Genomic DNA, 144,179 nt, shown 5'->3' with positions numbered 1-144,179 from the left:
TGCAGCTGTCCCATAAGGGTATCAAACCTGCAACCTTGGCATTATCATCACCATGCTGTAACCATCTGAGCTATCCGGTTCATATGGGGTAGGGTGGCCCCTAGAATTTCCTTTGTAAGAAATAACTGGTAGCTGGTTAAGAAAATCTATTAAAGCTATCTGTTTGGTCAGAGCTACCTAGGAAAGGCTGGTAATTGGGAAAGGAAAGGAAGGAAATGACATCTCAGTAGCAATCTCTTCCATCTTTCTTTTCCAATCAACATGTGCACATAAGCAACAGTTATCTAACTATTCCTTTATGAATAAAAGTGTTTCTATACTCCCAAATCACATCACAGCAGTTTACAATGTTAAAACACAACAACACCATTAAATAAGATACAAATACAGATAGTAAAGGCGATAGTAAAGAGGACTGGCTAATCAAGATTAAAATGAAACAGCGAAGAAGAAGAAGAAGAAGAAGAAGAAGAAGAAGAAGAAGAAGAAGACATGTTTTATTGTGTAAGTGCTTAATCTGCAATTCTGTTCAAAGCTTCTACAGCATGATTTGTTTCCTTCTCTATCTCCTGAGATATCCAATTTTTTTCTTATCTGTAACATAGCTTGCTCACTCCCTTTCGATCACGTCAAACATGACTTTGTTTTCTTTCCACCTAGCACTTTCTCTTCAAGACAACTTAACTAAACGATTTAACTACTTTGGCCTCTTCAGGGCTACCTCTCTCATTATAGGATATGTATTTTATATTGTGTATGTACCCTAGAATCCAATAAATAATAACAAAAGCAACATTAATATTGTTATTGTTATTATCATCAGTGCTTTGAGGGGGGAAATCTTTAAATGGAAACTTTTTAAAATGGTTCAATGTGTTAAAAAAAAAGAAGAGGAGGAGGAGGAGGAGGAGGAAGATCAGTGAGGTCATCAGTCTTTCACATGCATTTCAAAATGATTCAATTTACACAGCATTCTGCAAGGGGAACTTCAAGGCAATGCACACAAAACTAATTTTACAAAGACGCTTCTGTTAGCAGTGTTTGTGTGTTCTGAAACTTGCCCAGTATATGCTTATGTACCGGTAATTATTTTGTACTGTAAAATCTTACTTGCTCAACTTCTACAAATTAGCCACTGGAGGGAGCTCTAACCCTACAAAAGAAGAAATCATTTTCTTTTTAAACAGAAAATATGCATGCAAACTGCTTTTTATGTAAATAAAAGTGATGCTGTTCCATAGTCTATAACAATTATGCCACCTTTTGCTAGCCAAGTGTCTCTCAAGTGTTGCTTGAAACACTCTGATGTTTCAAGTCCATTAATGTACACAAAAAATTTCATTATTACATTACATTACATTACAAAATAGTGGTTACATCCAGCTAAACCATAGTCAGAGTATATAATAATAACAATTTATTATTTATATGCCACCCATCTGACTGGGTTTCCCCAGCCACTCTGGGCAACTTCCAACAAATTAAAAGCATTAATTGCAGCAAAACATCAAACATTAAAAGCTTCCCTATACAGGGCTGCCTTCAGATGTCTTCTAAAAGTTGCTTTGTTGTTTATCTCCTTGAAATCTCATGGGAGGTGGGTGTCACTACCAAGAAGGCCCTGTGCCTGGCTCCCTGTAACCTCACTTCTTGCAGGGAACCGCCCAAAGGCCCTTCGAGCTGGAACTCAGTGTGCAGGCTGAATTTAAGTAATGGAGTATACAGGGCCAAAACCGCTTTAAAGGTCAGCACCAACCCTTTGAATTGGGCTTGGAAATGTGCTGGAAGCCAGTGTTATATGGTCCCAGCAGCCGCTCCCAGTCACCAGTCTGGCAGCCGCATTCTGGAATAGCTGCAGTTTCTAAGTCCGCTTTAAAGGTAGCCCCACGTAGAGTGCAATGCAGTAGTCCAAGCAGGAAATAACCAGATGTTTAAGATCTGCAAGAGAGGCATATAATTCAACAAGTATAGTTGGAAATGCCACAAGAAAGAGGGAAGCTTTGCCTGTTAGATTTGTTTTCCATGCAGCCCTTAAAGCCACAAAAAGCTTGTGAGAAAAACAAGCAACTTGCCAGGACACAGCAGGTCTTGTTGCAAACAGGTCTGTTTATTATCTTTTCATCCTGTTTTTCCTCTAAGGAGCTTAAGGCAGTGCATAAGGTCGGTCTTGAGAAAGAGAGACTGGATCAAGGTCACCCAGTCTGCTTCAAGATTAAGCCTGGAGTCCTAACCCCAATTACCTGGAGGGTAAGCAACCAAACACGGAATTCAATCGGCTTTCATTCCGAGTAGCCATGGTTAGGATTGTGCTGTAGCATTTAACCCTGGCATTTGTCACCTCTTAAGTACAACAAGGCTTCTTGGAAAGAACATAAAGAAGGGAGGGGAGATCCTTTGTGCCAACCTTCCTTCGTGCATTTTGATTGCATGCTGCAGATCAGCTTGTCAGCAACAGTTGCAACTCGCTGTGAACCAATGCAAGGAAACAGTCATTGCAATACAGGCATACCTTGGTTCTTGAATGCCTTGGTATGCGTACGTTTTGGCTCCCAAACGTCGCAAACCCGGAAGTAAGTGTTCCAGTTTGCAAACGTTCTTTGGAAGCCAAAGGTCAGACATGGCTATTTTAAACATTTTTTTTCATTTCATTGTATATCATCTCCCCAAAGTTTTTTATTACCTTACATGACCACCACATACGGTAAAAGGTGCCTTCTTTTTCTTTACATTTCCATGAGGTATTTGTACTTGTTCTATACATTTGCATGTGAATACCCCCAAAACCACCCCCAAATGAAGGCACAATAGACACAGATTTTAGTTTAAGTGGCGGGGGCGGACCATCCGAATTGGTCCCACCTCCCTGCAGAGGGGAAGGGTTGCAGAGAAGTCCAGTTGCACCAGGAAGTGATCTGACCATGGCACTTCTTTTGTTTCACTATTACTTAGTGTCAGATCACCCCCGTCACTAGAGGTGAACACCAGGTCTAAGGCATGTCCGCGGCTATGAGTTGGGCCAAACTTATTCAGGGACAGCCCCATGGAGGCCATGCTTTCCACAAAGTCCCGAGCAGCCCCTTGTAAGGTTGTGTCGGCATGGATGTTAAAATCCTCTAGGACAACCAAACTAGGTGTCTCCAGGAGAACATCCACCACGACCTGAAGCAGCTCGGACAGGGAATCCTTGGTGCAGCGGGGAGGTCGGTACACCAAAAGGAATCCTGTACTGGCCCTATTGCCCAACTTCCAGAACATGCGCTCAGAGAACTGGGTCTTTCCAATAGGACGCCTGGTGCAAACTAATGACTTCCTAAAAATCACTGCCACCCCCCCTCCCCGTCCACAAGGCCTGGGTTGCTGTGCGTAAGAGAAACCTGGTGGACAAGCAGCGGCAAGGACAGGCCCATCTGCTTCATCCAACCAAGTCTCTGTCACACATGCCAGGTCAAATCCTCCATCCACGATCAAGTCATGGATCACAGTGGTTTTATGGATCATTGACCTAGCATTGCACAGCAGCATCTTAAGGTTGTGTGGGTACCCCTTGCTGATTCCAGTATCCGTCTGGTCAGGACCAGACCTGGAGGCAGGGATAGTCCTCAGACAACGACTAAGCCTGCTTCCTCGGTAATGACATGGTCTGGTCTTAGTGTAACTCCTCCTCCTACCCATGATCACTGAGATCGGTTGTCCCAGTGCATCCCCCCCTGTGGAACCTGCCCCAGCCATTTTGTTTGCTGGGACCTAGCTAAGGACAGTTATTCGCTGCCCTGACATAATTTGCCTGTGCCTTTCTTAAATTATGGGAAGAATATTAGAAACACTTTTACTTGCTCATATACTTTGGATGGCTTTCAAATAAATTGGTCCTCCATCAATAGATGGTTTAAGTGTAATGCCTCTTCTACAGGAAAGATCACCTCTGAATGCATACATGGGATAAAAATTACATTGGAGGCAATCTCCATCTTGGTTTTTCAGTAAATGTTTCTTGCACAATAGACAATAACTAACCTAACCCCAGTTACCTGTGAGGAGGCTCCACTGAATTCATTAGAACTTCTCGGTAGACATGGGTAGGAATGTAACACAGTGGGGGGTGATTTCTGGGTCTGCCCCCTCTGTTGATTCATCATCAACAACATGATCTCCATGCATGTTGAACTTCTGCAGGGCAAAAGCTTCTCTTCTACTGATTTCGGAGAATTCTGACAAAATAGAAACAGGAGTACAAATTGCCAATATTTGCTTGTTCACTCATGTCTGGAACAAAATTCAAATAATTGTTGTTTTCAGTCTGCAAACAACACAAAACTGATTACATCTCACCAGGGGTTTTTTCCCCAAAAAAAGGTTTAGGGGTACTCTCATTTTCCTACTCATACTGAAATACTGCCCCTCAATGAGGCCAAACTTAGATTCACAAAATGTTTAGTGGTATGCGTACCCCTGCATCTCCCCAGAAAAAAGCACTGCATTTCATCTTTATTTGTATGGTGTTTTCTTTGCACTTAAATGAAATTGCATTGAAATGAAAGGTGTCAAATGACGCAATTTTAAATACATAAAATTCTGCCACAGTGAACAAGCCAAATTATACCATTTTTCTCTCAAAGCTGAACTGCGGTGGAACAGAAGCAGTGCTGCGTGTGACAGCCATGGGTTGGAACATAAATCAATGCCTTTTTATATCCCTGCTCTGTACTCACGTAGGTGCCTGGTACAAGTAAGAAGCCTGGAAGATCAGTTTCTAAGTTGCATGGGAAGCCTACATGAGTTGAGAAAGTTCCTCTCTGTAGAGATTCAGCCATTGATGACTAGAGGGCAATGAAACCAGGAATGTCCCTGTTTCACACAATTTGAATATCTTTAGAAAGCTTTAGTTGTATCTGGGTGGATTTGTGATTTTGCAGCTCACATAGTTTAATTTTCTTGTTTGGCTTGACTGATTTATCCTGTAAACTTTCCATGACAAGAAGATCTCATGAACATCAGGGCATGGATTAAAAGGTTTCATGTACAACCCTGCCATACTGAGTTCAATGGGAGAGGTAGGCATGTTGACATGTCTCTCGCACGGAACTCTATGGACTTAAAAGAGTTTTGCTTTGGCTGGGTTGTAACCTCAACCCCCTCCCACCCACGCACCCCCCAAAAAATCTTCCCAATCAGCATTGTTTCCTTGCATAGACTCTCTTGTTGCCTTAGATTTTTTAAAAGTTAGCATTCCATTTCCTGACTATTTTATTTCAAAGCAGGCAGCTCCACTCCAACAGAGCTTTGCAAATTTCCTACTCATTAAAGCTGTCAGTGATTCAGCTTCCTTGGCTTGGAGCAATAATGATGGGAGACCAAGCTCCCCTCTGAGCACGAACCATGACACAGAAATCTAAGCAAAGTGTATGGCTGGACCGATCTGATGACATATCTCGTTTTGCGCTGTGGAAAGTCACCCCTTTGCACAGGCTTTTGTCCCTTTCAGTGTTTTGAAAAAGAAAATCACCTGGAGTTAATACCCAGCTCTTCGCTTACCTTTGCTTTCCAGGCCAGCTTTGTTTAAGAGAGGCTTCGGAGCTCTCACGTTTCTGCCATGGATGTTTAACATGGCTTCTTGATTTAAATAATCTCTCAGTACAGATGTGGCTTTGTTTGGAGGTCACAAAAGACACACTGATGGCTGCTGACATGAGTAAGTTGATGAGCTGCATGGCCATTTATATCTTTTCCAGTATTTGATCTCATTGATCAGAGAGCTCTTTGACTAGGCTGAGTTTATACGTGGGGTTCTCCAGAGCAGCAGTATTGAATTCTTGTTACTATTATCCCTGTGAAATTTTACCTCGAGCTTCATATGCGGAAAGTCTGCTTTCCCTCAGTACAGGAGATTTCTATTTTTAGGCAATTGTCATTTGTGGTGAGAATGGTCTCCTCCACAAACCACAGAATCGTGGAGCAGCTGGGGAAGTTTCATAAATGGCTTCATGTAGCGGGGGAAGTTGTGCACATGTGCAGTGCTATCCTGTGCATAGTTAGCAAGAAGCGAATACCATTTTACCAAAAAGATGGTCTCATCCTTTAAATTCCCAACCAATCCCTGTGTTTGGCTATTTCAGGTATCATCTCATTAGAAAGTCTGTTTGTTACAATATAGTCGTACCTTGGAAGTCGAACAGAATCCGTTCCGGAAGTCCGGTCGACTTCCAAAACTTTCAGAAACCAAAGCACGGCTTCTGAGTAGCTGCAGGAAGCTCCTGCAGCCAATCAGAAGCCACAGAAGCCCTTTCAGACTTTTGGGTTCAAAAGAATGTTTGCAAACCTGAACCCTCACTTCTGGGTTTGTGGCATTCGGGAGCCAAAACATCTGAGTACCAAGGCGTTTGGGATCCAAGGTACAATTGTGTAGGAATCATGCCATAAGCATTGTGGCAACTTGGAACTGTTGCAGATATTAATATTGTGCAGTTTGAAGCAGCTGAATGCATAAAAACTGGCTCCATTTGGAAATGAAGCATTATCCAGACCCATTAAAATATTATTTAAAATTTACTAGCAGAACTCAAAGTGGCTCGCCAAAGTTTCAGACATAGATTGTTTCCGTACTTGATCCTTTGAGAGAGAGCAGGGATTGAATCTGCTATCTTGTGCACTGAGTGTTGGGTCCTACCTGGAAAGGAAATGCTATTTTTTCAGGGTTTAAAGAAGTTGAAATTCGCCTATTTATTCTGGTGGCATGGGAAGTGATAAAACAACAACAACAAAAAAAAAAACCACAAAACACCAGCCCCAAAAGCCAAGCTTAGCTGCAGATGCTGTTATTAGAGATAATCTGATATGATCAAACACCACATTTTAGGAAGTGAATGTGAAAGATGGCCATAGAAAAGAGGATTATCAGCAGTTTACTGCCAGCATGATAGCCTATGGTAAAAAGGTAAAGGTAAAGGACCCCTGGATGGTAAAGTCCAGTCAAAGGCGATTATGAGGTTGCAGCACTCATCTCACTTTCAGGCCAAGGGAGCCGGTGTTTGTCCACAGACAGCTTTCCAAGTCATGTGGCTAGCATGACTAAAATGCTTCTGGTGCAATGGAACACTGTGACGAAGTCAGAGCACACGGAAAAGCTGTTTACCTTCCCGTCGCAGCAGTATCTATTTATCTACTTGCACTAGTATGCTTTCCATGTTTTAATGTATTTTTAATCTTTGCTGGAAGCCGCCCAGAGTGGCTGGGGAAACCCAGCCAGATGGGCGGGGTACAAATAATAATAAATTATTATTATTATTATTATTATTATTATTATTATTATTATTATTATTACTACTACTGCTAGGAGCTGGGACAGAGCAACAGGAGGTCACCCCATCATGAGGATTCGAACTGCCGACCTTCTGATTGGCAAGTCCAAGAGGCTCAGTGGTTTAGACCACAGTGCCACCGATAGCCCATGATGTGGGGCTAGAGCAGGAGCAAAGAACTTTAGGTCAGACATGAGACACATGCAGCCCAGACCATGCCCTGACCTGCATGGACTGGGCCCTTTAATTGTGACACTGTGTCTTGATGATGGACTGAGAGTTGTGTGTGTGAGAGAGAGGGTAAGTATAGCAACCTCTGGCTTTTGTGTGGCCTACTGTACAAAGAGTCACACCTCTGTTCCACCCTTTTTTGCTTCTGGCCCAACCCAAAACTGGCATGTGGACCCTGGAATGCTGCCTATGAGATAACGTTTAAATGTTCTCAACCCTTGGACTGCTGTTTGTTGTTGTTTAGTTGTTTAGTCCTGTCTGACTCTTCGTGACCCCATGGACCAGAGCACGCCAGGCACTCCTGTCTTCCACTGCCTCCCGCAGTTTGGTCAAATTCATGCTGGTAGCTTCGAGAACACTGTCCAACCATCTTGTCCTCTGTTGTCCCCTTCTCCTTGTGCCCTCCATCTTTCCCAACATCAGGATCTTTCCCAGGGAGTCTTCTCTTCTCATGAGGTGGCCAAAGTATTGGAGCCTCAGCTTTGCAATCTGTCCTTCCAGTGAGCACTCAGGGCTGATTTCCTTAAGAATGGAGAGGTTTGATCTTCTTGCAGTCCATGGGACTCTCAAGAGTCTCCTCCAGCACCATAATTCAAAAGCATCAATTCTTTGGTGATCAGCCTTCCTTATGGTCCAGCTCTCACTTCCATGCATCACTACTGGGAAAACCATGCTGTTAAATGGTGGTTACTTGTGATTGTAGAATAAAAGAGTACACCAGTGAATGAAGTCACTGGGAAACAGTTGTGAGAAAAAGTTGTTGTATTCATATCCTGCTGTTAGGCTTTTCAGAGGTACCTGGTTGGCCTAGCAGGATGCTGGCCTAGCAAAGCCTTTGCTCTAACCCAGCAGGGCTCATTTTAGGTGATCTCTGAAGGTCATCCATGCTCATGTTCAGCACTGAAAGAAATGTCACGAAAGACACCGGCACAAACTTTGATGAAGTCTCATTCGCCTCAGTTGCACTTATAGTACAGAACAAGGCACTGGCTTATTGCAAAGAACCATATGCTATACCAGTACATGATTTACAGTTCCTGTCAGTCTGAAACTATGATGGGAAAACACCGAAAGGCAAATCTTTCTAGCAGTCAGGTCCATTTACCACAAACCATTGGATCAGTTATCAGGGCTTGGAAATCACAATAAGACATTTAAAGGAAGACATTGGTTTAACATTTGGTTTTCTATATTCTATCAAAGCACACGCATTAAAAACAACAACATTTTTTTCAAGAAAGTTATTGGTTCAACTTATCACAAAAAGAATGAAGGAATCAACCCCAAATAAGAAATTTAGTACTCTGCAAAAAGGGCTAGGATATGCACTCTTTTAAAGTGAACTACTTTATTCCCGGGATGTGGGTGGTGTTGTGGTCTAAACCACAGAGCCTAGGACTTGCCGATCAGATGGTTGGCGGTTCGAATCCCTGCGACAGGTGAGCTCCCATTGCTCTGTCCCAGCTCCTGCCAACTTAGCAGTTCAAAAGCACGCCAAAGAACAAGTAGATAAATAGGTACTGCTCTGGCGGGAAGGTAAACGGCGTTTCCGTGCGTTGCTCTGGTTTCGCCAGAAGCGGTTTAGTCATACTGGCCACAAGACCCGGAAAAACTGTCTGCAGACAAACGTTGGCTCCCTCAGCCAGTAAAGCGAGATGAGCGCTGCAACCCCAGAATCATTTGTGACTGGACTTAACTGTCAGGAGTCTTTTACCTTTATTCCCAATAAAAAACCTTGAGATTTGTTTTTTGTTTGTTTGTTAATTGTTTTGGATTCCCTCAGGCAAGATAAAGAGACCAACAAATTTAATAAATAATAACAATAATAGTGAAAAGCAGGATACAAATTTGTTTAAAAGCTGAAAAAAATAACTAAATATCACAATGCTAAACATGGTGCTTTGCATTAATGCATGCAACTGATTCTAGATATAAACTGGCTTTTGAATCCACATATACATTTATGCAAATGTTGTCAGGTGCACAACCAATGATTGTAAGGTCATTCAATAAAATCAGCAAACCAATACAATTACTTTGTGAAATCAGGATTGACAAGTGGTGGACCACATGGCATTTACTGGTCAACAGCAATCCCTGTGTTCAAGAGATGACCAAATATACAACTGACAAAAGGAGAATATATAGAAACATAGGGAGCTATCCGATGCTGAATTAGACCATTGGTCCATGTAGCTCATTATAAAGTGACAGTGGCTCTCCAAGATTTCAGACAGGAATCTCTCTCAGCCCTACCTGGAGGTGATGGGGATTGAAAATGGGGTCTTCTGTTTGTGGGATGTTTGTATTCAATACATGATAGCTTCTAGTGGCTTTTCATGGAGGCTACCTATCAACAACTATCAGAAATACTGGCTAAATGAAAACTCCATGTTGAGAAGTAGTGTGCCTTTGAATACCAGATTCTGGGCAGAAATAAAAGAATAGAACGCTTGCCTTAATGCCTTGCTTAGAGGCATTAATGCCCTGCTTAGAGGCATTAAGGCCACTGTTGAAAACAAATTGCTACCCAAGTGATTTTTGATCAACCCGGTAGTTGTGAAAATGTTTCATGTTTCCTTCCTTCCTTCCTTCCTTCCGTCCGTCCGTCCTTCCTATATAGACCCACTAAACTATATAATGTAAGGAACTACCAGGGCATGCCAGGCACTCTGAGAGCTTCATATTTTGCTCCGAGAAAGTGGGATGTGCCAGAATGGGTGCAGCAAGGCCCCAGGAGGAAAGAGAGGTACACAATCAGAAGCAGATTAAAAAGGCAACTATTAGTGAGCTTGTGAGAGGCACTGGAGAGGGGAAGGTTAGAGGAAAAGGAGTGGAGATAAGTAGATTTGCTGGTGAGAGAGGCTCTTAGAAAGGGAGGCATGCATATGGTGGAAGGGGACAAGGAAAGTGAAGAGAGAAAACAGGGAGGACAGCATGGAAATGAGAAAAGAAATGGGCAAGCATCTTCCCTAAGGAGCCACGAAAGCTGAGATAGATGAAAGGAAGGGCTGTGAGATATTACTTTAGCAGGAAAGCTGGTATTGGCATGGACACCGAACGCAGAACTTTCATGTGATATTGCCCAGCGAAGATTTTATAAATCATTGCTACAGAGGGGATACCATGATGAGAAAAGCTCTAATCTTGGTCTGGATGCACTACTCACCTGGAGTCTTTGAAGATAAAAGACTTCCTGGTGATCTTTGGTACCTGGGGAGGAAGGTTTAGAGCAGTTCACACTAGACAATTTAAAATACTTTTGTATCCTAAGGGTTGGATCCAGATTGTTGAACCTAGGTCCTGTTGAAACCAATGGAGCAATAGCTGATTTCAACAGGAACCAAGCACAGCTAGCTTACCCTAAATTGTGAAGTGTGGCAAATTCATTCTGATTATGTAAATCATTATTTGCTGTGGAGTGAGATTCTCCTGGACTGCCTGTACACTGGAGCGATTGATCTGTGTCAGTCCTAGGTGAAAGGCAAGGCAAATTCATTCTGATTATGTAAATCATTATTTGCTGTGGAGTGAGATTCTCCTGGACTGCCTGTACACTGGAGCGATTGATCTGTGTCAGTCCTAGGTGAAAGGCAAGGGCGAAACCAGCCTTCTCCTCAATCAACAAGGAACTCAAACTGTCAGCCACGGCAGATGCACCTGCTAGTGCAGAAGAAATATTTGGTTTCACAATGATAAATAGCAAAACACAGAGCTTCCAGAAATGCTCGTTTCTTTTTCTTTCCTTCACATTTTCTTGCAGGGGCATTCCTATGATAAGGTCTGCTGGGATGTGTGCCCACGCTGGTGCTTTGAAGTGCACCAGATTTCTAAAGATAGGTGATGTTTTTAAGCAAAGGTTGTATAGCCATCTATCCTGGATGCTTTAGTTGAGATTCCCGCATTTCAGGGGTTGGACTAACTGATTCCTTCGATCCCTTCCAAATCTACAGTTCTATGATTCTATGAAGTTTCCAAATACTTACCGTATTTTTCGCTCTATAGGACGCACTTTTTCCCCTCCAAAAATTAAGGGGAAATGTGTGTGCGTCCTATGGAGCGAATGCAGGTTCCTTGGCTTCAGCGATAGCAACGCGAAGCCTCCGAAGCGCAGAGGGAGCACTCCCTCCACGCTCCTTGGCTTCGCGTTGCTTTCGCTGAAGCCTGGAGAGCGAGAGGGGTCGGTGCGCACTCACCCCTCTCGCTCTCCAGGCTTCAGGGATAGCCATTGAAGCCTCCAGAGCGCTCTGGAGGCTTCGGGTTCCTTTTGCTGAAGCCAGGAGAGCAAGACTCTCCTGGCTTCAGCAGAGAGGGAGAGCTGTGCAGCGCCCCTTCAGCGAAGCAGGAGGAGAAATGGAAGGGGCTCCATTTCTCCTGCCGCTTCGCTGAAGGGGCGCTGAGCAGAGAGGGGGAGATTTTTTTTTCTTCTTCTCCCCCTCTAAAACAAGTTGCGTCTTATGGTTGGGTGCGTCCTATAGAGCAAAAAAATACGGTATATACACCAATGAATAACTTTTATATAGAAGATTTAAATATATGAAAACATTCCAATGAAAGTACAGGTGCTCTCAATTCTTAGAGCTACACTAAGGCACATAATTATGTCACTACAATGTGATGAAGAAATGTTCATTAGTTTCCTTTCAGCTATAATAATTGCCCCATGAGATCACTAGCATTTCTATTGGAAGGTTCAGTTTAATTGTTAGTTACCATTTAGAATTCTCTGTAATAATGATAATTAGTTTCTTAGAGACTTCTTAACTGGTATCAGAGCTGTCATCTTAAGGGTTTTGGGGTTTTTTAAATAAAAAAAATCTTTCTATGATCTGAGACACTTCTGTTTAGCAGCAAGCAATATGTCATGGAAGTTTGTTAAATGTCAAGTGAGAAAACTATCTAGATAGACCGATATATTCTGATGTATTATTGCAACAAAGAACAGTGGGATTTTGTTTTTCAAAAGGCATAGTCCTCATTGCAGATTTTCATTGTAGGACACAGATGCCAAGGCAATGCATGCAATACGCCCCTCCCCCCTGCATTATGATCCAGAGGCTATGCAAATGAGATATAACTTATGAACCAAAACAGTGTCAGGCAAAGGAAGTGAGACCTGAATAGAAGGATAGCCTGAAATGACATAGTCCTAGATGCCTGTATATAAATAGCATCTTACTGAGGAATCAGTTTGGGCACTGGAGGAGAAATAAAGAACAGAAGAGTAATCTGTATCCATCTCAAAGTTTTCTGATGACCCATAGGAGTGGATGGTGCGAGAATATCTTTGTTGTAGACCTATACATGTAGAGCAGGCATAGGCAAACTCTGGCCCTCCAGATGTTTGGGACTACAACTCCCATCATCCGTAGCTAACAGGAGCAGTGGCCAGGGATGATGAGAATTGTAGTCCCAAACATCTGGAGGGCCAGAGTTTGCCTATGTCTGATGTAGAGTGTATGAAGGACCAGAAAGTAGACCCAAGACCCATCTACTCTAGACTTGCCATAACTCAAGATGGATGGATACAGACACAAACATACCCTAAAGTCTGAGGATAGGACAGAAAATATAGAAATAACGGGTTCAGGGACCAACCCAAAGAAGAATTTCTGAAGCAACACTTGTGCTTCAAGAGCCAATGAGTCCTCACCTCTCCCTGAGGTCGTAGCCCCAACCCATCCTCTAATTTTGAGGGCTCATCTCCAGAATTATTTCCAACGTTCCCCAGTCACTATCAATTGCCATGTCCAGGGGCAACAAGCTCCCCAGGACCCCTAGAGCCAGTCTGTGGATTTGATCATAGCTCCCCCAAGTCCAAGCAGCTTTCTTCTGAGGGAACAAAGCTTGAGGATATTATTGAAGATCTAGCCTGACTTTATCCAACCTGACTTTTAAGTTGGTCCTAAGAGAGTCTGTGTACTGGTCCAGTAAACGCTTCCGCTGCGCCACCAGCAACAGTTCTCTTTGCAGAGCATTAATTAAGTCCAGTGCAGAGATTCTTGTTGCAGGACAAGCTTCAAAGTCTCAGCAGCAAAGAAATAACGACACAGGGAAGCCTGTCTTTCCAAAGACAGGTTTATTGCAGAAAGATAACAGAAACACCTCCGGAGCTTTCAGACATTTTTGCTTCACGCCCCACAGGCAGAGAAAACAAACACTCTTTATATACTGAGCAACTTAACAACTTAACGAGCTTGACTACTTAAAGTCACATGACATTGCTAACTTGCCAGCGTCTTAGGTTTCACACCTTAACAGGTCCCACAGTGAATTGTCAGTGGTTGTGGCCACTGACAATCTAGCTTTTGCCGTGCTTGGAAAGCACACTTCTCTATTCATTACATTCTGCCTGATACTGAATCTTCCTCTAGAAGTGGCCAGTCACATATTGTCTTATATTATTAACAGACAATTAATCTGTATCCTCCGGTAGAAAAGCTAGGTAATCTGTGAGGCATCTTAGAAAGGAAAGGCTAATGAAATGTTCTTCATCATGTTATGGTCTGATTTTATATTACTTTACACATAAAATTGGGTTAGATGGGCCTTTTACCTGATCCATCAAGGCATGTCCTTGTGCTTGTGTAATTGCAAAATGAACCCAAATTATAGCTTGGGTGAACTTTCAAGCCACTGGACAGAATTAGAGGTTGGGGATGAAGCTGGGACCAGCAGCCTTCCACCTTTCATATTTACATAAGGTCTCCTTCAGGTACTGAAATATACCAGAGCATCAACAGACAGGCAGCTCCAATTTTAGATGTTCCCAAATATGCCATTATGAAGGGGGGAATGGTAATGCAATTTTTAAAAATAAATATATACAGGAGTGGCTACCACTAGGAGACACCGGGTTTTTTTTCTTTTTGTTTTTCTCAAACCGACATATTAAATGGGGAATTGAGGGGAATCCAAAATGGTGGCCAGAAGACTGATGGAGTTTCAAGGATTCTGCCACATTTTACCAAATACATTCCAAAAATTTACTAAATATCAAAAATGGTCCCTTCCTCCCCCTTAACACGATATATAATCATCTTCCAGGCCAAGACTTTCCTGTAGTCGCAGATCCCTGAGACACAGAAAAGAAGGTCCAGACATATCCTGGTCAACTTTTTAGTACACTAAGAATTACTCTTATATGGAGGAAAAGAGAAATATTTATGTACTGCCTATACATTTTTGGGTGATACTGGCTATGATACTACAAGATAGGAGGCCCAGGTAATGTTACATTCATTATAGTAGGAGTATTACAAAAAGCCTCTTCACTCTTTTTGCTTTTCTAGTGCTGCTGTGACACACCTTTTGAGAATTAGCTTTCAGCTAAGCAAATCCTTTTCCCTTTCTCGACTCTTTCCAGCTGGGGCTTTAGGCGGGATTTCCTTGTTGCCACACATGTCTTATATGCTTATTAAATCGAAAGGAGAAACTCTGAGTTGTGACCTGACCACTCAGTGACACAGAACGTGATTGCCAAAAGATTAACAATGGGAAAAGCAGCTGAGAAAACTATCCTAGCCGGCAGGTACTGACAAAACACATTTCCACTCTGTTGGTCCAGCAGTCATCAAATTGGATCTTCACAGATGTTCCTGGCCCATAGTAAAATATTAAAACACTCCTTTAATTCTCTCCTAGGGATTTCCAAATGAAGGAAACAGCTTCACCTGATTGCACTTTTTCCTGCAGACAGAAATAGTCCAAACACACACACACACACACACACACACACACACACACACACACAAACACACACACAGGCTATGCTGTCTGCCTGGCTCCTTGCCAATGCACGCTAGCAAGTCACTTTCTCTTATTGTAATGCAGATGACAGAGTGCAAGGCCTGCACGGCAACTGAATTAATTGAAAGAAACGAGCCACAGACGCCCAAGCAGGATTGCAACTTTAAAACAAACCTTGGCAGAATGATCTGAATCTCAGGCCTCGGAGAGAATGGAGTGATTAATTAAACTGCAGCAAACAGGAGCACAACAGATCCCATCAATCTGCGTAGAGATTTTATAATGGTCAAGGTTGTGTAAATAAGTGCATGCAGGAAACTCTCAAGCATCGCTGTCTGTCAGTTCAGGATAGGGTGCAGTTTCCAAGGGCATTTGTAGGTGAAACGGGGTTTAAAAAATACCAGGCTACGACTCATTTAAAATTAGCATTTTAAATAATTATAATAATTAATATATATATTAATCATTGATCAAGGAGATAGGATCTGAAGTTAAAGCCAAGCGGAAAAGCACAGCCTAGTTTGTAAAATAAAAGCCTGATGGAATTAAAATGAAAATAAGCAATTGGGGGGGGCAGTTAGGGGAGAGGGGAAACCATTCATTCATGGGGCAAAGGTTCACACGTCTAAAAGGGAATTGAGAAGGCCTGTTCCACTGTCCTGAGAGCTATGTGCCATCTTGAGATGTATGAAAATAACCGTGTTACCTGTAAATTATATTTGTTCTTGTTATTTCATCTAAGACACATCATTCTACTATAGAAAAACAAACAGAGAATCCAAACCCCGAGGCGATTACAGTTTAGATTTCCACACTGCAGGAGATAGCAGAAACAGGAGAGAAAAGCAGAAGGCAAATGTAACAGGCTATATAATAAATTTCCCCCATAAATAATCCATTTTGTACTAAAATAAAACACATGGGGAAACTTCTGGGGAAAGTGTTTTTTGTTTTGTTTTTCTTTTTGAGGGGAAGGATGCACATGTACAACACACACACTAGTATGACACAATTCATACCATCCTACCATCTAATTTACCTCAATAAAGTCAGTGTAGGCCAGCCTTTGTCCATGGTGTTTTCTTGGCAGGGATACTGGAGTGGCTTGCCAGTTCCTGAGGCTCCAATACTTTGGCCACCTCATAAGAAGAGAAGACTCCCTGTAAAAGACCCTGATGTTGGGAAAGATGGAGGGCACAAGGAGAAGGGGACGACAGAGGACGAGATGGTTGGACAGTGTTCACTAACATGAGTTTGACCAAACTGCGGGAGGCAGTGGAAGACAGGAGTGCCTGGCATGCTCTGGTCTATGGAGTCACAAAGTGTCGGACATGACTAAACGACTAAATGACAACAAGGCTAGCCTTTTACTGAGCAACAACTATTCAGCATAACCTAGCAGGTAAAAGCCTCTAGCAATGTGTAATAAGGGAAGCGGCGAGTGCAATAATAACGTGCATCTTCGTTTCCTTCAATGAAATATTTGAATTTTCAGTTTTAAATACTCCTCTTCCTGTACTGTTTGAAAGTAGTGCTAAAGTTTCTCCTTCATTGCCTCTCACTCGCTCACTTCCTGACATTTACAGTGGTACCTCTGGTTAAGAACTTAATTTGTTCCGGAGGTCCGTTCTTAACCTGAAAACATACTTAATCTGAGGTACCACTTTAGCTAATGGGGCCTCCCGCTGCTGCCGCACCGCAGGCGCACAATTTCTGTTCTCATTCTGAGGTAAAGTTCTTAACCCGAGGTACTACTTCTGGGTTAGCAGAGTCTGTAACCTAAAGTGTATGTAACCTGAAGCATATGTAACCCGAGGTACCACTGTATAGGAATCTCTTGGACCCATGCTTCAGTTGCAACTAAGGACTGGTTTACACTATGGAGAATCAAATGCTGAAGATTTCTAAACAGTGCCAATTCAAATTAAATTGAAAATGAAGTTGTTCTAAAACGCTTCTGGTATTGTGTTAGGGTTTTAGCAGTTAGGGAAGCTATCCTGAACACATAATGCCTGGAAAAGCTTAGCAATAAGGTACTGTCATAATATATACCAATGCTACAATCCTATACAATTCCACTTGGGAATAAGCCCCATTGGACTTAGTGGTTCCCCCCACCTTTCGAGCAATGACCAGGTCGGTAAAATAATATACAGCTCACATTTTTTGCTTTACTTTTAATGTTTGGAAAGTATTCCCCAAGTTTACCAGAAGATGTCAGCCAGTATTCAGTAATGTGCATTTATAGTTTTTAAATGAGAGGGGAACCCTTTGATTCTTTCTCATGGAGCCAGAGTGAGATCAAATTTAATGCTGCAACACAAACCTTATATGTAAAGCCCAGATATAATCATGTGATTGAAATTCCCTGCATATTTTCTCAGAAGCGAGCCTGATCCTATTCAGTGTGGCTTACTCATAAGCAAGAATGCAGCTTTGTGGGGCTAATGCATATGTCACTTGTGGGACTTTTAAAGAGGAAATTTAGGACTCCCCACATTACAACATACCGTATTTTTCGCACCATAGGACGCACTTTTTCCCTCCTAAAAAGCAAGGGAAAATGTGTGTGCGTCCTATGGAGCGAATGCAGGCTTTCGCTGAAGCCTGGAAAGTGAGAGGGGTGGGTGCGCACCGACCCCTCTCGCTCTCCAGGCTTCAGGAAGCTATCCGCTAGCCGTGGGAGACCCAGCTCTCCCACGGCTAGCGGAGCGCTGCATTAATCCCGAAGCTTGCGGCGTGCGGAGCTCAGCGCGCCCCAAGCTTCTGGGTGCCGGCAAGGTCTCCGCTAGCCGTCTAGACCTTGCCGGCACCCAGAAGCTTGGGGCGCGCTGAGCTCCGCAGCCCCAAGCTTCGGGATTAGCGCTCCGCTAGCTGTGTCTAGGCTGCGGATAGCAGCCTGCCTCCCGGAGCGTCGGGCGCCCTGAAAGCAGAGCGCCCCGCGCTTCGGGAACTCATCCGCAGCCTAGGCAACCCTGCGGGAGATCCCGCAGGGATGTCTAGGCTGCGGATAGCAGCCTGCTTCCCGGAGCGTCGGGCGCCCTGAAAGCAGAGCGCCCAGCGCTTCGGGAACTCATCCGCAGCCTAGGCAACCCTGCGGGAGATCCCGCAGGGATGTCTAGGCTGCGGATAGCAGCCTGCTTCCCGGAGCGTCGGGCGCCCTGAAAGCAGAGTGCCCGGCGCTTCGGGAACACATCCTCAGGGTGGGGAGCCCTGCAGGAGTTCCCTGCAAGGCTCCCCAAGCTGCGGATAGCAGCCTGCCGCCCGGCGGGTGGGGCGCCCTGAATCAGAGCGCCCCTCGCGCCGGGCAGACATCCGCAGGGTGGGGAGCCCTGCAGGAGTTCCCTGCAAGGCTCCCCAAGCTGCGGATAGCAGCCTGCCGCCCGGCGGGCGGGGCGCCCTGAATCAGAGCGCCCCTCGCGCCGGGCAGACATCCGCAGGGTGGGGAACCCTGCAGGAGTTCCCCGCAAGGCTCTCCAAGCTGCGGATAGCAGCCTGCCGCCCGGCGGGTGGGGCGCCCTGAATCAGAGCGCCCCTCGCGCCGTGCAGACATCCGCAGGGTGGGGAGCCCTGCAGGAGTTCCCTGCAAGGCTCCCCAAGCTGCGGATAGCAGCCTGCCGCCCGGCGGGCGGGGCGCCCTGAATCAGAGCGCCCCTCGCGCCGGGCAGACATCCGCAGGGTGGGGAGCCCTGCAGGAGTTCCCCGCAAGGCTCTCCAAGCTGCGGATAGCAGCCTGCCGCCCGGCGGGTGGAGCGCCCTGAATCAGAGCGCCCCTCGCGCCGGGCAGACATCCGCAGGGTGGGGAGCCCTGCAGGAGTTCCCTGCAAGGCTCCCCAAGCTGCGGATAGCAGCCTGCCGCCCGGCGGGTGGGGCGCCCTGAATCAGAGCGCCCCTCGCGCCGGGCAGACATCCGCAGGGTGGGGAGCCCTGCAGGAGTTCCCTGCAAGGCTCTCCAAGCTGCGGATAGCAGCCTGCCGCCCGGCGGGTGGGGCGCCCTGAAGCAGAGCGCCCCTCGCGCCAGGCAGACATCAGCCAGCCCCACAAGCTCGGGGGACAGCAGGGAGGCGCAGCGCCACTATCCCGCTGTTCCTCGACCTGGTTCGGTTTCCCTGACCTGCTTTTGGGGGGGGGAAATAAAGGGAATTTTTTTTCCCTTTATTTCCCCCCAAAAAAACTAGGTGCGCCCTATGGTCCGGTGCGTCCAATCGTGCGAAAAATACGGTACCTGTACATTTCCCTCACGTAGATCTGGAGAAAAGAACTAGATAACATAGCGGCCAATTGCAAAGGTGATTCAGACTTTGAAACTGGCACATTCTATCTGAGAACCCCCTGCTATTCTATCATACGCAACAAATAATTTCTAGAAGATGTGACCGTGGTTTATTGTATTTGCAGTGCCTGGTGTTTTTATGGTTAATGTTGTTTTTCTTTTTGTTTCCATTGTGAATGATGCCATGGCCTTTGGCTAGTGCAATAAAGTTTATAATGATAAGAGTGGTACCTTGGCTCTTGAACTTAATCCGTTCCGGGAGTTCGTTCGACTCCCGAAACCATTCGAAAACCAAGGCACAGCTTCCAATTGGCTGCAGGAGCTTCCTGCACTCAAGAGGAAACTGCGTTGGACGTTTGGCTTCCAAAAAAAGCTCGCAAACTGGAATACTTACTTCCAGGTTTGCTGCATTCGGGAGGCAATTTGTTCGGCAACTAAGCCATTCGGGAACCAAGGTTTGCCTGTACTCTGAAATGTGTCAGGCCTGAATGAAATCTTTCCTCAAGCAGCTAGCATCTTTTCCTGTTAGTGCTGTCTCCTTGGTTTTCTGGTTGCTTGTGACCATAGTTTCCATCATCCCTGTCTGTTGGCCCCGCCAGCTGGGACTGATGCTAGTAGTAAGCTGGCAACATCTGGAGGAGACCCCCATCTCCACAGTAAATCTTTGAACTTTAATTGCGTTTGAAATTAACTGTAAGACCCCCTCTCTCAGGAAGAAGCGCAAACAGCCAAAGAGGGAGATTTGTAGCTTAGAAGCTGTTGCGATGCACCTAGTGAAGGCAGACATTCTGAGGAATTACAGGTTTATTGTACTTCTGGCTGCGTTGGCCGCCAAAAGCCAGTTTGGATATACCAAATGTTGCATTTGGCTTCCATGACAACATAAACTTTAGGAGTCCAAACTGCTTGGCTGACATATTTACTGCGATGTTTTTCTTTACTTCTGTTCCCTGCCTTACAAGGTGTCTGTGAGTCTTGATTACTGCCAGAGACAGGTTCAGATGACTGCTATATTATATTATATTATATTATATTATATTATATTATATTATATTATATTATATTATGGACTATATTATGTACATGGGGGGACGCGGGTGGCGCTGTGGGTAAAACCTCAGTGCCTAGGACTTGTCGATCACATGGTCAGTGGTTCGAATCCCCGCGGCGGGGTGTGCTCCCGTCGTTCGGTCCCAGCGCCTGCCAACCAAGCAGTTCGAAAGCACCCCCGGGTGCAAGTAGATAAATAGGGACCGCTTACCAGCGGGAAGGTAAACGGCGTCCCGTGTGCTGCGCTGGCTCGCCAGATGCAGCTTGTCACGCTGGCCACGTGACCCGGAAGTGTCTGCGGACAGCGCTGGCTCCCGGCCTATAGAGTGAGATGAGCGCACAACCCTAGAGTCTGTCAAGACTGGCCCGTATGGGCAGGGTTACCTTTACCTTTACCTTTACCTTTTTTATATTATGTACTATATTATGTACTATATTATATTATATTAACCATTGTTTCTTTTGCCCATCATGGCTGTATATGGCCTGAAATATTTTTGCATGAGACTGAAATTGGGAGATACAATTATAGTGTTCATACCGCCTTATCATGGAGGGAGAACTCAACTTTGGTTGCATTTCAATGAGAAAGTGCCTAATACGTACTTCTCACCAAAGTGCAAGCTCCAAAGCAGCTATACTTCATAATTTGCACGTCTTCAGGTTTTTCAGTGCAGTTTTCCAAGTAAAATGTGCCTAGTGTTGTATTGGTTAGTGAAAATAGCATACGAAAGTATTTGGGGAAATTGCTTCAGATGTTTTCTAAAAGTCAGACAGTTGTTTATTTCCTTGACATCTGATGGGAGGGCGTTCCACAGGGTGGGTGCCACTACCGAGAAGGCACTCTGTCTGGTTCCCTGTTACCAGGGAACACTTCTCGCTGTGAGGGAACTGCCAAAAGGCCCTCGGAGCGGGACCTCAGTGGGTGGGGATGGAGCTGAACGATGGGGGTGGGGACGCTCCTTCAGGTATACTGGGCTGTTCATGGGGCAGTGCCGGATTAAACCCTGTGGAGGCCCCTTGGCAGCCAAAATCTGGGCAGGGGGGCAGGCCTCGTGTGCACACTGGAATAACCTTGAACTAAGAAAGCTTGATTGTTGTTTTCTTTCAAGATCAAATCAATCTTATTTTGATCCATTGTCACGGGACCCCTAAAAAGTGTGGGGTCCATAGGCCAGTGCCTACTCTGCCTATTTGGTAATCCAGCCTGGCCCCTTTGGCTGCAGGAGAGAGAAGAAACAGAAGTTGAGGGACACCTCCTGACGTTCTGTTCCCCACAATGAAATGGAAGGCTCAACATTTGTTAGGCACTTTCAGATGCTCAGCAGCCCTGTGTGTTTACAACAACGCCAGTGCCATGCGCTCCCCAAATTGCAGCTGAATCCCTCGCAGATTGGCATCCAACCTCTGCCTAAAAGCCTCCAAGGAAGCAGAGTCCACCACCGTCCCAGATAGTCTTACCGTCAGAAAGTTCTTGCTAATGTTTAGTCCGAATCTCCTCTCCTGCCCTCCGCTCTGGAGCAGCAGAAAACAAGCTTGCTCCCTCTTGCAGCCCTCAAATATTGGAAGATGGCTCTCCTATCTCCTCTTCTCCAGGCTAAACATACCCAGCTGCCTCAACTGTTCCTCATCAGGCTTGGTTTCCAGACCCTTCATCATCCTGGTCGCCCTCCTCTGCTCACCTTCCAGCTGCTCAATATCCTTCTTCAACTAGCCTGGGCTGACTGGCAGCAGCTATCCAGGGTTTCGAATGGGGGGGGGGGACATTCCCAGGACAGAAGGCCTGCATGCAAAGCAGATGGTCCAACGCTGCGCTATGGAGACCCCTAGCCTGCCTTGAAGGATGTGGGGGTGGTCTCCCTTTGGAAATGGGGCTGCAGCAAGAAGGATGTGAAATGCCGACGTGAATCTGTGGATAGAAGATACAGCCCAGCTGCAGGCGGAACAGAAGGTGCCTCAAAGTTCTGACAGAGAAGCATACCTCTAAGGAGGGGCCAGGTCCAGGTGGAGGGGTTGCCATGGTGACAAGGACCTGCCCTCCTTTGTGACATCTCTTGCTCTTCCCTTAAAAGCCTTTGACTTGCAGGCGGCCATTGTGGGTTAGTGAGGAGAGTCAGGAGAGAGAGGTAGTGGTGGTGGTGGTGGTGGTTGTAGAAGAGGAGAGGTTTGCTTGCTATTTTTCTTTTTCTTTTATTACTTTTATTTGATTCATTTTATTTTATTTATTTTTATTTTATTTTTTATTTTACCTTTTTTTATTTTAACACTTTTATTTTACTTTTTACTTTTTACTTTTTACTTTTTACTTTTTATTTTTTATTTTTTATTTTTTATTTTTTATTTTTTATTTTTTTTTATTTTTTATTTTTTTTTATTTTTTATTTTTTATTTTTTGCATATTTGTGTGCATTTGTGCACATTTGTGTGCATTTGTGCGCATTTGTGCGCATTCGTGTGCATTCGCACATATTTGCGTGCATTTTTGCGCATATTTGTGCGTATTTGCACATATTTGTGCGCATTTGTGCGTATTTGCGTGCATTTGTGCGCATTTGCACACATTTGTGCATATTTGCACGCATTTGCACGCATTTGTTCGTATTTGCGCATATTTGTGCATATTTGCGTGTATTTGCGTGCATTTTTGAATATATTTCTTTTGTTTATAGAAGAATAGTTAGGGGTAAGTGTAGGGTTAGCGTGGGGGTTAGGCTTAGGGTTAGGGCTGGGTTTGGGATCAGAGTTTGGGATCAGGCTTGGGTGGGAATTTTAGATAGGTAGTTAGCTTAGATAGGGGGGGATTTTTCATCAAGAAGATGTGCCGGCTGTAAGTACCATTCCTTTGCTTTCTATTGGTCTCCTGGGGGCGGGGTATGAGTCCTGGGTCCCCTCCACAGCTTTAGCTCTCTGGTCCACCAGGGACCAGAGTCTCCTCCCTCACCAGGAAGTGCAGAGCTGTCCTGTTAATGGAAAAATCCGAGGGCTCCCTTGGACAAAAGCAAAGACACCAACCAATAATACAAAGATATTATCAAAAACGCACAGATTACTACTGGACTGAAAAAATGGGAAAACAATGGGAAAAAAGCTTAAAATTCACCATGTGCTATCTGATAAAAAGGTAAACAAATACCATTCCACAAACAATGTTTGTTTGTGCTTCGATTAATTTCATAGACATCATGGAAAAACTGATTTAATAAATGAAAACAGATTATTTGTAACTTAAAAGGTGTCAAAGCCATAAAGAAATAGAGGAAAGTCAACTAATATAGCAGGGATTCAGACTTGTTTCGCAGAACAGAAAGAAAGTGACTGTTTGGCTGAAAGGGAAGAAAGACGAAAAGAAATACAAATGCAATGACTTTTCTGAGAATCTTGGGTACAGAATATTTAAATTACTGTTTGTATCCCCCCCCCCCACTTTTTGTGGGAGAAAAAAAGGGACAAACACTTTGTTAGAGGTTCCCATATCCTGTTAAAAGGGGAAATTATTTTCATGTGAGAAGTCTGTCAGGAAATGCTGTTCCTAAAATGCACACAAACAAAACCTGTTGTAAAATTTAAATCCCATGGGGGGGGGAAACTACTCAAGAGAGGAACTCACAGTGGGAGTGCTTTTATATTTACCTGTGAAAAGAATTTGGCATGTTAAGTTTTGAAACTTGGCAACCTTTTGACTTTTGATGGTCCAATACTTAACCCTTTTGTCTTACGTAGCCCCTGGAGCAAAGGAGACATTAAGGGTGATTTCCCTCAATGGTTCCAAGTTTACATAAGGAAATTTGGATAAGTTTCTCCCTGCAGCCCACGCTCTCCAAACCTTCTTTCCCCTCATTTTTTGTGTTTTTTTAGCTGATCTAGCCTCTGTGCATGTGCAGAGTTCATATTTCAGCAAACCTTTTATACCATTGAAAGTGTTGCATCTTTTGGCTAAATTAGAATAAAGGAAGGGAAGGGTAAGGAGTAGATTTAAAAAATAGATTTAGATTTAAAACAAAAGAAACTTAGCTAACAATAGAAGTTGGTCAAATTAAATTTCTGTTAACTCAGTTCTAAGGGATCATGTTTCCTGCAGCCCAAGCAAAGGGAGTGCTTTCTTTATGTACAGGAAAGGGCTATCATTATTTTGTGCTGCCCCTCTGGTCATTCGCGGAACAATCAGCCGTTCTCTTATTTATGAGTAAAAATGGCCAGAGAGTCAGAATTCATAGGATCTTTAACATTCCCAGTCATTTCAGCCTTACCATTTGCAGACAAAATTTTCTGCCCTTTATTTACAGGATGGTCAAGGCTCATTCTACTTGATTATGAATTTGTATGTGCTTAAACTTTGAATAGACTTTTAAGTCTGATTTTGAAATGATAAACACTGTAATCACTCAAATGCTTGATATTACCAGTTCTGCTTCAAAACATCACAGCTTTCACCTCTTACCTTTTAAAAAACAAAGAGCAAAGCTGGGCTGAATTTCAACTCATCACCACATCAGAATTTAAGAATTACCCTCCAATGCTTGCAGACACATGACCTTCCACACAGCCACAAATTGGGAGAGGTGAAAGGGACCCTGGGGTCATCTAGTCCAACCCTCCAAAATATAGGGTTCACAGCAAGATTTCACAGCAAGATTTGTACTACCAAAAAGACACACATTTAAGTATAGGTGCGCAACTGGGAAAGAAAGCACAGCAAGCACACACATGTACTAAGGAAGAGGAAAATAAAGGTACCCAACTTTATACAGAACCCTTTTAGCAGATCTTGAAGCTAATTTGAGTGAGAGTTTACTTCCTTAGACTAAAGAGTGCAAGTTCCTAGAGAAATGATCTTTAAAGGAAGAACAGTTTCCCTAAGATAAGATAGGAAGAGAATCAGGGAGAGAATATTTTATAACCATAGGGTTAATTCAATTGATATAACCACTCACAAATAATAAAAACAGCCATAGATTTGATTTAAAAGGAATACAAAAGTGAACAATTTTTCTGAACTTGCATAGGAATAGTAAGCCTAAGAAGGATTTTAAAATTTCCACACATAGGAAATTGAGATGCAGGGTACCTTTAGCAAAAATTGCCCCCCCCCCTCCCCACAGTTTCTGTTTAAATGAAGCTTACTCAACTTAAAATCATCCTCCTCACTTAAGCTATAGAGGGAAGAGGTGGGGTAATTCTCCTTTCAGAACACAAGTAAGCACATATACAGGATTTTTTTCTCTTTTTTTCTTTTTACCACTCGGAGGAAGACTCTCTTTGGAGCCTCTCTCAAATAACAAACATTTGCACACTTCATTCTCATTTTTGTCCTGTTTAAGATTGATAAGGCCCACCATGGCTTCCTTAGATTTAAAATTTTTGAAGCAAGCTTGCAATTTAAAAACTATGTGTACTTAAGAACAGTCTGTGGATGCCGAAGCCAATGTAAACACAAACCCTTTAAATATTTCTAAACCTTTGAATACATCTCTTATTCATTTTTAGAGAAACTAAGATCTCTAATGCGTGGGCTCTCAGGCTGGGTTATTATTATATCTACTGCCTTCTGAGCACCATTAAGTTTACGGTTTCATGTTCTAGCTTTAGGTTATAGTTTAACAACACAAATTTGATGTGCTCAGTTCTCCTTAAGGGTTCACACCCTGATTTTGTTGAAGGATCCCTAAGGTGACTGCTGTGCCCTGGGTTCCAGGTGGTGGGCCTAAGCCACCCACTAAAAGTTAAAACGGTCTCACAATTTGTACTTGGAAAGACCATTTTGTCCCTTTATTTTATTTTATTTTATTTTATTTTATTTTATTTTATTTTATTTGCCCAGTTGGAGATGACAAACTGGAGGGGCATATCAGAATCCTCTCTGGGGCAAAAAGGCTTCACAGAAGCTTTGTTGCCAGGAAGAGTCCAGCTAGGGTGTTTAGAAGAGTGAGCTCCCATTTCCCTTTAATACCGAGGGGGGGTGCTCAATAACATGCTACACAAGGAGATACATAAACAGAGATACAAGAGAGGGACAAAGAGGGAGGGGAAGAGAAAAGAATATCCTATCAGTATTATTCAGTCTAACACTCAAGTGCTCCTCTCGGCCCTTTCTGGGCAAAACTCCGACGGATTGGACCAGAGAAGGCTAGTAGAAATCCAAAGGCAATCCCTGCCTACAACTAAAACCACAGGCAACTAGCCTGGAAACCACGGGTCTCTTAACCCGGAAAAACAACGGATCCGGAATTCACTCAGCGCTGCTCACAAAACTAATCCTAGTGCGGGGCCCCGTCTTCTTCCCGAACCTCCCGCTCTACCGTCCACGACAGCCTCCTGCCTGACCTTAGAACTATGTCCGAATTCCCTACTGGACGCTTGCACAGTGCAGTGCCAGATTGGGGTCCGAGAAGACAAAGGTTTGAAAGGAAGCAAATGACAGAGAGAGAGAGAGAGAGAGAGAGAGAGATTGATTTTCCATGACCCTTTTGGCCACGCTCTGAGAGAAGGTGTCAAGGAGAGAAAAAAGAGATTTTCCACGATCCCTTTGGTCACACTCCGAAGAAGGGAATCAGGAGAGGGAGAGAGAAGGACTTCCAGGACGTTTCCGGCCACACTCCGAGAGAAGACATCAAGGAGAGGAAAAAAGAAAAGTTCAGCTGCCGTGGAGACATTATTCTTCCACCCCCTCCCAATGTACTAACTTCAAACCATACTTGAATGTCCCTCGTGGATCCCGGGATCCTTTTCTTTGGCCGGCTTGACCTTGCCTTTGCTCCCCTGGTTGAGCTTTCTGGTGACGATTGATTAAGAGGAGGCAGGGAGAGGAAAAAGGATCCCTGTGCTAACGTTGCCCAGTGGCGCCCAATCCCCTCTATCTCCCCCCTCACCTTCACAGGAGAACTAAGAGTCCCTGAGCATGGCCGCCAAACTGTTAATGGAAAAATCTGAGGGCTCCCTTGGACAAAAACAAAGACACCAACCAGGATAACTTGGAGCAAAACAGCAGCCTGTAGGCTTGGCCTTTATTGATCTGTTGCAACAGGGTGCTCCCCTCACCTGCGGGAGAGAGGAGGGACCCAGAAAAATGGTGTGCAAGGCCTTATAAAGACTTTTGGAATTGCCACCCTGTAGATCAAGACCACCCCCAGAAACATCATACATACATCACAGAAGGGGTGTAACCTAAGACCACCCCTCAGATACATCACACCTACATCACAGAAAGGAGGGGTTGAGGGAGGAGTTGTGGTGGTAATCTGAGTGTCCTGTCACCTGGCTGGTTCCCCCTTTCCCCCTCCCCATGAGTACTTTCCAGGTGACAGAGGGGAGTTTGCAGTTTCCTGCCCCCAGAAGGAAGAGCTGATCATTGTCCTTTGTTCCAGTCCGTGTTGAATCCACTCTCATATGCAAGTTCTTTGTGATCTTGATGGTCTTCTGTCTAGGACCATCAGGGTTGGCATAGCAACTGGGCAGGGCTCCTGTGTATGTGCTGGTATGCTCAATAGATTATGGCTGCCCTGTATCAAACCTTCCCCATTTTGTATTCCTTCCTTCATGGAGTAAAATAAAAGTGGAACAGTGCAAATCCGATGTATGGTTGATTTTCTATGGATTTATAACAGAAGCGTAGTGTATGTAGTGTATGAACAAAACTGACTACATTCAGGAGGCTCACAGACAACTTTCCAATACCGCCTTTTACATAAAATTGGACTCAGACCCCACACAAGAATACAAAAAAGAACTGAACAAGATTGTTAAGGAGCTACCCCCACACATCCAAGAACAGATCCTCACCAACACACCAACAGAACCTCGACCAGGAACTTTCTATCTTCTACCTAAAATACACAAACCAGGAAATCCAGGACGCCCCATCATTTCAGGTATTGGCACTATTACAGTGGGTGTCTCCGGTTATATGGACTCTGTTCTGAAACCATATGCCATCAGTGCTCCCAGCTATGTACGTGACACCACAGATTTTCTGAGTAAAATACAATCTTTAAATAATCTTCCCAACAATACTATACTAGCTACTATGGATGTGGAATCGATGGTTTACAAGCTATAAGGAACACCATTTCAGATAAAACCACAGCGGACTTTGCCACCAAACTCTGCCAATTTGTCCTTACCCACAACAACTTCAAATTCGGTGATGACCTGTTCCTTCAGATCAGCGGCACAGCAATGGGCACCCGCATGGCCCCACAGTATGCCAACATCTTCATGGCAGATTTAGAACAACGTTTCCTAAACTCCTACCCACTCAAACCTCTCTTGTACCTGCGATACATTGACGATATTTTTATCATCTGGACACATGGTCAACAGACCCTGGACACCTTCCACCAGAAATTCAATGATTTTCACCCCACAATCAACCTAACAATGAATCAATCTATGCAAGAAATACATTTTTTGGACACTATTATAAAAATACAGGATGGGCACATAGACACCACCTTATACCGTAAACCAACTGACCGACAAACATATCTACATGCCTCTAGCTACCATCCCAAACATACCAAACAGTCCATTGTATATAGCCAGGCACTACGTTACAGCCGCATCTGTTCCAATTCTACAGACAGAGACTCTCACCTAAGAGATCTACAGCAAACCTTTTTAGAACTAAAATACCCAGCAGATGAAGTTAGACAACAGATCAACAGAGCCAGACTGATACCCAGAGAGAACTTGCTGCAAGACAGACCCAAAAAAGAAAATAACAGAACACCTCTAGTCATCACATACAGCTCCCAAGTTAAAACAGTACAACGCATCATCAGAGATCTACAACCTCTCCTGGACAATGACAGTTCTCTTTCTCAAGCTCTGGGAGGAAGACCTTTCATTGCCTACAGACAGCCACCCAATCTTAAACAACTCCTAACCCACAATAATACTACAACCAGACGTAACACGGACACTGGCACCAGAGCCTGCAATAAACCCAGATGCCAACTTTGCTGCCACATACACCAGGACAACACCATTACTGGCCCCAACAACATCACACATACCATCTCGGGACTATTTAATTGCTCATCGTCTAACATTGTATATGCCATCAAATGCCAACAGTGTCCCTCAGCTCTCTATATTGGACAAACAGGCCAAACCTTACGCCAAAGAATAAACGGACATAAATCGGACATCAAGAATCACAAGACAGAGAAACCAGTAGGAGAACACTTCAATCTCCCAGGACATTCTATACAAGATCTCAAAGTAGCTGTTTTACTACAAAGGAATTTTAGAAATAGACTGGAAAGAGAAGCTGCTGAATTGCAACTCATTACCAAACTTAAAACCATGGAGAGACCTGGTCTCAAGAAAGACATTGGATTCTTATCTCATTATACATGACAAAGCCATTTTTCACCTTCTCACCCCTTGCTTTTTCCTGTAAGACCTATTGCCGTCATTAAGAGTCGTCAACAGGCTCATCACAGCTATCTGCCAATCACCCATTCCCATCACCCTTCTGAGTAATACCCCTCCCCACCTTCTCACTATATAGAAGGATCTGGCAACTTCTGTTTCAGTGTATCTGAAGAAGTGTGCATGCACACGAAAGCTCATACCAAGAACTAACTTAGTTGGTCTTTAAGGTGCTACTGGAAGGAAATTTTTTTTTTGTTTTGTATGTAGTGTGTGAGTGTGAAGTTTGTACAAACTGAATGATTGGGGGGGGGGGGTTTCCTGCAACAGTCCTAAGAAGACGAGGCAGAGCAGCCCTTTAACAGCTGGCAATGCTTGTCTTTCCTTTGGGTTGGAGCTCTTGAACCCATAGCACTTGGGGCCTCCTTTCTCTCTCTGCCAGCCATTCGTGCTCTGGGCTGCCTCTTTCCAGCTCTGCCAATGCCCTTTCCGGTCGCAGAACTGCAGAGAGATGGCAGGAATTGGGCCAGACGCCCCTCCTCACACACACACACCGGAATTGGGGGTTCCCGCTTCTGAGTCGCTCTCTCTGCTCGTCTCTTCTAGGTTCAGGCGCTTAAGGCGGCTGATCAGCTGCAACAAGGTGGCCCCCTTGGAAGTTCTGGAGCAGCCCGCGGTGTCGGGTGAGCAAGTGGCCCTCCTTTTGGAGATGGAGGATGGCAGGAATGGGCTGGGGGGGCATCTAGTAAAAAGATGCACAGAGCCAGGCAGCTGGATCCAACCCGCCTATCTGCGACAGCATCTGGAAACCCAACCCCCCCCCCACAACCCATTTTGGAGGAAGCAGGGGGCTGGGCTGTGGGGCAAGGCAGGGGGAGAGTTGTCAGTGGGAGGGGCATCTTCCCTGGGGAGCCATGTTCTGGGGGCAGGAGGTTAGGATTGGCCCCCAAGGCCTGGGGTGTCCAAGTAGTAGGACTTGGAATCCAGGAGAAAACTCTTGGAAAAGCCTTGCAAGGGCTCAGGGATGAACTCACCTGTCCCCATGTCCTTCTCTTTGCAGATGTGCTGGGAATCCACATCCCTTCCGTTGCGGTGAGTATTGGATAAAACGAGAGCAGGGAGGGGATCCCTCGGACCTGCCCCCCTCTTGCACTCCACTCTGCACTCGCAGATGTGGAGGAGCCCTCCCCCCACAAGGAACTGACAGCCTGACTTTTGCCTTTCAGCTGCTAGAAAAAGATCAGCTCCAGCTTATGGGCATCATCCAGGACTGCCAGGCAGCTCGGCTCAGGGGGCTCCGAACCCTGAAGTACTCCAAGGAGGAGACGGCCAAAGCCATTCTGGTGAGTGATGGGTGGTGTGAGGGATCCCCATGGGGAGGGAGGGGCAGAGAGGGGCTGGCATTTGGGATTGGAGCCATCCTCTGGAGACTCCTGGAAGGAGCTGACTTTTCTCCTCTGCTCTCTTCTAGAACATCCTTGGCCACTTGGAGTACTTCAGGGATCGCCCCCTGAGCCTGGCCCTGGCCTTCGAGGCCCTCCTGCAATTGAGGTGAGTGGGGTCCTTGAGGTGGGTGGGGCTGCAGGGGGACAGAACTCCAGGGGGAGCTTTGGGGGGGCAAGTCAGGTAGGAGGGAGAAGGGGACAAGGGAGACTTGGAGGAGGCAGTGTCTAACCCCTTCCCTTTCTCTCTCCAGTTTTATGAGACCCCACTTCAGTTCCTCGATGGTGAGTGCAATCCTCCATAGAACAACAGAGGCAGTTCTGGGGAGTGCAGAGGAGGACAAAGAGGTATGTCCTCTGCTTTAACTTCTCTTTGCACAGCTCTTTCTTCTTTTTACACTCTTACAAAATTCAACCCAGCAGCACTCAACCTCTCTTCTCTCTTTTCCCACAGGAACTGAAGAGGCCATTCCAAAGCCTGCTGGGGGGTCTCCTCCTAGAAGCCCCCAATACTAGCACCCTTCTCCAGTTGCTTACCGTAAGTATCCTGATAGCATCAGGAGTGGATTTAGGGTTGCCCCCCCGTCCCTTACCCAACTGACTGTCCCATTTCTTTCATCCCGCAGGACCTCCGATATTACGCCCTTTTGGGGAGTGAAGACCAAAGGAAATTAGCGGCCAGCAGTATATCCCTGCTGCTGGCCCTTTCACGAAGATTCCCGAACCTAAGAGTAAGTATTTTGCCTTCCTGTATTCAGTTCTTTGGTTGCTTCCATCCTTCCTGGGTGGGGCTGCTTCTCTTACACCCATCCAGGGTGGGGTTCATAGTGTCAGATGACTCATATTTGTCTTTCCTCTGCAGAACACAGTAATCCGGCCGGAGCTGGCGTGTTTCAGGAATAATCTGAAAGAAGGTAAGCCCCACACCTTGGGGACAGTGAACTCCCTTGCCCCTTTTTTGCCCAAGACACACCTCCCAGGTCTTCTTGCTGGGAGTCCTGCAGGACCTGCTCCCTGCCTGGCAGGCCTTTCCCACCTGGCCTGGGAGGGCAGCACCCAGACTGACTCCAGCTACAAGAAGCCCAAGAGGACTGAACAGATTTTCTCTCTTTTTCATTCTTTTCCATCCAGATGACATCATCATTGAGGAGCTGTGATTTTCATCCTTGCTGATCTATTTGGACATCTCAACTGGCCAAAGACTGGCAGAAGAAGAGGCACTCACTGAGAATCAGGAGGGGGACAGATAATTTAAGAAGCCATGAAATATGGACTGAGAGTGGGCAGAACAAGAAAGAAAGAAAGAAAGAAAGAAAGAAAGAAAGAAAGAAAGAAAGAAAGAAAGAAAGAAAATGGCTCTTTCTGGTGTCACTGGATCAAGCTGATCGATTTTCTTGCATTACTTAAACTAAATAGTTTTTAATGGATTTTGAATAAACATGCAATAAATTGTTACTGTTTTGAATTTCATTGTGTTATTGTCTTCCATTGATCTGGGCACTTTTCTGTTGTTAAGGGGGCTGGAACTGTAGCTCTTTGAATGGTAAACTGCAGTTCCAAAAATCCTCGGGGAGAAGCAATGCGCAGAACAGGCACCTTTGGTTGCGGAAACCTCAGGATCCAACCGGAGCTCCAGAACGGATCCCGTCCGCAACCAGAAGTACCACTGTAGTTCCTGGATCAAGGGGATGTATTTGATACTTCATATATAGCTGAGTTGGAGGAGAAAGCTAGTGTGAGCCCAGATGCCGTGGAGCAAGGACTTCCATTGAAATATGTACGTCTCTGACTCATACATCACAGTTGAAATTTGCACTAAAAGGTTCATGAATTTTCATGTGGACTTCATTTTTTTTAAAAAAATTGCAAAAATGCTGTGGAAATGCAGAAAATGGATAATTGGGGGCAGTGCTTTTTTCTGGGGAGTACGCAAGGGTACACATACCCCTAAATATTTTGTTAATCTAAGTTTGGCCTCATTGAGGGGCAGTATTTCAGTATGAGTAGGAAAATTAGAGTACCCCTAAATATTTTATTTATTTTTAGGGAAAAAAGCACTGATTGGGGGTGGGTAAATGGATAGAGAAACTGGAATTCACAGATTTGCCCATACCTAACTTTAAGTAGGCTGATCGCCGAAGAATTGATGCTTTTGAATTATGGTGCTGGAGGGTCTTGAGAGTCCCATGGACTGCAAGAAGATCAAACCTATCCATTCTGAAAGAAATCAGCCCTGAGTGCTCACTGGAAGGACAGATCGTGAAGCTGAGGCTCCAATACTTTGGCCACTTCATGAGAAGAGAAGACTCCCTGGAAAAGACCCTGATGTTGGGAAAGATGGAGGGCACAAGGAGAAGGGGACGACAGAGGACAAGATGGTTGGATTGTGTTCTTGAAGCTACCAGCATGAGTTTGACCAAACTGCAGGAGGCAGTGGAAGACAGGAGTGCCTGGCATGCTCTGGTCCATGGGGTCACGAAGAGTCGGACACGACTAAACGACTAAACAACAACAACTTTAAGTAAAATTTGGTTGATATATATAAAGACATGGTGGTCCTGAACACCAGATGCTAAGGGCAATGTGTCCTGCTTGCGCGCATCCCAGCAATTTCTAGCTAGACACTGTGGGATACTGGGCTAGATGCAGCATTGGTCCATACAGATGGACTCTTGTTCCTACTAAATATTATCTAAACTTAAATAAATCTGTTCCTGTTTTGAGTTTACCTGAAGTGCACCTTTTAATTTTATTTTAAAGGTGAACATTGTTTGAATACGTAGTCATAAATGACTACTTTTATTAATCAAGCTAATCTTTTCACATGAATAAACTTTACATAAATAAGACACAAAATACCAAATTCTTGCTCCTCCCTCTTATCTCTCACCTGATCTCCCTTTATTAAGGAGAGAAATAAATTGGAGTGGATTGTCAAGATAATTAAGCACACACAGATGATTTCATAGAGGCTTGGTACGCAAATCAGCATATCACGCAATTAAATTAAAACTCAAAACCGCTTCTTCTTCTTCTTTGAGACCTTGAGGTGTGCCTGGCCACACCCAGCACACCTGGAATGCATGTCTATTCCTAACCCCTGCCCACCTGCTGATTCAGAGCAGTTGACTGAGGGCCTTGCACAACAGTTCCACACAGGCTAATGGTACTGAGAAGCCTGGCTTTGGGCTGCGACCTCATGCTTTCACCTGAGTTCCCAGAAAAGATGTGAAGGGGGGGGAAGGATAGCACCCACAAACGATATACAGCATAAGGAAGCAAATTGCTGCAAATTGTGTCTGGCTTGGTGGCTGGTCAAGAGGAGACATGGCTCGTTGGAAACAATGGGATCTTACAAAGATCGAAAGATGAGCCAGGAGGATGTGTGGTTATGGGCAGGAGCTGCAAAGAGGGGGGGAGGCAGGAAGAGATACTGTTTGTAATACTGTAATACAAATACAGAAAATATTAGGCGTTAAAGACATCTATTTATGTTACTAGCGCTATGTGTAAATTTATACAATTATATATATTTTTAAACGAACAACAACTGTCTCTGCGGGTACTGAAAGCATTGCTATTCCCCACCTGGTCTTGAGGAGATCTCAGTAGTAGTAGTAGTAGTAGTAGTAGTAGTAGTAGTAGTAGTAATAATAATAATAATAATAATAATAATAATAATAATAATAATTTATTTATTTATTTATTTATACCTCACCCATCTGGCTGAGGCCACCACAAATGAGTAGGATTTCATTTACAGGTGGGGGCAGAGGGAGAGGCTGAGAGAGTGGCATTATGCACATGCACATACTGTGTGGCTGCTAATTCTCAGCAAAGCTAGGCTGATGTAGAAGCTCTTTAGTGCCTTTAGATTCTGGCTGACAAAGGAGCAAGGTTGTAGAGCTGTCATCCCCAAATTTGGCCCTCCAGCTGTTTTGGGACTACAACTTGCATCATCCCTAGCTAACAGGACCAGTGTTCAGGGATGATGAGAATTGTAGTCCCAAAACAGCTGGAGGGCCAAGTGTGGGGATGCCTGTTGTAGAGCAACGGGGCATCCAAAGACCTTGCTTGCGCCTCGGAGAACTAGCCTTGAAAGGCCTGGACTTATTTGGCGAGTACTGTTATTGGTCTCTCTTAAAACCTGGACGATTCTGAATAGGCTAAATCTCTAACCTCTTTAACACAGTCTTCAACCACTAACTCTGGGCCAATGGGAGCAAGATTGTGGTGCATTGAGGCATTCAAAGTCCTTGACCACGCCTCAAGGGGTTGGAGTTGGGCATCGGGGAGCTTGTGTATGTCTTTTAGCAGGTGTGCAACATAACAAGAGGCAGTGTCAAGAGGCAGGATGGTTTAACGAACACCTTCCAGTTTCCTGGAAAAGCATTTGAGCCTTTTTTGTGGGAACACATTCCCACCCCCTATAAAATTTCTTTTTAAAAGAGGGAAAGAGGAGGTGAAGAGCCCCAGTTATCTGAGCATGGTAGCCCTGTATCAGTTTCCTAAAGCAGTGTGGTCTTACCCAGCAGGCCTGAGGCCTGGATGAAAAAAATTGGTGGCATATTGTTGTGTTGTGAGGCCTGAATTTTTCAGAAATATGGTTATAGCTGTCAACTTTTCCCTTTTCTTGCGAGGAATCCTACTCAGAATAAGGGAAATTCCTTTTAAAAAATGGAAACATTGACAGCTATGAATATGATATAACAGTAAATGATGGCAAAAATGTTGGATCTTGATACTCCCCTTCCCCACTCAAAAAAACAACAACCTAATATTGAAAATGGAGTGCAGTTGAATTATTTTATTGCCTATAAAGAGCATGAGGTAAACCAAATTATGAAACTAAATTGCAAGAGTAAACGTGCATGATTTGCTGGAACTAACTAGAGGATTTCTGTACCATAAAACCAAGTTGCTTTTTGTACTTCAAAAGTACGGTAGTTTTAAATGCCTTGACTGTTGTTGGACTTCTGTTGAAACCAGGGTGATATTAAATGAACTAAATCTAATTTGGCTGAATTAAAAATGTATGAGCTTAATGAGTCCTATGAACTACTTTTGTGACACTGTTGAGTTAAGAGTTATTAGATGACTAAAGTAAACTGAAACTTGAACTGGTTAAACAAGGATAACAATAAATATATATTGTTTTTGAGTATAATGAATTGCTAAGCCATATTGAACATATGTGAAAAGGCATCCACGGACATTTAAATATCTGCTAGAGTTTCTAAGAACCTTGCTAAACTGTTGTAGTATGGCTTTATTAGTAAAATTGATTTATTGTTAGGAAATATTGTCTCACACTCAGAACTTCTCCAGCCAGTATTTTGAATTGTTCTTCTTCATGTCATTTAGGGACAATTTTATTAAGGTGGCTACCACACTGTCATCAACACTGGTAGTTGATCTTGTAACTCCTGGTGGGATTTTAACGATTCTCATGTTATTTTGAAGGCATCTGTGCAAGATTAGAAAATGAGTTAGATTGCAAATGAAATAAACAATTGCTTGCTGTGTGCACATGAACCCAATGTCACTGCTTCCTAAAATAGCCAATATAAGGGTTTTTTTAAAAAAATAAAACAAAACAAAAGTGACCCCCTGGGACAGTGACGTATACTCCAAAACCACAATGTGCTAGAATATTAAATCAAAGTGATTTTGAGACATGATTCAGCCAGACTATTTGAAGTGTCCTGCTGATATGGCTGTCCATCTTTCCTGCTGGTAAGACCTCACCTTTCTTAACAATCCATTTCCCTTCTTAGACCACTGTAACCTTAACTTAGGCCTTCCCCCTCACCAAATACTTTGCTGTGATAGTGATCGCCTATGTTTTACATAAAATATGGAGCTTTTGAGGAAAAAACCTTGGTGTAGCCCACTATTTAAGGTTACCAGATTTTTTTTTCAGTGAATCCAGGGACACTTTTCAACTTCCTTCTAAATAGATGGATTTTGTCAGGGGACCGATTTGTAAATTCGGGGACTGTCCCTGGGAAACAGGGACGTCTGGTAACCTTACACTATGTTAAGAGAAAACGTCATTTGGGAGGAAAAGTTTGAGAACAGTTGCACCTCACAGAAATTCTGCAGGTAACTGCAAGCTGCTTTCAGGACAAGTGGAGCTAAAGGGGGGGGGGGTTCCCTTAAAAATAATAATAATAGCAAAATGCTGCTCTCATCCTACCGTCCAATTTTTCTGCCTACAAATAAGGGAATGAATTTTGGGAGGCCATTTTGGGTCAGACCAGTTGAAGTGCAAATAACTCTCCCCTCTGTTATTTATACAGAGTGGTCATTCAGCTGTTTTCATCCCTGACCTGAGGGAAAATGGGCATCACCACCCTATCTCCTATCATCTTCCACAAGAGATAACTTCACGTGTTTTTAGAACCCTGATCTTCCGGGGCTTATAAATCCCATCAGGATATTGCAGAAGTAAATAAAGTGCCCTGTTACAAACATTTTTCTCTGACTTGTGAAGAGTGACAAGTAATGTAACTGGAGGATGGGGTGGGCAGGATTGCTCTCCCCCAACTGATTTTCTGTAGGGGGTTAGAAAACCTGAAAAGAGCTTGATTATATCTGAAGAAGATCATTTCTGGTTATAGGCAAGGCAGGATGCGCTGTCTTCTATCATTCATAATAAAGACCTTTGTGCCTTTGTGATTTAATGTCTGCATGGGTTGATTAATGTTGCGTTCATATTGGAAGGCACTGGGTACATTCCAAAGCTCTGTCTATGCAACGGCTTCCAATCACTTCCAATATATAGCGTTAGATCCATTTGTGAACTAAGAACTCCTTTCTTCCAGAAAAAAAAATCTACCTCTGCTTCATTGACTACGCAAAAGCCTTTGACTGTGTTGACCACAGCAAACTATGGCAAGTTCTTAAAGAAATGGGAGTGCCTGATCACCTCATCTGTCTCCTGAGAAATCTCTATGTGGGACAAGAAGCTACAGTTAAAACTGGATGCGGAACAACTAATTGGTTCAAAATTGGGAAAAGGAATAAGACAAGGCTGTATAATGTCCCCCTGCTTATTGAACTTATATGCAGATTCATCATGCGAAAGGCTGGACTGCATGAATCCCAAGCCAGAATTAAGATAGACAGAGGAAACATCAACATCCTTAGATATGCAGATGACACAACCTTGATGGCAGCAAGTGAGGAGGAATTAAAGAACCTTTAAATGAGGGTGAAAGAGGAGAGCACAAAATATGCTCTGAAGCTCAACATCAAAAAAACTAAGATCATGGCCACTGGTCCCATCACCTCCTGGGAAATAAAAGGGGGAGAAATGGAGGCAGTGAGAGATTTTACTTTCTTGGATTCCATGATCACTGCAGATGGTGACAGCAGTCACGAAATTAATAGACACCTGCTTCTTGGGAGAAAAGCAATGACAAACCTAGACAGCATCTTAAAAAGCAGAGACATCACCTTGCTGCCAAAGGTCCGTAAAGTTAAAGGCATGGTTTTCCCAGTAGTGATATATGGAAGTGAGAGCTGCACCATAAAGAAGGCTGATCACCGAAGAATTGATGCTTTTGAATTATGGTGCTGGAGGAGACTCTTGAGAGTCCCATGGACTGCAAGAAGATCAAACCTATCCATTCTGAAGGAAATCAGCCCTGAGTGCTCACTGGAAGGACAGATTGTGAAGATGAGGCTCCAATACTTTGGCCACCTCATGAGAAGAGAAGACTCCCTGGAAAAGACCCTGATGCTGGGAAAGATTGAGGGCACAAGGAGAAGGGGACGACAGAGGATGAGATGGTTGGACAGTGTTCTCGAAGCTACTAACATGAGTTTGACCAAACTGCGGGAGGCAGTAGAAGACAGGAGTGCCTGGCGTGCTCTGGTCCATGGGGTCACGAAGAGTTGGATGCGACTATATGACTAAACAACAACATCTCTTTTCTTGCTGAATTCAGCTCTATGAGATTGGTGCGTAGCCATCCCTGTTGCCATTTTCATGCCCTTTTCATGTTCGAATGCTAGTCTGCTGCTGAAGATAGCGGGGTGATAGATTGGAATTGAAATTAAGCAGCCTGCTAATATTGCTGACCGACAAGGGTGATGACTAATCTTGTTTCAACCTAACATGGCCTCTTCGGCTACTTGCAACAACTCTTGCAAGTCTTTTCACACACCTGTCTTAACATGTAAGGGTCAAGCTGCGCACTATGTACAATAACATGCAGCTCTGTCTGATGTTTTAATGTGAAGTGTGTGGGGTCCTTGACTGCAATGGTTAAATCATTTCATTTCCTGTCACAGCTTTGAGCAACCTCTCCCCTTGCCCTATTCTCCACACAACAATTAGTTTGTGAAGAAACTAAAACCACTACTGACTGAGAAATGGACACAATTCTCTCTTCATGCTCAGCTGATGTGCACATTCTTCAGGTGTGCATATTTGGTTACACACATTAGCCATCAGTTACATGAACATAACTCATCAAACTGCTCTAAAGAGATTTCAAAATCTCTCCCATCCTATATTCCTTTCAGACATACCATATCTGATCAATATGGCTGTTTGGCTGATATTTGTTTATCTATGGCAGGCATTTCTGGATGAAACAGAAATATTGGTGGTTGTTTCATATATAATGATTGTACACATGAATAACCTGCTCAGCATTGCTTCTGAACAGCAGGGCAGGAAAACGAATAGGCCATTGTCTTGAAACTACTACCTGAAATGCTTATCCATCCCGTCTCTTTGCAGATGATAACTGGTAGCCATTAATTAAACCATGGATTCCCACCATGAAAAGAATTGAATTTCAGAATTCTTAGTTGCCATGAACAATTGCCTTTTGTTTCCTGACACAGTTAGCCTCTGGATTTCTTTGCAATCATTTCCCCCCCTCCCCCCCCAATTCACTCTATCTCAGTTTAAATTGCAGTAACTATTGCTTATTCTTTAAAAATAGAAAGATCTCTCTAGAAGCCTTTGATGAGGTTACATTAATAATGCATGTCAAGGGTTTTTTTTAAACACACACACACTGCAGTGCAAAAGCATGTTGAAGTTAATTGAATGCAAAACACACACACAATAAGATATGAAATATCACTAGAGGAAAGAGGATTCCATGCTAGGGTTATGAGAATGCTAAGGGAAGGGGAAATATAGGAGAATGAGTGAGCCAATTCTTGCAAAAACAAAATATTGAAGAAAAATTAAGCACAGTATGAAACTGCCTTTGGCTTTTTTCCCTTTTTTAAAAGGCCTATCCACAGTTGTTACATTGTAGAAAAATGTTCCCCATTCCATAAAGTGATTCTCTTTTTGCACTAGGCATGGAGGCACCAGTTGTTTTCTGCTTACTGTTACATCTGAAAAAATGCATTTAAATATGTAATTAAATATACAGAGTGCAATATCGAAATCAACAGAACCAGTGTTAGCCATCCCTCTGACTGTGGCTTGATCAGGGACCCCATCCATAAGGCCTTTGGTGGGTTTGGAGGGCTGCAGTTGCATTGAGGCTTGTGCAAGTTCTGCTCCTTGCAAGAATCCCACAAACCAAAATATCAGAGAGGCCTTGGTTGATAAAGGGCACCCAGGAAAAAAAAAATCTTTCTGAAACCCTGGAGAGCTGCTGCGAGTCACAGCAAGCAATGCAGAACTCATTGGGCCAATATATAAAGCACCTTATGTCACGTTTCTCCAGCACGTAGATGGAATCTGCTTCCCCTGAAATCTCCTGCCCTCAGAGAGCAAAGTCTGATCCCTCTCCACAAGGGAGGGCAAGCAAATTGAGCAAGAGGGCAGCAAATTGAGGCAGGCTTTCACACGTGCCCTTCTGCATCCTTACAGACAGAAAGGAATTTCCAGTCAAACCTCGGATCCCTAATGCCTCCGTTTTGGAACGTTTCAGCTCCTGAATGCTGAAAACCAGGAAGTAAATGCTCCGGTTTTTGAAAGTTTTTCGGAAGCCGAAGCTCCTGCAACCAATCAGAAGCCGTGCCTTGATTGTCGAACATTTTGGAAGCCGAACGGGCTTCCGGAACAGATTACATTCAACAACCGAGTTTTGACTGTATCTACATTAATTGGGTCCTCCCTCAAAGAGGGTGTATCTTGCGGTGAGACCTGGCAACCAAACCCTGTGTTGTGGGTGGGTATGATTGGATAGCCACAACACCCAATTCGTAGGTCCCTTGATGCAGGATTTAATCAGGCCAATGGGACGCAGGCTAAACATATCAAAAGACCTATATATACCAATGCACGTGACCCAGAGCTTCCTCTTTCGGTGCGCGCATCGGAACACCTGCCCACCTCTCCCTATTTTTAGGGCTGTGCGTTTGACCTTGCTATGCTGTCGTGTGTCGTCTGTCATTGGGACAGGGGCACAGCAGGAATTTTCCCCACTTGGCTGGTGCCATTTGGGTTGTGCCTGCTGCACAGCAAATCATCACAACTTGTAAGGTTGCGGATAGGCACTGGTTCAGGAGATAGGGATGGGGGAATGCTCTCGCCATCCCTATGTGAAGGGTATTCTGTTAAAGGAATCCAGGGACTCAATGGTTTGGTCAACCCTGTGAGGGGGTTGTGACCCAGCCTGAATCCAGGGGGACATCTGGGTGGTGGACATTGTCTGTTCCCTGCTTTCCGCCTGTCCGGGTGTTCACCTTTGGCTGACCTATGCTGGTGCCCTGGGTCAGCACTACCTGCAACGGTGCAGGGAGCTAGTCGAACCAGAGCCTATGCAACCAGTCACTTTCTGTAATCAATAAAGTTGTGGCCTAAATTCTGCCAAAAAACAGAGCAAAATTTGAGTCTTGTCTGAATTTATTTAAGGGGGAGGTTTAAAAGTCTGAACACGCAAAAAGGTTCCCCTCCTGCAAGGAGCATTTCCGATTCCTCCAGCAGGTAGGAATGTTGTCTCAATTTTTTTAAATACCTCTTTAAAAGCCCTAATATATATCTTAGGGTAGGAGGAAGAACTGAAAGTTTTCCACAAGCATCACAACGTTTCTTTTGAAAGGAAAATCTTCGGTTCCATGTTTTAAACAAGAATGGAGACACTTCTGAGTCTAGAGCGTCATCACAAGCAAATGGATACCGAATGGGTAACAGATCTTTAGTAAATGTTTTCCGTTGACATTTATAGTCTGTAGGTTAAGTGGGTACAATCTATATTATAGCATGCTTGAGAGAATGCTTCTGGCACTGTAGGCATCAGGATTACCTTTGAAAGCTGCTTGAAAATGAACCTAAAAGCACATTTTGCAAGTCTACCACACACTAATGTTTAATGCATTTGTTGTAGTGCTGGCTTTTGAGTCTTCTGGATTAGTTTAATAGGTTAATCAAACCTCTCGGCCTGCTTTGCATTTTATTTTATTTTAAAAAAGCATCCATTTCCTCAAGGAAAATCAGCAAATATTTATTCTGCTTCGATAATTGTGGAAATTCATGTGTAATTAGTTATATGTTTAAAACAATCTTAGGAGGCCTGCGTGCTGAATGCTTTTAGCTCAGTGCTTTGCTTCTTCTGGATAATACAGAAAAGGTCTGCAGGGTTCAGCTGATTCAATTTATTTAAGTACCTTTCATGTAGCTCCTTGAGAATGCTTTTCATATACAGTAAATTAAAAACCATCGGGCAGCTGTGATCTGTTGCAATGTCATAGAATATTCACAAACAGTCTGAGTGATCAGGGAGTATGAATGTGTGCCAAAGTTATAGATGTAGGAGAAAGTGGGGATCTGAACTTTTGGGTGCCAACAATGGCCTTGTTTTGTTGCATTATTCCCAATGCTCTCTTCTTTGAAGCTAGCTCTTCATCAACCCAAGTTTAATTGGTGTGTTGTTGTTTGTTTGTTTGTTTGTTTTGTCACTACAGCTTCCTCAAAATGAATTAGTGTGAATGCTGAAGAATTTCAATGAAATTGCTGCTGTTTTCACCAAAGGTCTGGTGCAAAAGTCAATTCAGCAAATATGATCAGTATTTCCGCATGACATTGTTGGGTTTGTTCCTTTTTTGAAGCCCCCATGCAATACTTAATTAATGACTTTTTAACATTGATATTTCCTTCACGTTGAAATTAATCGTGTGGAAATAATGACATCATTGATTGTGTCAAAGTTACCATTCAGATAAATGTAATGTAAATAATTACATAAATAATTACATAAATGTAAATAATTACATAAATTGTGTTAAATAGCAGACAGCGAGATGAATGACCTAGTATTTGGCAGAAACCAAACTGCAGCAGAATGGAAACAGCTCAATATTTAGCTTACCCACACAGTCAACAACATAGCAACATAAATGCCAACTGAGTCCTATTCCACAATGAAACTATTTCGGTGATTTTTGCCCTCTGCTTAATAATTACTGGGATGTTGTGGGAAACAGGGCAGGGTAAGCAGAGATTTAAACCTATTCCAAACCCTTTTCAGTTCTGTCATATGACCTAGCACCGCAGCAGAACTTAACTGGCAAGAAGAATGCTGTATGTCACAGTCTTCCTGAGTGGCGTTTGGAATAGGAGTAACTTATTCAACTTTTAATAGTTGCTTAGTAAGTTATGGGGTTCTTCCCCTTCCAGTAGGTTATTCAACTGTGGGGGAGCCATTCGTCATGCAACCACATCCACCTTCTCTCTTTGTGAAAAAAAAGGGGGGGAAAAGAACAGGTTATCCTTGCTTTCTTCCTTGCACTAATTATTTTGCCCTACAAAATCCCAGGTTTAATGATCTGTAGAAATCTGATGGGAAACATAATTGCTAACCACTCTTAAGTATTTCTCATGCTCTCAAGCAAGAAGTACAAGAAAAGGCATGGCCATCCCTCTGCTTATTCCTTGAGGTGCAGTATTCAAGAAGTCATAAACCAGGCAATTATATTGAAATTAGTATAAGAGGTGATGAAGAAGCGGATATGGAATTCTTATGAAGAATGTTCCTCGTAAGGTTACCAAGACTTTTAGTCATGTCTGATCCGGGGGGGGGGGACCTTTGTGGGGGACCTTTTCCAGCATTTCTTCCTGGGACACATTCTGGGGACCACGTGCAGTTGCTGTGTGGGGTCAGAGGCAAAAGTGGGATGGAAGAATGAAAGCACCTTTCTACAATGGGCTGGTTTCTAACCCCCCGCCCACACCCCTTGATCCTCTATTCAAGCAAGCAAAAGGCATTATCAGAGCTTAAGGATTTATTTCAGACACTTAAAGAAGGCGCAGAGCAAGGCCAGTGAGGCATGTGGTCTGGGAAAAGTAGGGTGGCTCAGGGTGGCCATCTTGGTGGGGCCAAGGATCCCCCCCAAAAATTCAAGGAGGGTGGTGGCCCCCCTCAATATTCCACAGTCTATTGTTAGGCCTTCCTGTGGCTTGTAGTGGGCCCTGCTGGACCTACCTGCAGAAGTGGCTGGCTCCGCCAGACCTTCCCACAGCTAAAGGAAGGCTGCACCAGCCTGTGGGGTGTTGGAAGACACCGTGGGGACTAGCATGCCTTGCACAAGATTGCATTGGCCTGTGCCATGTCTCCCAACACTGCAGGGACTGACATGGCCTGGTGGAAGGCTGCACCAGCCTGCATGATGTCAGGAGATGTGCATGACGTTACACGTCACATATGTGGGCCAGACACCTTCAATCTGAGGGGCAACCTGTGGGTTGGTTTGTTGTGGGAAGAATCCCGAGGCAATATACTGGCCAGGATGGAAAAAAACTCACCCAAGGCACTTTTGCTAGTTCAGTGAGATTTCCCTCTCCCAACTCATTGAATAGCCGACTCCTGTGCTGTATGTGTTTCTTTTGAACTCCTTTGTCTCAATAACAGCTTGCCACATGTCACGAGGGCCTGACAAATCAACAGAGTATGTTTAAATATTGGATAGCCTTGGTAATTATTCTAGGTGAACCTCAACCTCAGATCTTATCACTGGGCCCCTCTGCCATTCTTATTTGCTTGGACCAGAGCATACAATGCATTTGTCCTTCAGCGGTGTTGGTTTCTCTGTGAGCAGCCGACATCCTATCCTGCAGTGAGATGGGTCCTTTGTTATCAAACATGCGGGATAAGAAAACAAGCCTCCTGTTTAGCTTTGCTCAGCTTTCTTTGAAGGCAACACCATCAGACACGATTAAAGGACCTAGCAGCTAAGCCGCCATATGGAGTTCTGTGACAAACGTCAGCAAGGCTTTCTGCATTTTGGCCACCTTACAATTGTATCATAGATAAAGGCTGAGTGATGGGCCATTACATTTGCAAAGAACAAAGCACTGGTGAAGCAGAGGTGTCTTGCAATGTCCATATGGTGAAAAGGGCAAGACAAAACAGCAAATATGAGCCAAGTATATACAACTTCATATTGTCTCCTTGCACCAATTTTATTGAGAAATTAATGGCTCATCAATATCATTGATATTTCTGGTAGGTGGGTGGGAACTAGCAGTGCTAAGAAGTATTTTTCTTTCCACATAGCTTAACAAGTACATTACAAGCATGAGCAACTACAGTAAATGCTTTGGGCTTCAAAAAAAAAAAAAAAAAAAAGAGTAATGTTTCAGTGTTGCAATTATCCTGTTTTGAAAACCGACTGAGCAAGAAGTTACAGTCACTGTAACTTCAGTAACTACAGTCACTGATAACTACAGTCTGTAACTACAGTCACTGATAATTATAAATACGAGACGGCGAGCCAGGAAATCTGGTTCGTATTGCCACTTCTTCTACAGATTGGTCACATGAGAAGAAAATTGTCATCCCATCTTGGATCGTACTTGGACATAGAAATAGAGACTCCAAGTTAAGCCATTGAGAATGAAAGGGATAAAACCCGAGTGATGCTTGTTTTTAGGAGAGATTTTGAAGTCTATTCATTTGCTTATAGGAGTGGTGAGGACCTTGTGGCCTTCCATCAGCATCAGCCCCAGCTAGCATGGTCAATGGACAGGGATGATCTGAGCTGTAGTTCAGCAACATCTGGAAGGCTATAAGTTCTCCATCCCTCATCTAGAGTATTTTATTGTGCACTGCCCTGGGAGCTATTTAGCTGAAGGGAGTTTTTTACACACACACACACACACACACACACACACTCTTATTTACTTATTTATTGCATTTGTAGTCCATCCTTCTTCCAAGGAGCTCAGGAAAGCAAACATGCTCCCTCTGCCATTATGTCCATACATCAACCACCTGGGATGTAGGTTAGACTGAGAGAGTGAATTACTGGCCTACAGTCATCCATGTGTGCTTCATGGCTGGATGGGGACAGTGTTAGCATTTACCATATTTTTTGCTCTATAAGACTCACTTTTTCCCTCCTAAAAAGTAAGGGAAAATGTGTGTGCGTCTTATGGAGCGAATGCAGGCTGCACAGCTATCCCAGAAGCCAGAACAGCAAGAGGGATTGCTGCTTTCACTGCATAGTGATCCCTCTTGCTGTTCTGGCTTCTGAGATTCAGAATATATTTTTTTCTTGTTTTCCTCCTCCAAAAACTAGGTGCATCTTGTGGTCTGGTGTGTCTTATAGAGTGAAAAATACGGCAGTTATTTGCTGTATATAAAGATCTATTACCTCTATGTCAGAAAAATAATTTCGCCCAAAGTATTTTCAAATGAATTTATGAGTAAGAGAGACATATTATCCTATCGCCAGAAAGTTCTGTAATCTTACTGTAATTCTTTGGGCTGTTCTCCCAAAATTGTTTCGTGGTTTTTTTTCTCCCCCCTGACAAGGAAGCTCCTAATTTGCCTTGAGTTTTGCTCTGGATAAAAACTGACGACAGCACGGGGATGTGTGCATGAAACCCCCTGAGTAATTTATCCAGACTCCTTGTTAATTCTTTTATATTTCCTTGAAAAGTCTTTGTGTGGAAAGTTGCTTTAGGAAAGGTGTCTGTGAGATTTCTGCTGATATGGCCTAGATCCCAATTCTGTGCCTGCTTGTGGGGCATCCTGTGAATGGAGTTTATGTTTATGTTACACTCTCACTGATGGAAGGGGGACAGGCAACTTTCACCTTTTCTCCTAATAAGGCTGCTCCACTTCCAGGTGGGGCGGTATTGCGGTCAGGCCACTTGGCCTCCGCACACAGCTGGGGCGGGGCTAAGCCCCCATGTCATCAGGGAGTCCCTGGCCACGTCATGGCCCCGACCAGCCAATCCGGTTGGTCGGGGCGTGGCTTACCCCTTTTTAAACAGCTGCACGGCTGGGGGGTGGGAATCTCTTTTATTGTTCTGGCTTCCGTGGATCTCCCGCCCTCTTTTTCATGCATTGTCATATTGGCCTTGCTATGGACCTCACCATTGAGGGGCCTGGTAGGAATTTTTCCACTTGGCAAATTGGCACTGGCCATTTGGTTTCCACCTACCTCATAGCTATCGTCACAACTTTTGTAAGGTTTGGTGGTTAGGCATTGGTAAAATCTGGTTTGGACGAGGGGAGGTGTGGCTATCACCTGCCTCTCCATTTTAAAGGGTATTCTGTTAAAGGAATCCGGGGGTCGTGGTTCCTGTCTGAAGCCTGGGTGGTGGCTAGGACCTTTGCACGACCTTCCGGTGACCCTGGGGGAGGTCCGAGTTGATGTACATCATTAGGGCTCCCCCTACAGGTGGTTAACCCTTGTGAGACTTCCTGCAGGAGGGCGGGAGTCAGATATAGTCAGTTCAATTCCAGTGCCTAAGCCAATACCTCTCACATTCTGTAACCAATAAAGTTGTGACCTAAATTTTGCCCATTAACCTAATATTTGGTGTCCACGTGTGATTATTCAACTTAAGGGGGAAGCCTTGGGGTCTTGACACGCAAGAAAGCTTATGCCGTGCCTCTTAAAAATGAGATGGAAAAGAACTTACGCTTAACTTGTCATCATCTACTTAATGGTTATTGCATCTTTCTTTATTAAACAAAACAAAACAAAAAAACCTGGCTGGTGAAAAATGCTTTATTAGTTGGAACTTATCTGCAGTTTATTTTGAGATGTTCGCTTTGTGAGATATATTCACAATCCTCATTTTGTGAAGAATGACAGCTTTGTGAATGCCAGAAATGCCTTGCCAAAAAAGAAGAAGTATTGATTGCTTTATTTTTAGATAGAGGACAAAAGTGAGTTTAAGCAGAGTTTCAGAGACCATATTATAGCCACAGAGTTGTTTTACATGAATGCTGGTTTTGCAAACTCCCCTTCAGGTGTGTGTGTAGGTTATGTGTCACAAAACATGCTTGTTCTCATGCTACATCAAGGCAAAGTTGCTGTCTGGAATACCTCTGAATAGTGTCAATAGTCCACTCATCCAGGGGTGGTGAAACTGTGGTCCTCCAGATACTACTGATCATGTTCTCTGGGGCTGATGGGAGTCCAACAACATCAGGAGGACCAGTGCCACCTGGTGCTGAAACCTACTTTAGTTTTTTTATTTAGTCCCCAATAGACTGTCGTACTGAACCAGGTTTGACTTAGTGGGCTACAAGTTGTGCTGGCTTGCACATTACAAAATAGGGGACAATTCATTAAAAGTCACAACCAGTTCCCATTGAAAGCTATGGTGACTAACTTAGGCACCATGCAAATCTATAAACCAGCCTTCCAAAAACCTTCCTGGATGACAGTCCCAGCCATCATGGGCATCATGGGCATGTTGCAGATATTAATATTGCACAGTTAGGAAGAAGAAGAAGAAGAAGAAGAAGAAGAAGAAGAAGAAGAAGAAGAAGAAGAAGAATAGTAGTAGTAGTAGTAGTAGTAGTAGTAGTTTGGATTTGATATCCCACTTTATCACTACCCGATGGAGTCTTAAAGTGGCTAACATTCTCCTTTACCTTCCTCCCCCACAACAAACACTCTGTGAGGTGAGTGGAGTTGAGAGACTTCAAAGAAGTGTGACTAGCTCAAGGTCACCCAGCAGCTGCATGTGGAGGAGCCGAGACGCGAACCTGGTTCCCCAGATTACGAGTCTACCGCTCTTAACCACTACACCACATTGGCTCTCTTGAAGTGACAGGAAGCATAGGAACTGACTGCTTTTGGAAGAAATCATTGTCCAGGCCCATTAAAATATTATTCAAACTTTTACTGGCAGAACTCTTTAAAATGAAACAGAAGCATTAAAGATACACCCAAAATATCCATACAAGGTCTTGTGCTGTCCAGCACAGGCTCAGCATCTTAGAAAATATGAAAGAATCCAAACAGACCTAGAAGCAAAGGTCTGTCTCTCCCCACAGCCTGCTTTCCAGTCTTCATTGGCCTTAGGCTGTTGACTCTCCCTTCAGAAGAGCTTCATTTACATCATCACTCCATAGAGTTTGGGAGACAAAAGTCTAAAGGCAACTCCCTTTCAAAATGGAGATTTGCAACTCAATACCTTCACCACATGATCAAAGGTTCACTCTCAGCACAGAGAAGAAAACAGTCAACAGTTAGAACCCATTAAGGAGATTAGAGTCCTTTAGAAAACAACACTGGAAAAACCCTGACAACATTGGAAAATCCCCAGTTTATCTATTTTCCCATTTTTAACCTTCATTAATATACAGGCATTTTCATTTCAGGGTCAATTATATGTTAAAGGATGATGGGGACTGTAGTCCAAAATGCCAGACAGGCAATAGTTTGGGTGATGCTGTTATGCACACTTACTTGGGAGTATGTCCCTGAACTCAATGGGACTAACGTAAGATGATGCTGTTGAATCCCTTTCATTTCAATGAGACCTAGTTGTGAGCAGGATTTTGTTTTTTTCTGGACTGTAATTATTGCAATCCCACAAACTTTTGAAGACTCTTAATCTTTAAAGCAGAATGTTTCTTTCTGGATGTGCTGGCTATTTCTGTACACCAAAGAGTTTCACTAGATGGCAGTCTGGCTTAAATATCCTGCCATACGATCTCCTGTATTTTACTAAGTCTCCTTAATTTTGGCCATTCCTTTTAATATTGCCAGTTCACTGCGTCTGTTGCCATAAAGTGAGGTGCAGAAATGGCATACGCTTTATTATTTTTACCACTTTTACATATACTGTGTATATGTACCCATAATTGTCTCCAATGATGAGAAGATTAAATAGAGAATCCCAGAAGCTGTCATCCTAACATGATTGTTGCTGCTAGTTAATGGGCCATGCAAATGCATCTAATTTGTCATTGCTCACATTTTGCTCTAATTGTCCTATAATATTTCTGCTTTAGTGACTCATTGAGAGATAATTCATAAAGTCCATAAAATGCTGTTCTTAAAAATAAAAAAGTGATGGAATTATTGATTTACCCTAAGAGTGCATAAAAGGTGATCTGATGGGCTATAAAAACGTTGTGGCACTCAAATTCAAATTAAATTTCTGACGTAAGCGCCGGCATATAAAAACAAGCAAAGTTGTTCAGCGTTTGGCAGGCAGAATTCAGTGGGAAACTTCTAGAGTCTCTCAGAAAGGGAGGTAGGAAAGGAATTCCGGTAAAGTTGTTTGAATGACAAGTGAATTACATTGGTATCTCCCATGTCTCTGTTCAGAAGTACTGTATTATTCAAAAATAAGTCTCATTTTGAGGTTGTTCAGAAGTAGATTCCCTATTTGGTCTGTGGACATGAACACCAGTCTTCTCCAACCTGAATACCTTCACATGTTTTGGACGGCAGGTTCTATCATACATTTGTTCCCCATTTTTTAAAACAGGAAAAACTCTAATCATTCTTCAACAATATTTCCCTTTGTGTATTGTTGCTCTGCACTCTATCATTAAGTCACAATGATTTCCAACTGCTGTCCAGTTTTTAAAGGGGAGAGAGAGATTGCAAGAGAGGCGCTAGATCACGGAATCACAAAACATGCCTAAACACCAGAGGAATCACAGATTGAACAACAGCTGCTTATTTCCAAAGTGTAATTATGTGCAATTTGCTCTCCCTAACCACAAAACCCACGATGTGGGTTAGAGGCTGCTTTCGTGCAGACTGGTGGCAGAGTTCCCAAATGTCTTGGCGATGATATAAGGGAACAAATAATCTCAAGAGTTATCTGTACTGACAGGGCTTTTTCATAGGCTTTTGAGCTACGAAGGTCTTTAATGTGGAATTAAATACTGCAATGTACAGAAGGGGAAATCCACCAGATTCGGCACAGAGTACACACAGAAAGAGAAAAGGCGAGGCATGATAGCAGATGTTTAATTATAATGTATTAAAATGAACTATAGTATGTCAAGGTTCAAACGTGCCAATATTAGCACCACCAATCTGCTTTGCTAATACCTGCAGTTCCAGTGCTTATCCTCACACAAACCCATCTGAACTCTGCAATCATTATCTGAGGCCCCTTATCAATGTACCCGCTTTTATCTATTTTTAGGCGAATATTTTCCTCTTTGGCCAGGGTTTTGGGCCTGAAGTTGCAGGATTTCCGGCCTCTTTTGATGGCACGGGATCTGTAAGAGCCAACTTTGTATCTGTATAGATGTGGTTTTCGACTTTTAGCGGTTGTGCTTATTTTAAATTGGCTCTAATGTAAGTTGCTTTGGGTCTCTTTTGCGAGGAAAACAGCTAACAAATCAAACTAATCATCACCACCATCTGGGGTCCAGATGAAGCCTATTAGACTTTGGTGCGCAATGATGACATCATAGCTCAGGGGCGTAACCTAGAGTTCTAAATCTCTGCTGTGGTCTTCTCCACTTTGCAGGTGGAGTAGGTAATAAAGAAATGAGGCACAGAAATATACACGGGCTAAATCTAACTGGACTGTCTCGGGCAAGCCATTCTGCTGGGAGTTGTAGGCTGAGCCACACCTTGAAGGTGAATAGAGAGGTTTCCCTGTCAATGCCCTCACTGCTATGTCATATAGTTCTAGGTTGGTGAGACCAGTGTCTTAAATACATTTCATATCCAGCCAGCCAGCAAAATAGCAGAGCCCTAGTTGCTGGCTTCTAGACATGCCCATAACCCTCCAAAGAGACCTATGGATCTCACTGAATCAACACACCTCGATTCCATCCCTGCAACTATCTGACACAGGAGAATGAACTTCTGTTTATTCTTCCCCCCACCTGCTGAGAATAAAACCCCACAGCCCCTCTGCATATTTGTCAGAAAAAATAACATTAAATGAAAGAGCTTATGATGATATATGCATTACTCTCTGGTTCATACTCCGAATATGTTGCCATGTGTTCCGGACTAATCCCTGTTCGCCACTGGTTGACTCCATATGCAGGATTAATCACTATTCCATATTAGCTTCATTACTTTCGCCCTTCCCACCTTTATTTTCCATTCTGACAGGCCGCAGAGGGTATTTTTTGTCAATCTTCCTTGGCAGCGAGCGGTTAGAATGACAGGTGTAACTTTAATGGGCAAGACTCCTCTAGCAAACCATGTCATTTTGACAAAAATAGAAATACACTTGAACATTTTGAGTATAATTACCTACAGCAAGAAGCGGAAACACCCTGGTTAGTCAAGCTTGCATTAAAAAAAGAGCACTTTAATAAATTTGAGGACTTGGCTTAGGATCCTAGTACATGCGGGACCTGCAAAAAAGAAAAAAGAAAAACGTTGCGGTATGGAATGTTCTTTTACATGATTCCTTTTCCAACCTGCCACACCCTCATTTCACACACACAGCCTACCAACCAGAAGAGCATGCTCAGTCCTTGATGAACTGTTTTTTTTGGGGGGGTCCCACCCGGGGGGGGGTCCCACCCTTCAATATATGCCTGTTGTCTTTCTCCATGGAGTTTTCTTGGCAGGGATACTGGAGTGGCTTTCCGGTTCCTGCTCCAGGTGTATCACGTTTACTCAAAACTCTCCACTATGACCTGTCCATTTGGGTGGCCCTGCATGGCATAGCTCATAGCTTCTCTGAGTTGTTCAAGCCCCATCGCCATGACAAGGCAGTGATCCATGAAGGATCTCAAAAAAACTAAGATCATGGCCACTGGTCCCATCACCTCCTGGCAAATAGAAGGGGAAGAAATGGAGGCAGTGAGAGATTTTACTTTCTTGGGTTCCATGATCACTGCCGATGGTGACAGCAGTCATGAAATTAAAAGACACCTGCTTCTTGGGAGAAAAGCAATGACAAACCTAGACAGCATCTTAAAAAGCAGAGATGTCACCTTGTCCACAAAGGTCCATATAGTTAAAGCTATGGTTTTCCCAGTAGTGATATATGGAAGTGAGAGCTGGACCATAAGGAAGGCTGATCACCAAAGAATTGATGCTTTTGAATTATGGTGCTGGAGGAGACTCTTGAGAGTCCCATGGACTGCAAGAAGATCAAACCTCTCCACTCTTAAGGAAATCAGCCCTGAGTGCTCACTGGAAGGACAGATCGTGAAGCTGAGGCTCCAATACTTTGGCCACCTCATGAGAAGAGAAGACTCCCTGGAAAAGACCCTGACGTTGGGAAAGATGGAGGGCACAAGGAGAAGGGGACGACAGAGGACGAGACGGTTGGACAGTGTTCTCGAAGCTACCAGCATGAGTTTGACCAAACTGTGGGAGGCAGTGGAAGACAGGAGTGCCTGGCGTGCTCTGGTCCATGCGGTCACGAAGAGTTGGACATGACTAAACAACTAAACAACAACAACCCCCCAATATGAACATTTGTAGTTTTGCAAATCTTGGGTAGAAATATACATATGTGACCCATCTGAAAAAATACTGTGGAAAGCAATATGTGATTGAAAATTGAGCCTGGATTTCAAGTGAGCAGCTAATGGTGGTTATTTTATCAATGCAGGGCAATAAATAAAGTGCCTTAGGCTGGGATCCCAATACACCGGGGCTGGGGGACCTCCAGGGCTGAGGAACAACAACTCCCATCAGCCATTACAAGCATAACTAATGGTCAGGGTTGATGAGAGTGCCCTACATCTTGCCTGGATGCAAGTCCCATTGAAGTCAATGGATAATACTTAAGTCAGGCATGACCAAACATGGCCCTCCAGCTGTTTTGGGACTACACTTCTCCTCATCCCTGACCACTGGTCCTGTTAGCTAGAGATGATAGGAGTTGTAGTCCCACAACAGCTGGAGGGCCAATTTTGGCCATGGCTGACAAGTGAAAACATGTATAGGACTGCACTGCTATATAACTATCTGAGGACCAGATTGAAGGACATAAATTGGGGAGGGGTGTGTGTTTTGTGGTGCTGATTGTTTGATATGTTTGTTTGTGTAGTCATTTTTAAAGTCATTTTAATGTTGTGATTGCAAGTTTGGTTTTCTTATCGCAGAAAAAGTGATATACAACATTCAACATTTCTAATAATAGATTTTTTATTTTTATTTTTTACAAAATAGAGCTAGAATTGTTCTGAGGTTAATTAAAGTCCAAAGACAGTGTTTAGATATTACCTATTTAACTGTTATCTACCATCTTAAACTTCAAAATACTCTAATTTGTGTAACTCCAAAGGAAACTATCTTTATTTTAGTAGAGTCCCAGGATCTCATTAAAGTTATTTGAGAGTGCAGTAATTCAAGTATATGTCATAGAACTTGAATGTTATTACTATGCATAAAAAGTGATGTCCGTTATGCGATGGAAAAGAGTTCTATCTGATTTTTTTAAGCAGGTCTAGTAATCACTTTGCTTTCATTTGAATACATATGCTTCGTTACATTCATTACATTTTTTTTGGGGGGGGGAGGGCCGAATCTCTGCCTATCAAAACAAAATGTAAACACTAAAAAGAGGAACACATTTAAAGAATGTCAAACATGCTTATCTCAGATACACAGAACAAATTAATAATGATGAAATGATGTTATTGGATATGAAAGCTGACACTCTAATATGGATGAGCTAATGTAGCTGCTGCATAATTTAAAAAAGAGATTAGACCTTTTAAAGACTCATTTTGTTGGCTGGTTAATGCAAACATGTTCATCACTTCCCAGGCTGAACTGGTAAGACTTTCTCATTGCTTCCATTCAGGGTGTTTGTAGTTTCTTTGATCGTATGTGTTACTTTATGCTCTTGCATCTTTTGTATTCTATATATTTTCAATTAGCAAGATTTATATACTGTTTCATTTCTAAAAAAAAAACCCCCACTAAGTAGTTTACATAAAGAAGTATACAATAAAATTCAAGGAAACAACCATGGCTAAGAGCTAGGTCCCCAAGGATCTCTCACCAGGAAGAAATTGTGGTGGTTTGCAATATGGATAAAATCAACAATTTCTGGAACAAAATTAGGATAACACTTAACTCTCTATTCTTTTACATCTATAAACAGGCGTTGGACTTTAAAAAAAATATACTGGGTTCAATTGCATGTTTGTGTAGGTTTACCAAAGCAAAAATAAAATAAAAAGGAGGTGTCACAGGGTTTTTTGTTTGTTTTAATCAAGTGTTATACAATTATCTTACTATAGTGTATTGTCTCTGGCCCCTGAAATTCTTCCCAGACCATGCCTCTTCTCCCAGTGTGCATGGGTCACTGGCCCTGCACCCCACATTCCTCAAGGGTTTTTTGCTCTGCTGGGGTATGTCAGGTAATAATTCTCTTTACCTGTCCTGGTGGAAGAGATAGGTAAAGGTAAAGGGACCCCTGACCATTAGGTCCAGTCGTGACCCCAGAGTTGCGGCGCTCATCTCACTTTATTGGCCGAGGGAGCTGGCGTACAGCTTCTGGGTCATGTGGCCAGCAGGACTAAGATTCTGGCAAACCAGAGCAGCGCACAGAAACGCCGTTTACCTTCCTGCTGGAGCAGTGCCTATTTATCTATTTGCACTTTGATGTGCTTTCAAACTGCTATGTGGGCAGGAGCAGGGACCGAGCAACGGGAGCTCACCCCGTCGCGGGGATTCGAACCGCTGACCTTCTGATCAGCAAGTCCTAGGCTCTGTGGTTTAACCCACAGCGCCACCCGCGTCCCTATGATGGAAGAGATACATATGCACATAAAAATCTCTGACCTTTTGTTTGGCTAGAATGTAGTCTATTGTATGAAGGTAAGAGTCGCATCTCAGCACTCTGCACTCACCAATTCTCCCCTGATGTCAGGGACTGGGCAGAGGAAGAATGGTGGAGACCACCTCCCTAGCCTGACCCTTCCAGAGAAGAAGAAGACAGTTCAGAATTACAACAGGGGTTTGAGGGAGGTCACAGCTCATAGGAAGATGAGGGAAAAAGTTGGGAAATAATGGAAGAAGAGGAGCAGGCAGAGCCAGAGCAGTTGGCTGACATGTTATTACTAGAAAGCATTCCAGACCCACCATCTCCCAGAACCTGGCAAGCCTTAAAAGCAGGAGAGTAAAGGACTCAGAGACAGATGGTCCTAAGCAGCAACCGTAAGGTGGGTGGTGCTGTTGAAGAATAAGGAAGAGGGAGAAAAGGGGGGTGGAGATTTACTCAGAGCAATGCCATTATTCCAAGAAGCTGCATATCTAAACCTTCCTCTGTGAATATTAAATGATAATAATTATTATTTTTATTTTATTTTACCCCACCCATCTGGCTGGGTTTCCCCAGCTACTTTGGGCGGCTCCCAAAAGAATATTAAAAACACGATAAAACATCAAACATGAAAAGCTTCCATAAACATAAATAACTGTTGGTAATAACTTTCCTTGTCTTATCCATTCCTGGCAACTACCGTGGGATTTGGATCCTTTGATGCCTGACACCTACAAATGCCCCTTCTGTTCCTTTATTTACGCTAAGTCAGTAAGGTTGCTGGTGCTGGTTAGTTATGGTGCTGGAGGAGACTCTTGAGAGTCCCATGGACTGCAAGAAGATCAAACCTATCCATTCTGAAGGAAATCAGCCCTGAGTGCTCACTGGAAGCACAGATCCTGAAGCTGAGGCTCCAATACTTTGGCCGCCTCGTGAGAAGAGAAGACTCCCTGGAAAAGACCCTGATGTTGGGAAAGATGGAGGGCACAAGGAGAAGGGGACGACAGAGGACGAGATGGTTGGACAGTGTTCTCGAAGCTACCAGCATGAGTTTGACCAAACTGCGGGAGGCAGTGGAAGACAGAAGTGCCTGGCGTGCTCTGGTCCATGGGGTCACGAAGAGTCGGACACAGCTAAACGACTAAACAACACAGTAAGGTTGGACATAAGAAGAGCCCTGCTGGATAAACCCAAAGGCCCATTTAGTTCAGCATCTTGTTCTCACACTGACCAGTCAGATGCCTATGGGGAGACGAGCAGGATTTGAGTGCAACCAGCACTACCTCCATTTGTGATTCCCAATAGCTAGAATTCCTCTGAACAGTGGAAGTAGAAACCAGCCATGGTGACTACACTGGTGGGAATTACTACACCTTGTGGAAGTGAATTCCATAGTTTAGGTATGAGCTGTGCAAAGAATTACTTTCTTTTGTCTGTTGTTGAGTTTCAGAACGCATATTTTTCAAAGTAATACATAGTTCCGCCTTCGCTGAGAATAGCTTTTGGCAATATTCCTCCAGAATAATCTATCCTAATGGAAAAATACCATTCCAGGAAGGAAGGAAGGAAGGAAGGAAGGAAGGAAGGAAGGAAGGAAGGAGAAAGAAAGAAAGAAAGAAAGAAAGAAAGAAAGAAAGAAAGAAAGAAAGAAAGAAAGAAAGAACAGTTGCCAGAAAAAGTACCTGGTAAGTATAAATATCATATTTTACTATCTAAGAATTTTTCTGCAGAGGCTTCCTGTAAGTGGGCTATCATTAGTTAGGGTTAAGCATCGTGCAGTGCAATTAAACTGTCGGAACTCATAAAAATGAATATCCATTTGTTAAAGTTAAGTATGGGGAGTTTTGTAATCAGTTTTCATCAAAGTGATAAATTTAGACCTGATAAGGAAGGGATTTGGGGAGACCTACTGCCTTAAACCTTTAATCCTGTAATCCTCACTCCTAAATAAAAAGGTCAGGAGCTACCTATGCTATACCACAATGAAATTGTTTTGTTTTGTCTTTTCTTTTATCAGCAGGCTTACGGTAAGCTCTTTGTGCTTATTACTGAAACCACCATTTGACCTCAGAAGTCCCAAGTTTAACTACCCAAATGGCATCAATATAGTCTCGTTGATAGACACTTATTTGAAGAACACAAGGGAATACTTAGATCCCCTTCAAAAATGGTAGGCTTTGGTTGGGTACGGTGAATCCTTATCCAATCTTGGTTCATTGTGTTGGGTGGGGAGAAGGTAGGTAAAGGTAAAGGACCCCTGGACAGCTGAGTCCAATTGAATTCGACTATGGGGTGCAGTGGTCATTTCCTCTTTCAGGCCAAGGGAGCCAGCGTTTGTCTGCAGACAGCTTTCCGGATCATATGGCCAGCATGACTAAACCGCTTCTGGCACAACAAAACACCATGACGGAAACCAGAGCACATGAAAATGCCATTTACCTTACCGCCACAGCGGTACCTATTTATTTACTCGCGCTGGTATACTTTCAAACTGCTAGGTTGGCAGAAGCTGGGACAGAGCAACGTGAGCTCACCCTGTTTTGGGGATTTGAACCACCGACCTTCCAATCAGCAAGCCCAAGAGGCTCAGTGGTTTAGACCACAGTGCCACCCACGTCCTGGGAAGGACAACCTGTTTCTCTGGATCCTAATATTTTATTTGAATTATCATATTTTTTCAGTCTATAAGACGCCTCCATGTATAAGATGCCCCCTATTTTTGCGGCAAAACCAATCGCCCGTCCACCCTCGGCACTATCCATGTTTAAGAGGCCCCCTAATTTTTGACATTATTTTGTCGGGGGAGAAACCCTAGTCTTATACACAGAAAAATACGGTAATTGTTTTAAAAATACTGGCCTGAGTGAGAGTGAACCTTGGGGTTCAAAATAGATTCTACCCCCAGCAGAATTATGCGGTGGCAGCTGTAATAGTGGAAACTTGATTTGTTCACATGCCTGCTGAATAATCAACTGTTTAGTATTGAAAACCATAAACCCTAAAGCAATTTCAGGCCCTGCCTCTTTTTCCTTAATTGGGACCACATCCCAACCTTTATTCCTGATTGGCTGTCTGACACAAAGGTCAGAACCGAAGGCAATTCTGCACTCAGGGTGCATTGAAACATGGGAATTGTTGCATTAGTTTTCCTAGTTATAATGCTAGAACTTCTGTCCTGGTTTCTAATGTTCGTTTTACTTTGCATTATGGAACAGTAGCTTTTTGATCAACATACCACCGTATCATGTTTAATTTTATTCACACCAGTGGGCATGACATGACACAGCAGCGAACTCAATTGGACATGTTGCCACTCATGTGTGCTTCTGTTCCCCCAAGAAAACAGTGGGAAAGAACTGTATGCTGGAATGCCACCCCAAATTTCATCACATGGTGTCTTCCACGAAAACTACAGGGAAATTAACTCCACAAAGCTGCTGCAATTTTTGGCATGTGTTTCAACCAGATATTTTTCTGGAAGCAATGAGCCCTGAGCTTCTGCTAGATTCTGCTAAATCTCCAGAAGTAGCTTTCCCATAGTGTGAAAGATTGCATAAAATGTGTAAAGAAATGTCCATAAAACATAACAAAGTTTTGTCGGAACATAGCAATTGTGAGCTACTTTGAATGCATTGTTGTACATAGCTACATTTCTCCTCCATGGGTCAATATTTCTTGTTTAAGCATAACACCTGAAAGTTTTAAGAAACTTCAGGCAAGTAAAAATTACCTGAAGAAACACCTCCTTCCTTCTGTTCCTTTCCTTCCTGCATTCCAAGGAACCTCTGCTCAAACCATGTCATGTTTTGTGTACTTCAATGGATTTCTATGATTTGAAGTCCCCACCTCTTCCATTCCACCTGTATTTTGGGGAGCTGTGTAGAAACAGCTCATTTCTGAAGGTTTTTGCCTTCAGAATGTTACATATTTGCTACTCGTGTCTGTCAGTTATGACTAGTTTATACACGTCATTTTGAAATGTTTGCTTGTGGTTTTATTGCATTTAAGCCGTGTCATTATTAAACCCCTTGGCAGCATTTTGCTGAGAGACATTTATAACCTTCAGAAATAAATGAGTGCTCTCATTGCTTTGAATTTGGATTTTTAATACATTATTAAGCCTCAGAGACATAGTTCACACACACGCAGCACAGAGAAAGAGAATCCATTTTTCCTCAAGTGAACTGACTCCCTCCCATACCCCCCAATCCATTGAAAACTGTAGTTCAAGGCCTTTTTCTTATTATTCTGCTTTTAATCAGGCAAACCTCTTGTTCTTTTCGGTAGAAGCTTTGATGGATTAAGAGCTTCATGATGAAGGACATCCTGATTTTTCCTCATTTTGTTGTTTTGTTGTTACTTGTATTGGTCAAACTCTAACAAAGTGAGCAATGTTGCTATACAGTGGTATTTTTTTTCTTTCTAGACCAGCACTAATGAATTTGAACTAAGCCTAGTGTGTGAAGGACTGGTTGGAATGCAAGCATACTCCTAATTATTAGTTCTAGCCAACTGGAAATGGTTAACAATGAAGTCATACGTTTGGCTTTTACACATATGTGTACAGTCAAACAGATAATTTATTAACTGTTGCAGCCATAGTCCGTAATGGCATTAGAATCATAACACTTAAATATTCCAAAGTCATAATAATAATAGCACGATACTTACTTGGCAGTTTGCTGCGTTAATCTCTTTACAATTGTGTTTGACTTCATTTTCCATTAAAGCAAACATGACTGCTTTAAGAATAACAACTGTCTCCCTGTAACAGTTATTCCTATACTGGCATGCCAACCAATGGGGAATATTTGCTTGTGCAAAAGTCACATCACCACATTTAAAGTGTAAAGTGGATTCAGTGGCCAAGATTTTCCACTGTGACTACTCCACGCATATAGATTCTGATTTCTAAATCTATTTCCAAAAGAAGACTGTATTCCTCCTTTTTTTTTTGTCTGTGTACAGCTGTTCATCCTCAGAATTCTCTATCTGCACTGAACCAGAAATTGCCTCTTCAGAACAGCTATATTCTGATGTAGTACCACCAAAAGCACCTGAGATCTCTTGCCCCTCTGGCATTAACCTCCAGCAGACAACAATCCACTCTATTGTCTCCAAATACACACTCTCCAGTTAAGCCTTTCTGGGAAATGGCTTGACAGGTCTGAACCACCCAGGCCTTTTGCTATGTAAGTTCAGAGTCATTAGCGAGGTGAAACTAGCTTCTTGTTCATTTTCTGTTTGAACAGAATGACCACTGACATCAGAGATGGAGTAGATTAATTGATTTGGCAAAACAACAATCCATTTTAGTAAGAGGGCTGGCTGTTACTGGTCTCGGATGCACGTAATACATGACGCTTTGCCCTCAGGTTTTGATTTCTTGGGAACATATAATTAGGATTGCTAAGAGTCTCTCTCTCTGAAAGGAACTCTGCACATGCTCCGAAAACCAAGACTTTGCTGAAGCAGGTAAAATGCAACTAGCTAAGTTGGGCTGCCTTAATTGATTTTATCTGCAAGTCTCTGTGTGCAATTGTTAACTTCCCTCTTCTTTCATTTTCCCAAATAAAATTCTTTATATTTTTACACTTGGCTTCATGGTTTAAAAGGCAAGTCTCTTGAATTTCCCCACATGCAAGACCACATGGCTGTTAAATTCTATTCCTTGTATTGGAAGCATGTCACACAAGGTGTTGTTAAGTTCTTCACCCACTGGACTTTGTAAATCTTATTCCAAAGTTCCTTTATTTTTTCCTCTTGCTAGGCTAATGGGAAGATTACTGGGCAACAAGGCAAAGAAACTCAGAGTAGCTGGACAGATCTGGGTGTGGCAAGAGGCAATAGTGGCTGGTGGTGATGGATCTAGCTTCACAGTGGCAGGGCTGCTGCCATATTCCATGACAGTAACGGGACAGAAGTGGTGGCAAGGCCAATCCAGCACTCACATTGTGGTGTCCCAACCTCTCTGTCAGGAGCAAGCCAGCAGTAAATCCCACTGCGCAAGTTGGGAGTTAACTCTTTATTAGCAAAAACATGATCTGCACAAGAGTTTCAGACCTAATGAGCACAGCAACTCATCTCCGATAGGTCTCATCCCCATGAAGCATTCTCTACCTCTTGGCCTCTCTCGTCCCACCCTCCTGCTCCAGCTTCTGCCTGTGATTCTAGATTTCTCTCTGCCGCAGGCTCCCTAAGCCCTGTTACCTCCTAAGCTTCTGACACCTCCTTTTCCCAGTCTTCTCCCTCTGACCACTCATTGTTGTCCCACCACCACTTGCCAGGCCCTGAGCCTTCTTCCCTTGGTGGTTCACCAGCTCGTTCCTCCCACCAATTCCTCTGTGTCCAACCAGTCCATGACACTGACCTCACTACTGCCCTAGAATCATAGAATCATAGAATCATAGAGTTGGAAGAGACCACAAGGGCCATCGAGTCCAACCCCCTGCCAAGCAGGAAACACCATCAGAGCACTCCTGACATATGGTTGTCAAGCCTCTGCTTAAAGACCTCCAAAGAAGGAGACTCCACCACACTCCTTGGCAGCAAATTCCACTGTCGAACAGCTCTTACTGTCAGGAAGTTCTTCCTAATGTTTAGGTGGAATCTTCTTTCTTGTAGTTTGGAACCATTGCTCTGTGTCCACTTCTCTGGAGCAGCAGAAAACAACCTTTCTCCCTCCTCTATGTGACATCCTTTTATATATTTGATCATGGCTATCATATCACCCCTTAACCTCCTCTTCTCCAGGCTAAACATGCCCAGCTCCCTTAGCCGTTCCTCATAAGGCATCGTTTCCAGGCCTTTGACCATTTTGGTTGCCCTCCTCTGGACACGTACCAGTTTGTCAGTGTCCTTCTTGAACTGTGGTGCCCAGAACTGAACACAGTACTCCAGGTGAGGTCTGACCAGAGCAGAATACAGTGGCACTATTACTTCCCTTGATCTAGATGCTATACTCCTATTGATGCAGCCCAGAATTGCATTGCCTTTTTTAGCTGCCGCGTCACACTGTTGGCTCATGTCAAGTTTGTGGTCAACCAAGACTCCTAGATCCTTTTCACATGTACTGCTCTCAAGCCAGGTGTCACCCATCTTGTATTTGTGCCTCTCATTTTTTTTTGCCCAAGTGCAATACTTTACATTTCTCCCTGTTAAAATTCATCTTGTTTGTTTTTGCACAGTTCTCTAATCTGTCAAGGTTGTTTTGAAGTGTGACCCTGTCCTCTGGGGTGTTAGCCACCCCTCCCAGTTTGGTGTCATCTGCAAATTTGATCAGGATGCCCTTGAGTCCATCATCCAAGTCGTTGATAAAGATGTTGAATAAGATCGGGCCCAAGACAGAACCCTGTGGCACCCCACCAGTCACTCTTCTCCAGGATGAAGAGGAACCATTGATGAGCACCCTTTGGGTTCGGTCAGTCAGCCAGTTACAAATCCACTGAGTGGTAGCATAGTCAAGACCGCATTTTACCAGCTTCTTTACAAGAATATCATGGGGCACCTTGTCAAATGCCCTGCCTCTCTCCCTTACCATTCCAGGATCCTGCAGGCACACCAAAGCAGGGGGATCAGTTCCACAGCACTATTTCTTCCCATCAGTCACTCCTGGCAAGAGGTTCATCCAACTAGTGGCATCCTATTGTGTTGTTGATGTTGTTGTTGTTGTTGTTAGAATCCTTCTACAAAAAGCTCTCTGCAATCCACCACATGTATTGTCAGGCTGCTACCAGCGACTCCTGGCTGGTTGCCCAGGAGCATACAAAACCAAGGAAATGTTTCTTACCACACATTTCTTATTCAGTGCAGTGGTACCTCGGGTTGCATATGCTTCAGGTTACATACGCTTCAGGTTACAGACTCTGCTAACCCAGAAATAGTACCTCGGGTTAAGAACTTTGCTTCAGGATGAGAACAGAAATCGTGCAGTGGCGGTGTGGCAACAGTGGGAGGCCCCATTAGCTAAAGTGGTGCTTCAGGTTAAGAACAGTTTCAGGTTAAGAACGGACCTCTGGAACGAATTAAGTTCTTAACCTGAGGTACCACTGTATTTACAGAGAGGGGCTATAGAACCCAGCCTCTTGGATAATGGCGTTGTCCCGAGTGAATCTCCACCCCCCCTTCTCTCCCACTTCCTCATTTGCCACCATCATCAATTCCTCTACCGGTGCCGCTAAGTACCCTCTGTCTTTGAGCTCTTTGCTCTCCTACTTTCAAGGCTCGCCGGGTTCTGGGAGATGGTGGGTTTGGAATGCTTTCTAAAGTGGCTGTGTCCATCAGCTGTCACCCCTCTGGTTCTTCCTCTTCCTCTCCCTCTTCCTCCTCCTCCTCTCCCATTATTTCCCAACTTTCCCCCTCATTTGCCTCTGAGCTGTGACCTCCTTCAAACGCCTGTTGTAAATCTAAACTGTCTTCCTCTTCCACCATTCCTCCTCTGCCCGGTCCCTGACAGGTATGTGATAGGAGGGCCATGTCATCAGCAAAGCAAGGCTGAGAGTGACATTTCAGTTCATTTGACTAGGATATATAAGATACATGCCAAGCTGTGGCAAATTTCTTTTCATGACTGAAAAATGTGAATGCAGAGTTCCCAGACTTAGAAAATGTAGCAGAAGGATCAAAGCAACTACCTATTGTCAGTGTACTCTATACAGAAGTATAATATGCAGATCAAGGGAAGTAATCGTTCCACTCTATTCTGCCTTGGTCAGACCACATCTGAAATACTGCGTTGAATTCTGGGCACCACAATTTACGAAGGATGTTGACAAGCTTGAATGTGTGCAGAGGAGAGCAACTAAGATAATCAAGGGTCTAGAAGCCAAACATTATGAGGAGCTGGGTATGTTTAGCCTGGAAAAGAGGAGACTGAGAGGAGATATGATAGCCATCTTCAACTATCTCAAGGACTGTCACATGAAAGATGGAGTAAGCTTGTTTTCTCCTGCTCTGGAGGGTAGGACTCGAACAATGGCTTCAAGTTACAAGAAAGGAGATTCTGGCTAAACATGAGAGTCTGACAGTAAGAGCTGTTCAACAGTGGAACGGTCTCCCTCATGAGGCTGTGGACTCTTCTTCCTTGGAGGTTTTTAAGCAGAGGTTGGATGGCCATCTGTCATGGATGCTATGGCTGAGTTTTCTGCATTGCAGGGGGTTGGACTAGATGACCCTTGGGGTACCTTCCAACTCTACAGTTCCATAATTCTATAATCATTCGAACCCCAGGAATATGTGGCGGTATTCCTTAATCTTGGGTAGGACTTACCACTTCACCTAAAAAGTATCAGTTCTAAATCCTAAAAAGCTATCTGTCAGAAGCTGCTGGCACCTATCAAATCTTATGCAGGCCCTTTGGAGAGCTTCAGGTCAAAGAGGTGTATAAATCAAATTTCCTAGGCCTAACAGGTTCTATCGGGAACTATATTTCCTGTTTAATATGGATTGTTCTTCCAAAGCTATTCCAAAAAGTCAGAGTATCTGTGCCAACTGAAATGAAGGCTAGAGTGGCCCACTAATTATTTACAATGGCTCTCCTACACAAACTATGATTTGCTCTAATTTCAACTCATTTAAGTACCGTATATTTATAGTTAAATGCATAGGCTCCAATCTAAAGTAGGAATAGAATTTGGTTGGGGGCAGACTCCACATATACTATTATACTATTATATTGTGTGTAAATAGGAATGATGAAATCATTATTTTAACCATCACCACTGCTGTCTATTTTAACCTGAAGCATAACAGAAGATCAATATTTTCCTTGAGAGTATGCAGCAGTCAAGCCTAATGATGTATAAGTGAAATCAAATTTATTCACCATTGGTATTTGAAAAAGGAAGCTTCTGAAGGCAGATGAGAAAAATGACTAAACATTGGATCGAAGATTTAAACACAGTCAGCAGTTCCGGAACTACATTGCCTGTGAATTTACAGTACAATCTTAAATATGTTTAACAATGAATCTTAAGCATGCTTAGGATTTGAGCCTAAAGCTGCAATTCTTTCCGGGGGCTAATCCCATGGAGTTTGGCAGGTTTTGCTTCTGAGGGGATGACATATCCAACAAACTTCCTAGCTCAGTAAATAACACCTCAAAAATCCAGTACAGTCGTACATCGAAAGTCAAACGGAATCCATTCTGGAAGTCTGCTCGACTTCTAAAACCAAGGTGCGGCTTCCGATTGGCTGCAGGAAGCTCCTGCAGCCAATCGGAAGCAGTGGAAGCCATGTCAGATGTTCAGGTTCCAAAGAACATTTGCAAACCAGAACACTCACTTCTGGGTTTGCGGCATTTGGGAGCCAAAGCATTCAAGTCGCAATGTGTTCGACTTCCGAGGTACGACTTGTATACCTGAGATGTAATTTGCTTTTCCTGTTTGCAGTGGCTCAGCTTTGTCTATATTGAACACACCCCTTTAAACATGGCCATATTCCATTGGAGTCTGGGATTGGATGCCCGAGCATCCATCTGTTCTAAACCCAAGAGTGGTGCAAATAGTTTTCTCTGCTAGCAAATGTGGTGGTGTCTGCTATATGTACCTCAACAGAGTGGCTGATAGGGACATGACTGCACAATTTTAACCCTGCCTGCTTTTTCAAATATGGCAGCCATTTTGCCACACTACACTGCAACCACTGTATGCTGTGCCATGCTCCCTGTGGCAGCCATTTTGTGACTAGCACCCGTGGCATTTCCTAAAATTTCCAGATGTTGCCCATTGGGTCCAAAATGCTTGCAACTTTCACTTCGCTGTAATTAAAATTACCCGGATCAAAGAATTTTGAACGCCTGCATGGCTTCAGAATACACATTGAATAATGTTATAAACATATTGAATAATGTTTGAATAATGTGCCATGCCTGTGGTCCCATGAGCAGAACATTCCTTGAACTAGAAAAGCTCCCCCCTTTTTTACAGACGTCCTTATGAGCACCAGAGCATTTTACAGACCCCGAAGCTACAAGATTAGGGTTAGAATTGTCACCTAAAGTGATATTCAAAACTAATTTTAGAATTTCTCCCCAGATAAAACATTCGGGTAATTTTAAAAGAAACCAAATAGAGTGCAAGGAATCTAACAGTATTTCATAGGAAGGTTCTACAAATGCCTCCCAAAATTCTCCAAGTTATTTGTGGGAAGTAAAATGGAGGCAATGTTTTTTGTTTTGTTTTTCCTATACCAACATTTTGGGGGGATGGTGGGGAGTAAATTCTCCAATAGTTTTTGCTCAAAAATAAACCCTCAATGGCTAAATTGGCTGTTTTCTCCAAGTCTTCAGCAGCTAGACATGAAAAGGGATTTGCAAGAGTAAAATAAATTTGTAAGTTTGAACCGCACACTACCTGAGACACAGGTGGATCAGAAGATTTTCCATTTCCCTCTTGGTGCTGGCTACAGCCATTGATGGGGACCATGAATGGGAGACAGACCACCATGATGTTGTTACACAAGGTGCTAAATGTTATGGGGTGGGGGAAGGAAGATGGTGAGACACACATTTGCCATTTCTGGAGGCTGTCCTATGACACAAGGATCCATCTATGTCTTATTTTGCCATGTTGAAGCCACTGTGAGGCACAAAATTCCATTGAACTGAAAGCCACGAGGCCTAAGTCAGCTCAAGCGGTTTAGAGATCAGATTAGGGGTCAGGAAATTGTCCTGAAATAACGTGATATGCTCAAGGAAAAGAGAGGCATGTCTATTGTCTTCTTACCCCCGCAGACGCATGTGGGAAGCACATTTTCCCACACACTATTTCTTTCGCTTGTCTCTCATGTGAACTGCAGGCTTGATTTGGGCAGCAAAGCTCTGTCAGTCTGACAGCTCGTAAATTTCGCCATTTCACGTGGCAACGTGATGGAGCACAGTGCTGTCTACAGGCTTATAAACAGTGACATCCTATTACATTCTCCTCTCCTCGACAGGCTTTGTTCCCAGGGCTTTAGCGCATCCTGCAATGTTGGCTACTTTGTAAAAAATCAGAAGAAGAGCAACATCTACTTTTGTGTAGCTATTATTACACTTCAGCCCTGCAATGCATGCTGATTACTATTTTGAGGCGGAGGAGAGACGATTGGCTTTTGTTCCGAAGAGCCTCCTTGACAAACTAATGGAGAGGCTGTTGGTGATTTGGGGCTGCGCTCTTCAATTATTTGCCTTCTAAGCTGCTCGCATGAACCTAAAATTCGGCTAGAGTTGGAAGCCAAGGTAAATGAAACATGTTAAAAATGAGGTTAGCTGATGGGCTGTAATGGCGGGCCCCTCAAAGAGTAACAAAAGCTTTTAGTGCTTAATCTGACAAGCTTCAGAGATACTGTATTCTCAAGTACTTATTATGCAGATAACTGTAATTTGTGTGAAATTTAGTTTAAGGAAATTGAAAACCAATGACATTTAGTTTATTTATTTCCCCCCGCCCAAGAGCATTTTACAATTTTTCAAATCCTCTTCCACATTACAATAAAATAACCTTTTTTTCATATATGTTTTTTTTAAAAAAGAAAAGAATAAATCAGAAAACTGAATAAAACACAGGTATTGTGTGCAATCCTGAGTGGTTTTTAACACTTATTTCCAGGAATTGCCATATCGAAATTAAGAAATGAAAATGTTCTGAGGTTCAGTACTCTTACACACCTCCACAACCTGTACAAAATTGCAGGGGTTCTAGGCACTTACCTGTGGATGTGTTTCTGTTGGGGGGATCAAAGCACAGTGGAGGCCAGGGTCTTTAAGAAATATGGTTTACAGTGGTACCTTGGTTCTCAAACTTAATCCATTCCGGAAGTCCGTTCCATAACCAAAGCATTCCAAAACCAAGGCTTGCTTTCCCATAGAAAGTAATGCAAAATGGATTAATCTGTTCCAGACAATTAAAAACAATCCCTAAAACAGCAATTTAACATGAATTTTACTACCTAAGGAGACCATTGATCCATAAAATGAAAGCAATAATCAATGTTGTTGTTGTTGTTGTTGTTGTTGTTGTTTAGTCGTTTAGTCGTGTCCAACTCTTCGTGACCCCATGGACCAGAGCACGCCAGGCACTTTTGTCTTCCACTGCCTCACGCAGTTTAGTCAAACTCATGCTGGTAGCTTCAAGAACACTATCCAACCATCTCGTCCTCTGTCATCCCCTTCTCCTTGTGCCCTCCATCTTTCCCAACATCAGGGTCTTTTCCATAATCAATGTACTGTACTATAAAATAAATAAGACAGTATTGTAGATGATAAAAATTTTTTTTTAAAAAAAATCTTACCTCCACTGATGATAGTCATTGTTTGGCTGTGGCGAGGGGCTTTTATCCATTTCCGCAGTCACACAATCAATAGCTGAACCCAGTAGCTGAACTGGGTTCCACACAGTCACAAAAACAAATTAACTGAAAAAGCCTCAAAAACAAAAATGCAAAATAAATGGCAAAAACAAAAGCTCCAAATTTAATCCATTCTGGAAGTCTGTTTGACTTCTGAAATGTTTGGAAACCAAGGCGCAGCTTCTGATTGGTGCAGGCGCCCCAGAAACAATAGCTGACAGCCACATCGGACGTTTGGCTTCCGAAAAACATTCAGAAACAGTTACTTCCGGGTTTCTGGCGTTTAGGAACCAAGGCCTTTGGGAACCAAGGTACCAATGTATTTTCTTTCCTATATCTAGGATTGAACTTTGGCATACAAAAAAAGCAATGTCAGGTCAGCCAATGTGGCAACACAAAAGGAGTGAGATAGATGAAGACTCAGAGGGATGATGCTCAGAGGGAGAACAAGAGCTTTTGCGATGTTGACCCCAGTGTGTGTGTGAATGCAGATTCATGCACTCACACTTAGAGTGGGTATTATCTGGGTTCCGATTCCGGCAGCAAAATTGATTCTGTGGTTCCTGATGTCAAGGCAGAGCTTCAATGAAGCATTGCATAAATTAAGCCTTGTTCTAGTGTCTTTCATACCAATTCCAGTTTTGTAGAATGTCCAAAACATTTCCTCAGATTATCAACAATGCTTGTGATTGTCATAATGACCACTGATTCTAGCTGGCCTGTTAAGGTGAAAAACTTCTGGGAGATGATATACAATGAGATGAAAGAAATGTTGAAATATACATTTATAAAGAAACCAGAAGCATTTTTACTGGGCATTGTAGGAAGTGACATAAATAGAAAGGAATGTAAATTGTTTTTATATGCAACAATGGCAGCAAGAATATTATTGGCACAAAAATGGAAGCGAGAAGAATTACCAACGAAAGAAGAATGGAGGATGAAATTAATGGACTATGCAGAACTAGATAAACTAACAGAAAGGATTTGTAAACGGCGGGACCAGAAATTCACAGAAGACTGGAGTAAATATACAGATTATATGAAAAGTATTTGTGATGATGAGACTACGTTTGTAGGTTTGCAAGACGTTTTGTGAGGAGAATTATTGGAACTATTGCAAAAATGGACTAAGGGGAGGATGGTTAGTTAAGATAATTAAAGGCAATATGAATTTAAGAAATGCATAAAAAGCGGTTAAAATGGTGGATCATCAGAGGTGCTGATGGAAGTAAAAAAAAAAAAAGATTGTATAAGTGTTGAAGTTTTGTGGTATGTTTTATAATTTATATGTTAAAACTAATTATTATTATTTTTTTTAAAAAAAAGATTCTAGCTGGCCTATTTTCTGTTCACTTTGTTCAGCTGAAAGTTACAGATTTTGCTGTTAACCATTTTACAAGTTGGATCCTTGGCTTTGATAGGCCAATGGCTAAAATGAAAAATAAAACTGAACTGAGCTGAAATATCTCCAGCAGTAGCTAGAGTTACAGATCTCCGAAGTTTATACTCTTAAAAGATATATGCAATCGGTGGGAAAAACACCACCACTGGTGCCATTCCTATATGACTTGCAGCATTTAATCATCCATATTGTGTATCTGGTTGGGCAGGCCCACGATACCAAGGGACGGGGAGAAATAGTCTAGACTAGAGGCAAACTCACAGAGATGTCACATTTCAATGCAGTGTTAAAGAAAACTTTTACAAGCTCTGAGCATGCAATTTATGAAATGATGTAAATCCCACTACAGTTCATAGCCGAACATGGCTTTGCAAAACTGGCCAGGCACTTTACAGTCTTTCAAGCTTACTGTTAAGTTTTGATTAAGAGGACAATAAATGTAGTTTCTCTGTGATGTTGACAGTCACAATCAATAGCTCAAGCTATCCTAGAATGCCCTCAAAGTACTGTTTTTCACCAAGTTGGTAACTATACAACGAGAAAGAGAACAATCAGCACTGTATGAGAATGCTATAGAAACCATTGTGCGCTGTTATCTGTCTCCTTCAAATTAGACTCTCATGTACAAAAATGGCTTTGTGTGTGTTTTTCTCCTGTTGCACAGCCTTACCTTTGGGGCTGTTTTGTTGTTTTTTGGGAAACCAACCAAAAACTTTTTGTGCCCCCTCACTACAGTAGAATATAGACCTTTAAAAAAATTATAAGGAAGAAATCTGAGTCATATCATATTTTATTCTTTCAAAAAGCAAGTGGGTAGCAAGGTTTGGGTCAACCAATGTGGTTATATATATATATATATATATATATATATATTCAGAAGAATGTTCTGAAACTCACAAAGCAGCTCACTGTGTGCTGATCTAGGAATCCAAAAAAAGAAACCAGCTGCTTTGAAAATTGGCACAGCCTGAAGAGATAAGCTATTCTCTCCCTTTTGCTATAAATCCTATATTTCCCTCCATTGTATCATATTCAGCTAACATCGTTCAACTCTGTGGATAACCCCCCCCCCTTTTTTAGGTCTGTCATTGAAGTTATTGAACTATAAGATGGGCACATTTTGGTTGATGTTACACAAAAAGGAACCATATCAGCTTTAGAAATGTTCAAGTGGGAAAAAATAAATAAATAGCAAAAACTCAAAAGAAAGATGTGATCCCACCCAGAGGTTCTTTGGATGCGAGCACCGATGAAGGATTGAAGGATCACAGCTCACTGGGAGAGCATTGGATTTTCATGCAAAGGTCCCAGGTTCAGTCTGAAATAATAGAAAGCCATTGCCAGTCTGAATAGTCTAGAAGTCGCCATCCTTTTTTCTTTTTTTTGAACCAGTGGGCAAAAAATGTGACATGGGTGCCAGCCACAAATGGTGGGGAGAATTGGCATGAAACAAAATGGCTGCCCCATCTAAAAGAGCAGAAAAAGACATTGTGGCAAAATGGTGCAGGGTTTCTCCCCATCCCATCTACCCCCATCAAAGAAAAGAAAGGCGCCCATATCAGCCGCCACACCTATATGGTACAAAGGATACATGAGTAATACTGTAGAAGGATAGTTCTGCACTCTCCAGGTCAGGTTGTGGCAGCAGCAAATACCTTAAAGCAGGGGTTGGCAAAGTTTTTGTGGCTTGGGCTGCTTCACGGTCCTGCAGACACCGCATTGGGCCGGAGTGTGTGTGCGCACACACGCATGTACAAACACTATTTTTGGCGCTCCTTCCGGCATGGAGGAGGAATGCACAGCTTCCCATTGGCTGCAGGAGCTTCCTGCAGCCAATGGGAAGCCAGCCAGCGTCACGTAAGGCGGTCCCCACTCTGCAAAGTGCCAGTTTAAAGAGAAGTCAATATTTGGTGGAGTATCTATACATTTTAGGTAGTTCTGCCCGATAATTCCCAAAAGAAAAGCTTCTGTTTTTTTTACAAAGGTTATTTTAAACATCTTTTTCATTTCATTACATATCATTTCCCAGCAAACTTTAACATTACTACACATATGATAAAAAAGAACCTTCTTTTTATAAAACTTATTTATGTATGCTACTAAAGTGGCAAGAATGATATTTGCCCCAAAATGGAAAGAAACAGAAGTCCCAGCGTAGGAAGAATGGATATAAAAACTTGTGGCATATGCAGAAATGGCAAAATAAGAAAACAAGATAACACACACACACAAATGGAAATGGTTTATCGAATATTTACAGATAAATTATAAACAGATAAAAGCATTGGCAGGATTATTGTAACAACTTGCAGTTTCATAAGAGTATATATTTAAAGAAGGTGAATAAATGAGCAAATGAAGTCAATTTAGATAGGCAGAAAATATTAAAAACAAATTTAATTTGCAGACTCTGATCTCCTGGAGACCTAGATATGTAATGTTAGACTGCTTTGCCTCTTTCATTTGACAAATGTTTTGTGTCACTGGGAAGGTGGGAATTCTGTATTGATTTGCTTTGGATGTTTGTATGTGATGCCAATAAAAGATTTGATGATGATGATGACAAGACCTTATGAAGGATCCTTGGAACATCAAAGTTTGTTAGCTGTGGTGTTGGGATACAAATGTGTGGTGTTGATGACAGGGAGGTCTTGCATCACCAAGAGGTCTGATGATCGAAGTGTAAAGACATAGCCATGAGTATGAAGAGAATGTGTAGGGAATAGAGGAAGTTCCCATTTTGGATGTCTGTTACAAGAAGATTTTCACTTTTTAAAGATGTCCTTGTTGATTTTCTCTTCAATAGTTATACATGCTGGCATCAGTTTGGATGTCGTGGATACAATTTGTTTGAGCCTCTCTGATAGTTCCAAACAATCTCACTGACGGAATCCATCCATCCTTAGTTATAACCTTCACACTTCCTCTGTAAAAAAATAAATAAATGTTTATCTGATTTCACTTTTGACAACTTTCTCCTTTTGAAATTAAGCACAACCGTGCTGGACATCCTAGGTCCTTTTTTGTTTTCACCCGCTTGCTACTAAAATAGTATGTGATTGCCAATCTTGCACGACCTTTGGTTTAATCTATCATTAAGATTTACCGTTTGCATCCATCATGCCCTAAGATGTCCAGTAGACAAGCCTCCAGTATTTATATTTAAATGGATTTTCATGTGCCAAGCATAAACTGATCTTAAAAATACTTGTGCTGGTGAATCCTACGGCGATATCTTTTAAATAGGGTATGCTGTGATAATGCCAATACACAACACAAACACTTAAAATATTAGCCTTTTACATTGTCAAGCCATCTCTTGTTGCCCGAAGATGCAGAGTCACTCAACTGATTTTCTGTTCTGCCTCTTTGTTGGGTCACAAATCAAGGAATACTGAAATGTATGTTTGTATTCATGCTCCAGTCAAACTAAAGGCACATAAGGCTGAGTAGGGATGCTGAGCCCCTCCCACAAGCCTCCCAAATAAGGCCTCCTCCCTGGCTGCAACCCCTTCTCCCCAGTCCACATTCCTTCCTACCCTTGCTTTGCATCCTCCTTGAGTGTATTTTGCCTGGCTGGAATGTGATCCTTGAATTTGGATCGTGCTTCTCACTTGCCTCAATAGGGGATAGAGAGGGGTGTGTGAGTGTGTTTGGACACTAGCCTACTATACATTAATTGATCCACACAGTTTTGCTCTGGCACTGCCCGCTAACGCTGTGTGGCCCCCAGATGGTTGCTGGAAAGCAAATGTGGACCTCGGACTGGAGAAAGCTCACCGCCACTGGCTTAGAACAGCAAAACTGTTATTTCATGTTTCAAGTCATTATATCATGAGGAGGAGAAGGCTGCCAAGGAAAGAGTTGGGTCAAAGCGAGTGTTTATGAACCTTATGCCCCCCTTCACAAATATTTAATTCACGGCCATTTAGAATACAAATTGGAAGAAGAAGAAGAAGAAGAAGAAGAAGAAGAAGAAGAAGAAGAAGAAGAAGAAGAAGAAGAAGAAGAAGAAGAAGAAAGCAATTTGATGGAATTAACACCCTCCCTCCTACATAAGGAAGATTCTGAAATTTGCCCCATCCTTGGGATTGGGTCACTCCAGCTGTATGGAATCCATTCCCAGAGAAGCAACAGTCAAATGTCTGGGACAAACTTTGAAGGGCATCAGAATTTCATGGGTGTCTGTGTATGGTCATTCTTTTTTTTTTAAGCTAGATTCCTTATTTACCACCTCCTATTGCTTCATATTCCTCTCCTACACTTAATAGCAATATGCAAAAACTGAGAAGTTTCACTCATCTAACTGAAATGCTCCCCAACTAACTTTCTCAAAAAGTTCAGCTATGAAGATGCATCCAGGTTCATTACACATTTCATGGTACATTAAATACTGAGGACAGAAACTTCTTGTTGTGGTGCCCTGGCTGTGTTGTTTACTTTGGTGGGGGCAGCTGATGACACACCTTCTTTGTCCAGATTATTACTGGTGCTTGGATTAGTTTGGCCCACTGCAGAATAATGGATCATGTCTACTCTGTAAATATGTTTTGTATTTTTTGCATTGTATTGTATTTTTAGTTTAACAGATGGTTAAGCTGCTTGCTTTGTTGGTAGTTACGTTTTTATGGATGCCATATTTTTGATGTCTTTTTTTAATGTTGCCTGAATTGATGAAGGGTTGGGTGCAAATAGAAAGAGTAAATAAAAAATAACAATTGTATTTTTCCCTTGTTTTAAGCATTTGACTGGGGAAAACAGCTGGTTATCTGGATTTATGGGTGCCACAGACCTCCTATCTCTCTCTCAATATGCACTGGAAATGCCATGAGCCTCAAGGATACTTAAATAACTAAGATGAATAAGCTCCTTGAGTTTTGCAACCAAGTGTTGGTGCTTTCCTGTACCAAGAACTGTCTTCCTTCAGCAAGATAAGACCCCCATATTCAGTACTTCACAAACACATTAAACAATGCTTCTCAAAAAAGGCAGTTCTGCAGCATAGACAAAACAGATAAACAAGAAGCGACTAACTCACACCAGGCAAACAAAGGAGACTGAAGAATTGTTCCAGATAAGGGAGAGGGGTTTAGGAGACCCTCTAACGTGGAACCAAGCCAATGTACCAGATGGTATAAATATCTGGGGATCTCATTGTAAGACAGTAATGATTTATTACATTCTCTCTCTTTCTCTTTCCTCTCTTGCTGTCAAAAAAGAAGAGAAAGCAAAAGGTCCCCTTTGGAATTAATTGATAATACACTTTTATCTGTTCCCAGTCCCTGACGGAAGAGTCAACAGACAAACAGTCGATAGACAATTCACCCAACCCAAAGTGACTGACATTTCCTGAGAGGTATATTAGAAGCAAGTGGTGCATCAGTTAGTATCTTACCCAACGGGACTGCATCTTCAGAGTGTGGGGGACATCACACGGTTAAACCTGTAAGTGTAGCTGGGGAAGACCACAGCTGGTTATCACAAACATGGTCCAGACACTGATACACATCCTTATTATGGGGCTTCGGTGCCAACATTTTTAATTCAAAGCCATGGACCTGATGAAAGGAGATCATAGCTCCGAAACCTTTCAAAGATCACATCCACACCATATGTTTAAAGTGCTATTATATCACTATAACCGCTGCCCCTAAAGAATCCTTGCAGTTCATTATGGGTGCTGAGAGTTGTTAGAAGACCCCTGTTTACACCACAGAGCTACAGTTCCTGAGTGGTTTAACAATCAATCCTTCTTCCCAGGGAACTCTGGGAACTGTAGCTTTGTGTGGGGAACAGAGGTCTCCAGACAACTCTCAGCTCCCTTAACCAACTACATTTTCCCAGCCTGACTGTTGAAGTGGCATAAGAGGGCTTTAAATGCTTTGGCTGTAGCAGATGTGGCAGATCGGTTCATCACACAAGGAAAAGTAAATGCAGTGGTACAAATGCCTCAAGTTACAAATGCTTCAGGTTACAAACTCCACTAACCTGGAAAAGTTACCTCGAGTTGAGAACTTTGCCCCAGGATGAGAACGGAAATCGTGTGCCGGCAGTGCAGCGGCAGCAAGAGGCCCCATTAGCGAAAGCACGCCACTAGTTAAGAACAGTTTCAGGTTAAGAATGGACCTCCAGAATGAATTAAGTTCATAACTAGAGGTACCACTTTATATGGAAGCCTTGACATATCTACACTTAAAACTTAAACACTGAATGCCACAGTGAGACTACTTACAGGTTCTTCGCCGTGGGACCATATCCATCTAGTGCTACATCAGCTGCACTGGCTCCCGGTAGAGTACAGGATCAGGTTTAAAGTGCTGGTTCTAACTTTTTAAAGCCCTATATGACCTGGGACCCTTGTACCTACCGACCGACTCTCCTGGTATGCCCTGCGGAAGACCCTACGGTCTGCAAACAATAACATCTGGGAGGTTCTGCGCCTCAAGGAGGTTAGACTGGCCTCAACCAGAGACAGGGCCTTTTCAGCCCTGGCCCCAGCCTGGTGGAACGCCCTGCAGCAAGAGACCAGTGCCCTGCAGGACTTGACATCTTTCCTCAGGACCTACAAGATGGAGCTGTTCCGTCAGGCCTTTGGGCGGGGCCCAGTCTGACCCCTCTCCTCCTACAAGACCCTATATATAAGAGGCCTCTCTAACTCCTCTCACTGGCTCATATAAATAGCTGAGCCTGGTGAGTACCTAAGGTTCCCAACCCCTATAATCATAATTTTCCAGTTGCCTTCTGATCTTACTTGATTTTAAACCGATTTTAAGCTGTATTTCAGTCAATTGCTGAATTTTATGTTTTAATGTATTTAGATTTTGATGTTAGCCGCCCTGAGCCCGGTTATGGCTGGGGTGGGCGGGATATAAATAATAATACTAATAATAATAATAATAATAATAATAATAATAATAATAATAATAATTTAGATAGGAGTTGGAGAGGTATATTTAGCTTATAAAGCCACTTAACCTTCACAACAATAGGATTAAAATGCTCTGAACGGAATAAACAGCTTTATACTTTATGAATACTAATGGCTCATGCTATTTACACACACCCTCTAAAAGCTGCACTCTAACCTTGTGCATCTGTATGGATAAGTACAGCTTCTCTTCAGTTCTGTAAATGGTGAGCAGGATGTGTTTAAGGGGAGTCCTATATATCACAAGGATTTCCAGTGTGTCCAATGTGCCCCTGTACACTCTGCACACCATCCTGTGAGATCTCTCTCAGGAACTGCTAGGCCAACCTGTGATGGGGGAGGGGAGTTTTACCCACATTTCAGTGGTTCTCCTGAGTGCAGCATTTGATTTTATCTCTAGGAATGAATGGCAGTATTCACATGTATGGAAGAAACAGAGGAATAAACTCAAGGACATAATGAGCAGGACATCTGCACTTGCTCCCTATCCCTGGTCCTGTACCTACCTACATAGCACCAATCCTTTTTCTGCACAACTCAGTATTGAATTGTGTCTTGGCCACTGCACAGCAGAGATGGGAAACCTCAGGCCACAGGGTGGACTGCAGCCTCCAGGACTCCCTGTTGAGTTCTTGAGGCTCACCCCAGGCACTCACACACCACACTCAAGCACTTTTGTGTGGATCCACATCCTTGTTGTTGTTGTTTAGTCATTTAGTCGTGTCTGACTCTTTGTGACCCCATGGAGCAGAGCACGCCAGGCACTCCAGTCTTCCACTGCCTCCCGCAGTTTGGTCAAACTCATGCTGGTAGCTTTGAGAACACTGTCCAACCATCTCATCCTCTGTCGTCCCCTTCTCCTTGTGCCCTCAGTCTTTCCCAACATCAGGGTCTTTTCCAGGGAGTCTTCTCTTCTCATCAGGTGGTCAAAGTATTGGAGCCTCAGCTTCAGGATCTGTTCTTCTAGTGAGCACTCAGGGCTGATTTCCTTTAGAATTGAGAGGTTTGATCTTCTTGCAGTCCATGGGACTCTCAAGAGTCTCCTCCAGCACCATCATTCAAAAGCATCAATTCTTTGGCGATCAGCCTTCTTTATGATCCAGCTCTCACTTTCATACATCACTACAGTGGTACTTAATTCGTTCTCGAGGTCCGTTCTTAACCTCAAACTGTTCTCAACCTGAAGCACCACTTTAGCTAATGGGGCCTCCTCCTGCTGCTGTGCCACTGCAGCACAATTTCTGTTCTTATCCTGAAGCAAAGTTCTTAACCTGAGGTACTATTTCCGGGTTAGCGGAGTCTGTAACCTGAAACGTATGTAACCTGAAGCGTATGTAACCCGAGGTAACACTGTACTGGGAAAACTATATGGGCCTTTGTTGGCAAGGTGATGTCTTTACTTTTTAAGATGCTACTCATGTGCTAATGTGTGATAATGCCTCTTGCTTCATCAGATGTAGAATGCAGAGATATATGCGTGTAGAAAGCTCTGGCTTTTGTGTAGCTGAAGTATATCCTACCAAACAAAGGTAAGACTTGCATTTACTACCTGTAGGACATTAGTGCAGTCAAATCAACAAGTCAGGTTTTGCTAGATAGGCACAGAGCTTTCCTGTAAAATTTGCTAGAGGGAACTTTGTGAGATCACTTCCTTTGTCTGCCTTGGGAGGAAGATATAATGCTACGCACTTCCTCCCTTGGCAGTCTACTCTTTCTTCATCACGCTTCCAAACTGACCACAAGTGTGTGTGCAGCTCAGACCCCATTTTTGAACTTACATTTTGCACTTTTGTAACTTAGTTATAAACCTACCTTCATTTTGCTGCTGTAACTGCTATTTCAAGACCTAGATTATGTGAGTAAGTACCACTTTTATTTCTTCACAAAGCAATGTATGTGTGTTTGTTGTTTTTAAGTGGAAGAAAGGAGGTGTGCCTTAAAGCATCTTGGATTATTCTTTCTAGAACAGGCACCCCCAATCTTTGGCCCTCCAGATGTTTTGGACTACAATTCCCATTATCCCTGACCACTGGCCCTGTTAGCTAGGGATCATGGGAGTTGTAGGCCAAAACATCTGGAGGACCTCAGGTTGGTGATGCCTGTTCTAGAAGGTTAAATCAACCTTGTCTTAGCTTCCAAGTTTAAGCTGCAAAGGATAATACTCTATTGATATCACGTGACCAAGGAAGAATAATAACTAAATAATATTTCATCTCCTAGTGTCTAAATCCACTCCTATACTACCTTGCCCACTTTTGCATTTATCCCTATGGAGACTGACATGCACATCTCGGCAGGTTACCCATAAGGGAATGCAGCCCTTGGGCTGAAAAAGTTTTCCCACAGTACACCATCTAGCCAGTTCCTGAAGCTATGTGAAGCCTGCAAGACTTGCCAGTGTGTATAAGGCTTCTGTTGGCTTTAGCTCCCTGCTGAGACATCATCTTACTATAACTGAATGCCTTGGGAGCAGAATGCTCCAGTCTGCAAGGTTGTTGGAGCTGTCCATGGTCCTGGTCCTATCTGCCCTCTGCTTTGACCTGCCTTTGCCAGCTTCCTCTGCAAGCCTCAAGCTCTCACAGTACTGGACTTAACAGGGCTTTCAGTTTTTTCTCTACTAAAATCTCTTCCCTGCCCTGCAAATTGTGACATAGCATTGCTGGTTCGAGGTCTTCACACACAGGAGAAAAGCAAAATTAGACAGAGTAACAAACAGAATTATGAACATTGGGAAGAATGATATATATAAAGAGGTGATAAGGATATTGTAGAGAAAGTTTTTAAAGCAAAAGTTGGAATTTGGCTGATTTGCAATATTCAGCTGATTATTGTCCCCTCTGAATAGTTTTCTAACATACTGGAAAATTATATTCTTATTTTTTATAATTTTTATAACTTTTCAGTATGCATGTGTGTGTGTGTGTGTAGTGAGCAAGCATGAATCCAAACTTAATGCTTATTTGTAAAGACACACACTCGCACGCACGCACAAAGACCCTGGCTGCCTTGACACATTTCTGTGCAGGTACATAATGTAGTAATAAAGACCAATGCATGGATTCAACCAACAAAATAGGACAAAAATAGGTCACACTTGCGTTTCTTAGTTCAGCCCAGAAGTGAAAGTATTTTCCCATTCCCAAGCTCCTTTCAACATAATCAGAATACAGTGGAACCTTGGGTTAAGAACTTAATTCGTTCTGGAGGTCCGTTCTTAACCTGAAACTGTTCTTAACCTGAAGCACCACTTTAGCTAATGGGGTCTCCCGCTGCTGCCACGCCGCTGGAGCATGATTTCTGTTCCCATCCTGAAGCAAAGTTCTTAACCTGAGGTACTATTTCTGGGTTAGCAGAGTCTGTAACCTGAAGTGTCTGTAACCTGAGGTACCACTCTATTTGCACTCTTAAATGTGGTGAAGTTTGGTTCAGGGACAGACATTTCCCTGAAGAAAATTAAAGAGAAAGACAACGAAGCATTCTTTTGTCCTTTGAGATAGCTGCTTGATGAACACAGTGAGCTTCTCAATGGGTTTTGTTTAATTGAATTAGGAAGTGATAACTAGAATGCCATGACATGAACACTTTGTTCAGGGAATAGAAAGAATCTGGAGAAGGGCTGCCAGTCAGAGCAGTCAGAATAGACAATGGTCTAGCTGGATAAATAGTACAAAGTAGCTAGGAATCTTGAAGTCCTGGCTTGTTTCTCTGCTGGACATTGCATCCTCCCAGGTGAGCTTTGATAACAGTGTGAAAACATGTACAGTAGTCCAGCTCTCAGAAGATTGCCCAGAAGAGATTCCTCACATCTGGTGTTGAATGTGGGCATTTGGGAAAGAAAACAATGCCTTTTGAGAGAGGAACTCTGCCTGTGGCAGAGAGTTTTTGTTTCCCCAAGGATGTACATAGGCATCATTTCCCATTGCACAACACATTGAACACTGTTTCTGTTCTGCTGCTGTTCATCTTCCAACAACAAAAAGTGCTGAAAGGTCCTGGACTCGGCAACAATAAATTAATAGGAAGTAGTTTACAATAAGGGACGCGGGTGGCGCTGTAGGTTAAACCACAGAGCCTAGGGCTTGCCGATCAGAAGGTCGGCGGTTCGAATCCCCAAGACAGGGTGAGCTCCCATTGCTCGGTCCCTGCTCCTGCCAAGCTAGCAGTTCAAAAGCACATCAAAGTGCAAGTAGATAAATAGGTACCGCTCTGGCAGGAAGGTAAATGGCGTTTCCGTGCGCTGCTCTGATTCGCCAGAAGCGGCTTAGTCATGCTGGCCACATGACCCGGAAGCTGTACGCCGGCTCCCTTGGCCAATAAAGCGAGATGAGCGCCGCAACCCCAGAGTCGGTCATGACTGGACCTAATGGTCAGGGGTCCCTTTACCTTTACCTTTTTTAGTTTACAATAAAGTAGGCAACATTTCATTACAACTGCAAAGTATACATTTCAGCGAGGCTTACCAAGAACCATGTGGCATAAAAATTATTATTTTATTTAAGAACGTTCTAAGCAGCTGATGACAGACATAAGGTCCTGTTTCAAAGATCTTCCTAAGATGATAACGCATCTAAAACATTTTAAGGTCCCAGTGGCAAATTTCACAGCTGGGAGGGTTGTTTATCTTGCCAAAGAAGTTGCTCGATTCCAAGAAGATAATACTACTGAAAGGGCCCAGAATTATAGGCAGGCAGTTTATCTTCCATTTAAAAAACTGTCATTCATCTCATTGTCTGCTGGTACAAAATTAGGTAACTTATGTAATTAATTACATAAATTGCATAAGTTACATTAGCATTGTTATTCCACCCCATTCATTTCAATGCAAAAGAAACACAGAGCAAAGTGGGGGTGGGTGGGGCCAAAATCAATTATGTATTGTTTGTGAATCGAAAGCAACAACAACAGTGCCTACCAATCATTTTTCCTGTACTGATTTCTGTTCTGGATATGGGATGAATATGAAGACACCAGCAATTTCCATTCTTTTCTGTTTTCATCAGAATTCCCCAGCATCGCTGCCTCCACTTCTAATTTCACTAACTGACCTCTTATATATTTCACCCCCTATTTCCCTGTGTAAAGGTAAAGGGACCCCTGACTATTAGGTCCAGTCGTGGCTGACTCTGGGGTTGCGGCACTCATCTTGCTTTATTGGCCGAGGGAGCTGGCATACAGCTTCCAGGTCATGTGGCCAGCATGACAAAGCCACTTCTGGAAAACCAGAGCAGTGCACGGAAACGCCGTTTACCTTCCCGCCAGAGCGGTACCTATTTATCTACTTGCACTTTGATGTGCTTTCAAACTGCTAGGTTGGCAGGAGCTGGGACCGAGCAACGGGAGCTCACCCCGTTACGGGGATTCGAACCGCCGACCTTCTGATTGGCAAGCCCTAGGCTCAGTGGTTTAATCCACAGCGCCACCCACGTCCCATTTCCCTGTGAATGAGGCACAAAAAGTGTGTGGGGGGGGTATTTGTTTGGCCTGAGATGTTCCATTGTATAGATTACCAGTCTGCTAGCCTTCAAGGTGACTAACAAGCTTTAGATGAAACAATGAAGTCCATGATGATACAGGGAAAACAGCTGTGTAGTGTTTTTGTGGTGATTCTAAAGTGAGTTAAAAAAAAAACACACCCAAAAGACTGTACAGTATACCAAAATGTATATACATGGCTTTTTGACATTTTGGAAGACTTCTTTCGAAAACCAACATTCATAATTCAGTGACATATGATGGAGGACTGCACAAACAGATGTGAGGAAAATATGACTCAGTCTGATGGAACTGCCCAGCCAGAATATACTCATTTCCTGAAAGCCAACACAGTAAGGAACACATCTAAACACACTGGAGAATCCTGGGAAAAAGAGGAAATAAAAATGCCTCATCTTCAGGATATGAGAGATCAAGAATCTGCATATGGCTATACTACCAGAGACAGAAGTGTTTACTGTGAAGATGGACCAGAAGTAAGTTGAAAACCTGACCTACTCCTGTGCCTTTGAAAGAAGCTGACATGCAGGAACTGACAGATTTTCAGAGGGTAAAGACAAGTATTGTCTCATGCTATTGTCTGCAGATCGACCCAGTATCAGGAGTGCAGGATCAGTGGGAGTAAGAATGTTGGCAAATCTACTCACTATTTCAATTTTTAAAAACTATAAGAATTGCTCCCATGTCTCCATAATAAAGTTGCGCCGTGAATGGTGCTTATTCATCAGTAGTGTTTGCTTAGGTAATACTACACTAGGGGAAATAATAAAAGCTATATGATCTGATCCAACATGAGAGACATGGATACAGTGCTTGCACATCACCTACTCTGTTGCACTGAACTCGAATCCCGTTATCACATGCCCCTATGGCTTCATACAGTGGTACCTCGGGTGACAGAAGCTTCAGGTTACAGACACTTCAGGTGACAGACTCCGCTAACCCAGAAATAGTACCTCGGGTTAAGAGCTTTGCTTCAGGATGAGAACAGATATCGCACAGTGGTGGCACAGCAGCAGCAGGAGGCCCCATTAGCTAAAGTGGTACCTCAGGTTAAGAACAGTTTCAGGTTAAGAACAGACCTCCATAATGAATTAAGTTCTTAACCCGAGGTATCACTGTACTCTCAATGCCTAACTATTCAGGTGGAGTCTGTAAAGGGCCGCCTTCCTAGATTCAGGTGAAAGTGACTAGGGCTGCCAATTTCTTTTATGTTGTGTTACATGGACATAACTGGGATTTTTGTTTGGGGCAGGCTTTTTGTTGGAGTGGCAGAAGCTCAGTTAGCTATGTGTTTTTATTGATTTTTATTGATTTAGGAGGGCAGCTGCCCCTTCCTGCCCCCCCCCCCTTGGCTACACCCATGTTGTGTTGTGTTTTCAGCCTGGATGTGGCGCTAAACTTGTATATCCAGGGAAATGCACATTAAAATACAGATAAATTTCCGTAAGGGTGCAAACTTGATTTGGAAATGTGGCGATCTGAATTTGAAATGGGAAAAACAAGAAGCTAAAATGGACAGATTATCCCATCCTGAGCTGCACACATCCCTGGGAATTTCCATGCAGTTTCCTAGCTTTTATTTTCTACATTTGCTCTGGCAAGCTGCTGTTCAGGTTTAGAAGCAATTAGCCGTGTCACGGTGAGAGATGCAGTGCTGAAAACTACAAATAGAATCCAGCTATGCATGTAAAGAGCTGCCCTGGATTGCAGAATTTCCCATTGAGGCTGTAGAACTACAGTAATAAATGCTATCTTCTGGACATTTGTGGGGAGGGGGTGGGAGACTTCATTTCCCAGATCCTTATGAATGTTGCCCTGATGTGGAGACGCTCCTGTGTTGCAGGGCTTTGCATATGTATTTGTCAAACATGATTGAAAAACACACACACAATTTCCCCAATTTTCAAGTGCCCTTTGTGCCCTTTTTGCTATGAGCTATGAGGATAAAGCAGGTTCTCCCTAAAATGAGAGCACGGGTTGCGGTGTGGGCCGCCAGGCCAGTCCTCTGTTGCCAGGCAGATTAATGGCTATTGCCTGGTGCAACGATTGGCTGACCGGGTTGCTGGGGCAAATTGCATGTAGCAAATTGGTGGGTGGGGACCATAGTCTTTAAATATTGGGGCACTCTGCCTTTTGGTTTCTCTTTAGCAGAGTGCATCGGATCACCCGCCCACCCGCCCTGTGTTCCGGTTGACCTTGCTTTGCAAATATTGGGGTCGTCTGCCTTGGTGCAGGGGCCTAGTAGGAATTTTGCCATTTGGCTGATTGGCTGGTGCCACTTGGTTTTTGCCTACTACTTAGCAATTCGTCACAACTTGTAAGGTTGCGGTTAGGCATTAGTTATAAAAAGCTGGTGGAGGAGGGGTCAGGATAGGCTGTGCCTGCCCCTCCAATGGTGCTGGAAGTGAATTCCGTTAAAGGAATCCTGGGGTTTGCCACGATTTCGTCCAATCCCTGAAATGGGACCAGGGCCGGCAAGCCTTGGGGAGCTGGTTGGGTGAGCAGTGAGGGAGTGACGCTCAGCTCAACTGATCCCCAACATTGTCTTTCCCTTCACTGACTTCCGATGGAGTTTGGAATGTCAGTTCTGTCCCAGGCGGGGGGACAGATAGTCTTAACCAATGTCTAAGCAACCACTCACAGATTTTGTATTTTAATAAAGTTGTGGCCAAAATAGTGCCCAAAAACCTTAAACTTAAATTACGTGTGATGTGTGAATTATTTTGAGTGGTGGCTTGGGGACCTACACACACAAAGACTCTGGATCGTGCAACATCAGTGCTCCCCGTGGTGTGCATGCACTATGCATACATATCCCAGGGTGTGCTGACGTCTCTTGTGCATTCTGCAAATATGTCATGCAGACACCCTGTGGTTTGCTTGTGTTGCGCAAGCACACCCTGCATGGTGTGCATATGACTGCTGCAGAACTTTGAGGGGACCCAACCCTTTCACTATTTTGGGGGGGGCTGCCCCCTGGGGCCCCCTACTTGGCACCACTGCATGCTAGGATCTTCTCAGCAGCAGTTCCTTAATTATGGAATGCCCTCCCTGTTGAGGTATGCCAATCCACCTCATAATTAGCACGTAGGCAAAACTTTAAAATATTCATGTTCCCCCAGGTTCTTGATGGCTAAAATATATTGTTTGTGGCAAACTTGAGATTATTTAGCTGTGAGGATAAAATTTCCCAAAGTAGCCTGCCAATGTTTGATTTGTTATAACTTACCACTCTAATCACGCCCATCTATTATCTCTGAGTAGTGAATTTGCAGCCCAGACATCCCCTTCAAAGGCAACTTTCTCTGTAATTCTATGTAAATACAGTGCTTAACTATATATTCCCTGCTTTGAATTTATTCCTACTACTGGGAAAAGAAGGTGTTGCCAACTTCATAACTTACATTATTGACAATTCATGAATTGACTTTTGTTTCCTATCTTCCTATTTATGCTTTATTAGGTTCTATTTATAACCTTCTCCATTGATGCTGCACAGAACAGACCATCCCAACTGACTATTTTATTTCCCTGCAGGTTTTCTGCTTGAAGACATGGATTTTTAAAAGGATAGAGAGAGAGAGAAAATACCATTAGTTTGAGGTTTTCTTTTGTCTGATGCTCATAAATTTTAATATATTTACTTCCTAAATAATGAGTCTACAGGTATGCTTCTAGAGCTGAGCTCTCCCCAAAGTAAGGTTGCTCATTCCAAGTTTACGTTTTGAGCACACTTCCCCCTCATTACTGAGTGAACTATTTCATTTTAATTGACTCGTGTCCAATAAGCTCCTCTCTGATATATTTTCCATAATTAATGTAACAACAAGATACAGTGGTACCTCAGGTTACAGATGCTTCAGGTTACACTCCGCTAACCCTGAAATGGTACCTGGGGTTAAGAACTTTGCTGCAGGATGAGAACAGAAATCACGCAGTGGCGGCAGTGGGAGGCCCCATTAGCTAAAGTGGTACCTCAGGTTAAGAACAGTTTAAGGTTAAGAACGGACCTCCAGAACGAATTAAGTTCTTAACCCAAAATACCACTGTATTAGATTTTCTACAACATCTTGTCAATCATGAGCACCTTTACATGATAACATTGGGGGTATTTTTCTTTATACCAGTAGGAATAGCTGTGAGCAAAGTGTACAAAAAAAGGCTAAATAAAAAATAAATTAGATACACCATTTCACAAACATAAACTGCAGAGTTTGAAAGTACTACGGAAGCTGTAATTGTAAGACCTACATTTTGAAGACTTAACACAGAGCTATATAAATGGCTGAGAGTTATTATAACAAATAACACATACACACAATGCAGAACCTTGCAGGAGAAGAATATGCCATGCCCTTTCCATGTCTCCTTATGATACTTGGCTTCACACCTAGGAAGAAACTGTTCTCTTGCTACTGAGTTTATTTCATCTGGAGTCAAATCAGACACTATTTTCCATCAGTATAGAAAGTGACGTTCAGACTTAGATAATGCTAGGCTGAGTTTCACGGATGTAAGCCGAGTTGAAGCACCAGTCTCAGCAAAAGAACCAACCAATGAATGGTCCAATATATATATGAAATATTTGGCACCAGTAGAGCTTCAACAAGAGAGTTAGTCAAGTCAACAGGGGCCTCAGGAACCCATCAGCCTTAAAGGACCAGCCATCCTAATCAGGCACGAAGGCATGATGATGCTACTATGACCATTGTCATGGTCATGACAATGACAAGGGAATTAGCATTTTCAGATCACCACCATCCCATTTGGACCAAAACCAGATGAAGAATTGTTCTGTTCATCTGATAAAAAGGTAGGATAGATATGGTAGTCATGAAATCCTGAGCAACAGCAGACAAGGAAGCTTGGGCGTGGAGTTATACACACAGAAATTTCTAATTTCTTCTCCTTAGATAGATATTCTGCCGAGGCTGAATGGTAAATTGCTTCACTTCTCCAAGGGAATGATTGATTTTCCACCTCAATCCCCTGGCATTATATATACATCCATATACATCCATATTGCATGACACTTCTGGGGTGTTTTGCTTCTGGATCTGCTTTGCACTAAATATATTATGTCAAAATCCATCTCTCTTTTCGGTGAAGAAAGGAGTGGTGTTGACTCTCTTACTTCCTTGTTGTCTTTGTTTCTCTTTTCAAAACACAAGGTTCGTAAAAACTCTTTCCCCAAATCAATAGAACTTAAATGTACTGTTTAGCTCTAGAGTGCATCACCAGAAACACACAATCTATTCCTCCCCCCATATGTGTTCCCTCCACACCATGCCAACAATGTTTTGGAAATGCTTTGCGCATGTTACACAGGTGGATAAGAGGTATCATATCAAAAGCACAGTACATAAAATTCTGTATGGCTGTCATATACAATGTAGTGAAATGGGGGGAGGAGCAAATTCCTTGAGGTTACAGAATTCCAAAGCAGTGGTTGTGGAGAATAGTACAGTCTGAGAAATCAGGGGAATACAAAAGAGAGGAAAAGAAGAGAACAGTGTTAGTTCAGACCATGGGTAGGCAAACTAAGGCCTGGGGGCCAGATCCGGCCCAATTGCCTTCTAAATCCAGCCCACAGACGGTCCAGGAATCAGCGTGTTTTTACATGAGTAGAATGTATCCTTTTATTTAAAATGCATCTCTGGATTATTTGTGGGGCATATGAATTCGTTCTCCCCCCCCCCCCTTCAAAATATAGTCCACAAGGTCTGAGGGACAGCGGACCAGCCCCCCCCCTGCTGAAAAAGTTTGCTGACCCCTGGTTCAGATGGTAAGCAGATGGTGATTAATCTTAACAAGTGATAGCCTAGTGAGGTTTGGGACGAGAAACAAGAAGACTAAAGTTGTGTGAGAAAACTCCGTGACCCAGTGATTAGCTGATAAATGGGATTTGCTTCCTCCTTTAAAAAAGGGGGAACCTGTTTTTGGTGATGATTAGATGGCTTTCTGAAGATTCTAGTACGTTCTTTGGAACTAGGGATTTCTATAGTAGTAAGACCCAAAGAAAATATCTAAGGGCTTAGCGAGGGTCAACAGGAAAGAAAGGACCATAGCTCAGTTACAGACTCTCTGCTTTGCATCCAGAAGGCTTAGGAGGGGTGCATCCCATTTTGCCGCTTGAGGCAAAATGGGACGTGTCACCACGCCCTGCCACTTTCCTTACCTACTATAGGTTGTATAGTGGCAAGGACAGCAGCAGGCTTTGGTGAGATCTCACTAGAAATTTGTGCTTCTGCCACCCAAGACACTCCCTAAGAAGGCCCTGGGTTCAATACTCGATATTTCCGGGTACAGTTGGTACCTGAAACCCTGGAAAGCCATTGCCAGTCAGCATAGATGATTGTGAGCTGGATGGAGCAGTGGTTTGTGTCGACATTAGGCAGCTTTCTATGTTCTTAATACCTTTTTGAGGGTTTGCTGCAGCTGCTTAAGAGAAATACTACTTAAGCTACAATGAAAATGGGAGGTAGGCTGAGCAGAAACAATCCTTTGCTTGCTTCAGCCTCCCACTGTCTGCCAATGAGCAGGTGGAGGTGAAAGGCCTGTTAGTAGCATCCCTGTCAAATCACATACAAGGGCACAGTTTGACAGTATATTACAACCACAAAAGTACTACAAGGCACACAGATGCAACAACAATATATCAATAAGGAGAAATTTACAATAAAGAGAAGTCAAAATATCATTGCAATTACAAAGTGTAAATCTCAACAATTTTTTTTACAAGGAACTATAAGGCACAACAGTAACCAACCAACCAACTGAGCTAGTAATAATGATAATATTGAAGACTGCTGTAAGCAACTGAAAACAGGCAGGCTTCCGGGAAAAGGTCCTGTTTCAAAGGTCTTCCTCAGATCAAAACTGCAGTAAACATTCCCCAAGAGGAATTGACAAACATTCATACTACCAATGCAATCTGTAGCTAAGGGAGGCATCAACGTGCTGACAGAAATCTCACCAGCTCAATTTCCCCCCAAGGCCTGATAGCAGTTTTCACAACTGGGAGTGAAGGGGGAAGGAATGTGTTTCTGTTCAGTCAGTCTGAAACGGGCCCCAAAATCCGCATTTTTCCTTCTTCAAGAGAGCATTTCTAAAATGCATCAACTTGAGCTCTTGAGCCAATGTATAAACAGAAACCCTGCTGTATAAACAAGTGCTCAAAGCCCTCTCCTTTATCAGTCCGTGACGGCAATGGATGGCCTTGCCAGTTCCGAGTGGAGCAGGGATGGCACATCTGGGTCTTATCTTACACACTGACGCACAGACCTTGTCAGGTCTGACAAGAGACCCAGGAACGGTGCCAGGAGTGTTCTTAGAGTTGGTGACCTTCCTGCCCCAAGATAACAGTATAGGAACAGGAACAGGAACAACCTTTTATGGTCAAGAGTACCGGAACAGGAATATCTGTTTATGGTCATGGATGTCAACTTACGTGTATAAGCTGACGTGGTTGGATTCCTGGGGAAGGGGGGAGAGGGTGCCTGGAGGATCTATATACTGCACGAAATTTCTCATTTCTTTGGACTTGCTATGAACTGACCACGCAAGTGCCTTCTGCTATCCAGAGAGCAGAATAAACTCTTTCTCTGAACCAACCTCAGTGTCATTTGACTTCCTTCCTCCCCTCCGGGAGCAAAGCAGACCCCACCAATCGGTAAAGTCTAATAAGGCTACAGGAGGATTTTATGAAGGTCCATCTTTCTAAAGAAGAAATTACTGAACATGAAACAAATGAAACTATAATTAACATATTCTGCAATAGAAATAGGACATACTGAGGCCAGGGTTCAGCCAACTCAGAATCTGCTGGATCCCAAGCTGTTCTCAAAGTTGGTGCCGGCCAGCATCAGGTCTGATCTGGGCTGAATCACTTCGGTAGCCTGAATCTGGCACAGGGATCAGATCTGATCTGCCTGCTCACTCTTCTCATGCTGACAGTATCTGGGCTATGGTTATGGTAGCAGCTCTTCCACTCTGCAGAGTCTCAGTAGAGGCAGCAAGCAATTTGAATTGCTCTCTTCTTTTCTTTCTGCTGACTTGTACCACTGAGAAATAATGCCATAGAAATAATGATGATTTAAGTGCAATAAGAAGGTGTTCCCAACAGCCAAATATTTTACAGGCGGGCCCTTCACTTAATGTGAGTTGTTGGCATAAACTATATTCGCCTAATGCGAAAGTGACAAAAAAGGCAGTAGTCCTTTGTTAATGTCTGTCAAATGATTGCCTTCACCTGGAATAATTCATCTGCTAATAACCCCTTGCTCTAGATGCACATACTTTAGCAGGATCCAGTTTTATGGCAACACCACAGGCTGACTAGCAGTTATTTTAATTTATACAAGCCCTATCACACCCCATTTATATAGCTGCAGGCATGTGCAGCCTTTAGACTCCAAAAATCTCTGTGTCATACAGAAAAACCAGATATTTACATTCAATGAAGCCTGGCAGCCGAGTTAGGATTTTATATTTACTTATTGATCAAACACAAGAATAGCCCATACGAAACTGATTTGTAATGATAATAAAAAGTGTATAGTCTGTGTTTTCTAATAACAAAAATGGAACTGAATTTTGTATCAAATGCATAACATTTTGAACATTTTAAAATAGTACAGTACTTGGATTTCTAACTATAAATCTCTAAAGCTCAGATAATATCACCATATAACTAATTTAACATGCCCAGAATTCAGTGTAAACATGCCCATGCAGCATAGCATGTATTATATACTCTTTGAAAAGCAGGAACCATGCTAATAATCGGCTGTTTGGTGGAAAGTGGAGAGCAAGGAGAACTGAATCCACCCTCTCCTTCTCCCTTTTAAACAGCCAGTTACTGCTGTTTGAAGAAGGTCCATCTCCAAAGGCTGGAAGTTGTATCAGAGAGAGGAATGGCACACAGATAATTTTTAATCCACTTCAGAATGTGAATGTTTGACTCTTGTGAATGTATGCCTCCTGGCTGGCTCAGAGGGATAGATTTTGGAATGCCCTCAAAACTCATAATCCCAATCGGAAATCCTATAATCGTGGTCCCAGATAATTCCTTCCAACAATAAACTCAAGTGGCTGAGTGCCTGTCAGTTGGAAGTAAATGGAGCCACTCAAAAATAAAATAGCAACTTCTACTCAGGCATTGCCCTAGGTAGACACAAGTATGCACGTTTGTCAGGGTACTGAAGTTCAGTGATTTATATAGCTTATCCTTGTTTTAAATTTGCTTTACTTGCAGGTAGCTGTTTTCTGTTAGATTATTAGAAAGTGAACCTTGTGTGCCTGCCGGCCAAAATATGTTGTGCGTCAAGGTCCCCAACACACCCCAAATAAAAACACAATGACACTTAATTTTTCTTTAAGGTTTTTGGCATAATTTTGGCCACAACTTTATTAAAATTACAGCAATGTGAGTGGTTGCTTAGGCATTGGTAGCACTAACTGACCCCGCACGGGGACAGCTCTGACATTCGCACCCCCTGCGAAGTCAGAAAGGGTAAGTCACCTGGGGAGAGAGACAGAACTGGGAATCATGCCTCACCTCTCCCCAGAATGCTCCCAGGGGCTTGTGTGTCCAGAGCCCCTTGCCAAGGGGTTTCAGACAAAAGCATGGTGAGCCCCTGGGTTCCTTTAATGGAAAACCCTTGCAGCAGCAGCATTTTGGAGGGGCAGGCACAGCCAAATCCATACCCCTCCACCAACCAATTCCCAAACCAATGCCTAACCGCAACCTTACAAGTTGTGGCGATTTGCTACACAGTAGGCAAAAACCAAATGGCACCAGCTAATCAGCCAAATGGACAAAATTCCTACCGGGCCCCTGCCCCAAAGCAGACAACCCCATGACAGGCATAGCAAGGTCAAGCAAACAGCCTAACATTAGGGAAGGGAGGGCAGGTGATCCGAAGCACGCAGCAAAAAGAGGAAGTTTGTCGCTGTGTGCAATGTATTTAACAAATAGGGCTGTCAATCACTAAATGGCAACATATAACTTTCCCCAGTAACAGCCCGCCCCTGCTTAAAAGATGGCCAAACCTTTTGCCTAGCAACAATGAGGTGTCTCGTCAGCCCCCACCGCAACACGTGCTCTCCATGAGGTAGAACACACTATGTATAAATAAAAAAATAAGCACATCGCTTAAACATGGAAGCTCAACATTTAACTTTTATCTGCCGTACATCAGGTTCACCTTAACGGTGGAAATATAAGCATGCTGTTAATATGAATGGCAATTTCAGAAAACACGGTAATGAAGGACATGATAATTATGTCAAATATATAATTTTGCCTTGAAGACAAGGCGCTGACCAAGCTATAATTGGGCATAATAAGCTGTTCCACATGACTACTGGCTCAGAACTGTGGACTGGAGTGCATGTTCCCATTTGCATTGCAACAAATTCTGCATTATGAATGGGTACCACGTTCATCACATTACATTGCAATGCACATTCTAACGTGAAGCTTCTAGGACTGGTATTGCTTTTAAGTGAAAGTGAAAATACTATGTCTGTACGCTTACATATTACTGATTAAGTACACAAGTAGATAGGATATGGGGACATGCAGAGAACAGGATCTCCTGGGTGTTGTTATTGTTTTAATTGAATAGCAGTCATGGGAAGGGGCCCAAATTAAAGTAAGATAGAGTTCGGGTGGGGAGTGTTGAGCACTTTTCCCTTGTGTCATTTTTTCCTGTTTCCCAAAGCACATAGGTACCATACAGATGTCTATACTGAGTACTAAGTCCTGGGAGCTCCTAGGAGCATAAAAAGTGCAGCTCCTAATGTTTGTCAGCTCTATTCATTGAGTTTGGAAGCAACTGACTGACACAACTGACATTCCTGAACTTTCTTGCGGATGAAAGCTCCTAGTTGGATCACACAGTTCTCTGGATTTTGCAGTGCATTTCTTGTGCTCCAAAGTGTGTGCCAAAACTTGTATTTTACAAAAAGGTGCTTACCTTACTGGAAAATATATTGAAAAGCACAGAAAAGTGTGTGTTTTGCACACATATATTAAAAATGCACACAAAATGCACGCAATGCAATGAAGTGGGATACAAACAAATAGTATAGACCTATGGCTGAATCTAGACATATATATATATATATATATATATATATATATATATATATATATATATATAAATTTCCCATTAGCTCACCATTGTCATCTATTGCCATATTTGTACAATGCACTTAAAACACACATGAAATGTTATATTTGCGGCTGTATAGCTGAGTCCAAAGATTGAGTGCCAGTGAGTTTGAAACAGGATAGAATATAAAATTTACGGCCACTGAAATCAATGAGAGCTGTGAAAAATACGTGCTGCTTTCAAAATTCTCATCCATTAAATGTAGAGAAAACTCCTTTTAAAAAAAAAGGATAGAAAATTTACAGCATGTTATGGTCTAAGAGAAAATTATATGAAAATGATATATCGACGGTACCTAACACCGAGTAAATTGGTAAAAATGTATAAATCCAAATCAAATAAGTGTTGGGAATGTAAAGAGAAAGAAGATTATTTTTATCATATGTGGTGGTCTTGTAGTAAGGTTAAAGCTTACTGGGAAATTATATATAATGAACTGAAAAAGATGTTTAAAACAACGTTTGTAAAAAACAACAACCCAGCAGCTTTCCTTTTGGGAATTATAGGGATAGAACTACCCAAACTGTATAGAAATTTATTCATGTATGTGACTACAGAGGCAAAAAAATGGAAATAAGAATAAGTCCCAGCGAAAGAAGAATGCATACAAAAACTTGTGGAATATGCAGAAATGATGAAACTTACAGGAAAAAATAATAAATCAAGATAACAAACTTTTAAATAAAAGAATAGAAATGGTTTATTGAATATTTACAAACAAATTGTAAACGGATAAGAACACTGGCAGGATTATTGTAATAGCCTGCTGTTTTATAAGAGTATATATTTAAAGTAGATGAACAAATGAGCAAATTAAGTTAATTTGTATACAGTGGTACCTCGGGTTACATATGCTTCAGGTTACGTACGCTTCAGGTTACAGACTTCGCTAACCCAGAAATAGTGCTTCAGGTTAAGAACTTTGCTTCAGGATGAGAACAGAATTTGGGCTCCGGCGGCGCAGCAGCAGCAGGAGGCCCCATTAACTAAAGTGGTGCTTCAGGTTAAGAACAGTTTCAGGTTAAGAACAGACCTCCAGAACGAATTAAGTACTTAACCTGAGGTACAACTGTATGCAGAAACTATTAAAAATAAATTTAAGGAACCACAGAAAAAGGGAGAAGGAAGTCAAGTTTTGAAATGTTAAAATGATTGTAAAATTATTGAAATGCATAAAACTGAAAATCATAAATAACACTGGTCAACAACAAATTTGTTGTCTGTGTTTTTTCAGTTGATTTAGGACGAATCTGATGTGCTGAATCCAAAAATCACATTGGTTTTGCTCAATCAGGTCAAGTTTTTGAGCTATGGCCACACGTCTTTTTTACGCTTTTGTTCACATGTACGCTTGTGTGGAGCATTTTAGAAGAAGTTGGTGGGGGTAAAATGCCATGTCGAATAATTGTTTTGATTGGAAATGATTATTTTAATGACAAGAAGTATTCAGGTCCGATAGTTCTGGGTGATTATGTCGAAAAGGGATAAGTTTGAAGTCATAAAACCTCGAAATCTTCCATAAATTGGTGCGGCAAAGCATAAAGTTATTTTGGTATTAAACTTGGTGACCAGGATAAAGCTTGGGCGCCACACATGGTGTGCAAGGCATGCACCGAGACTCTACGTGGGTGGACCAATGGCAAGAGGAGTCTGAACTTTGGAATTCCCATGGTTTGGAGGGAGCCGACAAACCATGTCGCTCACTGCTACTTCTGCGCTGTTGATGTGACTGGGATCAACAGAAAGAACCGGAGCAGCCTCAAGCATCCTGATCTTCAATCAGCACGTCGTCCTGTAACTCATTGTGATGAAATTCCAGTGCCTATCCTCGGAGAACTTCCTGACATTAGTGATGAAGATGCCTCCAGTGTTGAAGGACATGAAGAAGAAGAAGTGGTTCTTGAAGATGATGCTCCACATCCATTTTCCCAAAAGGAGTTGAATGATCTAGTTCGCAACCTCAGCTTGTCAAAGGACTCTGCCGAACTGTTGGTATCCAGATTGAAGGGAAAAAACCTCCTCTCTGATAGTGCTCGCATCAGCTTCTTTCGCAACAGGCATCAAGAGTACCTCAGTTTTTTCTCGGAAGAGAAGGACTTGGTGTACTGTGCAGATATTGCACAGCTTCTGCTCAGGCTTGGAGTGCCACAGTACGAACCCAAAGATTGGAGACTGTTAATTGACAGCAGCAAGCGATCACTGAAATGTGTTCTGCTACACAACGGCAACCAGTTTGCCTCTATACCCCTGACTCACTCGACTACACTGAAGGAGAATTATGAAGCGGTGAAGTATGTGCTGGAGAAAATTGGTTATGATCAGCATAAGTAGTTTATTTGTGTTGACCTGAAGATGGTGAACTTTTTGTTGGGACAACAGTCTGGCTTCACCAAGTACCCATGTTTTCTGTGCATGTGGGATAGTAGGGACCGTGCTCAGCATTACACGAAGAAGGATTGGCCTGTGCGGGAGGAATTGGTGCCTTGCAAAGAAAGGAACGTCAACAACGACCCTCTGGTGGACAGAGACAGAATACTCTTCCCACCGCTGCACATCAAGCTCGGCTTAATCAAGCAGTTCACCAAGGCTCTGGACAAGGATGGTGACTGCTTCACTTACTTGTGCCAGGCTTTTCCAGGATTGACCATGGAGAAGTTGAAAGCTGGCATCTTTGACGGTCCTCAGATCCGTCAGCTCATCAGAGATCCAGAGTTCGGAAACTCAATGAACGAAGTGGAACTGGAAGCATGGAAGGCATTTGTTCTGGTAGTGAAGAACTTTCTTGGCAACAATAAGGCCAGAAACTAAGCAGAACTTGTCAACAACATGCTGACTGCTTTCAGAAACCTTGGCTGTAACATGAGCGTCAAGATGCACTACCTATTTTCACAAATGGACCGGTTTCCTGAGAACCTGGGTTCAATGAGTGACGAGCAGGGGGAGAGATTCCATCAGGACATGAAAGAGATGGAGACCAGGTATCAGGGTCGCTGGGACGCAGTCATGATGGCTGACTACTGTTGGACTCTGAAGAGAGACCTCCCTGCCTCTGAGCATTCCAGGAGTTCCAAGAAACGGAAGTTCAAGCCCTGAAGTTTGAAAAATGGTGAAGCAACATGCAATTTATGTGTACTTACCTTTATCAATGCCCACCATTCAGTTTACAGTAATTGATGTTTCTATCAGGTAATCAATATATGTTGTTGGAAAAACATTTTTTTTCTCTTTAAAACATATTTAGGATGATATGTGTTGACAAAATATGTGCTGATAATGCCATAAAAATGTAATCAATTTTGTCACAAGATCTGATTTTTTTCCCCCAGATCAACATAACACAAAAACCTGGCCTGATGGAGAGAAACGGATGCCATTTCCTGATTCAGCAGTGCAAAAATACCCTAAATCAGTTGTAGAAATCCAGACAACATTCAAAAAGTAAAAAATTGTTGCCCAGTGTGTGTGTGTGTGTGTGTGTGTGTGTGTGTGTGTATGTGTGTGTATATATATATATATGAGTTTGAAACAGGATGGAGTTCACTGCTCAGCCCATCCCTGCCCAGAAAAGGACATCACAACTTGTTAAGCATTCTAACCTGGTGTGCAGGCTAACTTGATGTATGTGGTTTTGAGAAGAACACACTGCACATATTAAGAATGTGATAACCAGGAGGTCCATTGCTGTCATTAAGCACAACCATGTGTTGATGGAGGCTGCTCCCCACCTTTCAAGTTTACAATGACTTATGAGAGCATTCTTTCCCCCCTTGCAACTCCTCTGTTTTACTGCAACTCACCACATTTTCATCTCCTCCAGCCTTAATTGTATTGAATGCAGAGGTGTCACTAAAAGACTAAGCGTATCCTCTGTGAATGTCAATAGCCACATCTCACTTCATGAATTTAATCCACGCTTTAATTCTATTAACCTTGGCGTGTTTCACTGTCCCAGGGATGCTATACAAATAATTATTTCTCGTCTCCTTTTATCCCATCCATTTGGATATGTATCTGGAAATAACAGAGGAGGACACCACTCCTGTTAAACACAATCAGTTAAATGGGGTAGCACTCTGTATCCATGGAAATTGTAGCATGACTAATGCTTTTTTCTTTTTAAAAAATGTTTAGGGGTACTCTCATTTTGACTCAAGGAAATCACCATTTTATAGTTCAAATCGGGAAAAATAAATGCAGTGAATGGACAAACAAAGGTCTGTATAGTTAAAGCTATGGTTTTCCCAGTAGTGATATATGGAAGTGAGAGCTGGACCATAAAGAAGGCTGATCGCTGAAGAATTGATGCTTTTGAATTATGGTGCTGGAGGAGACTCTTGAGATTCCCATGGACCGCAAGATCAAACCTCTCCATTCTTAAGGAAATCAGCCCTGAGTGCTCACTGGAAGGACAGATCCTGAAGCTGAGGCTCCAATACTTTGGCCACCTCCTGAGAAGAGAAGACTCCCTGGAGAAGACCCTGATGTTGGGAAAGATGGAGGGTACAAGGAGAAGGGGACGACAGAGACCTAGATGGTTGGATAGTGTTCTCGAAGCTACCAGCATGAGTTTGACCAAACTGCGGGAGGCAGTGGAAGACAGGAGTGCCTGGCGTGCTCTGGTCCATGGGGTCATGAAGAGTCGGACATGACTAAACGACTAAACAACAACAACAAATGGACAAAAGCGCAAAGATTCACAAAATGTTTAGGTGTATGTGTACCCATGAGTATCCCCAGAAAAAAGCACTGAGCATGACGTCCAGGTCCCTAGGTCATTTCTTTGCTATGTCAAGCACGCTTAAAAACAAATATTGGTTTCTTCCTTCCCTTCCCTCACACTGCACAGGCTACAGCCTGTTTTGTCACTGTTCCAATCCATCCATTTCCTCTGTTTAGGATTGATCCCATCTGGCATTTGGTCTTTGGTGCTGCCCTCCAATGTGTTTTGTTCATTTGTTAAACAAAACAAAAAGAACACCACCTCTGTCATATTTAAGTTTTATCCTTTCACCTAGCATGGTGGTCTAATCAGGAACAAAACAGATTCTTCATAATTAGTGGCAGTAGGAGACACAGTTGGCAGAGACGAAGTGTATGATTGAGGAAACATAAGTACCATTCAATCATTCATGACAAATGTACTTCCTGTATTTTATTTCCACTAAGGAAACATGAATTGTGCATCAGTTTAAGAGTACAACTAGAGAAGAAGGCAGATCATTGATCAGATGCCACACAGGATTTTTGTAAAATTCAATTCTTCAGAGGCAAGAGGTTGGATGGGGGCAAGGATGGGAATTGAACTCTTTCCTAGGGATGGACTGATCGGTCTTATTTTTGGTGCGTGCCAATTTCACATGCCTTCAGAGATCTTTTCAAAAGTTGCTTGCCCGGTGGTGCAGAATTGCACTGCTAGTTTCTCAGCAGGTTGAGACACACACAGAGATGATCTGTTCTGTCTCCTTCCATATTAATCTGCGGCGTTCAGGTTTTTAAAAACTGAACTGCACATATTTGGGGCAGAAGCAAGTATACAGCAATTGTGCCCTGAGGTGAAATCCTGTTTTCATGATGTGGAGTCCAGCGTATCAAATGTATCAAAGGTTCTGTCATGCTGGCCTTGTTGCAGTGTGCCAAAGCTTGTAACAGACTAGCAGTTTGAAATCCCTTAGTCCCTCCATTAGGGTGTGAAGCATCTCAAAAGCCTTTCTACATATTTGCCAAGGGCAAGGATAACTCTATCTCCCTCCCTCCCCTGTTTCTTATGGATGGGGTGCAGGACAGTGTCTTTTATCACTAACATCCAAACTTTTAAACTTGCTTTGTTTTCCCCCTCTAATTCAGAGGTTTGATACTCAAATCAATCTGCTGGTATGTGATACGGGATGCCATAGTGAGCAAGAAGAAAGATACGATTTTCTCTTCTAGGTGGACTAAATTTGTCTTTATTGTGGAACCTGGATTAATAGACTCACCAACAAGAAAACATGATGTTTACATAAATTCCTAGGCAGCTGTGTTTGAGCATTAGAAATAATCTCAAGGCCACAATATGTCCATTCCATTTTTATTATGTTTTTATACGCCCAGAGTGGCTGGGGCAACCCAGTCAGATGGGCAGGGTACAAATAAATTGTTGTTGTTGTTGTTGTTGTTGTTGTTGTTGTTGTTGTTGTTGTTCTTCTTCTTCTTCTTCTTCTTCTTCTTCTTCTTCTTCTTCTTCTTCTTCTTCTTCTTCTTCCTTCCTTCCTTCCTTCCTTCCTTCCTTCCTTCCTTCCTTCCTTCCTTCCCAGTACCACAGCCTTGTCCAAAACTGGATCCTTTTACAGCTGCTTTAAACTTCTAAACAATCTGATTAAGAATCTCCTACACCTCAAAGCCTTCGACCCCAAGCAACACATTTATGGTTTCCTGTTCATTCTGTGGCAGAAACAGGATTCGAACCAGAAGTTTAAGTGTGTTCAGGACTTGACTAGCCGCAAATTTGCCCACAAGGCCAATCACCAGAGGCAGACGGCATGCCTTAATTGCATCTTTAAATATATATTTCATATACTGTATCACTGATAATACGTTGCAAGAGAGAGGGTAGTTTGGGAAAGGAATTGCTGCAATCTCCTTGAATGGATTATAATGACTGTACACTTAACTCGCAGTTCTTGAAAACAATGGAGCAGCTTAGCCATCTCCCTGAGCACTGTAAGCAAGGACTGGTTTCAAAGACATCCATTGTTGAAGAAGCTAAAATTTCTTTCTGTAAAACAATTTGATTCCCCAATCCCTATTCATTTGATAGATAATACTTCTTTATGCTCAGTCCTTTAGAACAACCTATGCAGTGTACACACCCACACCCACACACACTGAAAGCGAGAGGGAGAGAGGGAATCTGAATACCAACCTTCTCCAGGTAAAGAGGGAGCAGGTTTTTCCATTTTTTCCCTTCTGATTCTAGCCGAACAATTGAAACCCTCTGACTGGGCTGAGGAGGGGAGTGAGCTGGACTAGCTGGAGGTATTGCTCTGCCCAGTTTTCCCAGCTAAGGCAATCTCCCACCGGCCACCACTGATGGAGTCTGGATTTTCACTTTTTGAAATATGGCAACCCTACCCAAACAGCGTGTTCCAGATATGAAGAGAGCCTGAACCTTCCTGAGATCCACTGAATGCTGAGCAGAAACATGGCAACATCTTTTGGAGACAGTGAGATTGAGAGATTGCCCATAAATGTGAGGAAAATAATGTAAGGACACATAGCTCATAGATGGAGTGCAATTCTTTTGAGGAGATGCTCCCATATTCAGTTCCTGGCATCTCTAACTAAAAGTATCTCAGGTAGACGGGCCAGGAACTGAACTTGTACCTAAGATCTTGGAAAACCACTACTGGATAGAGTGAAAAGGTAATGGACCCCTGGATGGATAAGTCCAGTCAAAGGTGACTATGGGCTTGTGGTGCTCATCTTGCTTTCAGGCCAAGGGAGCCGGCATTTGTCCACAGACAGCTTTCCGGGTCATGTAGCCAGCATGACTAAACCCCTTCTGGCACAACAGAACACTGTGGAGGAAACCAGAGAGCACAGAAACACTGTTTACCTTCCCGTCACTGCAGTACCTATTTATCTACTTGCACTGGTGTGCTTTTGAACTGCTAGGTTGGCAGGAGCTGGGGCAGAGCAATGGGAGCTCACTCTGTTGCGGGGATTCAAACCACCGACCTTCTGATCAGCAAGCCCAAGAGGCTCCGTGGTTTAGAACACAGCGCCACCGATGTGATAGAGTAGAGCATACTGGTTTGGATGAACCAATGACCTGATTCATTAAAGAGCCACTTCATGCATCCAAATAGTTATCTGTTATCACTAAAACCTTTGCATGTGCATAATACTCAGGTTCGTTCCTACTGTTATCATGAATATCTGTTTGGCTCTATGAAATGTCACGAGTACTAGGTGCTTTTATTCTTCTGCGGCATTTGGTGCTGCAAATAACATACATTATTTCCTGTACTTCGCTGAGAACAATTCCAGCAACAATTGGACCTTTCAGAAATAATTTTGTAATCAGCTCCCATTGTTACCCTGCAGCTGGAGGAGGCACAACTCTTTCTCCCTCACGCACGTACTAGAAAGAACAAGAGCAACACAGATGATGTCCTTTTTTGTTTTGTAAAAAAGCAAAATCTTCCCATCTCTCCATGTACCTTTCAGCTTTTAGAAATCTTTGGAGAATAGATGGAGAATGTTAAAAAGACAAGAGAGAGCCCACATTTGCCTAACTTCAGTAATCCTTCTAGCTTTGCTTAGCGGAAATAAGAAGGCAAATTGAGATCATGGTTGATTCTCTTATCAGTTACTGCTGAGCACTTTGCAACTTTTTTTTTTAAAAAAGTATCTCACCCTGTGACCACTGCCGCTTACAGGGCTTAGGCGGAGGCGGGTGGTGCTGTAGTCTAAACCACTGAGCCTCTCGGACCTGCTGATCAAAAGGTTGGTGGTTCAAATCCCCACAACAGGGTGAGCTCCCATTGTTCTGTCCCAGCTCCTGCCAACCTAGAAGTTCGAAAGCACGCCAGTGCAAGTAGATAAATAGGTATTGCTGTGACAGGAAGGAAAATGGTGTTTCCGTGTGCTCTGGTTTCTGTCATGGTGTCCCATTGCACCAGAAGCAGTTTAGTCATGCTGGCCACATGACCCGGAAAGTCTGTGGCCTAAAAGTGAGATGAGTGCCACAACCCCATAGTCGCCTTTGACCAGGACTTAACCATCCAGGGGACATTTACCTTTACAGGGCAATCAATGCAGCAGGGAAGTCAACGCACTGTGGGTGCATCAGTAGACGATCCAGATTTGTTCTGCCATTGCGCCCACCCCACCCCGACCCCTGCTGTTTTGTCCCATCCTCTCTCAATAAGTGGCAGTACCTCCATTACCGGGACACTAGTGTTGCTGCTGCACTCCACAAGGTGAGCCACTTCTGCATTGGCTGTAGGGCAGCCTTCCCTAAGCTGGTGCCATTCAGATGTTTTTGCACTGCAACATGCATCAGCCCCAGGTAATATGGTTGATGCTCGGGGACAACAGGAGCTGTAGTCTAAAATGATTGGGCAGCATCAGGTTGGTAAAGGAAGTTATGCAGACATAACTGAGCTCTGATGGGCTCCTGTCCTTTGCTACCATGCAAGAGCCTATGCCAGGCATAGGCAAACTCGGCCCTCCAGATATATTGGGACTACAACTCCCATCATCCCTAGCTAACAGGACCAGTGGTCAGGGATGCTGCAAGTTGTAGTCCCAAAACATCTGGAGGGCTGAGTTTGCCCATGCCTGGCCTATGCCAAGGATGGGGAACCTGTGGCCTTCCAGATGTTGTGATATTACAATGTCTGCCATCCTTTACCATTGGCAATACTTAGCTCGGGCTGATGGAAGTTGGAATCCCACAACATCTGGAGTGCCACAAGCTCTCCATTCCTTGTCTAAGTCCTTTCCAGTGACTATTTTTTTAGTGTTATGAGTTGCAGTTGCTGAGTTTATAAAAATGACAGTTGTTTTTTAAAGCGATGGCCATGAAATGCCAAAGCTAGGTATTCTTATACATGTATGCAGATTAGGCCATAATATTATAGTTATTTCAGTTGTGTCATCATAAATTATGTTCCCACACACCGGATCATTCATTAATAAATCATTCAGTGTCTGCAGAAATTGGGCTGGAGTGTCCATAAAAAACATACTTACTTTAGGTGGCATATGTCAGAATGCATTGACATTCAAGTTATCAAAGGAACCAGAGTGGAATTTCTTCATCTAAGAGAAGCAGCTATGGCCATCTCAGCCAGCAAAGGATTCTAAATTGCTGATTCAGACCTATTGCTGCACAAAATCTATCCTGTTCAGGTCTTGTCTGACACAGTGAAAAGCCCCCATATGTGGGATATGACTTTGGCAAGAGTGGTGTAGTAGTGGAGCACATGCATTGTGTGCAGAAATTTCCACTTTCCATTCCTAGCATCTTCAGGTTGAGCTTGGAAAGACCTTCTCCTTAGACAGCTGCTGTCAGACAGTGTGAACACAAATGGACCAACTCTCAGCAAGGCAATTCATAAAATCCTGAAGATCATCTAGTTCAAGTCCTTGCAATATGCAGCTCTCCCAAACGAGGATCGAAACTGCAACCTTGCCATCATCAGCACCATGCTCTAACCAACTGAGCTATCTCATAGCCTTTGCTGCAGCAGACCTTATAGATCATGAGAACAGAAGTCTAGCATATGCAGCAATGGAACATGACACTTAACACTAAATGAGTTACCAGTTCTGTAACTTTTTTGTTTGGGGTTACCAGAGCTACTTTTAACTACAACCCCTTGTGGAAGACTTTTGTTTCCTAACGTGTATCACAATCATCACAGTTCTTAGTACAAATGGGTCAATCTGTCAATTCTGGTCTCTCTCGGGTTCCATTTTTATGCACATTTTGCTCTGGTATATGCAAATTGCATGCACATATTCCTTGCCTGAGGGATGCGGGTGGTGCTGTGGGTTAAGCCACAGAGCCTAGGACTTGCCGGTCAGAAGGTCGGTGGTTCGAATCCCCATGACGGGGTGAGCTCCCGTTGTTCAGTCCCTGCTCCTGCGAACCTAGCAGTTCAAAACACCTCAAAGTGCAAGTAGATAAATAGGTACTGCTCCGGCGGGAAGGTAACCATGTGCTGCTCTGGTTCGCCAGAAGCGGCTTAGTCATGCTGGCCACATGACCCGGAAGCTGTACACCAGCTCCGTTGGCCAATAAAGTGAGACGAGCACCGCAACCCCAGAGTTGGTCACGACTGGACCTAATGGTCAGGGGTCCCTTTACCTTTACTATTCCTTGGCTGGAGAATTTAGCATTGCAAAATTCAGAGAAGTGGGAATTTCGAAGGATGGGTGCATCTTGGTCCACACCTTGTTTCAGAAAGTGCAATTTTGATAGGTTCACCTGTAAAGGCAAACTTAACTGAATTTCACCACATCCCAAGTTCTTATGAACAGTGCAGGAAGATGAAAACCCTTAGATATAGATTGCATTTTGCACTTTCTATTTCTCTTCTTTTTAATTGCTAGTTGCTAAGAACAGACTCATGCACTTATTTCTTTTACTTTAATAGACTTCTGAGAAGTTTGCAATAAGCATCAAAAATGTTAAAATTACTATGAGCATGTACAAAATTGCATTGCAGTACATCATAAAAATCTATTAATACAAGCCACAAGAGCAGTTACTAAAACAAGAGCAAACAGACAATTAATTTGTGTACGCTTTCTGCTGGTGGTGGCACAGTAAAGCAGAAGAAACACATTTCCGAAACATCTGTTTGTTGCAAATGTAAATTAACAGGAAATAATGCAAATGAACTTAAATGGGGGGGGAGATAATAAGCACAATCTTTGAAAGAATGCAAGAGTTTGGGATGGGGCAGATTAATCAGAACTAGCATTGTTTTGTAAAATTACATTCAGAAAAAAATGATCTGCCTACATTGCAATTATTGTTTTGCAAACAAACTTGAACAAATAATACTCCTTCTTCACTGTCTTCTTACACAGCCTATTCCAAATGTCCCCCCAAAGAGAGAGAGAGGAGTAAATTAGGGTTTGTATTCAGGAAATGGGACTTCCACAAGAATGTGGAGCGAGAAAGGGCACTTCCAGATAACCTGTTTATTAAGTACCAGCTGAAAGGACTCAACAATTCTAAAAATCTCACAAATATTGTGATATCCTCAGAGGTATTCACACTGGCACAAGTTGGACCTGTGCTGCTAAATTTGGTGATGTCCCACCAAACTGGTCGACAATATATTCAGAGGTGTCCAAATTGCTGAAGTCATATTTTGGTCTGCCATCTAGATTCAAAATGGCACCCGACTAAGACTGAAAGTCTTGAGGGGCCAAAGAAAAAGGTATGACCTGTCTGGTCTGATTTTACTTCTTTTGTAAGGAAGGAGGAACATGGCTGAGGACCAACCTCTACAAATGAATATGGCTGATGCAAAGGCTAAGAGCATGTGAATACTTTAATTACTTTCCCTTTGAATAATCGGTTTATGTTTTGTAACTCTCTGTTGTTTAACCATTGTGTCTGTGCCGTTGTGTCTAATAGTTCTAAACACTACTTTCCATGCATCCCCATACCTGTGGTTTATTTATTTTAGTTTTATTTTATGTATGCCTTTTTCAACCGTGATCTGTAATTGTATGTGGACTATATTGCCATCAGATCTCATTTGATAACACTGTATCTTGCAAAACCTTGTATAACCTTATTTTTGAAAAATAATTTTAAAACATAAAAAATATGCAAACAGTGTTGCTGCATTTTGCAAATACATGCATGCATATTTTTGAGACGCAATTGCATTTTGAACTTTGAGGCTTTGAAGACAGGGCTTTCGATTCAGCTGTGTATTAACCTTATTTGCATTCTTCAGTTGCGATTACAGAGTTCTATTTTTTTGCCTTTTGCACAGTCGGGACAGAGCGAAGGGTGTTGGAGAGTTTGTTTTACATATTTCGCGGAGGGGGAATCTGTGGAGAGAATTACAGGTGAGAAATGTAACTGGAATTACTAAGAATTAAAAATGAACTGAGATTGCATCTGTTTCCATGGGAAATAGCTGCGTGTGTTTGTGTGAGATTTAAGGCTGAGTGAGTGAGTCTGGCCCCTTACACTTTTCTGTCTGGCCACAGCCACTATTAGAATGTGAAAAATCCCAGAAAAATCCCCCATCGTGGGTTAAACTGACTTAGTGAAAGCCATACCATTTTAGGTTGCCTATGGATTACAGAACGAGTTCATCTAGTTTCAGATGTATTAGTTGGTACAAATTCCCTGCAGTTTCAAACATGGTTATACATTAATTCTTTTTGTAGAATATATATATCTGAAATGGGAACACCATTCCTCTGGGTCCATAGTGAAGGTCTTCAACTCATCTCATATACGTTTCTTTCTTCTTTCTTCCTACTCTGGATGACCTATCAGCCATTAAAATTCCATGGTGTTTCTTCCCCATTACTTTTTAATGGCACTTTAAACTCTGGTATAATAAGTGTTCTCAAGTTGGTGCATAAATTGCATCAAGAGAATATTTCATCAAAGAAGAGAATTCTTATAACACTGCTTAAGGTACCTGTATGAGATACCAAACTCATTTTTTTTTTAATGATGGGGAAACCGTATCGGTTGTAATTATGGTGAAGCAGGGACTTTGCCTTTCCAGAGCTGGAGATGACACATTTATCATGGGCATAATCACCATTTCCTGAACATTAGGAAATATTCAGAAGACGATGGCTAAAGGGAACGGAGGGGAAAGAGATGAGGAGGATCTGGAGTTATAGTGGAAAGACTAATAACGATCGAGTACCCCACAGGAAATAGCTATTTAAATTAGAAAGATGTTCATTAACTTTCAGGTTGGGGAAGAGTAACCCGTGCATTTCCCCAAACACCAGTCTTAAGCCTCTTTTTGCTAGTGACCTTGCAGATGAACGGAAGAGCATTTCAATTAAACCTGCTGATGATGACAAAGTTAAGAAGGCTGATACATCGCTAAACTCATGCATTTACCAGAGTTCCCAGCATTCCAAAATGCACCACACATACATACACCAAGGCTGTGTACTGGCATCAGCTGATGCTCAAATCCCAGGCCCAATTGGACTTATTTGGTGAGGAACTGATTTATCGCCTGGAGGCCACAGTAAGACTGCAGACTTCTAAATCCCAGCACAGAGTAATGGGACCATTATCATTGCACCAAGCACCAGAAGCTTCCAGAGAAAGAATTAGTGGCCAATGTGCCCATTTCAGACTGCAGCAGACCCTGATTGTGGCAAATTCCAATCTGAAATTGAATGACTCTATAAACTACAGACTCTCTAAATCTGTCCATTTAATAATAATAATAATAATAATAATAATAATAATAATAATATATTATTTATACCCCACCCATCTGGCTGGGTTTCCCCAGCCACTCTGGGCGGCTTCCAACAGAATATTAAAATACAATAGTTTATTAAACATTAAAAGCTTCCCTAAACAGGGCTGCCTTCAGATGTCTTCTAAAAGTCTGGTAGTTGTTTACTTTCTGCCAGAAGGCCCTCGGCACTGGACCTCAGTGTCCGGGCAGAACAATGGGGGTGGAGACGCTCCTTCAGGTATACTGGGCCAAGGCCATTTAGGGCTTTAAAGGTCAGCACCAACACTTTGAATTGTGCTCAGAAACGTACTGGGAGCCAATGTAGGTCTTTCAAGACTGGTATTATGTGGTCTCGCTCCCAGTCACCAGTCTAGCTGCTGCATTCTGGATTAGTTGTAGTTTCCGGGTCACCTTCAAAGGTAGCCCCACATAGAGTGCATTGCAGTAGTCCAAGTGAGAGATAACTAGAGCATGCACCACTCTGGCAAGACAGTCTGGGGGCAGGTAGGGTCTCAGCCTGTGTACCAGATGGCACTGATAAACAGCTGCCATGGACACAGAGTTGACCTGTGCCTCCATGGACAGCTGTGAGTCCAAAATGACTCTCAGGTTGTACACCTGGTTCTTCAGGGGCACAGTTACCCCATTCAGCACCAGGGAGTCCTCTACACCTGCCTGCTTCCTGTCCCCCCAAAACAGTACTTCTGTCTTGTCAGGATTCAACCTTATTATGTTTTTATGTGTTGGAAGACACCCAGAGTGGCTGGGGAATAGTAGTAGTAGTAGTAGTAGTAGTAGTAGTAGTTATTGTTATTGTTATTCTGGTCCTAGGGCCAACTATGAACTTGGGCTCAAAGGACTTTGGGGTTAGGGTTAGGATCCATCTCTATTCTAAGGGAAAACACAGAACTTCCTTGGTAGCAAACAGGAATCAAGAGAAAGATGGCAGTCCTTATGTTACCAAAGTTGGAAATTAATTTTAGGGGTTATACAGACTGTTATGGATTTTTAATTTTTCTTATGGACCAATGCATCTTGCTTACCTTTTAAAACATGGCAAATTACTTCAAATCAATAGATAATGCACTCTGTTCCAATGCAACAGCCCCCCCCCATTTCAGTCTGCCTATTCTGTATCTCTGGAGTTTAGTATCAACATTCTTGATGGGCATTGCAACCAGCTATCCCAGCAACATCAACAACAGAAAACCACTTGTGCTAAAACTACACTGGAATGCTCCAACAAAAGCCATATGAGGTTCATCTACTTTGTAGGACTAGCAAAGTCCTTTACTATGGTGTTCTTGCTATGCACTTGTCAGGTTAAATTTTGTAAGCCATCACCAGGTTTTTCCTCTCTTTTTAACAGAAGCCAAGAAACACTCTACAATGCAACTAGTCCTTCTCTAAATTCAGAATATCGTGCTGAGGCAACATATGGTGCATTCTGGTGACCTAATACATTCATACCATGAGAGTGGCAGCACCTTGGCATGATAATATATCCACAGAAGATCTGTTTACTTCCATACTGCTTTGCTCAAGAAACAGAACTTTCTCTTCAGTCATTTGAGACAATATTTAACATTATCATTTATTGATGCATATACTGTTAATATGCCAACATGGCTTCTTAGTGGTATTGAGTAGACTATTGGATTGCCCTTTCAGTGGATATGTGTAAAATTCATTACGGTATTCTGCTTGATTCTATATCAAAGGACACATAAATGTTATCTTAGTCATCAGTTATTTCAAGATGGAGTCATATTTATAGGCAATAGATTATCTATATAACTGCCCTAGAATAAAATATGATGAAGGAGTGTATAACATTAGAAAGAAAGAAAGAAAGAAAGAAAGAAAGAAAGAAAGAAGAGGTCATAAACCTCTTCTGGGACAGTGGACACATTTGGAGTTCTGAGGAAGTGCTGTGGGTACCAGTCACAAAATGGCTGTCACAGGAATGTGGTACAGGCACCTCCCCATATGCGAACAATCAGCTTGCGTGCGACTACTGACACATGTGCCGTTTCTGGTGCTGAAAAGGTGTGGAACAGAATTGCCCACATAAGCAGGGATCTGCCTGTAGCACAGAAAGGCTACCATATCTATAACAACAGAAAAAACAAGACCAAATGGTGCAGGTGCTTGCCAATCTGGGATGCAGGCTAGGATCCGGCCTCTGAAAGGTGGCCTATTCAGCCTCTTTAGATGGAGCTCCAATGATGCTACCACCTCGTTGGGTCCTTGGAGGAGCCTCTGCTGTCCCGCAATGCTGCCACAGCTAAAAGAGTGAGCAGACTTCTTTAACTGTGTATCATCAGTCAGAGCCAGTCTACATCTTACTGTATATCCACATCCAATGGAGGCCAATGGCATCCGGTTACTGGTTCTTCATTATGTGGGATGTTTGCACACTGGTGAGGCCATACTGGAAAGAGACCACTTGATGCGGAACAACAAAGTGCTTTGGACCATCATGATGTGTGCATGCAACACTGTGGCTGTCAAAGTTCTTAAACCAATTGCTTCTAACCTTTGCGGTCCTGTGCATTTATAAGCCTATGATAATTCCGGGGACAGTTTAAGCCTGCCTAAAGTTATGCCAACTTCAGCAGTGCAACTATTGCTGGCTGAGCTAGGCTAAGCCTAGCAGAGGGGGCAGGAAGCCTTTCAAAGAATGTCTAATTTACACCACTCTTTGTGCTGGCTTAATTTATACTAGATTGCCAGTCACATGGCTGAGCTGAATGGACCAGGAACCAGCATAAGTTGCTCCTCTCTGATCTTTGCCATGTCCCCAGAATGCCCGTTTTTCAGGGTTTGCCCTGCCTTAAGATCCATCACACTTAGCTCAGCCAGCTTGGTACCTGCTGAGCAAGGATGTGGGATATATGCCTGTGTATCTCTGGGTGATGGGACGCGGGTGGAGCTGTGGGTTAAACCACTGAGCCTAGGACTTGCCGATCAGAAGGCTGGCGGTTCGAATCCCCGTGACGGGGTGAGCTCCCGTTGCTAGGTCCCTGCTCCTGCCAACCTAGCAGTTCGAAAGCACACCCAAAAGTGCAAGTAGATTAATAGGTACCACTCCAGCGGGAAGGTAAACGGTGTTTCCGTGTGCTGCGCTGGTTCGCCAGAAGCGGCTTAGTCATGCTGGCCACATGACCCGGAAGCTGTACGCCAGCTCCCTCGGCCAATAAAGCGAGATGAGTGCCACAACCCCAGAGTCGGCCACGACTGGACCTAATGGTCAGGGGTCCCTTTACCTTTTATCTCTGGGTGAGCTGAGGATGAGGGAGTTAAGCTGGCATAGCTCAGTGCACCAGGGACCTCCCACTGCAGTCACCTCATTGATACCAGTGGTTCAGGCTACAGGATTACTTCTTAAACGTCCTGCACCAGAAAAGACAATTAGTAAAATGGGTTTCTTAAATGGCAACTGCAAATCACACGGTAGCCTGGTCATTTGAAGTTTCAATCACTTTACTTTCTCAGTGCTTGCCTACTCTCATATCCATTTTTTTTTGCACTCTGTCAACTGAAAAGTTTGAGTGCAATACAAATCCCCAAAACTACAAATGAATCCTACTGCTGGCTATGGTACATTTAGTTGCTTCCTGAGTCATAGCTTGCAGCATCCCTTCCGCTTGTGAACTTCTCTTGCTGGGACATGCCTCCAATCTCTTGTACTTCTCATAGGATAAATTCTTAAGTTTCAGTTCACTACATCCCGCCTAAAGCCGAACACACATTTCATAGGATTGAGTGGACACATATATCCTTCCAACGTCAAGTATTATGTAAGAGATCTTTAAAACATTGCCTAGCATCTCTCCAGTAATCTATTGATTTGTCTCCTAAAAATACAAGCTTTGTTTTGAGCTGTACTGTGGGCATAGCATAAAACCAGGCAGGTCACTTTCAAGCCTGAGAGCTCCATATACTCACTGTATACTCTCAGGAAAAAACAACAACTTTGTACAATGAGGTAGGGCCTGCCTACCCCTTAGGCAAGGTGAGGAGACCACCTGAGGTAGCAGAATCAACAGATCTTTCTCCCTCCCACCCCTTTCCTGATGTAAGATCTTCACTCACTTCTTCTTCCCTGGTGGTTTGTGTGTGCCGTTTTGTGGTTCACCTCAGGCATCAAAATGTATTGGAGAAAAATATATAATTTACCTTTTAAAAAATGTTGTAAACAATTAAAAACATGAGTAGGATTCGAATGGTACTTGGACTATGGTTGTAATGGAGATTTAATAGAATTGGATTAATAGAGAGCCAGTGTGGTGTAGTGGTTAAGAGCGGTAGACTCGTAATCTGGTGAACCAGGTTCGCGTCTCCGCTCCTCCACATGCAGCTGCTGGGTGACCTTGGGCTAGTCACACTTCTTTGAAGTCTCTCAGCCTCACTCACCTCACAGAGTGTTTGTTGTGGGGGAGGAAGGGAAAGGAGATTGTTAGCCACTTTGAGACTCCGTCGGGTAGTGCTAAAGAGGGATATCAAAACCAAAACTCTTCTTCTTCTAGTGAAGATGAAGGAGGGAAAAAAGTTAACATAAGGACCCACAAAGGGGAGGAGGGAAGTCCAGGGGGATTTATGGAATTCTCTTTTGGTTTGACGATTGTGTATAAATTTCAAAATCTGAAAATTAAGTAAATATATAGACGGAGCAGTAATAAAATAAAATAAAATGTATTGGGCTGTCCCTGCAATGAGGATAGGGCAAAAATAGTGTCGGGGGGAGGGTGGTTAAAAAAAAATGCCAAAATGTCCAGAGGTTTGGGAGCACAAAAAGCTGTGCCCTGGAAGTCGAAGCAAGCAGGATTGGTTCCGGGGATTGTGTAAAAAACACATAATTATCTCTTTCCTATTCTAGGGCTCCCATTGCGTTTTTTGCCGTTTTTGTTAAAAAAAATAAAATCAACCATTTTGGTGGTTTCGTAAAACAGAACAAAAAAGCTCAGAAAAGGAGGGGAAATTCCCCTTTGAACTGATGGCAAGTCTGAGTTTTTTATTATTATTATCATTTACTGACACTTACCAGGAAGCATCACAAGGTAGTTAAGAGGGGATCACTTATGATGCTTCAAATTTTCCCATTATGCACCATCTTTGTAGGACTATGGGCCCAGTTCAGTGTGAACATGCATGTATGAAAGTGCACACTGTAAAAACATTGGCGCTTCACTCCTCCCCTGGTCACTCTGCTGCCAAACCACCCAAAGCTAAGCTCTGGTTTGGCTTGATATTACCATCTACTGTATCCTCCAAATGAACTACAAGCTGAGAGCCAAGAACAAATACTGGCCTCAACTCCTGATTTGTCTGGAGTGAGACATTCCACAGGCCCAGGTTTAGATGTAATGCTAAAGCTAATAATAAATAAATGAATATCTTTTATGACACATAGGCTCCCCTTTGTGCAACAAGATGTTCCATTTTTGGGGGTGGGAAATCAGTTGAGAAACACCTTCTGCCACAAGTATCCACCTGGAATGGACACTTCTCTTGGCTGAGAACTGGGGTAGATTATGCAGTATTTCCAAAAAGAGCCACTTTAAGTATAAAGGCTGTTTTACATACTTTCACAGCTTTCCTTCTGCTCAACTTTCATTTTTTATGGATCCCCCCTTTTTTTTCCTTCAACTTGTTCGCTGTTGAATTGAAAATGCTCGGGTAGCATTTGTGTCAGCAAGATCCTCCTGTTCCCTTCTGAGAGATGCTGAATGCTGGCTTATTTATCCTCAACTCACTGAAGACCAGGGAAGAATTAGATGCTCAGGCTCATATCCCACACGATCCAAACTGGCTTTCTTTTCAAATTTAGGCAAATGAGTGCTCCCAGAAGGATTAGGATCAGAATATTGCTTTCGCCTTAAAGATAAATTAAGAAAACAGAGCTTTTGTGTCAGAAAGAATACATTTGCCATGCTCTGCAATCACAACACCTTAATGGTCCAGTATTTGTCCTCCCCAGGGAAATAATTAAAGTTGGTTTAAAACCCACACACGCAAAAGAGATTACTGCGAAACTGCAGCCTTTCAATGTAGAATATCCTTAGTTCATGCCACATTCCACATGTCCTACCCATTTCCTTCAGATATGTAGGCTTGTTTTCATAATGATTACAAACCTGCCACAACATGCAGTGGATGTCTAAGCAAGGCGACTAACTTCTGTATTTTGAGGGGTCACTATCTCTCCCAGACAGAGAAGCAGGACTGGAAACATTTTTGATATAGTTGTCTTCTTCCTGCTCCTCTCACACTCAACCGCATCTTATTTTCTTGGCTGGGATACAATAGAGGATGCACACACATGTAAGTTCCAACACAGCATCATTTGTGTAGCTTGGTTGCTGGAGACAATTCTTTTGCTCCACACAACACCCTTTTTGGACATGGACAATGGGGCTCTTGTTTTCCCAGGGCTGGGAAATCTCAGGTCCAGGATTCAAATGCAGCTCTCCAAGTTGCTATTGTCTTGCCCCAGAGACTCTCTGCAGGCCATACTCCCATCCCAGGCAAACACCTTAAGCAACACACTCCACTACTAAGGCAAGTGAAAGAAACATTGCATAGCAAGTTGCCGACCACCCCCCCAGGTGGAAATAATGACACATGACACAATTATTAAGGTTAATGGGCTAAAAAATGCCACCACTTTATTGGTTACAGGTGAAGAGCGGTATTGGCTTAGGCATTGGTCCTAACAGACTATATCTGACTCCAGCATGTCTGCTTGAAGTCCGGGAAGGGTTAACCACCAGTAGATGCACATCAACTAGGAACTCCCCCGGGGTCACCGCTAGGGGCGTGCCTTGGGCCCTAACCTCCTTAGGCTTCGGACAGGGCCATGCCCCCTGGGATCCATTAACAGACTACCCATCAATATGTGGGGCAGGTGATGGCGCTACCTCCCCTCTTCCATCTACAGAACAATACCAATGCCTAACCGCCAATACCCAGAAAGTTGTGACGATTTGCAACAAGGTAGGTGAAAACCAAGTGGCTGGTGCCAATTTGCCAAGTGGAAACATTCCTACCAGGCCCCTCAATGGCAACCAACCAAGGTCCATAGCAAGGTCAAGGAACAGAAACCTAATAGGGCGGGAGGGTGGGAAAAACAGGAACAGCTGGCAGGCAGCAAAGAGGGACATCCCTGGCCACATCATGCCTTAAATAGGGCAGACCACGCCCCTCAAGCCAGCCGATTGGCTGGCCAGGGGATGACTCGGCCAGGAATCCCCCCAATTGTGCAGGGCAGGCTGCACCTGCCACGCACGTGGAGGGGCCGTGAAGCCCGCAACCCCACCTCCTCCTTAGGCGGAAGTGGCCCTGTGGAAATCGAGAGGTATAGAGAAGCTGGCAGACTGCCATTTGCCCACAGGTTGTCTTTAGGACTAGTTTCCATATGCGTTCTTACTATTCAAAGGGGAACCTCCCCACAATATGATTTTATATTCTGGAATGTAGGAAACAAGAGGGCGGGGGAGGGGAATATGACAAATGCACAGCAGAATAAATCTTTTTTTTAAAAAACAACCCCCCAAAAAACCCCCCACAACCTTAAAAGTGAAATTGTATAAGTAAAAGTCAGAGGTCCTAATTAAACCCAAGGTCAAGTCATTGGAAAAATATAAGTGCCCATTAGATGAAATCTCTGGCGCAACCATGAAAAATACTGTGACACTTACTGAGGCAAAATGCAAAACTAGGACACTGCAAATTGAGCCAAAAGCTGCTCTTGCAATAAAATGTTAGTAGAATAGCTGTTTTTTTCCCATGTGCTGTCCTACAATTCTATTCTTCTTCACTCCTTTGCCATGTCACTCAGTTAAATACATTTGTGTGTCTCTCATCTCTATCTCTCATCTTTGCAATAATAATAATAATTGCCCATTTGGACACTTGACCACCAAATCAATTTGGAAATGTTATGTGCAGCTGACAATGTTGAAGTTGCATCCGTAGGTTAGAAAGTGGGTGTGGGGGGGTGCTTTTAAGTTATGCAGGGAGCAAAACGGAAATTCTATAATTTCACAGTGAATACAGTATTCTAAACACTGTATAACACTGACTGTTTAAATACAGCTGCTTCACTTATATGCCTGAAACCTCCATTGTTTTCTTGGAGAACTGAACCACAAAATTCGGAGAAGTGTGAATTTCAAAAGACAGTTGTGTTTTTCATTCCATCTATTGGTTCAAGAAGTGAAAATTAGGTATCATTAAAATACAAGCAAAGCTGAACGTCTCCCTTGACCCTGTTGTATGATCTAACTAATGTTGTTGGGAGTGGGGCATGGGTAGCAGTAGAACAGGATATAAACTCTATATAAACTTATAATATATGTGTGCTGTATGGAATCATCATTTGTATGTACTTTGCCTTGTTAGCATTTTATGTTACTGCTTATTGGAAAACAGTAAAAATCAGCTACAGAGTAGGTGTTTACTTTTTTCCAAGGAAGAGTTGCAGTCAATATTATAGCATTATTTTCTTTTTATAAAAATTAACAGCAAAGCAGGGCTGGGAGACCTATGGTCCTTCAGATGTTGAACATCAGGCAAGACCTCCTTCCACCTGCCTTGCTCTACCCTCTAGTCTCTGCTTCTCAATTGCATTGTATTATTTTATGTACTGTGGCTTACCGTTTTACTGATTATAGTTTAGATATTATTTATTGTAACTGTTGAGTGGGTTTCTGTTTCACTTTTATATGTTGATATTATTATTTTATACTATTCTAACGATTGTTGAATGTTACTTTTTTGATGTAGGTTGCCTATTTTAAAGTTATGTTTTATTATCACATTTTTGTATTGCATTAGATTGCTATAAGATGTACATTTTTTGTTTTTCCGCTTGTAAACCGCCTTGAGTATTGTAAGACAGAAAGATGGTATACAATTTTTTAAAAAATACTTCATCCTTGACCATTGTATGAGCCTGGTGGTGATGATGCATCTATGAAAGCCATATTAAAAGGCAATCCATTGGGTTTATTGGATTTCTTACCTGTCCTTCACCATAAGATTGCAACCATATAAACATACCAGGTTAAAATTGATTAAAACCATTTATAATTAGAAGAACCGATATTTCTAAATCATGAGAGGTCTAAATATTGTAGGTGGTCAAGCACACATTTTTGAGAACCCTGCGTTTTCAGGGTTTCAGATCTTGAGAAGGCTGCTGATGACATTCAACTCAACACAGTTCAAGGGGCTGATATAAATGAGTTGCTTTTGTTTAACTATTTAGTCATAGTTGGGATCTTTTTTCAGGTTCCAAATGCCTCAGCAAAATTAATTGTATTGCCATTTTTGTGTGTGTGTGTGAGCATGCTGAGGAGAGCTGCACTGAGGAGGAATGGTGGAAGACTCCCACTCCGCCTGATCCTGATCTGGATCAATTTTAACTACACAACCTGAACTTGCCAGGATGTGATTAAATGCCATAAGGAGTGACAATCTGAAAATGGCAAGAATTAGAATCCCTCTATGTTTTCCACTGAAACACTGATCATTAAAATGCACTGCATTTTTTAGCTGAGACCCCTTTTTAGTGACATCCACAATGTCCCTTTTAAATAGACCAATACACTGGAATAAGTGTATTTTCTAAGTTGCCCCTTATGTGTAAAAAAAAGCTTTCAAAGTCAACATTAGAACTATAATCTTGTTTGCATTTTGAAGCCTGCCAAATTGGAGGTCATGCCAGCTATTCCATGTCGACAGAAGCAAAGGGCATAGCTTCTCATCTCAGTGAAAGCTCCTTAATTTGCTTCTTGCTTCACACACAGGAAAGCCCAACAATTTCTAATTTTACATGGGATATATATTCAGTTGAATTATGTACGAAGAATGAGTATTTATGTCTTCTGCCTCCCAAAGATATTGTGACAAATACACTGGCTTTGAAGAGATGGAGAACTCATAAGCGTCTGCGTTTGCTTTCTTTTTAGCAGGGCAATGCTGGCTCCTCATTTAAGACAACATTTAACAAATGTTGTTTGCTTTGAAAAAGTTGGCTTATTGCTCCAGAATCTGAAATAATGAAAGGCCATCCTTGAAGCTAATGCATTCTTATCTGTAGTGTTCTTTCATGCCCTTTATGGCTGTGTAGGAAAGAATATTTTTTTCATGCAGTTCTCCAAAGATATAATAATGTGTACAAAAATATTAGCACACATTGTATGCAGAAATTATATTTATTTTGGCTATTTGTACCCTGCCATACATCATATGAACAAACTAGAATGTTGACCAGATTTCAGTGATTTCAGTCAATCAATCAATCAATCACAAACTGATGCAGAAATATGGAGAACTGAACTTAAGACCAAGAAAAGGTGAAGCCCAGAGAAAGTGAAATTGACAGACTTGTACATGGTTACTTCCAGCTGGGCATTGACCAAAAGCAGAGCTGCTTGGCTTCAGCACCATTGCTAATTCAGATCTTGCATTGCATTTATAACTGAACCAATGAATTTTGTTCTTGTGCTTCTGGCTGATGCAATCAATGTTATTTATTTATTACTTAATCAATATTACAATGCTTCTCTAAAAATTCAGAATCTGTCTCGGATATTCACCGTATGAGCAGGTTCCTTTTCTTTTCTTCTTAAAATCTGTTTTCTTCTTATCGCTTAATTCCAATCAGCCGTCTTTTCTCCCAGGTGTGCCTTTATGTAATCTACTTATAAGCATTATGCATTTTAATGAATTTCATTTCCCTATGAATGTGATTGCGGTAACAATGATGTCGAATGAGCAGAATGGCAGAGGCATTTCTTTGTCATGGCATATACAAATTGTTTGATGGGACTAAATTGAACACTTTATCAAATTGTTTCCTTCCTGAAACTGCGCTGTGGTGGCTTTTGAGATGCCTCCTTTGTAGTATGTTATTAAGAAGATGGGCTTAACCATGGATGTCTTCAGCTACAGTGGAAAATTGAAGATCACCTTCTTCCACCCCAGGAAGCAAACATATTTCCCTTCATTATGGAAAGGGTGACAGGGAGGACCAGCCAGCTGTTTAGCTGGGAGAGGTTGGCTCTGTAACACAGCTTGGTCCCAACTGGAGAGATTGAGTTGGACAGAACTACCCAAACTGTATAGAAATTTATTCATGTATGCAGCTACAGTGGCAAGAATGTTACTTGCCCAAAAATAGAAAGAGGAAAAAGTCCCAGCAAAAGAATGGATACAAAAACTTATGGAATATGCAGAAATGACGAAACTTACCAGAACAATAAGAAATCAAGATAACAATTTTTATATATATAAAAGAATGGAAATGGTTCATGGAATATTTACAAATTAACTCTAAGCAGATAAGAACATTGGCAGGATTATTGTAATAACCTGCAGTTTTATAAGAGTATAGAGTTAAAGTAGATTAATCAATGAATAAGTTAAGTTAATTTGGAATATGCAGAAAATATAAAAAAATAATAATTAAGGAACCGCAGAAAGAGGGGAAAAGTAGTCGAGTTTCGAAATGTTAAAATGATTGTAAGATTATTGAAATGTATAAAATTGAAAATCATAAATATTATTATTAATAAGATTTCCCTTTATTAAGGCAAGGGGGACAGGGAGGATCAGCCAGCATGTTAGTCAGGGACAGGTTGGCTCTGTAAAACTGCTTGGACCCAACTGGAGAGATTGAGTTGATCAGGCTATAGAGCAGAAATATGGTCATGTGGTTTATAGGGTGCAATGTATCATGTCATTGATTCACTGGGTCACCTGGCATACTTACAGGCTCAGCAGACCTGAGACAGTTTCCCCTTCTATCACCCAGAGCAGAGGCAGTTTAGGGTGGTGTGATAAGTTTCGCCACACTGGTCACTAGGCCTAGGGGGTGCCACAATTGTGATGTAGTGAGTTGAGCAGAATGGAAAGTGAGAAGTGGACACGGGTGCTGAATTTTGGCCTCGCACAGGGTGCTGCTGAAATTTGAAAGACCAAGGCCCATCCCTGCCCAGAGATGATGTGACCGTTGGGCAATTAGAGATGACACGAAATGCCCCCCTCAGCTTCAACGCCTTTTTAACATGCTGGTGACATAGTTGGTGAGGCCGTATTTCAGTAACCTGGGGGAGGGACAGCAAAAGGGGCAGGCCCAACTAGTGGCTTCCTCAAAAAAGAAGTCCTCAAATGTGAGAGCAATAAGCATTTGTGGGATTGGCTTCAAGACAGTAGTACAGTGTGTGTGTGGGGGGGGGGTGCTCCAGGGGCAGTTGCCCCAGGTGCAAAATTGTTAGGGGTGCAAAATTTCAACACCAAGTGCTGCCTCAATTTCGCTGCACACTTCTGTTGATGGGCTGTGTTGAAACGGTTTCTCCGTGCAAACCTGGGAGTTACCTCTCCAGACAAAAGAATGACTCTTCTTTTCTTATCTCTGTGCCAGTGATCTCCTGAGTGTTATGGACAACGTTAGGTAGTTGAATATGCATGCATTGTTTCCATTTCCCTCCCTCCACACAGTCCCAGGCACTGGCAACCCACGTTATGCCACCGCCTCATGGTGCTGCTGTTTGATTACACAATGCCATGCCAGGATTCAAAGTAAGGGTTCTGAGATTCTTTTGCCCATCCTGCTCTTCCCGTAGGAAACTCTACTTTGAGGGGAAGGGTGCAGTAGAGAAGAAAGGTAGGACATAAAGGTAAAGGTAAAGGTACCCCTGCCCGTACAGGCCAGTCTTGCCAGACTCTAGGATTGTGCGCTCATCTCACTCTATAGGCCGGGAGCCAGCGCTGTCCGCAGACGCTTCCGGGTCACGTGGCCAGCGTGACAAGCTGCATCTGGCGAGCCAGCGCAGCACACGGAATGCCGTTTACCTTCCCGCTGGTAAGCGGTCCCTATTTATCTACTTGCACCCGGGGGTGCTTTCGAACTGCTAGGTTGGCAGGCGCTGGGACCGAAAGATGGGAGCGCACCCCGCCACGGGGATTCGAACTGCCGACCATGCGATCGGCAAGTCCTAGGCGCTGAGGTTTTACCCACTGCGCTTACATAGAGTAAGTAAAACAACTCTTCAATCCCCGTGCTTGCAGTGAAAGAGTCTGAACTCAAAACTCTGTACAAATGTCTGACAGCACAGAGTTCATGTAATCACACACACCACACATATACCTTTGTTAAGATGGAGAACATGTCCAGGCCTCCAATCACACAGAAGCTCTGGTTGGAGATAGGCGGACCTTCTTAGTGCAATGGAAAAGCTTTCAACACACTTTGTCTGCCCTGAAAACAAATGCCTCCAAATACAGAAGGCCTCATTCTGCAGATCGCTTGTTGTGCCACACTTAAAAGACATGCCTGCTTTTGCCCTCAGTTCACATTAAATGTTATGTGAATGAAGGAGGCCCTCACGCCAGCCTTCTACCATGCAGTCTGAGTATTGGCCTTCAGGAATGGAGGAACTGGCGCTTTCACCCAGAGCTTTGAATTGTACAGGCGTGACCTCTAAGCTGACAGCTAGCACCCTAACGTTTCTCTAGCTAGGCCTTTGTATTTTCTCATAACCCCTGTCCCAAAGAAATCCCAAATAATTGCTGCTTGATCCTGTGAACCTGAGTGTCAACATCCCTTCTCCTAGTTTGCGCGGGCTTGTGCATTACACACTTCTGTCCAAGCACATTGACCCAAGTACCACCCGAGGCTAATTCAGCTTGACAGGTAGAGCCTGAGACATCAAGTGACAAAGTAAAAATGACAAGCAATGGCAGCATCTTCCTAACAGTTGAAAGGGCAGAGAATGGAAACAGCTGTTGTCACAGTCACCTCTCTTGGGAGAAAAGGCTTCATATGGTGAAGGACAGCCAATGGCAAAAGCCCTTGTTGTTTGCTTAGAACTTTCCCCCTTCTAAATGTAGCTGATGTTCATATAGTTTTTAACCATCAGCAAGAAGCTGAGATGCAGCCTTCCTTTAAATAAGGGTGCCAAATTCTGATATGAACAGACCTCATCTGCACCTCCCAAACTAGTGTGCCACAATGCAAAGTAGCTACTTGCTGAATTTCACACTTCCTGAATTTTCTAATACAATTTTCAGGTGTTAAAGAAAGTAAGTATCAAAATGCGCTTTCTCTTGAGAGAAAATGTTTAGATTGGTGTATTTTGGAAGGAAGTAAATTTGAAAATGGGTTTGGGGAGAAAATGCCTATTTGAATGCAAGTTTATGTGCAGATTGATTTTTTTTTTTAAATCACAAATGAATGCAGACAAAGGACAATGGATTTACAGACAACTATGAGAGCAATCTTTTAGCAAGAGCCACTGGGATGCTCAGGATTAGTATCCAGCCAGTCTCCAGCAGAGCCAGGAGGTTCAGCATCCTGGCTCGGTTGGGACACAGAAAGCTGAGCTGAATCCACTGAATTTTAAGCCAATGAAGAGAGGCATTCTGGGGGAAGAACCAGAGAGGGGAGACTTAGGCTGGAACTTAGGCTTGTTCAGTTTGGTCACATGACCTGGCAACCTGGTATAAATTAAGCCAACTAAAAGGGTGGTTGTCAGGGAACTGTCATCTGAGACGAAGGAGGTGAAAGGGCTCATGGAGGGTGAGAGAGACCACTCAGCGGAGGAGGGGACCAGCAGGGGGAGAAGTGGAGTTACAAGGGAAAGTGAGTCGGAGGGAGAGCTCAGAGATACTTCAAGCGGGAACAGTGGAGAGGTTTCAGGACCTCCCGTAGGCACACCCACTCCTCGGCGGAAACTGTCACGCCGAGAGTCCAGAAGACGCGTTTCCGTCAAGGAGCTTTTATGTTGGAAGAAGTTCCGTAAACGCCCACTGTCCGATTCAACGAGCGATTGATGGAGCCATGCTTAAGGAGCTCCATCACAGACAGAGGTTTGGGAACTTAGCCAAACTCTGAGGGATCAGGATTTTACGCACAAGCAGCTCACCATCCCATCACAGTGGTGTAACAAAAACACTCTTTAAAGGCTTGTTTTCCCTCTGCTAGCCTTAGAATAGCTCAGCCAGCACCTGCCCCACTCCTGAGCATAGCTGGATCTGGTGTACAGTGTTACCTCAGTTTATGAACTTAATTGGTTCCTGAAGTCCGTACTTAAACTGAATCCATTCTTAAACCGAGGCATGGCTTCCCTAATGAGGCCTACCACTGCCGGTGCCCTTCTACTGTTCGGTTTCCATTTGTAGACCGAGGTAAAGTTCGCAAACCAGAACACTACTTCCTGTTTTGTGTAGCTCGTAAACCGAATCGTTCATAAACAGGACTGTTCTTAAACCAAGGTACCACTGTACTTTACACATATCTTATGCTGGGCTTGCTTTATGCCAGATTCTTGTGTATAGGATTGTTCCCTATGTGTGCGAGCGAAGTGGACCAAAGCAGACTCATTTGCCCATCTGTGCTGTAAAAGCAGCTTGGAATGGACCAGATAACAGATTGCAGAAAGGGCCTGTTCAGAAAAATCATCCCTGGGTTGCAGTTAGAACTGGCAGATATAATTTGACTGCCCAGCACAGTGAAGAGAATGTTTGCGACAAAAGCTAAGTATCATGTAGGTGCGATTTTATACTGATAGTGCAGGGAGGCAGGTCAGTTTTGATTTTTTTAAGTTGCCACCAATTTTTTTGTAAAGCAGAATTTGAGTTGAATTTGGAGATTTGAATTCAAATGGAACATCCATGGGATTTTAAGGAAAGTATCATGAGTTTAGGATGAGACTAGAACAAAATTTCAGGGCTGTACCTGCATATGCTTGTTCTTGCCTCAAAATACTGTGTTCTCTCTCTCTGTGTGTGTGTGTGTATTTGTTTTCTGTTTCCCCATGGGTGTCAGATTTTCTTATGATTCTGGAGTCTATCTGAGGAAACATGATTAAAAATCATGGTAGATGATTGGTAGATCATTTGAAGAGGATAATTTTTGGTGGGCTCTCTGTGGATTATTTTTATTTCTTCTTTATAAAAAAAGATGTACAGACCATTAGTTATTTGAGTTATGCACTCCATCCAACCTATTGATTTCCTGCAGACCTATACCCATGCATTTCCATCATGAGGTAAATGTGTGACAGGGAAGCCAATGTTTCCCTCAGAAAAAAAATGCATTTCTATTCTAAGTGTAACAATACACATAAAATGTGAAGCTCTTGGACCACTGAAAGCTGCTGTAATGCTAAGTGCTCTGTAGCAATTATCAGAAGCGGCTGTGTGTTGCCTCTGCGAATTTCTAGGCCGATTGGCTCCATCTCCTTAATGAACTTTTCATTGGCAACCTGAAAAAAAAGAGAGCATGATGCCATGTTTTTAAAAAGCCTTGTTGACAAGAGCATAAATAAAATCTTGGCAGTTTATTTTGGCAGAAGACCACAAAGTGAACCGATATATTCTTGTGCTCTCCAACTTCAAAAGAAAAGACCTCGTATTTCTAATACTGTAGCCTGAAACACATAATGCTAATGTTTGCGTGTCAGGTTAAGTCTTAGAACAATGTGGAAATTTCTTCAGGACTTGAATCGACTCTGTAGCATTTTGCAGGTATTGTTAGAAAGCTTGCAGCCAGAATAAGAATGACTACCCCCCCCCATTAAAAATATTCAGAGAGACCAGGAAGGGGGTGTAGTTTAGTGGTAGAACATCTACTTCACATTCAGAGGAAGGTCCTAGATTCAATTTCTGTGCTAGGCATTTTCACTCAAAATATGCCTTTCTAAATGGATTTCCTCTTAGAATATATATTTCAGATAGATTTTGAGGCTTATTTTCCACTGTTGCAACATTCAGAGAAATATGGACTTCAGTGGATAGTTATGTTTGTAAATGGCTTTGTGGCTTCTCTTCACAGCAAAGTGGCATATAGATTCTTATGAAATAAATAAATTTACCCCATTTGCCCTATAGATTCATATCACTTGTTTTAGGAGACCAGAAATAAGAAGGCAAGACACAAGGTATGGGGTATAAATAGGGGAAGTTTATTAAACAACAATATTAAGAACCTCTAAACTAGGGTTGAGTCATATCTGGTTTTCAACATCATGATATATCACCAGCTAATCATCATGATATACTGATATATCACGATGACTGAAATAAGGATGGAACTATGTAGCATGTGTACACACACACACGATTTGCAATATATAGCCAGGCAAAAAATTATGAAACCGATATCATGATATGGACTTCTAATCAGTTTGGGATTATATATCAATATATCACCCAGCTCAACTACATGGTGGGGGTACTATCTGTGGGAAATATTCAGCCTACTCTACAGAGGTGAAAAGGTGGTGTTAAACTCTACCACTTTCCCCCCGCCACACCCTCACAGGTGAGGAGGATGGTTTTCCAGATTTACACCTCCTTTGGGCCACACAATTCCCAGTATGTCACACAGGTAAACTTCAACAGTGATCCACATCTGGCCCTATGGATTTCAGAGTCCTTTGCACACGTCTCTGGAATTACTAATCACCGGGCAGCATTTGCCTCAAAGAAAATCGGTGCAAGGAGCAAGACGTACTGACATCTTCCCAATATTTTCAAGAAAGCGATTAAAGAAGTACCATACTGGCAAAATGCAGAGCACTGGACATTAGAGTGACTATGAGTGACGAGTGGCGTACTCACCAATTGTTCAGCCCTTTTCCCTTTTCCCCCACCCCCGCCTGCCACAGAAGGGGGACTAGTCTCAACTAAGGAGTTGTGTGGGGCCTGCAAATGTCCTCTCCCCAGAGAGGAGCTGGGCCTGGGAGCAGTAGTCAGTTCAGAATGGAATTAAGAAGGTTAAATTCCACCAGCACCTCAAAATTCAGTTCCTTTTTCTTAGGCTATATCGGGGGGGGGGTTCAGTCAGAACTCACTGGAACCAAGTTCCAGCACCTCTCAGATAGGCGCCATTGTCATTCTAAGAAAACAAAGGAGTTATGGCACCTCTTTTTCAAGAAAAGATATCACTGAGCTATATTGTTTCAGACAGATGAGGTTTAGGTTATATTGTGTCACAGAACCCCTGTCACAGGAGGCTCTGCCTCTTTCTGATACAGGATATTGCTAAAATACAGCTTCATTGAAAATGCATCTTGCTTTCTTGAACTAGCACATCTTACTTCAATCATATGAAACATTCCCCTCCCTTTCTCTCACTTTTGAAACAGGCTCTTCCAAACACACTTGCAAGAAATAATGTGACTGAGTCAAACACATTAAAGCTTTTGCTAAGCGTGTTCATGATTTTTAAAGAGCTTGAGCTCCAGGGTCAAGCCATTGGAGGAAACGCATGTGGAAAAACTTGCATTGTGTCATGTAATATATTCAGCTGGGACATAATTCATCCATGCAGTGGAACTGGGAGGTTTTAAAACTTGGCTTTTATTTTTAGTTATCTATTATGCAACAAACTTGGCTTCATGCACCAGTAAATTCTATTATCTAGCAGCAGCACTATTTTGCTCTAAATCCAGTTTATAAATACAGAAATATTGTTGCAATGAAAAATGGCATTAATATTCACCAAGCAAAAATGCCTCCAAGGTCTTGGTCATTCTCGAGCTGGGTATATTGATGTGAGCTGATAAATAAGTTGGATTGCCCTCATTTGTGCTTCCAGTGCAGCACATTAATGAGAGTACTTTCGAAACTGGCTACCGCAAGAAAGCTCTGATGTTCTGAAATGGGACGGTATCTGCCACCAAGAGAATCATTATGTCCCCGATATTGACAAGAAAAGGATTAAGAAAGTGCCACACTGGCAAACTGCAGAGCATCAGACGATACAGCCATTATGGGTGAGCAAGAAATTTTCAGGGTGAAATGTTAGGAGCAGCAGGGTCCAACACATGCTGCTGCTAGCCCAATGGGCCCAAAGCAGGAGATTTGGTAGGGGGTGGATTGGAGGTCAGATATCCAATTGTATATCAGTTATCCCCCCTGTTATAGCCACCCAACTGGTTCCACTAGAAGTAGAGCTGTTAGTATCAAAAGTCCCATGCTGTGGAACACTCTTCCAGCAGAGATTAAACAGGCATCAAAAGTGATCTTCAGGAATCTCTTGCAGACTTTGTTATGCTGGAAGGCCAAGACAATGGTTTAATTCTTTCTTGATTATCCTGTCATTTTAATGAATGTTATTTAAGGAGGTGTTTTGTTTTGTTTTGTTTTGTTTTGTTTTTACAGTTCTGTACAGCACCCTGTTTTGAGAAAACATAAATGTGTATATATACATATAACTTAGCATACAGAGATGTTACGTTTTGTGTCATGGACCTTTACCCGGAGTCTTTTAAGTCCGCTTACCCTTCCTGGTGGGTGGTGTTGCGGCTGGTATCCGGGAATCTACAGTGATCTGGCATGGGGGACATAAAGTAGACACCCCCAACAGGGTGCCCCTATTTGATGCAAGTCATAGGGCTCCCCCTATTGGTGGTTTACCCTTATATGGACTCCCTGCAGATGGGTGGGAGTCGAGATATAGCCTGGCTTCACCCAATGCTAAGCCAAACCGCTCACATCTGTAACCAATAAAGTGGTGGCCTATTTGAACCCATAAACCAAAATACTCTTTGTGGCGTTTGCCCTCCTAGGTGTGTGACATCATAGTGGGTTCATAAAGAAAGGGTTAACTAATTGTAAAATGACTAACCAATGGGAACCCAAGGGGCAGAGTTAGGGGCCATAAATTTTCTAATGGAGCTCAAGCAACTGACATTTTGTTATGTGGGTTAGCAGCTAAAATGAAGTGGGGATGTCCAGAACAGGGAAAAATAACAGATGAGGAAAATGAAAAAGAAAAACCCAACAAAACTTTGTTACTTCAAAAGTGAACATAGAGTTTATTCTTGTGGAATGTATACGACAGCACAAGTACTTCTAGGTTTATATTATTCACCAAGTGAAGGTGATCAAACTTGTCTTTTTTGGGGTTCTGGCAATGTCACACAGAATTGCACTCCAAGAGGGATGCAGAGAAAACTCTTTGACACTCTGATGCCTGAGGGCTGCTTTTCATTGCTGTGCCATCTCATGGGGAAAAAACATTTCTAATGAAAGATTTAACAGACATTCAAGTGACTCCACAAAAGATATGCAAGCCACCAGTAGGAAATGGTGGATTTTGACAGTTTTACTTTTTCTCCATTTCTCTTTCTTTTTTCTCCATACTTAAGTTCGGGTCTCCATTTTAGTTTGCTTATTTATTCACTTTTGCACCATTGTGGTGAAAAAAGACCCTGTGACATTTCATTACAATTCAGTGCAAATTTCTCCTAATATACCCATTTTTGTATGCAGTTTTGCCTAATGTACACATTTTTTTGCAAAACAATGTCTCCAAATATAATGCACTTCATATTATGTTCCACTACTATATGCATACTTTAACCTAATATGTGCACATTTGTACACATTTTTTTTGGCTAAAGAACTGCATTGCAAAATGCATTAAGAAGGATACTTTCATTTCAGTGCACAGATTGTTTCAAAAAGTGCAAATTATGTAGGTTCACTTTCAAATGTGAATGGAATCAAAATTCTCCCCATCCCTAGCCATCAACCAAGTGTTCATACATTTGCTTGTAGTAAATTTTTATCCTCATCTGTATGCAGGTGAATTACTTATGGGAAGGATCCCATCTTTTCAAATAATGCTAATATAACCATTCTTATGCACTATTCTTAATGTGTGCAATACATTCTTGTTAAAAGATGGTCTAGAAATATGAAAAAAATTGGCATTCATTTGCATGCCTTTGAAAGAATATATTTTGTTCATTTTAAGGGGTAATTAAGTGATATCATGTGGGAATTATTTTGGATGCTAAGATATATATTCAGTGCACTTTACTTTAAGGAGACAAGATGCAGATAGAAATTAAGATAGTCAGGCTGGCATAAAAAGAGCTGTACCAGATGTGTCCCTTCAGCCCCACAGAGACCTGGTTAAGTTTTCAATCTCCCTGTCTCTAACTAGGACTTAAAAAAAAAGGACAAATAACTTGTGAAGCACCTGACTGGACAGACTGCGATACACACATCAGTTTTCCTATTATTATTATTAGGCAGAAAAACTAGTGCATCAGCAACAGAGAGCCTAGCCTGACATTGATTTCTGTGTTCTTAATGTCTACGGGTTTATTGCCAATGAGAATAACAACTGGACAGCTACTAAATTTTTGAGAATACAAAGGCTTATGACAGCTTCAGTTATAATTATGGCTTTAACACCTAAGTCTGAGGAAACAAACACCTCCTTTGGCAGAGTTATCAGCGACTGTCAATCAGAATTTAAAGCGTTCTACAAACAGAGATGGAGTTTTATTTTAGGGTCAGGTCACCAGATCATTCTCTAAAGCCCTGCAGCCTTGCGAGAGTTTAAGGTCAGGTCAACGAAAATAGTAGCAGGAAGGATCAACATAGCAAAGTGAGGAATGTATGTGTAGTTAACCCAGTTCCAATAATGACCAAGTTGAAGAATAGCTGTACATTTGTGGCTATTTTTGGACTGCGCACTTTGGTAATCAAGAGTAATTTGTGAATTAAGGAGGTGCATGTCAGAGGCTAAAATGCATCAGGCTCTTTCTAGTTTGCTGTTAATTTATCCCTATGTTTCCATGCTTTAGAAGCATTCTGGGATGGAAACTCCACTCCCAGCCACATTGGCATGAAGGTAAAAAAAAGCAACAGCCTCCCTGGAGTAGCTAAAATCAGCAACTGACACTAAGCCAATAGGCGGTGAAAGTAATAATCTGTTTTAGGGGAAGATTAGTTATTCAATTAAATAAATGTACAAAGGGGCAAGGCAAATAACTTATGTCCTCACAAATCACTTGCCTGTCCAGTGGTCTTTCCTAAATTCTGACCGGCCAGACTAGGGACTTGTCCTGTGCCTAAAAAGCATGAGTCCAAGCTGTTTTCCACTTGTCTTGTACTTGCTGAGTGGTTTTCTGTTTACCCCACCACTTTCCCTGGGAAAACCCGTTCTTTAGTGCTGAATCAGAGCAGATGTCAATCTGTGGTAAACCTGATTAATGTTTGCTCCGATTCAGCAGTAAAGATGAGGTTTTCCACAGGTGAAAGCAGAAGTCTGGATGAGCCCTTGATCTTGCTCATCCTATAGTGGAGAGATTTCTTCAAAGACTTACCCTTCTCTATGAACTGCCTTTCCATCATTATTTATCTTCCAGGTTTGAAAAGAGTTGGACTGAACCAATATTTCTCACTAGTCTAACTTCCACCACACCAAACTTTTTTCAGCTACTTCTCCAATTATTATTATTATTATTATTATTATTATTATGCATATATCACAGCTCAGTCAAATCAACATATAGTTCATCACTAAAAAAATGTCACCCCATGTGCGATGTTGCATCTGATTGGCCGTGCTGGTCCATGTGATTTTATTTACTCCATCTTAGAGATGGCGTAACATCACGTACCATTGAACAACACCATCCCATTGCCTTTGTTATTGCTTGTTTATTGAGTGACACATTGCCTTTTCATCCAGTATGCACACAAGACAGCTTACACGTTTGCAATTCACAGCACCACATCTGTGCATGCAAGGGTCACAATTCAGTGCTTCTGCGCATGCACAAAGCACGATTTAGTGCTTCTGTGCATGTGCAAGTGCCGAAACCCGGACGTAACCTGTTCTGGTACTTCCGGGTTTCGGCACATCCGTAACCTGAAAATGCATAACCCGAAGCATCTGTAACCCGAGGTATGACTGTACATTAAAAACATCAAACCTCAAATAAACTGAAACAAGCACAAGAGACAGTATTATGACAGAGGCAAGGAAAGAAGAACTGGCCATACCTTTCACTCACCCCAGGGGCTTTCAGTATAACCATATAATCCCCCCCCCTAAAAAATGTGTAGTGGTACTTTCATTTTCCTACTCATATTGAAATACTGACCCTCAATGAGGCCAAACTTAGATACACAAAACATTTAGGGGTATACATACCCCTGTGTCTCCTCAGAAAAAAGCACTGAGTATAACATAATAGGAAAAGCTTTAAGAGAGGTCCCCCCCCTCATTTCCATACTCCATAGAGATTTGCTGCGTCCGCCATTACAGTGGTTCTCTCCAGCAGCCAAGACAGGTGCTGGGCAGATGCCAACCAACTCGGAGAAGTAGACAGTTATCTGGTCAGTAGCAGACAGTGTGCTGGGTGTTGATGCTCGCTTGACCTCCAATCACTCAAATTGCTGCTACTTACTGGGAGGCAGAGGGAGATGGAGAGGGAGAGAAGGCTGGCTGGCTGGCTAGCTGGTGCAAATGCACCAGTGGAAGCACCAGATTGGCACTGTCAATGGGATAGTGGACCCAGCTAAACTCTAAGGATCTTACTTTTGTCTGAGCTGGGTTAGTACCTTTCACTTCCTGGGACCAGCTGTGCATTGGATTCATTCCCTCAACTTCCCTTTGGCTGCTGCCTCACCTCTTTACTCTCTGCCCCCAACCTGGAAGGAAAAAGGCACTTTAAGTCTTGGTGGGCAAGAAGTTCCATGCCCTTTTCCTGTCCTCCATTACATACCCTTCAACATGCTTCCAATGAAAATGGGGGTGTCCTATTCAACAACATCTTAAAAAGCAGAGACATCACCTTACCAACAAAGGTCCATATAGTTAAAGCCATGGTTTTCCCAGTAGTGATGTATGGAAGTGAGAGCTGGACCATAAAGAAGGCTGATCGCCAAAGAATTGATGCTTTTGAATTATGGTGCTGGAGGAGACTCTTGAGAGTCCCATGGACTGCAAGAAGATCAAACCTATAAATTCTGAAGGAAATCAGCCCTGAGTGCTCACTGGAAGGACAGATCGTGAAGCTGAGGCTCCAATACTTTGGCCACCTCATGAGAAGAGAAGACTCCCTGGAAAAGACCCTGATGTTGGGAAAGATGGAGGGCACAAGGAGAAGGGGACGACAGAGGATGAGATGGTTGGACAGTGTTCTCAAAGCTACAAACATGAGTCTGACCAAACTGCGGGAGGCAGTGGAAGACAGGAGTGCCTGGCGTGCTCTGGTCCATGGGGTCACGAAGAGTCGGACACGACTAAACGACTAAACAACAACAACATTCAACAACAACAACAACAGCTATTATTTTTATTTTTATTTCTACTCCGCCCATCCGACTAGATTGCCGCAGCCATTCTGGGCGGCTTTAAACATGCATAAAAACACAACAAAACATTAAACATTTAAAAACTTTCTTATACAGGGGTGCCTTCAGATGTATTCTGAAGGTTGTATAGTTACTTTTCTCCTCGGCTCAGGGAGTCACATAATTCCATACCCTCCACCATTTTTCTGATGAAAATAGGGACATCCTAAGGAAAAGTGGGATATTCCGGGATCAAATCAGAAACTAGGCTGACTTCTGTAAATCCAGACCGTCCCTGGAAAATAGGGACTGGTTTCCATCAGCAGTGGCAGCGCTTAAGCAGTAGCACCCAGAATGCAACCTGTTGTCCACAATTTGTGACGGTCATATGTTCTGGGGCTAGGGTCTGGCATAGGAGTGGAGATGACTTGCAGCTGGTTGCACCCTTCTCTTGAATTTTCACTTGGAAATAAAAAACTGCTGTAGTATAGCTCCCCCCTCCTTAAAAGCAAATCATCTCTTCTCACCTTTTGCTCCCTTTTTATCTTCTTCTGTCTCATTCCCTGCTTACTTAGAGGAAAATAGGAGGCTGCATTTTCAATAACTTCAAACAGCCCCGTGGCTGTACAGGAACAGGAACAGCATTTAATTGCTAGGAGACTCTTTTCTTCCTGAGAGTTTTGTGCCTTCCGAGGGGATGATATAGCTGTCTCTTAAAATGCCAAGTTTTTTCTTCTTCTGGGTCTATTTGTAATCGTATCTCCTTTATTGGCATTATTGTAGTTGTCATTATTTATATACTGTACTGTAAAATTATATACCACTATTCATAAAGGAAGATCAGAGTGGTTTACAACAATCACGCATAAAACTGTACAGTAAAATAAAATAGAAATGAAATTATTATGGATAACGCAAATTCTAGCTAGGAAAAAAAGCCAGGAGAAAAAATGTGAAAAGATATTCTGGCCAGCGATCTGATGATGCCAGCTTACTTATATAACATACATCTTTATAACAGAAGTCAGAGCTTCAGTTATACCCTGATGGTTTCCAGATCTTGTCACCGATTGGCAATTGTCTGCAGCGGACCATAAAATAATTAATTTTAGAACCAATTTAAGAAGCTGGCATTTTCTAGAATGAGGTTGGTCTCTTCCAGAGTTCCATTTCCCCACCATACCTCCCTGAATGAGCTTTTAAACCTGTTGAAAAACTGGCCCTTCGGTTGGGGGGTAAGAAGAAATGATATCTCTCCCTCTCTCTTTATCGCTCAGAGTTCATGATCCTTCCACCATTTTCATTTTTAGCTTTTAGAACCTTTAGACCCCTTTTTTTTAACAAGCCACAGAGAGGAAGAATTGACACTGAGGCTTTGAGACAAGGGGCTCTGTTCATTGAACATTTCAGGTGGCATGAAGTCACAACTCATTAGCTTCATAATGACATGGCCTCCGTGACCTGATGCCGGCTATAATGCAATTCCTTTTTTAGGTGATGTGCTTTTGTAAAAAAAGAAGAAGAAAAGAAGATCAAACCATTTTCAAGTCCAAATGGCTACAAGTCCCCAAAAATCGTACAGGTGAACTGTTTGGCCTGAGGAATCCCTAACTGCCCTTGTGTAGAAGATGGACATAAGTCTGGGCACTGGGAATATTCCACTGTTCATGGGCTTCCTAATAGAAGAAGAAGAAGAAGAAGAGTTTGGATTTGATATCCCGCTTTATTATTACCCTAAGGAGCCTCAAAGCAGCTAACATTCTCCTTTCCCTTCCTCCCCCACAACAAACACTATGTGAGGTGAGTGAGGCTGAGAGACTTCAGAGAAGTGTGACTAGCCCAAGGTCACCTAGCAGCTGCATGTGGAGGAGCGGGGAATCGAACCCGGTTCACCAGATTACGAGTCCACTGCTCTTAACCACTACACCACACTGGCTCACTAATAGGAATATCTGCCATTTTGCTAGTCTAAGGAAGGCATTCTTATTCTTATTCTTATTATTACTATTATTATTATTATTAAAAACCCTATTAGCTTCCCTGGTGCTTGAATTTTGGAAGGAAGTGCGTGGAGCAGTGGAGGGAATAAGTTGTACTCAGTCTTCTTCTCTGGCGATCACTCATAGCCGAGTAAGATTGCCTTCCATGAACATGATTTTAACAGTGAGTGACTGTGGAGGCAAATTCTGGATCCACGCTTCCTTCCACAGTGGGGACATTGGTTTCCAGGTGGAAGTTGATCACAGTGAGGGTTTGCCAAACGTGCCTTCCTCTTAGCATGTTACTCCCTTTCGTCCTGAGTTCGAGAGTCTTCAAAACCCATGACACCTTCGGTAAAGGCTGTTCTCCAACTGGAGCGCTCGGGGGTCAGCATAGCTGAGCAACTGCCAAGGTCTATGTATCATCATTGGGATCAATGCCAAACATGGATACCCATGGCCTTGCTCCTGCACCCCTTTGTGAGGTAAATGCCATAAATGTAAAGGACATGACTTTACCCTAAGAATCATGGGAAATGTAGTCTGTTAAGGGAGTTGGAACTGTAGCTTTTTGAATGGTAAACTGCAGTTCCAAGAATCCTCAGGGAGAAGCAATGTGTTTTAAATGTATGCTGCCTAAGTTTCGCTGCCATCTTTTAAGTGGGGGGACCAGTGACAGGATTTGCTTCCAACTTCATCTCCATCAAGCCCTGCATGTAATTTGGGTCCAGGGGAAGAGGACAAGCACATAGTGTTGAGACGAACAGAGGCATTCAGGGAGGGATCACTTTCCTTCCTCCTCTTCCTGCTGCAATCGCAGCAGCGCCGACAGCAGCATCTCCCTCAGTCGCTCTGAGGCAGCTGCCCAGGCAGGAGTGGCGTGGCGTGGCATACCTCACCTTGGGGGGGGGGAATTTATTTTAAAAACACATATATTTGCCATTTTGTCACTCCCCTCAGTACTGACACCTGGGGCAAACGGCCCCAACCACACACTCCTTCCTATGCCTCTGCCTTCAGATGTCTTCTGAAAGTCAGGTAGCTGTTTATTTCCTTGACATCTGATGGGAAGGCGTTCCACAGGGTGCGCACCACTACCGAGAAGGCCCTCTGCCTGGTTTCCTGTAACCTCACTTCTCGCAGTGAGGAAACCACCAGAAGGGTGGACCTCAGTGGGTGGGGGTGGAGCTGAACGATGGTGGTGGAGATGCTCCTTCAGGTATACTGAGCCGTTCATGGGGCAGTGCTGGATTAAACCCTGTAGAGCCCCCTTGGCAGTCAAAATCTGGGCAGGGAACAGGCCTCCTGTGCATGCTGGAATAACATTGAACTAAGATACAGTGGTATCTTGGGTTAAGTACTTAATTTGTGCAGGAGGTCCGTTTTTAACATGAAACTGTTCTTAACCTGAAGCACCACTTTAGCTAATGGGGCCTCCTGCTGCCACCGCGCCGCCAGAGCACGATTTCTGTTCTCATCCTGAAGCAAAGTTCTTAACCCGAGGTACTATTTCTGGGTTAGCAGAGTCTGTAACCTGAAGCGTCTCTAACCTGAAGCGTATGTAACCCGAGGTACCACTGTAGCTTGATTGTTGTGGTGAGTATTGGATAAAACGAGAGCAGGGAGGACCTGTACTCCACTCTGCACTCTCAGATGTGGAGGAGCCCTCCCCCCACAAGGAACTGACAGTCTGACTTTTGCCTTTCAGCTGCTAGAAAAAGATCAGCTCTATCTCCTGGGGGTCATCCAGGACTGCCAGGCAGCTTGGCTCAGGGGGCTCCGAACCCTGAAGTACTCCAAGCAGGAGACGGCCAAAGCCATTCTGGTGAGTGATGGGTGGTGTGAGGGACCCCCATGGGGAGGAAGGGGCAGAGAGGGGCTGCGTTTGGGGTTGGAGCCGTCCTCTGGAGACTCCTGGAAGGAGCTGACTTTCCTCCTCTGCTCTCTTCTAGAACATCCTCGGCCACTTGGAGTACTTCAGGGATCGCCCCCTGAGCCTGGCCCTGGCCTTCGAGGCCCTCCTGCAGTTGAGGTGAGTGGGGTCTTTGGACTGGGCGGGGCTGCAGGGGGGCAGAACTCCAGGGGGAGCTTTGGGGGGGGCAAGTCAGGTAGGAGGGAGAAGGGGACAAGGGAGACTTGGAGGAGGCAGTGTCTAACCCCTTCCCTTTCTCTCTCCAGTTTTATGAGACCCCACTTCAGTCCCTCTATGGTCAATGCTATCCTCCATAGAACAACAGAGGCAGTTCTGGGGAGCGCAGAGGAGGACAAAGAGGTATGTCCTCTGCTTTAACTTCTTCTTCCCACACTCTTACAAAATTTAACCCAGCAGCACTCAACCTCTCTTCTCTCTTTTCCCACAGGAACTGAAGAGGCCATTCCAGAGCCTGCTGGGGGGTCTCCTCCTAGAAGCCCCCAATACTAGCACCCTTCTCCACTTGCTTACCGTAAGTATTCTGATAGCATTAGGAGTGGTTTTAGGGTTGCCCCCCCCCCGTCCCTTACCCAACTGACTGTCCCATTTCTTTCATCCCACAGGACCTCCGATATTACACCCTTTTGGGAAGTGAAGACCAAAGGAAATTAGCGGCCAGCAGTATATCCCTGTTGCTGGCCCTTTCACGAAGATTACCATACCTAAGAGTAAGTATTTTGCCTTCCTGTATTCAGTTCTTTGGTTGCTTCCATCCTTCCTGGGTGGGGCTGCTTCTCTTACACCCATCCAGGGTGGGGTTCATAGTGTCAACTGACTCATATTTGTCTTTCCTCTGCAGAACACAGTAATTTGGCTGGAGCTGGCTTGTTTCAGGAAAAATCTGAAGGAAGGTAAGCCCCACACCTTGGGGACAGTGCACTCACTCGTCCCTTGTTTGCCCAAGACACACCTCCCAGGTCTTCTTGCTGGGAGTCCTGCAGGACCTGCTCCCTGCCTGGCAAGCCTTTCCCACCTGGCCTGGGAGGGCAGCACCCAGACTGACTCCAGCTACAAGAAGCAGAGAGGACTGAATAGATTTTCTCTCTTTTTCATTCTTTTCCATCCAGATGACATCATCATCGAGGAATTATGATTTTCCTCCTTGAAGGAATTGCTGCTCTATTTGGACATCTCAACTGGCCAAAGACTGGCAGAAGAAGAGGCACTGAGAATCAGGAGGGGGACAGATGATTTAAGCAGCCATGAAATATGGACTGAAATTGGGCAGAACAAGAAAGAAAGAAAAAGAAAGAAAGAAAGAAAGAAAGAAAGAAAGAAAGAAAGAATCCATGACAGATTTGGAGAGTCCATCACCTTACAGGGGAGTCCATTCCTCTGTTGAACAATGTTCAGTCGGCATCTCCTTTGTTGTATCTTGAAGCCATTGGTTCGAGTCCTACCGTCCAGAGCAGGAGAAAAAACGCTTGTTGCATCTTCCATGTGAAAATGGCTCTCTCTGGTGTCACTGGATCAAGCTGATCAATTTTCTTGCATTACTTAAACTAAATAGTTTTTAATGGGTTTTGAATAAACATGCAATAAATTGTTACTGTTTTGAATTTTGTTGTATTATTGTCTTCCATTGATCTGGACACTTTTCTGTTGTTGCAGCCTAAAACAGCATTAGCATTTTTTTTTTGATGCTGCATCACTCTCAGGTTGACTCATGTTAAGCTTGTGGTCCACTAAGACCCCTAGATCCTTTTCCCATGTACTACTAGCAAACCAGATATCCCTCGTCTTATATTGGTGCAGCTGGTTCTTCCTCCCAAAGTGCAGAACCTTAGATTAGTCCCTATTGGATTTCTTTTTGTTTTTGGTCATTTATGATTAAGTTATTAGGAGGAAAATGGAATTAGGAGTCATTTTTATCAAAGGAATTAAGGCAATTTATACAGATCAAACTGCAAACCTGATTGTAAATAATGCCATTACAGGAAAAATGTAAGGTGTAGAAGGGGACAAGGCAAGGATGCCCCCTATCACTGCTTCAATCTATATCAGCCCTAGAGGTTTTGGTGCAGAGGATAAGAAATAATTCTGACATAAAGGGGATAAGGGTGGGCCAACGGAATTATAAGATAAAAGCCTTTGCGGGTGATGTGGTGTTTTCTGTAGAAGAACCATTGACAAGTGTACCTAAGTTATTACCATTTTCAGAGTTGGTTACATTATTGGCAACTACATGAAATATACAAAGAAGATAACAAGAAAGGATTTAGCTATACGACATCCAGATTCCAAAAGGAAGTCGTAGAAGGGAAGTTGAAGCTGCTGAAAGGTGGATATAGTAGTCTGTTAGAATGGGAAACAAAAGATGAAGAGGTGAAATCAGTAATGATTAAATGGGCACAGGATATAGGTCACAATATAATCTTTGAAGACTGGGAAAGATTATGGAAAACTGATTTAAAATTTACAGATTGCTCTCTGTTGAAAGAAAATTATATGAAAATGATGTATAGATGATATACAACACCAATACATATAGGAAGAATGTATAAAACCAGTTCAAACATGTGTTGGAAATGTAAGGAAAAAGAAGGGACTTTTTACCATATGTGGTAGGATTGCAGTAAGTTTAGAAAATTTTGGGAAATGATATATAATGAGTTGAAGAAAATGTTCCAATTAACATTTGTCAAAAAACCTGAAGCATTTTTGTTAGGGATTTTCAGGAAAGACCTGCCAAGGAAATTTAAGAATATCTTTATGTACGTGACAACGGCGGCAAGAGTCTTAATAGCACAAGGATGGAAGAATGAAGAAACCCCGACTAAAGAACTATGGCAAGAGAAACTGATGGACTATGCGGAATTGGTGAAATTGACATACAAACTACGTGATAAGGACAACTGTGACTTTAAAGAAGAATGGGAACCTTTTACACAGTATTTAAAGAAACAGCAAAATGAACTGGACTCCTTGGCAGGTTTTGAATAAACATTCACAAATTTATTATTAATAACATATAGACAAATAGGTTAAGGATTTTTACAATTTTATAATATGCAGAAAATTGTAAGTATGGAAAAACCAGAGAGAGGAGCTGAGAGAAGTCTGCCAACTGCGCTAACAGGCTGGCTCCGGGCTGCTGAGGCTGCCGCTGTCACATTTCCTGGGGACAGATTTGCAAATCTGGGGATACTCCGGGGATGGAATTTGTCCGGGGACAGAATTGCAAATCCGGGGACTGTCCCCGGGAACCGGGGATGTCTGGTAACCCTAAGGTAGCGAATCTAGGAGAAGGAAAACTCTGATCCTCAACCTCTGCTGCCTTGCAGGAAGATGTTATCACTGAGCAAACAAGTGTTGTAACAACTTGGAAGCATCCTAGACTCATGTATGTGAATCATCTAAATGAGTATAAGAGTCCTGCTGGATCTGACCAGTGGCTCACTTGGTCCAGCATACTTTTTGCATGGTGACCAGTCAACCAGATGTCTATGGGAAACTCATAAGCAGGACCTGAATGCATATCACAACCACAATCAGATCACAACACTAATCTCCATAGATTCCCCGAAACAGAAAGTATTTCAATAAAACATGGATAACCTCCAAGCTTCATGTGGTCTCAGATACTTGGATAACCATGCGGTATTTCTGAAGCAGTGTAACAAAAACAACAGCATCTTAAACAGCCCCAGATGGAAGTGTTATGAAGAGATTTTCATTAAGAAGAATACAATTTGTAGTTGCGTGAGCCAGAGTAATGACACCATCATCTGTAAAAGACACAGTGCAACTTCACCTTTAATTAACTTAAAAGATGAAGTACAAATCCACTTTTAATTAACTTAACTTTGCCAGAGGTATTTAGCCTACTGACAGGGTTTTTGTGATTAAGTGCTATAACTGGAACAGTCACCCCCACCCCCATCTTCCTCATGTGCCCCATTTTTCCTAGTACTGAACGTGGCAATTTGCAAAGCACACAAGTGAACTTTTCTGTCTGTGGCACTTTTTCTCTTTTACTGGTTGCGTGTCGAGGTCCCCAAGACACCTCCCCAATAACTCACACATCACACAGAATTTTTGTTTAAGGTTTTTGGCATAATTTTGGCCACAACTTTATTAACATACATGGATGTGAATGGGTGCTTAGGCATTGGCTATGACTATCTGTCCCCCCGCCTGGGGACAGAACTGACTTCCGGATTCCAGGGAAAGTCAGTGAGGGGAAACAATATTGGGTAGAAAGTGGAGCTGAGCCACAGGCCCTCACCTTTCCCCCTCATGCTCCCAGGGGCTTGTGTGGCCCAAATCTGATTCCAGGGATAAGGACGAAAGCATGGCAAGCCCCTGAATTCATTTAACGGAATTCCCTTGCAGCAGCACCATTGGAGGGGCAGGCACAGCCAATCCTTACCCCTCCTCCAACCAATTATTTAACCAATGCCTAACTGCAACCTTACAAGTTGTGACAATTTGCTACGCAGTAGGCAAAAACCAAATGGCACCAGCCAATCAGCCAAATGGACAAAATTCCTACCACGCCCCTACCCCAATGGCAGACGACCCCATGACATGCATAGCAAGGTCTACACACCATAACAAAATAAGGGAGAGTGGGCAGGTGATCCGTTGCACGCAGCAAAAGTGAAAGCTCTCACGCTGCGTGCAGTTCTTAAAAAACCTCTGTTCCTTCCCCCTAAATGGCAACATCAATTTTACCCCAGCAACACCATCGACCAATCCCTGCTAGAGGCCATCTATCCTAACCCTCCCAGCAACAGAGGGCTGGCTTGGCTGGCCCCAACCGCAACACGTGCTCTCTTTTAATGAGAACATGCTTTGTAAGCTGTACGGTTATTAAAAACACATGGTCTTCAGTTTGTACCCGGGAAACTATTTATTCTTAGATTTTAAGATGCAGCTGTTCAACTCCACTCTTCAAATAATTAGATGCTTGCCAACTTATGGATGTATAAAGATGGGACCTATAGAAAGCAATCACACTCCACCACCCTACGCAAACTGCAAGCATGGGTATAAGATCTAGATTAGGCCAACATTGCTTTTGATTCATCAAGCTAACTAGATCCCATCTCCTAAACAGGCAATATGAATCCATTTTATTGATAGCCTGCTTGTAAATATGGGAAATACATAATGGGGAAAAGAATGGAGGAATAGAAGTATTTGGAACATACGTAAGAAAATTAGTATGCCTGACATTAGAAACACTTAACTTAGATTGTGTGTCTGTGTGTGTGTGTGTGTGTGTGAGAGAGAGAGAGAGAGAGAGAGAGAGAGAGAGAGAGAGAGAGAGAGATTAGCCCTACACACTAACTAATAGGCCACCAATCATTTGGGGTCAGTGGGAACATTTGAAATGTTGAGGAATTGCTGTGGTTGCCAGTCACAAAATGCCTGCTGTGAAGACAAAATGGCTGCTGTGGGGTGTGGCCTAAGACAAAAAGGGTGTCACATCCAAAGGAACAGAAAAGGAGACAGGGGCTTCTCTATTCAAAATGGATGGGAGAATAGCATGGATGTCCAAACATGGCACCCAATGAAATTTGAGCATGTTAACAGATGCGTTCACTGCAGAAAAAGTTGAAACAGTGCAAAAAGGAAGAGCAAATTTTTGCGGAGATATCTACTGACACCTTTCTTGGGCACCATGGGAGGTAGTGATGGGCATATTGTGATGGATTTGCACTGACAAGTCTTGTATCTGATTGTTAGGTGGCAAAAGCCCTCTCTTGTTGGGAAGAGTGTGGGCACTATGGTTGCAATAATGAATGGTCGCAATTCTTTGTACATATCACTATCGGCCTTAGACTATACGTTATGGTATAGTCTAATCTGTTGCTTGGAAATCTGCCTGCTGCAACTTTTACAAAAACTCTCATGTTTTTATGCTAGTGTCATTGAGACACTTTTTTCTCTTCCTGGCAAGAGCAGAACAGCAACAGGAAACTGTTAAGTTGTGAGTGAACATATCAGACAACACAGCGATTCTTCAAACAGCTCTTGTTTATTCAGAGACCAGAACAGAACTGAACTGAGGAGCTCAGTCAGCCTGCTTATATAGAGCTCCAGAACAACGTAACTGTAGCAACTTTCTAAAACTATCCAATCACTGAACGTCATTTTCGATCCTTCATTTGCATACAAACTATCCAATCACTGAACGTCACTTTCGATCCTTCATTTGCATAACTATCTACAGTATCCCCCTGCTGGCCCAGGGTGAGAACTTCAGTACATAACAGAAACGGCTCCTATCAACCCAGCTACTATTAAGTCCGGAGCCACCTAGTGGTTGAACCAGTGATGGAGAGCCTCCTTATATGCCATTAGCCCAAGCCAGCATGGCCAATGCTTAGTGATGATGGGATCTGTAGTACAACAGCATGAGGGTGTCACAGGTTCCACGTTAATGGAGTAAACCATATAAAGGCATTATTTACACTGGGGTAGCCAATGTGGTCCCCTCAAGATGTTGCTGGACTACAGTTCGCATCATCCATCATCATTGGCCATGCTGCCTTAGGCTGATGGGACTTGGAGTCCAACAACATTTGAAAAGCAGCATCCTGGCATTTTTTTTAAAAAAAAAAAGAGGAAGGAGAAGCATTTAGCTTGGTGGGTGACAGGCTTTGCAGGACTGATCTGGATTATTATTTTTTTGCCATACTGATATCATACTTGACATTAAAGGCATGTGAACTTCATGACTTGGATGATCTCAATCTGACTTGAAGCTGGAGGAAAAACCTGTCAGCTAGAAAAGGCTTTCTCTCCTAAGAGCTGGAAACTGAGTTGGACTTTACTTGAGGTAAACAAGTCAGCTGTTGACCAAGAAGGATTTATCTGAGTGATTAAATTGAACCCTTCCGATGCTCTCTGTGTATATAAACATTATTCCTGAGCTCTGCTCTGAAATGGAAAAGTTTGCCTGAATGCTGGTAAAAACTTGCTAGTGAGATCCTTTTTCTGAACCCAGAACTATGCTCTCACTCAATGAAAGGGTTTACTGGTTTGTTTGTTTCTTTAAAAAAAAAGTTAATAGTTTTCAATATTTTAGTGTATATAGAAACCAGACTGATGTAAACATGTTTCTTATCTGTGTTTAAATAATGTTATTCCAACTCCTTTAATTTAGAAAACACCCAAGTTACGTGTAAGGATTTAGTAAAGAAAACTATGGAGTCTATGCTTGGCAACTATACAATGTTGAAGGATGTTATGGAGAACTCTGCTCTTTTATATTGTCTGTCATAATGTTGTTGTCTCAATGAAACCCTGATATTTTGCAGGTGCCATTCACAGTTTTTCTTTTGTCTCCAGAACAGTAACTGCAAAGTTGGTGCCTCTTACGTTGCAATAAGTAAATGGAGATAATAGAACGTACTGGTAAATTGCCATATTTCATACCTGAAGCAGATGTCAAATTTCAAAGTTTTTTTTGTTTGCAAACCCACAGCTTATACATCTGTTGCGCTACTCTGTAGCTCTGACTTGGCTACAGGTGGGGATAAATT

At 42.9% G+C, this 144,179-nt stretch overlaps 1 protein-coding gene across 5 annotated transcripts; it reads left to right on the top strand.

The window, feature by feature from the left end:
- Nucleotides 1–23,334: 23,334 nt before the first annotated feature.
- LOC310761210 (uncharacterized protein) lies at nt 23,335–137,923 on the top strand. Of its 5 annotated transcripts, none has more exons than XM_083611019.1 (10): nt 23,335–23,425; nt 30,577–30,653; nt 31,031–31,062; nt 31,197–31,313; nt 31,442–31,521; nt 31,667–31,760; nt 31,867–31,950; nt 32,039–32,143; nt 32,275–32,326; nt 137,751–137,923. In XM_083611019.1, the coding sequence occupies exons 1-10, from the start codon at nt 23,415–23,417 to the stop codon at nt 137,774–137,776; spliced, it is 678 nt and encodes a 225-aa protein (XP_083467145.1). In that variant the 5' UTR covers nt 23,335–23,414; the 3' UTR covers nt 137,777–137,923. The 5 variants fall into 5 exon arrangements, with proteins under 5 accessions (XP_083467145.1, XP_083467146.1, XP_083467144.1 ...); XM_083611020.1 differs by lacking the exon at nt 23,335–23,425 and adding an exon at nt 24,894–24,916; XM_083611018.1 differs by lacking the exon at nt 23,335–23,425 and having other exon boundaries at nt 30,251–30,653.
- The last annotated feature ends 6,256 nt before the right edge of the window (nt 137,924–144,179 follow it).

This window comes from Podarcis filfolensis (assembly GCF_964270895.1).
Source record: "Podarcis filfolensis genome assembly, chromosome: 4".
NCBI classification, from domain to species: Eukaryota; Metazoa; Chordata; class Lepidosauria; order Squamata; family Lacertidae; genus Podarcis; species Podarcis filfolensis.
Note: the sequence above shows the minus strand (reverse complement) of the source record. Positions and strands in the feature narration are given on the sequence as shown.

What these genes read in the sequence shown, in the direction of transcription:
- LOC310761210 (XM_083611016.1), top strand. Translation starts at nt 30,724, where the DNA reads ATGCACAGAGCCAGGCAGCTGGATCCAACCCGCCTATCTGCGACAGCA. An exon ending in TCCACATCCCTTCCGTTGCG is followed by an intron (nt 31,063 to 31,196) that starts GTGAGTATTGGA and finishes TTTGCCTTTCAG; the next exon opens with CTGCTAGAAAAAGATCAGCT. An exon ending in GAGGCCCTCCTGCAATTGAG is followed by an intron (nt 31,522 to 31,666) that starts GTGAGTGGGGTC and finishes TTCTCTCTCCAG; the next exon opens with TTTTATGAGACCCCACTTCA.